This window comes from Nicotiana tomentosiformis, chromosome 5 (assembly GCF_000390325.3).
Source record: "Nicotiana tomentosiformis chromosome 5, ASM39032v3, whole genome shotgun sequence".
In the NCBI taxonomy this organism is placed as follows: domain Eukaryota; kingdom Viridiplantae; phylum Streptophyta; class Magnoliopsida; order Solanales; family Solanaceae; genus Nicotiana; species Nicotiana tomentosiformis.
The window spans coordinates 96,971,373-97,115,551 of NC_090816.1; the positions used below are offsets into that span (position 1 = coordinate 96,971,373).

The 144,179-nt window shown below is 37.3% G+C and overlaps 4 protein-coding genes and 1 long non-coding RNA gene across 9 annotated transcripts; 1 reads left to right on the plus strand and 4 right to left on the minus strand.

Moving 5' to 3' along the window:
• Positions 1–42,674: 42,674 nt before the first annotated feature.
• On the minus strand, positions 42,675–43,268 carry LOC104094363 (serine/threonine-protein phosphatase 7 long form homolog). The gene has a single exon (XM_009600287.1). The coding sequence runs from the start codon at positions 43,266–43,268 to the stop codon at positions 42,675–42,677; it is 594 nt and encodes a 197-aa protein (XP_009598582.1).
• A 1,838-nt stretch (positions 43,269–45,106) lies between these two features.
• LOC104094361 (hypothetical protein At1g04090-like) lies at positions 45,107–48,805 on the plus strand. The gene is made up of 2 exons (XM_009600285.4): positions 45,107–45,660; positions 46,970–48,805. The coding sequence occupies exons 1-2, from the start codon at positions 45,549–45,551 to the stop codon at positions 48,574–48,576; spliced, it is 1,719 nt and encodes a 572-aa protein (XP_009598580.1). The 5' UTR covers positions 45,107–45,548; the 3' UTR covers positions 48,577–48,805.
• A 261-nt stretch (positions 48,806–49,066) lies between these two features.
• Positions 49,067–99,928, minus strand: LOC104094360 (protein CHROMATIN REMODELING 20). 3 transcript variants are annotated; one of them, XM_070175128.1, is made up of 25 exons: positions 99,669–99,928; positions 99,517–99,579; positions 99,327–99,422; positions 99,163–99,255; positions 98,442–98,632; positions 98,101–98,353; positions 87,459–87,572; positions 87,122–87,205; positions 83,541–84,005; positions 82,746–83,044; positions 82,037–82,127; positions 81,749–81,964; positions 80,180–80,299; positions 79,457–79,623; positions 71,595–71,736; positions 64,855–65,004; positions 64,719–64,774; positions 64,338–64,641; positions 56,914–57,049; positions 56,375–56,433; positions 55,939–56,162; positions 52,429–52,632; positions 52,268–52,346; positions 51,919–52,187; positions 49,067–49,787 (listed from the first exon to the last, which is right to left on the minus strand). In XM_070175128.1, the coding sequence occupies exons 1-25, from the start codon at positions 99,810–99,812 to the stop codon at positions 49,622–49,624; spliced, it is 4,185 nt and encodes a 1,394-aa protein (XP_070031229.1). In that variant the 5' UTR covers positions 99,813–99,928; the 3' UTR covers positions 49,067–49,621. The 3 variants fall into 3 exon arrangements, with proteins under 3 accessions (XP_070031229.1, XP_070031228.1, XP_070031230.1); XM_070175127.1 differs by having other exon boundaries at positions 49,067–49,770; positions 99,669–99,927; XM_070175129.1 differs by having other exon boundaries at positions 49,067–49,770; positions 99,522–99,579; positions 99,669–99,739.
• On the minus strand, positions 96,174–98,094 carry LOC138891580 (uncharacterized). The gene is made up of 2 exons (XR_011407954.1): positions 96,334–98,094; positions 96,174–96,204 (listed from the first exon to the last, which is right to left on the minus strand). It is a non-coding gene; the product is annotated as an uncharacterized lncRNA (long non-coding RNA).
• An 8,627-nt stretch (positions 99,929–108,555) lies between the features above and the next one.
• Positions 108,556–115,122, minus strand: LOC104096135 (uncharacterized). Of its 3 annotated transcripts, none has more exons than XM_070175132.1 (6): positions 114,929–115,122; positions 113,429–114,551; positions 113,247–113,335; positions 112,551–112,756; positions 110,200–110,293; positions 108,556–109,096 (listed from the first exon to the last, which is right to left on the minus strand). In XM_070175132.1, exon 2 carries the CDS (start codon positions 114,541–114,543, stop codon positions 113,614–113,616), a length of 930 nt encoding a protein of 309 aa, XP_070031233.1. In that variant the 5' UTR covers positions 114,544–114,551; positions 114,929–115,122; the 3' UTR covers positions 108,556–109,096; positions 110,200–110,293; positions 112,551–112,756; positions 113,247–113,335; positions 113,429–113,613. The 3 variants fall into 3 exon arrangements, with proteins under 3 accessions (XP_070031233.1, XP_070031232.1, XP_070031234.1); XM_070175131.1 differs by having other exon boundaries at positions 112,551–112,792; XM_070175133.1 differs by lacking the exon at positions 110,200–110,293 and having other exon boundaries at positions 112,551–112,792.
• Between the last annotated feature and the right edge of the window lie 29,057 nt (positions 115,123–144,179).

A 144,179-nucleotide genomic window follows, 5' to 3' on the forward strand; every position in this document is an offset into this window, starting at 1 on the left:
TGTGTAGATCCAGGTACTTCTAGGCATGTCGGCTGCTACTTCATCTGCTTGGAGACTTTTGAGGTAGCTGCTTCGACATCTGCATACCTCGAGTCTCCTTCTTTTCCTTTATTTAGCACTGATCTATCTTTCCAGACAATTGTATTTGAAGTCTTGACTGTATTTTCATTTAGATGCTCATGTACTTAGTGACACCCAAATTATAGGGAATTTTGTATTTGAGTCGCAGTATTTCTTATCGACTATTTGTGAGAGTTATTACTGTTAAACCCGTTTAATTTTGTTTTAATTTAAAAATGCATAGTTATTTGTGGTTGTCGGCTTGCCTAGTACTGTGATATGTGCACTCACGACATGTTGAGTTTTGGGTCGTAACAAGTTTGTATCAGAGCCTAGGTTACATGGGTCTCACGAGTCATGAGCAGGTTTAGTAGAGTATCGCGGATTGGTACAAAAACGTATGTACTTATCTTCTAGAGGCTACCGAACCATTAGGAAAACTTCACTTTCTTGTATTCTTGTCGTGCGATTTGTTGATTCCGAAAACTAAACATCTAATATCCTATTCTCTCACAGATGGTGAGGACACGTGCTACCAGACCAGGCGGACGGCCAACAGTACCATCAGCTAGGGTTGCAAGAGGTCGAGGTACAGCTCATACAACAGCAAGAGCAACACTTATAGATCCACCAGCTTAGGAGTAGATCCCAGATATGGTTGAGCCGGTGGGACCAGCTCAGGCACCAGTTGTGCCCATTGTTATTCTAGGCCTTTAGAAGGCTTTGACCATATATTGACTGTATGCACTAGACTTGCTCCGGCAGTTTTAGTTCAGACTGCAACAGCCACTTCTCAGGCCCGTGGAGGTACTTAGACTCCCGCCACCCGTACTCCAGAGTAGGTGGTTCAGGGACTTCAGACACCGGAGGTACTACCAGTCCAGCCGGTTGTAGTTGCTTAGGCCAAGGTGGGTCCACCGATGAGTGATGAGGAGCAAAAGAGGCTAGAGCGATTTGGGAGGCTCCGGTCTCTATCGTTCAGTGAGGCTGAGACTGAGGATGCTCATGATTTCATAGACCGATGCCTGTGGATCCATTGCACGGCAGGTATTATGGAGACTAATGGAGTCTCATTTACTACTTTTCAGTTATCGGGGGCAGCCTTCAGATGGTGGGAGGCTTATGAGTTGAGCAATCCAGTCGGAACTGCACCACTTATGTGGCACGAGTTCTCTGTAATCTTCTTTGAGAAGTTTGTTCCACATACCCGCAGGGAGGAGTTGCGTAGGAAGTTTGAGCAGCTACGTCAGGAGGGTATGTCTGTGACCTAGTATGAGATGAGATTTTCAGAGTTAGCTCGTCACTCGATCTGGTTGGTTCCAACAGAGAGGTAGAGGATTAAGGGGTTCATTGATGGACTCAACAATGGACTGCACTTTGTCATGACTCAGGAGATTGCATCAAGTGCTAGGTTCAATGAGGTGGTTGATATTGATACGCTGCTAGAGCAGGTCCGTAGTCAGGAGCGCAAGGAGAGGGAGGCCAAGAGGCCTCGTGGTGCAGATGGTTTTAGTGATGTTGCTTCTGGAACTAAGTCCCACCACAGCAGGATCGTCCTTATAGGCCCGCTCAGATGGCTTATCCTGTTCATCATGGTGCATCAGCTAGCCATGGTTCATACAATGCTCGTACGGGTCAATCATCTCTCAGTGCCCTCCCATCTCAGAGTTCATCTCATGCTTCATCAGTTCATGGTTCATTTATGTCAGGTTCTTCTAGTAGTTATTCTAGTTCTCAGGGTCTGATTCAGTCTCCACTACCATCGGGGAGTTTCTTCAATTGTGGGGAGTTTGGACATGTGTAGAGGCAGTTCCCCCATTGTTTTGGAGGTCTAGTTTAGCAGAAGGGTCAAGTCATGACTTCTACACCAGTTACTTCACCACCCGCTCAGCCAACACGGGCTGGGGCTCAAGCGGCTAGAGGTGGCCCTAGAGGGGAAGGCCGATCAGGTGGCGGTGAGGCTCGATGTTATGTTTTCCCTGCCAGGCCAGAGGTTGTTACTTCAGACACAATGATCACAGGTATTGACTCAGTATGCCACAGGAATGCTTCTATATTTTTTTACCCTGGTTCCACATATTCGTATGTGTCATCATATTTTTCTCGTTATTTGGATATACACGTGAGTCCTTAATTTTGCATGTACATGTATCTATGCCAGTAAGTGATTCTATTATTGTAGATCGCGTGTATCGATTTTATGTGGTGACTATTGGGGGATTGGAGACTAGAGTTGATATCTTATTGCTTAATATGGTTGATTTTGATGTGATTTTGGGCATGGATTGGTTGTCCCCATGTCATGTTATTCTGGATTGTCACGCTAAGACTGTGACGTTGGTGATGCCGGGGTTACCTAGGATAGAGTGAAGTGGTTCTTTGGACTATGTTCCCAGTAGGGTGGTTTCATATCTAAAGGACCAACGAATGGTTGGGAAGGGTTATTTGTCATACTTGGCTTTCGTGAGGGATATTGGTACTGATACTCCTACTATTGATTCTATTCTGATAGTACAAGACTTTCCGGATATGTTTCTTGCAGACCTGTCGGGCATGCCACTCGACAGAGATATTGATTTTGGTGTTGACTTGGTGTCGGGAACTCAGCCCATTTCTATTCCTTAGTATTCTATAGCAGCAGCAGAGTTGAAAGAATTGAAAGAGCAGCTTCAAGAGCTTCTTGATAAGGGGTTCATTAGGCCTAGTGTGTCACCTTGGGGGCATCGATTCTGTATCTAAAGAAGAAAAATGGTACTAGGCGAATGTGCATTGACTATAGGCAGTTGAATAAAATTACAATTAATAACAAGTATCCTTTGTCGCGCATTGATGACTTATTTGACCAGCTTTAGGGAACTACTGTGTTATCTAAGATTGATTTGAGGTCTGGATATCACCGGTTGAAGATTCGGGACTCGGATATTCTGATGACGGCATTCAGGACCTGCTATGGTCACTATGAGTTCCTTGTGATGTCTTTTGGGCTGACCAATGTCCCAGCAGCATTCATGCATCTGATGAATAATGTATTCCAGCCATATCTTGATTCATTTGTCATAGTATTTATTGATGATATTCTGGTGTACTGACGTAGTCAAGAGGAGCATGCACAGCATCTGAGGATTGTACTACAGAGGTTAAGGATGGAGAAGCTTTATGCCAAGTTCTCCAAGTGTGATTTTTGGCTCAGTTCGGTGGCGTTCTTGAGGCACGTGGTGTCCGGTGAGGGGATCAAGGTGGATCTGAAGAAGATTGAGGTGGTTCAGAGTTATCCCAGACCGTCTTCAGCTACTGAGATTCAGAGTGTTCTCGGCTTGGCAAGATATTATCGTCGCTTCATAGAGGGTTTCTTGTATATTGTAGTGCCTTTGACCAGGTCGACCCAAAAGGGTGCTCCATTCAGGTGGTGCGATGAGTGTGAAGAGAGCTTTCAGAAGCTCAAGACTACCTTGACCACAGCTCCGATTCTAGTTTTGCCTTTAGCATCGGGTTCTTATATAGTGTATTATGATGTTTCTCGAATTGGCATTGGGTGTGTCTTCATCCAGGAGGGTAGTGATTGCTTATGCTTCACTCCAGTTGAAGTCTCATGAGAACAACTACCCCGTTCATGATTTGGAGTTGGCAACCATCGTTCATGAATTAAAAATTTGGAGGCATTATCTCTATGACGTGTCTTGTGAGGTATTTACAGATCATCGGAGTCTTCAACACTTGTTCAAACAAAAGGATCTAAATTTGAGGTAGTGTAGATGGTTGGAGCTGCTAAAGGACTATTTTGTTACCATTTTTTATCATCTCAAGAAGGCCAATTTGGTGGCCGATGCCTTGAGTAGAAAGGCGGTTAGTATAGGTAACCTTGCATTCATTCTTGTTGGTGAGAGACCGCTTGAATCAGATGTTTAGGATTTGGCCAATCAATTTGTTAGGTTATATATTTCGGAGCCTAGTCGGATTCTAGCTTGCGTGGTTTCTCGGTATTCTTTATATGATCACATCAGAGAGCGTCAGTATGAAGACCTTCATTTGCTTGTCCTTAACGGTGATGCCAAGGAAGTTTTTATTGGATATAATGGGGTGTTGCGAATGCAGGGGAATATTTGTGTGTCCAATGTGGATGGGTTACGTGAGTTGATTCTTGAGGAGGCCCATAGTTCGTGGTATTCCATTCACCTCGGCATCGCGAAGATGTACCACGACTTCAAGTAGAACTATTGGTGGAGGAGGGTGAAGAAAGACATAATGGACTTTGTAGCTCGGTGCTTAAATTGTCAGCAGGTGAAGTACGAGCATCAGAGGCTGGACGGTTTGCTTCAAAGGCTTAAGATTCCTGAGTGGAAATGGGAGCGTATCACCATGGACTTATAGTTGGGCTCCCACGGACTTTGAAGATGTTTGATGCTATTTGGGTGATTGTGGATCGGTTGACTAAGTCCGCACATTCATTCTAGTTGGGACTACCTATTCTTCAGAGCGCTTGGCTGAGATCTATATCTGCGAGATTTTTCGCCTTCATTGTGTGCCGGTGTCCATCATTTCAGATCGGGGCACGCAGTTCACATCTTAGTTTTGGAGAGCAGTGCAGCGAGAGTTAGGCACGCAGGTTGAGTTGATTACAACATTCCACCCTCAGATGGACCGACAGTTCGAGCACACTATTCAGGCATTGAAGGATATGCTACGCACTTCCGTCATGGATTTCGGGGGTTCTTGGGATCAGTTACTGTCGATTGCAGAGTTTGCCTACAACAACAGCTACCAATCGAGCATTCAGATGGCTCCGTATGAGGCTTTGTATAGAAGACGATGTCGGTCTTTGGTCAGTTGGTTTCAGCCGAGTAAGGCTAAGATATTGGGTACTGACTTGGTTCAGGATGTTTTGGAAAAGTTTAAGTTGATTCAGGATCAGCTTAGCACGGCTCAGTCTATACAGAAGAGTTACGCTGATCGGAAGGTTCGTGATGTTCCCTACATGTTGGGGGAGAAGTTATTTCTCAGCGTTTCACCCATGAAGGGTGTTATGAGGTTCGGGAATAAGGGCAAGTTGAGCCTCGGTATATGGGCCCTTTTAAGGTGTTTGAGAGGATTAAGGAGGTGGCTGACAAGTTTGCATTGCCACCCAGTCTACCAGGTGTTCATCCAGTGCTTCATGTTTCCATCCTTCATAAGTATTTCGGTGATCTGTATCATGTTTTGGACTTCAGCAGGGTTCAGTTAGATGGAGATTTGATTTATGATGTGGAGTCGGTGGTCATTTTGGATCGGCAGGTTCGAAAGTTGAAGTCAAAGAATATAGCTTTAGTGAAGGTGCAGTGGAGGGGTCAACCAGTCGAGGAAGTTACTTGGGAGACCGAGCGGGATATGCATAGCAGATATCCATGCCAATTTGAGACTCTAGGAATGATTCTAGACCCGTTCGAGGACGAACATTTGTTTAAGAGGGGGAGAATATAACGTCCCAGCCGGTCGTTTTGAGTATTGTAGCCCTATTCCCCCATTTATTGCTTATTCTATGCTCAATTATTGTTATGTGACTTGTCTTGGTGGTTGGTTTTGTTCCAAAAATGTTTCGGAGTGAATTGGGACACTTAGTCCCAATATTGGAAGCATAAGTAGAAAGAGTTTACCGGATATTAACTTGTATGTAAATGACTCTGGAATGGAGTTTTGACGATTCCAATAGCTCTGTATGGTACTTTTGGACTTAGGAGTGGGTCCAGATAGTAATTGTGAGGTCCGAAGGTGATTTTGGCTTGAACTACGAAAGTTGGAAAGTTGAAGCTTGGAGAGTTGAGAAGTTTGACCGAGAGTTAACTTTATGGTTACCGGGCTTGGATTTTATTTTCAGAAGTTAGACTAGGTCTGTTGTTTCATTTATGACTTGTGTGCAAAATTTGAGATCAATCGGACTTGGTTTGACAGATTACGGCATCGATTGTAGAAGTTGAACTTTGATTAGTTTCAATAGACTTGAATTGGGTATGATTCATGTTTTTGATGTTATATGATGTAATTTGAAGCATTGACTAAGTTCTTATGATGTTTTAGGATATGTTGGTATGTTTGGATGGGGTCTTGGGGCCCTCGGATGTGATTCGGATCATGTTCGACTCATTTTTGGACTTGATGGACTGCTGTTATGGTTGTTGTTGGTTTCCTTATTCACGATCGCGTGAGAAGGTTCGCGATCGCGAAGTCTTGTTTTGGTAATTGGTGGTGTTGGTCTATGCGATCGCGAGAAATGGTCTACGATCGCGGTGCTTTTGTTGTTTAGGCATCGCGAACGCGAGTATTGGGTCATGTCCGGGAAGAAGGAAGGGGGAGGCCTGGGAAGCCCACGCGTTTGTTCTTCATGACCGCGAGATGGAGTCCGCAATCGCATAGTTTTAAGATTATGTGCACCGTATTCGCGATGGTTTGTTCGCATTTACGAAGAGTATTCAGATCACGTTGTTATATTGTTAGTGTGGAGGTGACGCACATGCTAAGTGACGGGCATGTGGGCAAGCACCATAGTATTTGTGACTCGGTTGATTCCGTAGAACTGTGTAGTGATCAAATCTTGTTATTATTCATGTATTTTCCATATGTTAGAGAAATTGAGATGTGAATCATGTTTAGGCTATATGCTAGTACTGTTGGGACCCACATAGGTCATTTTGTTGTCGAGTTATTTGCTTAAATTGCAGCTATGTACTCAGACGCATTCATCACTTGCATATCATATCTCCGTCTCTGTTATCATTTATTGTTACATCATGTATCATTGTTTGGGCTGATTGGCATGAATTTTGTGAGCCCGAGAGACTGGAGAGATTTATAACTGAGTGAGGTTGGGGGCGTGATTATGAGTTATATTTATGGGATCGGGTTGCACGTCGCAATATGCTTCATTGATTCATGCCATGATTCGCTTATATTAGCGGTTGGGCAGGATCTGCCCATCCGGAGTCTGACATACCAGAAGTGAGCGTAGGTACTTGTCGAGTGTGAGTGCCGAGTGCTGAGTGATTGAGAGGGCTGAATGATTGAGAGTGTTGAGTGATTAGGAGCACTGAGTGATTAAGTGTGATGAGTGAGGATGAATACTCCGAGAGTATGAGAATATGAATTTATCATTGTGTTGCATGACAGTTGACATGCATATTTGGCATGTAGATATCGAGATGTAACATACCTCATATTAGTCATATTTAACATATTTTGTCTATGTTGAGCTCAAACTACTAACTACTTGAAAGCATGTCCACATTTCTGAACTGTCTACAAAATGATTATGAGGCTTTCTCTTGACTGTCCCTCGTCACTACTCTACCGAGGTTAATCTTGATACTTACTGAGTACTTCTATGGTGTACTCATGCTACGCTTTCTACACATTTTTGTGCATATCCAGGTACTTCAGAGTTTGTTGATCATTAGCTAGTTGCTCGTACATTGCTGTGGAGATTCAAGGTATACCTGTTGTCGCGTTCGCAGACCTCGGAGTCATCTTTTTAGTAAACTCAGTAGAGCTTATGACTTGTACTACCGGTTTTGGGATTGTTGGCTTTGTATAGAAATTTCTGCTTTGTCATTATCATTGTTGGTTAATTTTTTCCATTAATTCTGTAAGTGTTAGGCTTACCTAGTCCTAAATACTATGTGCCATCACGATATCCTACGGAGAGAAATTAGGGTGGTGACAAGTTGGTATCAGAGCTCTATGTTCATAGGTGCTACGAGTCATAAGCCAGTTTAGTAGAGTCTCACGGATCGGTACGGAGACGTCTGTACTTATCTTCGAGAGGCTACGGAATTATTAGGAAAGTTTCACTTCTTTCATTCCTATCATTCGAGTTTATTGATCTCGGAGTTTGAGCCTTTATCATGCTATTCTCTCACAGTTCGAGTTGTAGTTACTGATGATGCTGCCCCCAGAGCCAGTGTTGCTAGGGTTCGGGGCAGAGGTAGAGGTAGAGGCCGAGGAGGAGCACGCGCTACAGCTAGAGCACCCGTCAGAGCAGCAGTTGAGGAGCCGCCAGTAGCTCCTGTTGGGGGACATGTACTGGAGGCACATATTGTTACCCTCGGACTTCAGAAGACTTTAGCATAGTTCATGAGCATGTTTGACACATTAGATCAGGCGAGGTTGATTTTGGTTGCACCAGCTACTTCACAGACCGAGGGAGGAGCTTAGACTCTTGCCGTCCGTACTCCACAGCAGCGAGTCCATATTGGTCAGCTTCCAGGTGTCATACCGACAAAACCTATTGTTCCAGTTTAGCCCGTGGTTAGGGTAGCAGCATCTGAGGAGGGGCATCTTAGACTTGCGAGGTTCAAGAAGTATTACCCTACTACCTTCAGTGGTTTGACTTCAGAGGATGCGCATGGGTTCCTAAAAGAGTGACAGTGTATTCTTCGTACTATGGGTATTATGAAGACGAGTGGGGTTGCTTTTACAACGTTTCAACTTAAGGGAGCGACATACTAGTGGTGGCGAGCGTACGACTTGGGTAGCCCGGCCGATGCAGCTTCACTTTCATGGACTCAGTTTTCAGAGATGTTCTTGAGAGAGTTTGTTCCCCAGACCCTTCGGGAAATATGGCGCGCAAAGTTTGAGTAGCTGTGCCAGGGCACTATGTTAGTGTTAGGGTATGTCGTTAGATTTAGTGATTTGTCAAGACATGCACCTTCTTTGGTTTTTATAGTTAGAGAGCGAGTCCACAGGTTCAATGAGGGGACCAGTCATGATATTCGATTTAGCATGGCTCGGGAGTTGGACACGAATGTTCCATTTTAGCAGGTGGTAGAGATTGCTCACTGATTAGAGGGCATGCGGGACCAGGAGAGAGATGACATGTTGGGTCAGAAGAGTTGACATGTTAGTTCATGAGAGTAAGGACGGGGAGGCTAAGAGGCCTCATAGACCGGGAGGATCTACTGGTCCCTATTAGGGAGGCAGGACACGCCATGGTAGAGGTTTTGTGGGTCAGCCAGTTCAGTTTGCACTTCAGGCTTCACGCGGTGTTTCAGATACCCATGGGTCTCAGAGTACCCGTAACGGATAGCTTTCACAGCCACGCCAGCGGAGGAGTTGCTTTGAGTATAGAGATACCAGCCACATGGTGAGATATTGTCCCAGACTCTAGACAGATATGTCACAGCGGGGTATTCAGGCCATGAGTTCTGCTCCAGTTGCTGCTATCCATTCACCTCCAACTAGGGGTGTAGGTCAGGCTGGTAGAGGGCGCCCAAGAGGGGGAGGCCCGACCCGTTGATATGATTTCCACGGTAAGGCTAAGTCCGCTGCACCAGATGGTGTTGATACAGGTATGGTTTCGATTGTTATAAAGGAGCTTTATTCTTATTTTGATTCGGTTCTGCATTTCGGGGTGGGTCCTCTTATCTTACTTCACACATGGGTGAGTTTTGTGATTTTGTACTCTGCTTATGTGTTACCCCTGTTGGGAGATTCTATAGTGGTAGCTCGTGTCTATAGTTTCATTTTATTCAGTATTGAGAGCTCTAAGACTATAAGTGACTTTCCGTTACCCATTACAGTAGGTTTTGATGTGATTTTTGGATGGTTGGTTACAATTAGTGTTTTAGATTCTCTACCGGTGTGGGAGTTTAGTATGTGTTGTGATTTTGTTAGCGGAGTTGAATTAGTGGAATGTTTCGGGTGGTATGATGTGTATATTACTTGTGATTTAGAGTTGAGGATGGGGTCCTCGTGTTTTCATGTGGTTTGATATATTTGAATTGGGTTGCGTGCCGCGGTGAAGTTATATTAGGATGAGATCCTTGTGATTAGTTCATATGTTTTGATTCTCCCTTGTGGAATTGACCCGTAGTATGGTACTTATAGGGAGTTATGCATGTCGGGCTTGTTTGATAGTTCTCTCATGTGTTTTGTTTTGCATATTCAATCATATTCGCATTGTGCTTATTGGGTTTTAGCCTGCAAGGTGTGTGCCCAGGTGGCGTTAAATGCGACTTTTTGATTTGAGTGAATGGTTATGGGATCTTCATGTTTCTTGCATTGTTGTCAATGTTGTAAAGGTTTGGAACATGGTTCTAGCTTATATGAGGTTAATTGTTGGTGCTGGATTTGATTATAGACAGCTATTATGGCCAGAGTTGTTATTATGGGCATATGTGTGATGTGTTACGTCGTATGGTTGCACCTTGTGAGTGTATGCAGGAGTTGTTATAGCTGGTTGAGGTTGATACCGTGTGCTAGTATGGGTTGGAGGAGATATATTTAGTTGGGATGGTGTTGTCGGGCTTATGTGGATTGGGGTGACGTGGGATCACCCGCGAGTATATGTATGGTGAGTACATTTAGTGATTGAAGACTTCAGAATGATTCTTGGCACGTTCAAGGATAAAAGTTTGTTTAAGATATGGAGAATGTAACGACCCAACTGGTCGTTTTGAGAATTAGCGTCTCATTCGGTGGCTTAAGGTCTCGAGCAGTTTCGTATTATGTATTATGACTTGCGTGTGTGGCCGAAATCGATTTTCGGATGATTCGAGATCAATTTAGAAAAAGGATTCTTGTTTTAGAAGCTTAAGCGGTAAGAGTTGACATGAGTTTGACTTTTTTGTAGACGACTCCGGAATGGTGTTTTGATGATTCCAATAGCTTTGTGTGGTGATTTTGGACTTAGGCATGTGTCTCGATTTGGATTTGGAGGTCTGTAGGTTGATTTGATATATTTTGGCGAAAATTAGAAAGTTCAAGGTTTGGAAGGTTGAGAGGTTTGACCTGGAGTTGACTTTGTTGATATCGGGCTCGGATTATGATTCCGAGAGCTGGATTAGCTTCCTTATGTCATTTGGGACTTGCATGCACAATTTGAGGTTATTCTGGGTTGATTTGATATGTTTTGGCACGAGTTGTTAAAGTTGAAAGTTCATAAGCTAATTAAGTTCGATTTGTGGCGCGATTCGTAATTTTGATATTATTAGGTGTGATTTGAGGCCTCGAGTAGGTCCGTATTATATTATAGGACTTGTTGCTATATACGGAAGGGGTCCCAAAGCGCTCGGGTGAGTTTCAGACGTGGTTGGGATCATTTTTGGTCATGTGGCAGTTCTGGTGCTAGTTCTTCGCACATGCGCAAATTTGGCCACAGGTGCGGATGTGCTTATGCGATAGGAATTTTGCTTCTGCGAACCAGGGGTGTGTTGGTGAGTTCCGCTTCTGCGGAGGATATGGCGCTTCTGCGATGGTCGCAGGTGCGTAGATGAAGGCGCAGGTGCAGACGGGAGCTGGGTGGCAAGTATTCGCAGGTGCGCTTCTTGGCTCGCAGAAGCAACACCGCAGGTGCGATTGATTACTTGCAGGTGCGAAATCTAGGCGGCTAAGTGAAGGCCGCAAGTGAGAGTGAATGGATCGCAAAAGCGAGAGCGCAGATGCGCAATTTTGTCCGCAAATGCGGAAATGGCTTGGCAGAATGTTTAAGTGTCGAGGGTTATATATTTTTATCATTTTTGGAGTTGTAGACCTCGGATTTGAGTGATTTTTGAGGAGTTCTTCACGTGTTGGGTTGGGGTAAGTGTTATTCACCCGCAATTGATTATATTTCATGATTCCATGATTGCTTTTATCAGTTAATTAGTGATTTGAATGGGAGAAAATGAGAAATTTTGTGAAAACTTTCAAAAATGTAAAATGATGATTTGAATGACGATTTATTGTCCGAATTTGATAATTTTGGTATGGTTGAACTCGTATCAAAATGGGTGTTTAGAGTTTGTGAAGTTTCATCGGGTTCCGAGGTGCGGGCTCGGGATTGACTTTTTAGTTTTAATTAAAGATCGAAGCTTTATTATCCGGAATTATTTCCTATGAGTTCTATTTATGGTATGAAGTTATTTCCTATGAGGTTGTTTCACACGAGAAGGTCAATTTAGAGTGTCGGTCTAGCTTCTTTGAGGTAAGTATCTTGCCTAACTTTGTTTTGTGTGGGGGGGACTACCCCTTAGGATTTGAGTCATTTGTGCTAATTGTGTCATGTGAAGGCCGTGTACGCGAGGTTACGAGTACATACTCGGGCTTATTTGTGGGAATTTGATCGTTTTAGGCTTTTAGGTTCTTATGTTCATTAAAAATGATGTTGTCTTATCATGTTAAATCCTCCATTTACTTAATTCACCCTTATATGTTTTATTTGGAGTTGATTGATTCATGTTCTACCCTTGTTGCCAATAAACTCTTACGTGCCGTAATTGAAGTCGGAGCCTCTTTCATTGCCATATTGTTTTTTTCCGTAATTGCTAAACCTTAATTGAAGTTATCATTATCTTTTCCGTAATTGCTAAACCTTAATTGAAGTTATCATTATCTTTTTCGTAATTGCTAAACCTTAATTGAAGTTATTAATATCTCTCCCGTAATCGCTTAACTTTAATTGAAGTTTTGTTATCCCTTTCATTATTGACTTGTCCTTATTTGGAATCATCGACTTAAGCTATCTCTTTTATCGTCGAGTTGTACTTATGTGGGATAGTTGTGATACATTATCTCTCCCCTTGTTGAGTTATTCTTGTTGAAACCATTATTCCATGGTGTGTCATTCATTGTGAGCTCGTTCTTCCGTTTTCTTGTGTTCTATAGTTCTTATGTTGATTTACTTGTCGTACTCTCGTACTATTATTGTTGTTGTTTTGCTCAGTGTTATTGAGCCGAGAGATATGCGTGGTTGTGGTATTGAAATTGTTTTGAGTAAAAGTTGTGGCATATCGGCACATGCGGTGAAAGACCTTATATTGAGTTGTTATGTTTTGGTACACGAGGTATTTGTTGATAGGATTGTCGGGGTATTCGCACGTGAGTTGTCCGTGTTTTTGCTACTATTGATATTTGCACATGCGGCATGACAAGGCGGGCTATATATATGTGGGTTTGCGCATGTGGAGAGACAAGGTGGGAATATTATTATGCACGTGCAATGAGACAAGGCGGGCATTTACTTTATTGTTGTGCACATGGCGAGACAGGGTGGGCTATGTTGGGGATGATTTGTGATGACTTGTGATGGCCTGGGGGCATTGTTATTGATAATATTTGTGTAGTGGTGTGCCTACCTTGTGTGAGTTATGCATTTTATGTTTTGTTGTGTTGTTTCTTATGTGTCATTCGTTGTCTCTACTCTTACATGTTGACTCGAGTTATGATAGAACACTAGCACAAGCATACACGTAATTAATCATCCATACCGGTTTAAGAAGATAGACCATAATGTCTATTGATCATTTACATATATTCTCGTATATTTGCCTTCTGTGTGAGAGTTGTACTATTGGCACGTGAGTTGTCCGTGCGGTTATGAGTTATTGTTATTGCTAGCAGGTGAGTTGTCCGTGCGAATATGAGAGATTATCACTCCCTTAGCACGGCGAATTGTCCGTGCAAATATGAGGTATTAATGGCATTGGCACGTGAGTTGTCCGTGTGATTGAAATTTGTCATGTGGGCACAAGATTCCAAGTGATTTTGGTTCTTGATTTCGGACCCGTGATTTGTGATTATGAGGTTTGGTACCTCGGAAAAATTCTTGAATACATATTGTGTGAAAGCGGTTGTTCTTATTGAGTTGTTACTTATTTTCCTCAATTTGGTTCCACCTGACTTAAACTGTGTTCAGCTTACTCCACGGCGTATTACCTATTTGTTCCCTGTTGCTAATTGTTGTCTCTAGTTTCCTATTGTGAGTATTGTTTTGTTATTTCTACCATGCTTAGCTTTATAATGATATTGTTCCATGTTAGTTTCACATTCATACTTGTACATGTTATTTAGTCCAGTAGGTGCCTTGACTGTCCCTCATCACTACTCCACCGAGGTTAGTCTTGATACTTACTGGGTACCGCCGTGGTGCACTCATGCTATGCTTTCTGCACATTTTTGTGTATATCCAGATACTTCGAAGTTTGTAGATTATTAGTTAGTTGATCGGGCATTGTTGTGGAGACTCAAGGTATACATGTTACCGCGTTCGCAGGCCTCGGAGTCACCTTCTGAAATTTTACTTTATACTATTTTTTTTATTTTGGAACATTCGTACTTAGAGATGTTTTAGTAAACTTAGTAGAGCTTATGACTTGTACTACCGGTTTTGGGATTGTTGGCTTTGTATAGAAATTTCTGCTTTGTCATTATCGTTGTTGGTTAAATTTTGCCATTAATTCTATAAGTGTTAGGCTTACCTAGTCCTAAAGACTAAGTGCCATCACGACATCCTACGGAGGGAAATCAGGGTCGTGACAAGTTGGTATCAGAGTTCTAGGTTCATAGGTGCTACGAGTCATAAGCGAGTTTAGTAGAGTCTCACGGATCGGTACGGAGACGTCTGTACTTATCTTCGAGAGGCTACGAAACTATTAGGATAGTTTCACTTCTTTCATTCCTATCGTTCGAGTTTATTGATCTTGGAGTTTGAGCCTTTGTCATGCTATTCTCTCACAGTTCGAGTTATAGTTACTGATGATGATGCTGCCAGAGCTAGTGTTGCTAGGGTCCGGGGCAGAGGTAGAGGTAGAGGCTGAGGAGGAGCACGCGCTACAGCTATAGCACCCGTCAGAGCAACAGTTGAGGAGCCGCCAGTAGCTCTTGTTGGGGGACAGGTACTGGAGGCGCTTGTTGTTACCTCCGGACTTCAGAAGACTTTAGCACAGTTCCTGAGCATGTTTGATACATTGGCTCAGGCGAGGTTGATTTCGGTTGCACCAGCTACTTCACAGACTGGGGGAAGAGCTCAGACTCCTGTCGTCCATACTCCAGAGCAGCGAGTCCATGTTGGTTAGCTTCCATGTGTCATGCCGACACAACCTATTGTTCCACTGAACTTATCTGGTTTCCATAGTATTCGCCGTTCCTTTTAGGAGTCGTCCATTCAATTTTCTTTCAGTCGATTCCCAATTAAATATTTATTTTTATTTAATAAATTTTTTAATACAAATACAGAATTTAATCAAAAGTTATTGTGTTCATCTGAAATTGTACGTAATATTATACCTCCGCCTCTGAGTGTAATATATCTTTTAGATATACTAGTAAAGTTATTAATCTGGCCAGGTAACAACAGAAATTTGATTTCTTTCAAGTAATTAAGGATTAATAGTATTTTCGTTTTGGACAATTTTTCGATTAGGTAATCTTCAGCAGATTTTGCAAGTAAGACAAGTCATTTTTGCCAGTAATGAATGAAGTGAAATTTTGTTTAAAACCACGACATAGAGATAACAAGGAGTACAGAATCGTTTAAGAGAAGTTCTTTTACGTCAAGCAAAATTATGGTCTAACTTCAAAATAATTTGTGTTGACCGGTGTGTTACTTTTCTGATTCATTCGGGACGTGTTCAATTTCCTAATAACAGATATATTGAAAATAGGATTTTAAGTTTAGGTTGCCATCTGGAAGTTGGAGATGCAATTTTATATTGAGTATTTAGATCCACATGCCATTGCCATGCGTTGTTTATTCTCGTTCTAATTAAGATTGCTTATTCGTATTTTATGTTTATTTTTATTTGAATTTGAATTATAATAATTAAATGATTAAATAAGGTGAGAATAATATAAAATAGTGCAATTGTATGATACATACAAACTCATATTTATAAAAACTTAACATCTTTAATGGCTTCCCAAGTATTACTTATTACAACATGGTTTGAATCAGTACAATGCTTGTTAACACCTTCAGTTGTAACTATTTTATATTTAAAGCAATATTTTAAGAATTTATATATGTACAATTTCACAGAGTAACAACTTTGGCTGGCATGAATCTTAGGCTAAGATTATACGTCCTACACTTATCCATAAATTCATTAAGTATAGAGTGCCTATTATTTTCTTGAATAATACCAAACTGCTCTTCTAACTAGAGCAATCTTAGTTATAAATAAATTAACGGTACTTTTAATAATTAAATTATAAACATGACATGCACATCTAACGTAAAAAATATCCTCAAGTGGTGGGCTCAAATGCAGTTTTAATAGTGAGATAGCAGCAATATTAATAGAAGCATTATCAAAGGACATACACAATATTTTTTGAGTAAGATTGTAAAATGCCACAACTTTATAAACATTAGCACTTATAAAAATAACAATATGATTCTAATCTTTATTATATTTAAAAATAATTATATATTTTTGTATTATTAAATTATTATCTATGCAATAATTATGTAATTGTCACATTTTTATTTTCCTTAATAGTATGATCAATATATAAAATAAATAAATAAAAACTCTACAAGAAAGGTGGTAAAAAATGTATGTATGTCAGATATTGTCCATGAAACCTAAAGATTTTAGATCTGCAAGCACTTTTAGGAATAACTTTAAAAAAGATTATAAATTCTTTGAATATACATAATAAGATATGATGATAAAAAGGTAGATAACTCAAAGCAATCATTTTTACTAATTCCTTATGATCCTTCATTTTATTATACTTCATAAGTCCTCGAGTAATTGGGCTTAGGGTTGCTTGATTTTTATCTAAATCAATACTCCAATCTATAGGGTGTCTCTCCTTTATGTATCGATTAAATGCACTTGTCTCCCCACTGCTCCCTCCAGTCTTATGTTCAAAATCATCTCCATAAATGCTATATTTAACCCTATCGGTATTCTCTATTTACACAAAAAAAAAAAAAAAAATCAAAACCTACTTCTCCTTCTTCGATTCCTAGTAACTAGGGCCACAAGTGGCCTAGTAGTACCACGACCACTGCTCCTACTAGACCAACTCCAACACTACTAAGTGTAAGTGGTATCGCATTATTATCAAAATTATCATCTTCTATACCACGATCTTCTTTTAATTGTTCATAATCCATATTATTATTAGGTGACGTTTCAGAAACATATGTAAAGGCATTTACATTACTACTAGAAGCAAAACCTCTTATATTCCTATTTTTCCTATTACCACGATTAGCAACCCTACTACAAATTCGTTTTGCAGTATTAAACATAGCTATTGTACAAATTCAAATAATAATATTTAAAAATAGTAAAAATTCAAACGACATCAGCATCCAACATTTGCATGCAAGGTGTAGAAGTGTAGTATGAGTACAACTGACCATATGTACTCAATAAGTAACAGACCTAACCTTAGGTTGAAATTAGTGACGAGCTGAAATACAGGTCGGGGTCCAACACCAATAGCCAACAGCAGTTCATAACAACAAAATAGAAATAATAAAAGAAGTAGTTCAGATATAAAATACTCAACTCATTCACATTTTCAGAAAAATAGGCTTGCTTTTCAAATATATCAGTGAAAACCTAAATCCTTTACTGAAATCACCAAATTTATGAGTAAGTTTGAAAACTATAATTTTTTCCAAAACTCTTCAACAACATATAAGATGTCTCATTATCAAATGGCATGAGAAAAATACATCTATATACCTACATGTCAATATGCAAGTGAAATCATGAATGGCACCAAAAATCAGAGTGGCAGAAAGAAATGCATCTCTATGCATGTATCTCAAGTATGCATGTCAAGTGCAATGTATCTCAGTGATGATCTCATGTACTCACACTCTTAGAGTACTCGATTTCATTGTTTTACATTTTCCACTCATCATGCTCAATTACTCGACATGCTCAGTCACTCAGTACTGTATATGGCCAATTCAGCCCAGGGAAGATCCATATATATATCACCTAACAGTTAGTCACTCAGTATTGTATAAGTCCAATCCCGTCCGAGGAAGATCCATCCCCAAATATATATGCTTCGGGCAAGATCCATGCCCAGGGAAGATCCATCCTTCAATATAATCAAATGCGCTCACTAAAGGTGTGTACAGACTCCGGAGAGGCTCCTTCAGCCCAAGCGCCATAATAAGCCAGATCCAAGCATAAATCAATATAACATGATGCGGCGTGCAGCCCGATCCCATAATATCACTCACATTCAGGCCTTCGGCCTCCCTCGGTCATCAATCTCTCCAGTCTCTCAGGCTCACAATGCCATGAAACTAGCCCAAAAATAATGATATGATGTGTCAATATATAGCAACAGAGACTGAGATATGATATGAAATGAATGAACATAACTGAGTATGGAATTACAATGTAAGCAAATAACTCAACAACAAAATTGACCTCAATGGGTCCCAACAGAATAAGCATGTAGCCTAGACATGGTTTCTAACATGAATCACAGCTCAATAGCTCGAGTACGTAGAGGTTTTATGGTTACAGATAAGATCAGGTAACTACACAGTACCACAGAAATAACGGAGTCATAATTCACACGGCGCACGCCCACACGCCCGTCACCTAGCATGTGCGTCATCTCAACACCAAACACATAACACGTAATTCGAGATTTCATACCCTCAGCACCAAGTTTAGAAGTGTTACTTACCTTGAACAAGCCAAATCCAATACCGAGCAAGTCAAACGATGTTCCCAAAAATTCCATCTCACGCATACCAACCTCTGAATAGCTCGAAATTACCAAAAGTAACTCAAATACATCAAATAATTCCAAGGGAAACAAACTCAATCAATAAAGGTCGAATCTTTAAACAAAGGCCCAAAATCAACCCAAAAGTCCAACTCGGGCCCTCACCTCGGAATCTAAAAAAAACTCACAAAATCTGACAACCCGTTCAATTACGAGCCCAACCATACTAGTTTCACTCAAATCTGAATCTGAATCGACATTCAAAACTCAAAAACTCACTATATGAACCTTTAGGCTAAAATCCCCAATTTTCTCTTTAAAACTCATAATCCAATTACCAAAAATGAAGATTAAATCACAGAATATAATCAAAACCGAGTGTATAACACTTACCCCTATCCTTATGATCAAATTTGCTTCAAACATCGTCTCAATCCGAGTCCCACGTCTCAAAATATGATAAAAGACCCCAAAACCTCAATATATAGTTCTACCCATGCGTTTTGACTTCTGTGAACAATTCAACCGCTTCTGTGACCTGAATCCCACTTTTGCAGAATCAACTGGAGAAATGGATCTTCGCACCGACGGAAACTCATCCGCTCATGCGACATCGCAGGTGCGATAACAAACGTGCATCTCCGCAGACGTCCGCTTCTGCGCCCTATCCATCGCTTCTGCAATAACGCAGATGCAGCCCAAAACTTTGCATATGCGATGCTTCCAAACGCAGCCATTTTCGCTTCTGCAGAGTCGTTTCTGCGACCAAGCTTCCGCAGAAGCGATTGCACCAACAACCCAAAGTTTCCAGTAGCTTCAACAAGGCTTCAATCAATTCAAACCCCGTCTGAAACTCACCCGAGCCATTCAGGACCTCGTCCGAATATACCAATAAATCACATAACATAACATGGACCTACTCGAATCCTTAAATCACACCTAGCAACATCGAAATAGCGAATCGCACCTTAAAACTCTAAATTTTGGATAACTTTTGAAGTCCCTTTTTGGTTTACATTCCCAATAATTCTTGTAGTAGGAGTGATTATAAAATGCGATACACAAGTAGTGACAGTAATCAGGTAAGGATAACTGCAACTTCATCTCAAAAGAAAGGTTGCTGGAAAGTTACTGTCTTGGAATTTTAAATTGCAAAAGCTAAACTATTGGACAGTATATTGAGGTCTCACTTGTAAAAATTGAAATTCCTAAGTAACATCTTGAGGTTTGAAATTTTATAAGTGAAACAATGGTCCCAAAGGTCAAAAAATTTAAAAGATTAAGAACCCATTCTTTGCCTTTTTTTAAATTGGAGATATTTTTATATGTACAAACTTTATTTTCACATGAGAAAGTGGCTAAATTTTAATATATAAGATTCAAAACTGTAGCATGTATTCAAATTGTAATCATAAAACTGGCTATTTCTAAATTGCAGCATAGGGTTGACATTCCCTATAATTCTTATAGTAGGAGCGATTATAAAATGCGAGACACATGTAGTGATAGTAATCAGGTAAGGATAACTACAACTTCATCTTAAAAGAAGGGATGTTAGAAAGTTACTGTCCATAAATTTTAAGTGGCAAAAACTAAACTATTGGACAGTATATTAAGGTCTCACTTATAGAAGTTGAAATTCCTAAGCAACATCTTGAGGTTTGAACTTTTATAAGTGAAACAATGGTCCTAGAAGTCCAAAAAATTTAAAAGATTAAGAACCGATTTTGTGCCTTTTTTAAAATTGGAGATATTTTTATATGTACAAATTTTATTTTCATATGAGAAACTGGTTAAATTTCAATATATAAGTTTCAGAATTGTAGCATATATTCAAATTGCAATCATAAAACTAGCTATTCTAAATTGCAATTATAGGGTTAACATTTCTTATAATTCTTGTAGTATGAGTGATTATAAAATGCAAGACACAAGTAGTGACAGTAATCAGGTAAGGATAACTACAACTTCATCTCAAAAGAAAGGTTGCTAGAAAGTTACTCTCTTGGAATTTTAAATTGCAAAAGCTAAACTATTGGACAGTATATTGAGGTCTCACTTGTAGAAGTTAAAATTCCTAAGTAACATCTTGAGGTTTGAACTTTTATAAGTGAAACAATGGTTCCAGAGGTAAAAAAATTTAAAAGATTAAGAACCCATTCTTTGCCTTTTTTTAAATTGGAGATATTTTTATATGTACAAACTTAATTTATTTTCATATGAGAAAGTTGAAAAATTTCAATATATAAGATTCAAAACTATAGCATGTACTCAAATTGTAATCATAAAACTGGCTATTTCTAAATTGCAATCATAGGGTTGACATTCCCTATAATTCTTATAGTAGGAGCGATTATAAAATGCGAGACACATATAGTGATAGTAATCAGGTAAGGATAACTACAACTTCATCTTAAAAGAAGGGATGTTAGAAAGTTACTGTTCATAAATTTTAAGTGGCAAAAACTAAACTATTGGACAGTATATTAAGGTCTCACTTATAGAAGTTGAAATTCCTAAGCAACATCTTGAGGTTTGAACTTTTATAAGTGAAACAATGGTCCTAGAAGTCCAAAAAATTTAAAAGATTAAGAATCGATTCTCTGTCTTTTTTAAAATTGGAGATATTTTTATATGTACAAATTTTATTTTCATATGAGAAACTGGTTAAATTTCAATATATAAGATTCAGAATTGTAGCATATATTCAAATTACAATCATAAAACTAGCTATTTCTAAATTGCAATCATAGGGTTGACATTCCTTATAATTCTTGTAGTATGAGTGATTATAAAATGTGAGACACTGGTAGTGACAGTAATCAGGTAAGGATAACTACAACTTCATCTCAAAAGAAAGGTTGCTAGAAAGTTACTGTCTTGGAATTTTAAATTGCAAAAGCTAAACTATTGGACAGTATATTGAGGTCTCACTTGTAGAAGTTAAAATTCCTAAGTAACATTTTGAGGTTTGAACTTTTATAAGTGAAACAATGGTTCCAGAGGTCCAAAATTTTAAAAAATTAAGAACCCATTCTTTGCCTTTTTTTAAAGTGGAGATATTTTTATATGTACAAACTTAATTTATTTTCATATGAGAAAGTTGCAAAATTTCAATATATAAGATTCAAAATTATACCATGTATTCAAATTGTAATCATAAAACTGGCTATTTCTAAATTGCAATCATAGGGTTGACATTCCCTATAATTCTTATAGTAGGAGCGATTATAAAATGTGAGACACTGGTAGTGATAGTAATCAGGTAAGGATAACTACAACTTCATCTTAAAAAAAAGGTTGTTAGAAAGTTACTCTCCATAAATTTTAAGTTGCAAAAGCTAAACTATTGGACAGTATATTAAGGTCTCACTTATAGTAGTTGAAATTCCTAAGCAACATCTTAAAGTTTGAACTTTTATAAGTGAAATAATGGTCCTAGAGGTCCAAAAAATTTAAAAGATTAAGAATCGATTTTCTGCCTTTTTTTAAATTGGAGATATTTTTATATGTATAAATTTTATTTTCATATGAGAAACTGGTTAAATTTCAATATATAAGATTCAAAACTGTAGCATATATTCAAATTGCAATCATAAAACTAGCTATTTCTAAATTGCAATCATAGGGTTGGCATTCCTTATAATTCTTGTAATAGGAGTGATTATAAAATGCGAGACACATGTAGTGATAGTAATCAGATAAGGATAACTACAACTTCATCTCAAAAGAAAGGTTGCTAGAAAGTAACTATCCTGAAATTTTAAGTTGCAAAAGCTAAACTATTGGACAGTATATTGAGGTTTCACTGGTAGAAGTTGAAGTTCCTAAGCAACATTTTGAGGTTTGAACTTTTATAAGCGAAACAATGGTCCTAGAGGTCAAACAAATTTAAAAGATTAAGAACTCATTCTCTGCCTTTTTTTAATTAGAGATATTTTTATATGTACAAATTTTATTTTCGTATGAGAAAGTGGTTAAATTTCAATATATAAGATTCAGAATTGTAGCATGTATTCAAATTGCAATTATAAAACAGGCTATTTCTAAATTTTTCCTTGTTATCATGCATGTATATCTACTTAGGTGTTTGGTTATGCATTTGTACATTTATTTTGGGTGTAATTAACAAACGAAATACAAAAGAGATGGCATAACAATTAACAAAGAAAATACAAAAGAGATGGGCCTTCAAACTGAGGCAAAGTAATACGTGACTTTGAAAGAATGGACATTGTAATTGGATCAGGTAACCAAAAGTAGGGTACCCTAATGGGACTTTTTCGTATATATATACGGGATTTTAGACTTATTTATCCGGTTTGAGGTTTCATATTTACAAAAATAACTAAAGTTTATATATATATATATATATATATATATATTCGATCAAAATCTACAATTTAAGTACAATTCTTTTGTCTAGAACCCGGGCAAAAACTATAATTGACATACAATTTATATATAACTTGTATATAATTATGTAAGTTGTAGATATTTTGTATACCGTTTCTACACTCGATATACAAAATATATATAATTTATTTATATCTTCTTTTTCAAGTTTCAATATGAAATTCGAACCAAAACTACTTTGAATCTTCACCAAATTCTCTCAAAATTGAGATATAAACTGCAAAGGATATTCCCAATCATTTGTAACAACACTCAATCCCAACAAAAAATAATTTGGCAAATTTCGATTTTCGAATTCAGAGCTTCTAATCTGATGGCAATCAATGGAGTTTAAGCTCATGTATACACGACCAATTTCAGTTTAGTTTCAATTATACCATCAATTAGTTTCAATTTAGTTCCAACGCACTCATGTTGATAATTTATTGTTTATTCATCTAAAAATATTCTGGTAGCACGTGAGTTGTCCGTGTTTTTGCTACTATTGATATTTGCACATGCGGCATGACAAGGCGGGCTATATATATGTGGGTTTGCGCATGTGGAGAGACAAGGTGGGAATATTATTATGCACGTGCAATGAGACAAGGCGGGCATTTACTTTATTGTTGTGCACATGGCGAGACAGGGTGGGCTATGTTGGGGATGATTTGTGATGACTTGTGATGGCCTGGGGGCATTGTTATTGATAATATTTGTGTAGTGGTGTGCCTACCTTGTGTGAGTTATGCATTTTATGTTTTGTTGTGTTGTTTCTTATGTGTCATTCGTTGTCTCTACTCTTACATGTTGACTCGAGTTATGATAGAACACTAGCACAAGCATACACGTAATTAATCATCCATACCGGTTTAAGAAGATAGACCATAATGTCTATTGATCATTTACATATATTCTCGTATATTTGCCTTCTGTGTGAGAGTTGTACTATTGGCACGTGAGTTGTCCGTGCGGTTATGAGTTATTGTTATTGCTAGCAGGTGAGTTGTCCGTGCGAATATGAGAGATTATCACTCCCTTAGCACGGCGAATTGTCCGTGCAAATATGAGGTATTAATGGCATTGGCACGTGAGTTGTCCGTGTGATTGAAATTTGTCATGTGGGCACAAGATTCCAAGTGATTTTGGTTCTTGATTTTGGACCCGTGATTTGTGATTATGAGGTTTGGTACCTCGGAAAAATTCTTGAATACATATTGTGTGAAAGCGGTTGTTCTTATTGAGTTGTTACTTATTTTCCTCAATTTGGTTCCACCTGACTTAAACTGTGTTCAGCTTACTCCACGGCGTATTACCTATTTGTTCCCTGTTGCTAATTGTTGTCTCTAGTTTCCTATTGTGAGTATTGTTTTGTTATTTCTACCATGCTTAGCTTTATAATGATATTGTTCCATGTTAGTTTCACATTCATACTTGTACATGTTATTTAGTCCAGTAGGTGCCTTGACTGTCCCTCATCACTACTCCACCGAGGTTAGTCTTGATACTTACTGGGTACCGCCGTGGTGCACTCATGCTATGCTTTCTGCACATTTTTGTGTATATCCAGATACTTCGAAGTTTGTAGATTATTAGTTAGTTGATCGGGCATTGTTGTGGAGACTCAAGGTATACATGTTACCGCGTTCGCAGGCCTCGGAGTCACCTTCTGAAATTTTACTTTATACTATTTTTTTTATTTTGGAACATTCGTACTTAGAGATGTTTTAGTAAACTTAGTAGAGCTTATGACTTGTACTACCGATTTTGGGATTGTTGGCTTTGTATAGAAATTTCTGCTTTGTCATTATCGTTGTTGGTTAAATTTTGCCATTAATTCTATAAGTGTTAGGCTTACCTAGTCCTAAAGACTAAGTGCCATCACGACATCCTACGGAGGGAAATCAGGGTCGTGACAAGTTGGTATCAGAGTTCTAGGTTTATAGGTGCTACAAGTCATAAGCGAGTTTAGTAGAGTCTCACAGATCGGTACGGAGACATCTGTACTTAGCTTCGAGAGGCTACGAAACTATTAGGAATGTTTCACTTCTTTCATTCCTATCGTTCGAGTTTATTGATCTTGGAGTTTGAGCCTTTGTCATGCTATTCTCTCACAGTTCGAGTTATAGTTACTGATGATGATGCCGCCAGAGCTAGTGTTGCTAGGGTCCGGGGCAGAGGTAGAGGTAGAGGCCGAGGAGGAGCACGCGCTACAGCTATAGCACCCGTCAGAGCAACAGTTGAGGAGCCGCCAGTAGCTCCTGTTGGGGGACAGGTACTAGAGGCGCCTGTTGTTACCTCCGGACTTCAGAAGACTTTAGCACAGTTCCTGAGCATGTTTGATACATTGGCTCAGGCGAGGTTGATTTCGGTTTCACCAGCTACTTCACAGACTAGGGGAAGAGCTTAGACTCCTGTCGTCCGTACTCCAGAGCAGCGAGTCCATGTTGGTCAGCTTCCATGTGTCATGCCGACACAACCTATTGTTCCACTGAACTTATCTGGTTTTCCATAGTATTCGTCGTTCCTTTTAGGAGTCGTCCATTCAATTTTCTTTCAGTCGATTCGCAATTAAATATTTATTTTTATTTAATAATTTTTTTAATACAAATACAGAATTTAATCAAAAGTTATTGTGTTCATCTGAAATTATACGTAATATTATACCTCCGCCTCTGAGTGTAATATATCTTTTAGATATACTAGTAAAGTTATTAATCTGGCCAGGTAACAACAGAAATTTGATTTCTTTCAAGTAATTAAGGATTAATAGTATTTTCGTTTTGGACAATTTTTCGATTAGGTAATCTTCAGCAGATTTTGCAAGTAAGACAAGTCATTTTTGCCAGTAATGAATGAAGTGAAATTTTGTTTAAAACCACGACACAGAGATAAAAATGTGTACAGAATCGTTCAAGAGAAGTTCTTTTACGTCAAGCAAAATTATTGTCTAACTTCAAAATAATTTGTGTTGACCGGTGTGTTACTTTTCTGATTCATTCGGGACGTGTTCAATTTCCTAATAACAGATATATTGAAAGTAGGATTTTAAGTTTAGGTTGCCATCTGGAAGTTGGAGATGCAATTTTGTATTGAGTATTTAGATCCACATGCCATTGCCCATTGCCATGCGTTGTTTATTCTCGTTCTAATTAAGATTGCTTATTCGTATTTTATGTTTATTTTTATTTGAATTTGAATTATAATAATTAAATGATTAAATAAAGTGAGAATAATATAAAATAGTGCAATTTTATGATACATACAAACTCATATTTATAAAGACTTAACATCTTTAATGGCATCCCAAGTATTATTTATTACAACATGGTTTGAATCAGTACAATACTTATTAACACCTTCAGTTGTAAGTATTTTATATTTAAAGCAATATTTTAAGAATTTATATATGTACAATTTCACCAAGTAACAACTTTGGCTGGCATGAATCTTAGGCTAAGATTATACGTCCTACACTTATCCATAAATTCATTAAGCATAGAGTGCCTATTATTTTCTTGAATAATACCAAACTGTTCTTCTAACTGTTATTCCTGTTAATATTGTTGTATTTATAAATAATAATTCTGCAAAATAAAAGTTATCGTAATGAAACAATAATAAATTCGAGCCCACTGAATTCACAGTATTTCCTTAAAGAATTTAATCCCCTCCTAGTACCCAAGGTAATGGATTATTTCCTCCCAGGATAGAACGAATAACACACTGGTATAGCGGTACTTCAAACCCCAGTGTTTCAGCGAACACAAAGTTCGGTAGCAAATCACACTTACAGTTGCTTTGTTTGAAGTTCAAAACAATGCAGAACGAAGGAGTATAAACTCAGAAAATCGTATGGAAATGCTGAGAGGAAGAAGTGCAATGTATAGCCAATTTATTGAGCGAATTGTGTGTTGTGTGTTGAGTGTCTTTCTTCAACATCTGTTGCACATATATATAGCAGCCAGTGTTGAAGAAGACCAAACGTCTACCCTCCATGGTGGAGCAAGCATTAGCTTGTTTGTGGAGCAAGCACTTCATGTTTGTGGAGCAAGTACATTCATGGTGGGAAGAGCATTAGGCGGCTGCCAAATGGTCAATACACGGATTGAAAAATATCCGTTACAAATGCGGATAATCTTACGTTAATATTTACTATTAACAAATAAATTTGGTCCAAATAATTAATCGATCATTTGACCAAATCCAAATCCAAATCCAAATCCGAAGCCGAAGCCGAAGCCGAAGCCGTAGCCGTAGCCGTAGCCGTAGCCGAGCCGAGCGAGCGACGACGACGACGGCGCGAGGCTTGCTTTCTTCTTAACTCTTTAAGAGCTACAAGAAGAGCAATTATATATATATACCCACCAAAATTGTCTTCCTCTTCCAATATGGGACAATGTCTCATTGTCAAGAGGGGAAAACTTAAAATTTTACTCAAAATTTTATTTTCCCTCCATTTTCCATTCACCCTCATTTTAAGAATATTACATCTTAAAAAACAAAACTTCAACAATCCCCCATATGAATGGGGAATGGCTATATCACGGAAGTATGCATGGAAAAACTGTGTGATTTACAAGCAAGGATTAATCGCATCTCGATAAGTAGGTTTCCCTTTGAACTTTCCGTAGTAAACTTATGTCGGATATACTCGGTCAATCGGTAGATTTGATATCTTTGAACCGTCGATCTTTGGTGTATACCTAGACAACCATAAGTCACACAATCAACCCTTAACCGTCTTTGGTTCTCATTGTTGTGTTCGTTTCAGCCATGAACACCGCCTGGTTTCATAAGTGCGTAGAGAACTGGCCTTACAAAGTTCTCCTTGAAGCGGCTAACACTTCACACTTACATAGGTGATTCCTAAACGTGTCATCCTGTAGATACACTATTTGATATACCCCGTATCAAATTTAGAAATCATTAAAAAGCCTTAATGCTTTATCCTTGATACTGAACATTGTCTCATCTCGAGAATTGCCGCTTGACTATCACAATGTATGCATATTGGTGCCAACGGTTTGGGCCAAAATGGAATGTCTTCCAAGAAATTCCGGAGCCATTCAGCTTCTTCACCGGCTTTATCTAAGGCTATGAATTCAGCCTCCATTGTAGAGCGGGCAATACATGTTTGTTTGGACGACTTCCAAGATACCGCTCCTCCACCAATAGTGAATACATATCCACTCGTGGACTTAGAATCAGTTGAACCGGTGATCCAATTTGCATCACAGTATCCCTCAATCACCGCAGGGAAATTACTGTAGTGCAATTCAAAGTTCTGGGTATGTTCTAAATATCCCAAAACTCGTTTCATTGCCATCCAATGAGATTGGCCTGGATTGCTCGTATATCGACTCAGTTTACTTATAGCACAAGCTATATCTGGTCGTGTACAATTCATGATATACATTAAGCATCCCAACACACGAGCATAATCCAATTGTGATATGCTTTGGCCTTTGTTCTTTGCTAATGCAAGATTCACGTCAATTGGAGTCTTTGCAACTTTAAAGCCCAAGTGCTTGAATTTTTCAAGTACTGTCTTAATATAATGAGATTGTGACAATGCCAGACCTTGAGGAGTCTTATGGATCTTAATTCCCAGAATTAAATCAGCAACTCCCAAGTCTTTCATATCAAACTTGCTATTGAGCATACGCTTAGTAGCATTTATGTTGGCAATGTCATTACTCATTATCAGCATATCATCCACATATAGGCAAACAATGACTATGTGATTTGGAACATTTTTAATGTACACACATTTATCACATTCATTTATCTTAAAACCATTTGACAACATTGTTTGGTCAAATTTCGCATGCCATTGTTTGGGTGCTTGTTTTAGTCCGTAAAGAGACTTAACAAGTCTACATACCTTCTTTTCTTTACCTGGAACCACAAACCCTTCAGGTTGTTCCATGTAAATTTCTTCCTCCAACTCTCCATTTAAGAAGGCCGTCTTAACATCCATTTGATGAATTTCAAGACCATACACTGCAGCTAATGCTACTAACATCCGTATGGACGTAATTCTTGTAACTGGAGAGTATGTATCAAAGTAGTCTAGACCTTCTCGTTGTCTATACCCTTTGACTACGAGCCTTGCCTTGAATTTATCAATAGTGCCATCATCTTTGATTTTTCTCTTAAAAATCCATTTAGAACCCAAAGGTTTATTTCCAGGAGGAAGATCAACCAATTCCCATGTATGGTTGTTCAATATGGATTCTATTTCACTATTGACTGCCTCTTTCCAAAACAATGATTCCGAAGAAGTCATAGCTTCTTTAAATGTTTGAGGCTCATTCTCCAATAAGAAAGTCACAAAATCTGGTCCAAATGAAGTAGACGTTCTTTGACGTTTACTACGTCTTGGATCCTCCTGATTATATGTACTTTCTTTTGTTTCTTCCCGAGGTCATTTAGATCCTTCACCAAACGACTCACATTCCTTTTTATACGGATATATATTTTCAAAGAACTCAGCATTATCTGATTCTATAACCGTATTATTATGAATGTCGGGATTTTCTGATTTATGAACCAGAAATCGATATGCTTTACTATTTGTCGCATATCCTATGAAAACACAATCAACGGTTTTCGGTCCTATCTTTACCCTTTTGGGTTTAGGAACTTGCACTTTTGCCAAACACCCCCACACTTTAAAATAATTCAAGTTGGGCTTCCTTCCTTTCCATTTTTCATATGGAATGGATTGTGTTTTGCTATGGGGCACTCGATTTAATATTCGATTAGCCGTAAGAATGGCTTCCCCCCACAAGTTCTGTGGCAAACCAGAACTTATCAACAACGCATTCATCATCTCCTTTAATGTGCGATTCTTTCTTTCCGCAATCCCATTAGATTGGGGCGTGTAAGGGGCTGTTGTTTGATGAATAATTCTATATTCTAAACATATTTCTTCAAAAGGAGATTCATATTCACCACCCCTATCACTTCTTATCATTTTTACTTTCTTGTTAAGTTGCGTTTCAACTTCATTTTTGTATTGCCTGAATGCGTCTATTGCTTCATCTTTACTATTCAGTAAGTAAACATAGCAATATCGAGTACCATCGTCAATAAAAGTTATGAAATACTTCTTTCCACCGCGAGATGGTATTGACTTCATGTCACAAATATCTGTGTGAATTAAGTCTAAAGGATTTGAATTCCTTTCAACTGACTTATAAGGATGTTTAACATACTTAGATTCCACACATGTTTGACATTTTGATTTTTCGCATTCAAACTTGGGCAGTACTTCCAAGTTAATCATTTTCCGCAAGGTTTTATAATTGACATGACCCAAACGTACATGCCATAAATCATTTGACTCAAGTAAGTAAGAAGAAGCTGAAATATTATTATTATTTTCCACAACCATTACATTTAGATTGAAAAGGCCCTCGGTGAGGTAACCTTTTCTCACAAATATTTCATTCTTACTAATTACAACCTTGTTGGACACAAAAATGCACTTAAAACTGTGCTTAACAAGAAGTTCAGTAGAGACTAAATTCTTTCTCATTTCGGGAACATGAAGGACATTGTTCAAAGTCATGACCTTGCCAGAAGTCATTTTCAGAAATATCTTCCCGTATCCTTCAACTTTTTCTGTTGAAGCATTTCCTATATAAACTGTCTCTCCGGGTTCAGCAAGAGCATAAGTAGCAAAAGCCTCTCTAACTGCACAAACATGGCGAGTGGCTCCTGAATCAAACCACCACAGTTTAGGATTTCCCACCAAGTTACATTCAGAGAGCATGGCACACAAGTTATCAACATCATCATGGTTTACTACCATGTTTGCTTGACCCCTTTTCTTGTCTTTCTTCGGAGCACGACACTCCGTAGATTTGTGTCCGGTTTTCCCACAGTTGTAGCAGTTTCCACTGAACCGCTTCTTGCTTGGGTTGTATTTCGGACCAGAAGCCTTCTTCCTCTTTTTGTTAGCTTCAACAATATTTGCTCCCATTATTGTTGAATTTCCACGGCCTCTCCTTTCAGCAGCTTTATTGTCCTCTTCAATTCTCAACCGAACAATGAGATCTTCAAGGAACATTTCCTTTCGTTTATGTTTCAAATAATTTTTGAAGTCCTTCCACAACGGAGGCAACTTCTCAATCATTGCTGCTACTTGGAATGCTTCGTTGATGACAAGACCTTCAGCAAGTAGATCATGAATAATCACTTGCAATTCCTGGACTTGGGTAATAACAGACTTGCTATCTACCATTTTGTAGTCCAAAAATTTTGCGGCAACGAATTTCTTCATCCTGGCATCTTCAGTTTGTATTTCTTTTCAAGCGCATTCCACAATTCTTTTGACGTCTCCATGCTACTGTATACATTATACAGATTATCATCCAGTCCGCTAAGAAAATAATTCTTGCATAAAAAATCAGAATGCTTCCATGCTTCAATCACGAGAAAGCGTTCATTCTCTGGAGTTTTATCTGGCAGATCAGGAACATCTTCCTTGATGAACTTCTGTAGACATAACGTAGTTAGATAGAAGAACATCTTCTACTGCCAGCGCTTGAAATCAATCCCGGAAAATTTTCCGGGTTTTTCTGCCGGTGCCAATGCCGGTGTTCGGCTTGTCGATACATTGGCAGTCACCATCGGAACAGCTTGGTTTTCGCTTTCAGTCATCATTTTTCTGTAAAAGAATGACACAAACAAACATTTAATACACATTTTCAAACTGGAGTAAAAATCACGTAGATTTTAATATCCAACAAAACGGTACAAAGGCTTAACTCTCCAAAACGGGATTACACAAACCACAAAGGTTTTAGTTTGCAGAATAATAAGAATAGCACAAATACAAAAATAAATATTATTGTGGGGGTTAAGATTTTTATTCCCGCCAATATTGCTGTATTTGTAAATAATAATTCTGCAAAATAAAAGGTATCGTAATGAAACAATAATAAATTCGAGCCCACTGAATTCATAGTGTTTCCTTAAGGAATTTAATCCCCTCCTAGTACCCAAGGTAATGGATTATTTTCTCCCAGGATAGAACGAATAACACACTGGTGTAGCGGTACTTCAAACCCCAGTGTTTCAGCGAACACAAAGTTCGGTAGCAAATCACACTTACAGTTGCTTTGTTTGAAGTTAAAAACAATGCAGAACGAAAGAGTATAAACTCAGAAAATCGTATGGAAATGCTGAGAGGAAGAAGTGCAATGTATAGCCAATTTGTTGAGCAAATTGTGTGTTGTGTGTTGAGTGTCTTTCTTCAACATCTGCTGCACATATATATAGCAGCCAGTGTTGAAGAAGACCAAACGTCCACCCTCCATGGTGGAGCAAGCATTAGCTTGTTTGTGGAGCAAGCACTTCATGTTTGTGGAGCAAGCACATTCATGGTGGGAAGAGCATTAGGCGGCTGCCAAATGGTCAATACACAGATTGGAAATTATCTGTTACAAATGCGGATAATCTTACCGAATCCGAATCCGAAGCTGAAGCCGAAGCCGTAGCCGTAGCCGAAGCCGAGCCGAGCGAGCGACGACAACGAAGGCGCGAGGCTTGCTTTCTTCTTAACTCTTTAAGAGTTACAAGAAGAGCAATTATATATATACCCACCAAAATTGTCTTCCTCTTCCAATATAGGACAATGTCTCATTGTCAAGAGGGGGAAACTTAAAATTTTACTCAAAATTTCATTTTCCCTCCATTTCCCATTCACCCTCATTTTAAGAATATTACATCTTAAAAAACAAAACTTCAACACTAACTAGAGCAATCTTAGTTATAAATAAATTAACGGTACTTTTAATAATTAAATTATAAACATGACATGCACATCTAACGTAAAAAATGTCCTCAAATGGTGGACTCAAATGCAGTTTTAATAATGAGATAGCAGCAATATTGATAGAAGCATTATCAAAGGACATACACAATACTTTTTGAGTAAGATTGTAAAATGCCACAACTTTATAAACATTAGCACTTATAAAAATAACAATATGATTCTAATCTTTATTATATTTAAAAACAATGGCAATCAATGGAGTTTAACCTCATGTATACACGACCAGTTTCAGTTTAGTTTCAATTATACCATCAATTAGTTTCAGTTTAGTTCCAACGCACTCATGTTGACAATTTCTTGTTTATTCATCTAAAAAGGTTCAGGTAACCCATTTGTATTGGTGCTTCATGTATGTATTCGATGGCTTTTAACTAGTTGAATCATTTTTCTTCATCATTCTTCAAAGTTTCGAGCATGTTAATCTGCAAAAGCCGTATCGAAGAGGAATGGAGAGAAAAATATCTATATGGAGAAGAAAAATAGAGAAGAATGAAGTCTAAAATGAATAAAATCAGAGTCTAATATATTGTTTTGTATATAAATGATAAATTATATAAAATAATGTAATTAAGTAATAACCTTTCTATGAGGGATAAATAAGTTTATAATGTAGCACAGATAGGTAAATATCTCTATCTTAATCATAAAAACAGACGCTTGATGTGTGGTTTACTTATATTAGTATTATTTTTGAAATTGTATCAAATAAAGTAGAATGTTATGAAAAGGCAAAAATGTTATATAAAAAATAGAATGAATGAAATAGTTGTTTCCCTACTACGATATTGTAATTGCATGAACGAATTCTATGACTATGAAGCTGCAGATTCTTTCTCTCGGATTTTCCTTTTTAAAAAATAATAATAATTGTGAATGCAAATGTCCACTAGTGGATTGTACATTTTGCACTCTCTAATCATTGGTCAGCTTTTAAAGCCTATTAGTTGGTGTAGTACGTTTCCACATTTCACTAATGTCACACAATCCAATAGAACTATAAGTGCGACTTCAATAGTAGATATTTGCATAAAGATGGAAAGACGGTCATTTTCATATGTACACTAAGCATTCTTGACCAAATAATTAGACACCAAGATGGAAAAGTTCAATATAGAATGTGTGGTCCTTCTTCTACTACAGTTATTATAATGATTTGAATACTATTTAAATTTATGTTTTTGTTTGTATCTTTTCATGTTTTATTTTTGGGTTTATCTATCTTATATCTTATTTAAGATAATGATTTGACCAATTAAAATTTTAAAAGAAAGTTAACTAATAAAATTGATATTTTGTGGGCTTATACTAGCACTTGATACTGTAGGATGGTAATATATACGTGTATATAACATACATATATACAGACTTCTACATATTTTCCCTCACTTTCAACTTCAATTACCTTATTTTTCAATTTTAACCAAATATTGTTTTAAAATGCTTGTCACATACATGAATATGACTAATAACAGGACTTTTTAAATAAAAGATTAAGATACACGCGATGCCAAAAGGCTCATAATTGTAATTAAATAAGAATTATGATAATATTTACATAAAATTTCAAATACAAAGTCATTTTCACATGTACCAAATTAGTCACCAAGATTGAAAAGTTCACCAAAAATGTGTGGACTGTGGTTGATTAATCCTCTTATTACAAGTTATCACAAAGGTCTTCTCAAGTACTCTATGAACTTTACAAAGTTGTGTCCTTTTTATTTCTTTATATTTTGTTGATTTTATCATGTCTACGAGGAAAAAAAAACAGAAAAATCGAAATTAAAGGAAATCAACTTCTAATATTATATTTTGACCTTATATATATTACTTGTGATTTTATGCTTTACCATCTTAACGAATCTAATGATTGCACAAAATAAATTAAATTTCACCTTAAGTTTTAAAAATTCGGTACTAAGTTTAAGGTGTAAATAGCACGAGCTAGCCAGTTTTCGAACTAGTAATTGAAAAATAACCAACGTTTGCAAAGTCATTAAAAATAGTCACTATTTTGCTGCAACATAGAAAGTTTCAGCATAATATACTGGAGATTTGAGCACCTGTGTATGAACTTTCAGGATATTATGCTGGACCAATATATTCTACTGCAAGTTCACATGTAAAAAAAATTGAACTCTAGTATATTATGCTGGAATATTTTCCTGATTTTGAACATTGTTTTCGTTCAAATTTATCTTTATATGAAAAGTGGCTAAATTTCGATTACTTTTGAAACTGTGACTATTTTCAATTACCACTTATAAATTTGACTATTTTTAAATTTAGCCTAAATTTAAGTATATCAATTTGAAGTAATAAAATATACAACAAGTCAAATATTTGATACATCGCTTAAAGCAAACACTTGGCACAACACGGTAAGTTCAAAAAAATAAAATCGATCTATCCATCTAAATAATCATTTGTTTGGTAAATCATTTCTATACAATCTCTATTTAGAAACATGCAATTTCCATGTCAAATTATTAAACTATAGAGTAGGTTATCACATGAGTATGATTTGTAAAAGCCTAAGTATGAAATTTTCTACTATGGATTCAATTCTCCAACAATCGAAAGAGACAAAATTTATAAATAATGATCACTAATTTATAAACCCGTCCAACAATATTAATAATCAAATTCGTCCAACAATATTAATAATCAAATTCGTCCAAAATTCATATACATATCATGTATAGTCCATAATATATTGAAAAGTTACATAATTACATTGCATTATCCATCCAATTTTGTCAATCACAAGACCAATTTGGAATTAACTATTATAATAACTCATTATAAATTCTAGCTTACACCACAAGTCTTAAGCTTAAAAGTTACATTTTCAAGTCACAAATTCGAGATTTCTAAGTGTTCAAGCCGTGGTCTTTACTCAACAATAATAAAAGGCAGAAAGAGGAGGGGGTGAGTAACTGGTTGTCAAATTTTCATAATTGATCATTATGAAAAGATCTTAGTTTACATTATTAATGTAATGATCCAATCGGTCATTTTGATTTTTAGAACCATATTCCTTAAAATAAAATTTTTCGTATGTGCTTTTAATGATTTATGACTTGCGGGGATGGTTGGTTCGGGATTTGGAAGTGTTTGGGTTGAAATCGGAACACTTGGTTCCTTATGTTGGCTTTAAAAGGCCAAGTTTGACGTCGGTTAATATTTTTAAGAAAACGACCCCGGAATAGAATTTTGACGATTCCAACAGTTCTGTATGGTGATTTTGGACTTAGGAGCATGTTCGGAATTTTATTTGAAAGTCCGTAGTTAAATTAGGCTTGAAATAGCTAAAATAGAAATTTAAGTTTGGAAGTTTGACCGGGGAGTTGACTTTTTGATATCGGGGTTAGAATCCGGTTTCGAAAATTTATATAGCTATGTTATGTCATTTATGACTTGTGTGCAAAATTTGAGGTCAATCGGACTTGATTTGATAGGTTTCGGTACCGAATAAAGAAGCTGGAAATTTTAAGTTTCATTAAGCTTGATTGGAGGATGATTCGTGGTTTTAACATTATTTGATGTGATTTGAGGTTTCGACTAAGTTCGTATGATATTTTAGGACTTGTTGCTATAATTGGTTGAGATCCCGAGGGGCTCGGGTGAGTTTTGGATGGCTAACAGATTATTTTTGGCTTTTGGAACATTGCCGGTAGCTGTTGAAATTTTTCTTCTGATTTTCTTATACGCGATCGCGTGGATTGGGTTGTAATCGCGTAGGCTTAATTTGGTAGCTGAGAATTTGTTCTATGCGATCGCGTGGGCAAGTCCGCGATCGCGTAGATTGGATTCAGTTATGCTATGCGAACGCGTGGCTAAGGCCGCGTTCGCGAAGAGGAAACGAAGCAGAAGTTGACCACGCCCTTAATGTTTCGCGATCGCGTGAGGAGGCTCGCGATTGCGTGGGATTTTACGCGATCGCCTAGGCTTGCAGAGACTATGCTTCGCGATTGTGTGGGATTTTTCGCGATCGCGTAGAGTTAATTTCTGGGCAGAAAAATTTGTGCTACGCGATCACGTGAGGAAGTTCGCGATCGCATATAAGAAATCATTGGGCAGAGAGTTTAAGTTATGAAAATGAAAAACGATTTGGAGCTCGGATTTAGGCGATTTTTGGGAGATTTTCAGAGAAAGCAACGGGGTAAGTGTTCTTAACTCAATATTGGTTAAATTACTCGAATCCATCAGTGTTTTTATCATACAATTGGTGAATTAAGTTGGAAAAGTTTGAAAACTCTCTTGGATAGATTTGAGGATTTGAGGGCCGAATTACTATCGGAATTTAGAAATTTTGGTACGGGTACACTCGTGGTTGAATTGGCGTTCATATTTCGTAACTTTCGCCGGATTCCGAGATGTGGGTTCCACAGACGAATTTTTAATTAATTTCAAATTTTTTATTGAAAATGTAGTATTTTCTTATAGAATTGATTCCTATAATTCTTAGTGATTATATCGAATTATTTTGGCTAGATTCGAGCCAGACATAGTTGGATAATAATAGAAAATGCCTTCTAGTAGATTAAATTGGAGCAAATTGAGGTAAGTCTCTTGTCTAATCTTGTGAGGGAGAAATTACCTCATAGGTGATTAAATTAAATAATTGTTGCTAATTGTGGGGGCTACGTACGCACGAGGTGACGAGAGTCCGTGCGTAGCTACTATTAATGCTAAGTCCGGGTTGTTTAGGACTCAAAGCATGAATTATTTTTATAAATTATACTATTATTTTTAATTAATATTAATTGATATATATGAATACATTGTGAATTATTTTTGATAAAAATATTAAAGGATGGAAATCGCATATGCTTGATTTTCTATTTAAATTAATTAATTGTTAAGAGAAATTGTTCTTCCTCCAGAATTTATCTTATAATAAATATACTCTCCTTCCGGAGGTACGTAAGAAAATATCCTCCTTTATTGTGGAGTGGACCGAACGCCTCGGCAGGATAGATGCATCTATGGATCGTGTCGCACGTCTCTCGGCAGTGTATACGAAACTCTGGACCGGGTCGTACGACCTCGACAGAAATCGTGCTTAATAATAATAATTACACAATACTTTGATTAGCTAATTGATAAATTGGAGAATCTTTGGAATTTAAAGAATTATTATTTATGTTTGCTAAGAAATTATTGGTTATTCCTGTAAATGAGATTAATTGATAAATTAGAAATTATTTGAATTGAAGAAATTTAATTAATATATTGAGAATTGTTGCATTTGAAGGAATTAGATTATTTTTGCTGGTTAAATAAATTGTTGTAAATTATGTGAATCATGTTGATTTAGATATTCTAGTTTTATTTTAATTACTAAGTTTGACCCATAGCGAGTGTCAAAGTCGATCATTTCGTCTCTATCACTTCGAGATTAGGCTTGATACTTATTGGGTACACGTTGTTTACGTACTCATAGTACACTTGCTGCACGTTTTGTGCAGGACCTAAGGCAAGTACTAGTGGCGGACTTATCGTCTTACACCCACATTATCCAGGGGCATAGTAGTGAGCTACCTTTCTGAGCCATTCTACAGCTACCAGTGTCTCTCCTTGTATTTTTCATTTTGTTTATTTTTATTTCAGACGGTAGTAGGGATTTTGTATAATCTACTAGATGCTCATACACTTGTAACACCAGGTCTTGACACACACATTGATAGAATTTGGTATCTTATATTTTTTCTTGGATTCAAATTTTAACGATATATGTCTAATTTGTTAGTTGGCTTGCCTAGTTATGGTGTTGGACGCCATCACGACCTATAAGTGAAATTGGATCGTGACACTTAATTAATTCATAGTATTCTTACTTTATTGCAAGCAATAGTTATCATCTCACAAATGACCACCTTAATTAATAATTTTTTAATACAAGAATCTCTAACAAAGCTTTTGTATACTGTCGAAATAGATTTCGGCCTTCGTACGATTGATCGAGGTCGAAACATAATAGATCGAAGAAAGACTTCATAATATCGAGATGAGTTTCGAATATGGTACGAACGAGCTTCAGATTTCAGATATAGGTCAAACATCGAGTTCGAAGTCATTATCGAGCTTGGATCTGAATCGAACTATGAGGAGATGATTTCGAGCTTAAGGGGCAGAGGCCAACCGATAGCGAGCCTGAATCATCACCTGATCCCGAGTCCACATCGAGCTCTAGAAGCAATACCGACCAACGTCGAGGTCGATCGTGCTCGAGCTCACAGACAAGAGCCGTTACAAACACACTAAGGGAGAGAATCTCGACAGAAATTAGGAAAAAACTGATTCATCATGGGTTCTCCACTATGTATTTTTAATTATATCTAAAGTAGGATCCTCCAATATAAAGAGGATGGCTACATTTCTGTAGACAATAGTTTTTCTTTGCTTACATTGTAACTAAAAGCATCATACACTCATAGCTTGAAAAGTTATTCATTCAAGCTTTCTACATTGATTCATCTTGATTAGTCCTAAAAATCATCTTCTTTCCAACATTGTTTATTTGGTACCCGTATTTAAGATTTCTATTTATCCTTACGATTTGTATTAAGTTATACCACATATCTTTAGAATTACGTACAAATTCAACTCTATCCGTTTTTCGGGTAAATAACTTCAAGCAATTGTTACACACAAATTCCATGAGGAACAAAATGGAACAAATAAATATCATGTAGGCCCTTTCTGTGTGCGTAAGAAAAAGTATTAACTACTATAATCTTAAGTAATTAAACTTTAGTTAATTTGGACTCACTAATAAGTTTGCCTGTGGCTTCAACTACAGCAAATGTATTCGGGATTTGTATTGAATTGATCATTTTGGCGTTTGATTTTTGAAACTGTCCAACCTCCATTAAATAATCAGATAATATTATCTAACTTTGTTTTAACATGCTGGACATATTGTCTTAACTCATCCAAGAAAAATTATGTCGAAATATTATTTTACAACTGTTATCAAGGAGGAAATAGAGGAGAAAAGCAAATAAATATTGGAAAAAGTCTCATTCAATCTAGTAGCATACATATTCAAAGAAGAGAGAACAATATTAGTATTTTATGATTAAGGGTGTGTTTGGTAGGAAGGAAAATATTTTTCAAAAAATGTTTTCTAATTTTTTCATGTTTGGTTGGCTTAAATGTTATGAAAAATATTTTTTTCAAGAACTTATTTTCCTCCAATTGGTAAAAATATTTTTCCTATCAAGAGAAGAAAAAATATTTTCCAAAACTTTTTTTCAAGATTCCCCACCCTACCACCCCCGCTCCAAAATGAGTACTTTCTTTTCATGTTGTAGAAAGAGTACTTTCTTTTTTAACCCAAAAAAAAGAGTATTTTTTTTAGTGATGGAGCATAAATTTCAACATTATTTTTGCATGAAAAAGTAAAGCAGCATATTAGTTCTTTTGGCTTTGTGCGAATTTATAAAAGAATAATGGTTTAAAAGCAGCATGTCTGGAAGGAGCAGACTACACAAATATGAAAAATATTTGCAATTAAGGAAATGATTTTTCTTATAACAGATTTAAGCCAGGTAACTTATATTAAAGGATTTTAAAAAATCATTTAATTTTTTTAATCTACCAAGCAAAATAAGCCGAAGAGAAGAGCAGTGTTTTAAAAAGTGGGGCATAAGGAGGGGCGTTTTACCTATTACGAGGTGAAGCGTAAGCCCCATAGATCATTAAATTTTTTAATTTATAAATTAATTAAATAATATAATAACAAAAAAAAGTATAGACAACACATTAAAAGTTTAAGAAAATTACAAATGATTAAAAAACTCATAAAAACAAAATATCTAACATGTTTGTATCTAGCATAAACAATCGATAACGTTAATATTACTACTAAATACAAATCAACTATAATGTCTTTACTTTTATATAATAAGAAAATTATAATTTCTCCATAAATATTATTAAACTATATGTTTTACCTTCCTAAAAGTTAATAATAAATAAACTTCACTAGTTCTGTAATCTAAAATATTACTACTTCATAAATAAATACAAATTTACTTTCTGATAATAAAATAATAAAAGTTTAATAATAATTTTGAGAGACATAGAACTAAGATATGAAGGCCAATAGCAAGTGAAGACATAAAGTTTGGCTATCTATTTTAGAAGACTATTCAAAATATATTTACCCCTCACGATATTCTCAGTAAGTAAATATGCAATATTATAACTTGTTATTTGAGTTACTCCCAATCTTATAGATGAACTTTAATTTTTTATTTGTTAAAAAATTGTGAGGGTCTACTGTGCTAATTAGTAAATTTAAAACATGATTTATGTAAGATTTGTTGGATGAGCCCGAGCATTGGGCTTTAGACGTGTTTAAAGCGTACAGCCAATACAACCGAACGCTTGAAAATTCCATGTGAGAGTCTCATGTCATTTTAATAGGAGTCCGAAATAAAAGTGTGGTTCTTTTGGACTCAAACGACACAAATAGGTAAAAAATAACGTGTGTGTCATTTTATATATAGCGCGGTTATTCACTGCGCTATACCTTAACGACAAATTTGTCTTTTAAGGTATAGCGCAGTGAATAACCGCGCTATATATAAAATGTCCCACCCCACCAATAATTGTTCTGCACTTAACTCACCACCAATAATTCATATGGGTATAGCGCCTATTATGTATGTGCTAAATATATAGTGCATATCATGCATGAGCTATACTTCAATTATTGTACCCCCCGGACTAATTTTTTTCTTATTTAAGGAGTTCCAGAATTAGGTAAAAATTCATTCTGGATCCTTAGGTCTTCCAAAATATTTTTTCGTTTAGTTATTTTACATTTTGTCATAATATCCGAAGAGCGAAAAATTAAGGTTTCATTATATTAGGGGGTGAGGTTGTGGTGGAGAATAACTCAGTACGCTATAGTTTTTCTCCATAGTATCATGTTAAGTTGCAACTTACAATGGAGTACGATAGATTGGTATTGTTGTTATGTAAAAAAATGAGTGTGAGCAAATGTTCGGTGAATATTAAAGTAACCGAAAAATATCTGTATTCTATTACTCCACAAGAGGTTGGTTGTTATGCTGAGTTTAACATCGAAGACGATGAAACTCTGATAGATTTTTTGAGGACTCTGGATGAACACCGGAAACTTCTTGTGATAAAAATATTGGAAATGTACGTCAAGGCTGAAGATGTTCACAATAATGAGGTTACGCAAAATAGGGATATCCCTCAATCATCGGGTGATTTTTTTAGAGTTGTTTTATCCGAACAGGTTCTGGATAAAAGATTTTGGTCAGATCTAAACTTATCTCCACAGGTAAATACGGAGCGAGGACATAATTTCTCCCTAAATTTACATAATTCACGAGCCGAGTGGTAAACTTTAATTTTTCTTTGTGTTACGGTGTTTATTTTTATGTATTAAATGTGTATCAACACTCATATATTCTACAGGGGGTACCGACCAGATATAAATTTTACAAGTTATGAACCAACGGACACATACGAACTATTTATTAAACACAAGAATCGTGAGTAAACGCAACACATATAAAGTCAGGCCAAGTAAACCTAAGTATATATGTACCTGCACGCCTTCAAGCAAATCCAAACAAATCCCTGTAATAGTGGAGATGATGTCGAGCCTCGACCTCGTGTCCGTAGCCTCGCCTATCAATCCACCTCTAAGCTAAAGGGAGAAACGGTGGAGGTGGTGCATCTGAAGCAATCGGTGGTAGAGGTGGCTGGAACTGCAGGAACCGTTCCCGGGCCCAAACCTAATATAGATTGTGGACGTAAAATTAAGGTATTTTTTTACTATGTATGTTATAATCATGAAAAGAATTGACTATGTTTTCACCTGCAACAGCTGTAAAAATTCGGGAACGTCTCTCTAGGAGCCCATGCACGCCCGGCATATCTACCTATACATGTAACCTAAAACAGCTGCACCCCAGTTGTAACCAGGTAAATCATCTAGCCGCTCCAGATGATGTAGAAATCTCAAGCTCACTAGGTTTTTCGAAGTGTTCGGGAACTGTACACCACCAAACATAAGCAACAACAACAATCTCGTGTGCCGATCCATATCCTCCGGCGGTGAATCATCTGTAATCTCCGCATCAATCGCCACCATATGCTGTCGAACGGGCGTCAACTGCAAATGACTGGCCTTACTCAATACAGTCGGCTCCGTTGGCTGGAAACTAGTGAGTCGCTGCAACATATGCAGGTAATGCACTCCCCTATAGTCTCTAAGAGCAAGCGGGTAAGTCACAGGTAATCCATCGACAGACAGCCCGAAAAGAACCTCCACGTCCTCAAGCATGATGGTATCCTCCCCGATGGGTAAGTGAAACGTGTGTGTCTCTGATCGCCACCGCTCTATCATAGACGTGATCAATGCCCAGTCGAACTGCAATCGGCCGATCTCTATGATCATGTAGAAACCCGTATCCTGAAGGCGTCTAACTATACAAGGATGAAGTGGGTAGTCCCTAATGAACTCCCACATCCCAGATGTATGAAGACCTATGGTTGCCTTGTAGCAACAGTACCTCTCGAGATGAAGGTCCGGGATGCACAGGGGAACCTCGATGTCTGTAAATTGAACAATATTAATTAAAGTATTTTTCTTTTTGATTGCTTAACATCTTTAAACATATTGCAATATCTTTTATATTAATATTTAATCGATATTTTTAATATATTATTACTCAGGTTGATACATTTTCTATATTATTATTTTATATCTTAGTTTATTAGTTTATTATTTTGTATGTTAGTTTAGTACATTATTTTATATATTAGTTTATTATTTTATATGTTACTTTATTACATTATATGTTTGTTTCTTATTTTATATGTTAGTTTATTATTTTATATGTTTGTTTCTTACTCGGCTATTTTTGGGTATAATAGAATTAGATAATTAATTTTTATAACTATACATGATATAATTAATAAGTATTCATATAAAAATACTTAGTTTGACAAATATTGTTATTTTTATGTTATTTTCTTACATTTGCTGACTAAAATTCGAGGGAGTTTGTGTTTGAACTATCATCTTTATTTCAGATATTTTTGGGGTTAACATATAATTAAATGATTAATTTTAATAGCTACAAATATACTTAGGTTGATAAATTTTCTATATTAATATTTCATATGTTAGTTTCCCACATTTTCCACTAAAGTACTACTCAAAAAGACCATGAACAAAGTCAACTATCATTAGCTAAAATTTATTATCAGTTTACTACGCTAAAGGACACTACATTACAATTACGGGCACAACATAATACAAAAGGACACTAAACAACAATAAAGTCACATATTAATATACGTACAACAATAAAATCCAAATAACATTATTTTTTCATAAAATAATAATTTATCTATTTTACTAATTTTTAAGCACATAAATAATCTAATCCGCATAAAAATAATAAATTAATTAAATCACAAAATAATCACGAAAAAACGTAGACCACAGTAAAAAATAACTAATAAATATTTTTTATAACAACTAATAACATTAATTATTCATAAAATAATAATTTATCTATTTTACTAAATTTTTAGCACATAAATAATCTATTCCGGATAAAAAATAATAAATTAATTAAATCACAAAACAATCACGAAAAAATACAGACCACGGTAAAAAAAATAACTAATATTTATTTTTTATACATGAGTTTTACCAAAAAATAAGGCGGAATATCTCCATTTAAATTTTTTTGAAAAGTGAAGATTTGATGATTTGGGGGTCGAAACGAGTAATCTACTATGCGATAATCACTTAGATCCATTGTTAGCTTGCTACAATACGGAGAAGATATATTTTTCGTGGGACGAATGGGCTCCAATATTTTTATTTTTTTTTTTTTTTGCTTAAAATGGGGGTGGGGGCTGGAATGTAGGGTTTGGATGGTTGCTGCTGTTTTCTGGCGGGGAAGGAAATGGGTCGGTTTTTTAACTAGGTATAGCGCATGTGTTGGATACGCTATAATATAGCGCCCTGTATACATGTGTTATACCTCCCGCTCTTTTTGAGTTCAAATATAACGCGATAAATAACCCCGCTATATATATAATGATATATAAATTTTTATTTATTTATTTATGTCTTTTGAGTTAAAAAAAACACACTTTGATTCCGGAGTACCCTGCCCAAGGACAAGCAAGTCCCGAAAAAAACTTTTAAAACACTTGAGAGGAGTAGATATTTCTTGATAGCTACAAATAAAGTGAACTGAGACCTCTGACAAAAGTAAATAAATAGAGTTATACTAACACCCACCCCCACATATTGGAACACCTTTCAGTTACAAAGCAACGTCAAACAAAGGCAAGTAGAACTTCTTTTTCTCTTCTCTTTATTATACTAAAAGCAGCAGCCCCTAAGTCCTAACCTCTATATTTCTTCTCCACTTGCTCTCTTCTTACTCCAACACCCCCGCCCCCTCTCTTTTCCCTTTTTTTTTTAAAGCTTACTCAACCCCTTCACCAAAAAAAAAAAACCATCTTCTTGTTTTGTTGCCAAACATACAAAGATGAGAATTTGATCTTCCATAAAACAGGCTTTGGAAAGAGTGAGAGAAAGACTGGTCTATTGATCAACCCCACCTCCCATATTTTTCTACCACCCCAAACCAAGCTGAATTTTCTCTTATTTATGTCTTCTTGATTAGCTGAGAGCAAATTCTTGAGAAAATATTTAACTGGGGTTTTGGAGTTCTTTTTTTGGAGCAAATTCTTAAGAAGAGGGAGGAAAAAGCTAAGAAGTATGTTTGGGAGGGAGTGTTGGTGTTGGGACAATTACAATGACACTGATGATTATTATCCAGTTGAACCTCACAAATTTTCTTTGCCTTCACCCCTTCCTAAATGGCCTCAAGGTATATCTGCTTCAAATGATTTTTGTATTTTTCTCAATTTTGTCATCTTATTTTTCTCTTTCATGAGAAGCTGTGTTTGTCAGTAGTCTCTCCGTTGACCTTTCTCTCTCTCCTCTCTCTTTCACACACAGAAATAGTAGTAACTCGTTGCATTGTATCTTAAAAAATTTCAAGAAATGGTGGATATGATGATTGATCATTTATTTGAAAAAGAAAAAGGATGGTTCCTTTAACTTTAATTTAACTCAATTCTTGTAGAGTTCTTTATGTTCTTTCATTATTTTAGTTGAAGCAGAAGATCATGTGACTAATAGGATGTGTTTATTCTCATTTATGATCAAATGGTTCAAGAAAATGAATTTATCACTTTTAACCAACAAAATTTCTGCTCCATGGAGCTCTAATCTTCTATTTCTTTCTCTTATTTCTGAGTTTGACTAATTGGGAAGAAGGTTCACTTTGAACAAAGAAAGTCTTTGTTCATCTCTGTTTAAGACTTGGTCAAACTATGGGAAAACCGGGGTAGAGTAAGGAAGTTAGACCGAAATGAATGACTCAATTCCTCTAGAAGAAAGGAGAGAGAAAGAAGAATCAGTTCTATGAAAGAATATCTTATTTACTAGAATCGGTTGCTACTAGTCCGGATTACCTCAGAGTGTACTAACTCAAACCTTGTTCTTGGACGAAATGTCCTGCTAACATAGGGGCACTCCTACTAAGAAATGGTAGAACATATGGTGTTTTATTCATGAACTTGGTCAAAGGTTTGGCTGGAATGGGAATAGTGACTACTTGGAAATTCAAATCTGCACGCTGAAGAATTAGTTTTATGTTTTATTTTTCCTCCAAATTTTGGATTAAATTCTTGGTTCTGCTCCATTTTTTATTTTAGGACCTTGTTTTAGGAAACATTAATTATGTTTTCCTATGTTGTTTTCTAACAATTTGGTCCTTTTGAATGATGTTAAACAAAAAACTAGAGCTATTGCAGATAAGAAATCCAAGTAGTAATGGACTTATATAGGTGTGAATGAGCATTATTTGATTCAAGATTCTTATTTGATCTTTGGTTCCTCTTTGCTTCAGCCGGCTCAGGGGATGGGTGTCGATTTCTTGTTCTTATTGCTTTTAATGGCAGCTGGTTCTTCATTTGTTTTGAAGAAAATCCTCTCTAATATGCATATTATAAATATTATTAAAAAAAAAGACTCTTAGAAAGATAAAGAGAAGGGGATTCAATGAAGAAGCTTTATGCGGAAGTGCTGCAACAAATGCTCAGTTTGCTAATGTACAGGTGCTGTTTTTGTAGGCAAAGGTTTTGCTACAGGAAGAATATGCTTAGGTGAAATTGAAGTTGTTCAAATCACCAAATTCAAGAAAATTTGGGGTTGCAGCCCATCATTTGGGAAATCAAATTGCTTCTCCTTTTATAAGCCGGATGAAATTCCACAAGGATTTTCAAGCCTCGGTCACTACTGTCAGCCAGATGGTGAGCACTTAACTGGCTATGTTCTTGCTGCCAAAGACTTATCTGTGAATCATAACCCAAAAGACAATGTCCAAGATTCATCTTCAAAGCTTCCTGCTCTTCAAAAACCTCTGAGCTACACCTTGATTTGGAGTTCAGACTCCCAATACAATGGAAGCAGTTATATTTGGTTGCCAAATGCACCAGTTGGTTATAAATCTATGGGATTCGTGGCATCTGTTGAGCCTAATGAACCTGATCCTGATGAAGTTAAATGTGTCCGTGCTGACCTGACGGCAAAATGTGAGGCGTGTGAGATGATGTTTAGTTCAGATTCCATTTTCACGAGGGACCAATTTCAAGTTTGGAAAACAAGACCTTGCAAGAGGGGCATGCTGTGTAAAGGGGTTTCTGTTGGTACATTCTTCTGCAGTACAACCTTCAGTTCTGGAGATGAACTCGATAATATTGCGTGCTTGAAAAATCTCGACTCTTCCCTACATGCAATGCCCAATCTCGAGCAGATCCATGCGCTCATCAAGCACTATGGACCGACAGTTTATCTTCATCCAGATGAGATTTATTTGCCCTCCTCAGTCCCGTGGTTCTTCATTAATGGAGCTCTCCTCTACAAAGATGGGAGGAATAGCGGTATAGCCATCAACTCTAAAGGCTCAAACTTGCCTGCTGGTGGAGAAAACGATGGTGAATATTGGCTTGATTTGCCAAATAAGAATGATGCAAACCGAACCAATGTCAAATGTGGGAACATTGAGAGTGCAGAGCTCTATGTTCATGTTAAACCAGCTTTAGGAGGAACCTTCACGGATATTGCAATGTGGATATTCTGCCCTTTCAATGGACCGGCTACCCTTAAGATTGGGTTGTTGAGTTTTGCTTTGAATAAAGTAGGAGAGCATGTTGGTGATTGGGAGCATTATACACTCCGTATCAGCAACTTTTCTGGTGAGCTCTCGAGTGTGTATTTCTCGGAGCATAGTGGTGGTGAATGGCTAGACGCCTGCAACTTGGAGTTCATCGAGGGAAACAAGTCAGTTGTATATGCATCAAGAAATGGCCACGCAAGTTTCCCACATCCCGGCTGCTATCTTCAGGGCTCTACTAAACTCGGTGTTGGAGTGAGGAACGATTGTGCCCGTAGCAAATACCATGTAGACTCTAGTAGCCAATATCAAATTATTGCTGCTGAGTACCTTGGAGAGGGAGTTGTTTCAGAACCACCATGGTTGCAATATATGAGGGAATGGGGTCCAACCATCATATACGATGGGCGATCAGAAGTGGAAAAAATAATCAAGCATCTTCCCTTTTTTATGAGATTTTCAGTGGAGAGTCTCATTGAGTTATTTCCAACTGAACTATATGGTGAAGCAGGGCCAACAGGACCAAAGGAAAAGGACAATTGGTTGGGGGATGAAAGATGGTAGTGGGTAGGCAATGTATTTTGTGCTCCTATTACTGAATTGGTCCAATACCCCACCATTTCTTGCATACATTGGATTGCGAGAAAGCTGCTAGTAGTAGCTATACTGGGGGTTAATGAAAATCCCAGATTAGGGATGGATTATCCAATTCTATGTAAATTGTAACAGCAATCATACATTTGCATGGTTAATGTGATTTTCACAGTAATCAAATCCAAGATCTACAAACTAATTAAGATCCATCTTCAAGTTGTTGCGCAAGATTTATTCAGCATAAATCAGCAGCACACTCAAGGCTGAAATTAGAATAAGAAGTTTCCCTTTCTATAGAATAGAAAACATGCACAACTAAACAGACATGCTCTGTTCTGGATATACTTAAAAGAACATAAAGGCAACAAGAATCCAGCAGTAACTTTGAACAAAATGACATTAATAGGCATCACATTATCACATCCTGTAATTGCATTCAACTGTTTAAAGCTGCAAGTGGTAGCAGAAAAAGAGGGTTTTTCTTCTTTGCAAAACAAGAAGCTCTACAACCAGTTTGGACAAAAGAGACATTTCTCCTCTCTGTAATCAAAATACAATTGATGACAACATTTTAACTTTACAAAAGGCAAATCTTCTCCTACCCTATCCAAAAGGAGTATTGTTTATCCAACTATGGCTGAAACATGAAACAGAATGCTATTCACCCCTAAAACTTGTATTGAATTGCAACAAAAGTTGGAAACAAAAAGAAGATAATTAGTATAAATACATAGACAGCATCACTTTGCTGATCTGCCATCCCTGTTGTTAAGGCCCTCCCAACTTATCTCCTGAGCACATTCCCCACAAACAGTGCTACAACCCCATTTGGTTCCTTGACTTCTAAGTGTAAGCAAATGTGACAAGTTTGTGCACTTCCTTGGTACCAAACGGCATCTTGAACTCCCCATTGAAAATACAAGATTACTGTCCTCTGGCGGCAAAAGGGTGGCGGTGGAAACCACTGGCTTTTGCTTTGGCAATGATTCAGAAGTAGAGACATGCTGACGCTCAGCTACGGGTTCATCAGGAGAAATTCGCCTCTCTTCCCATTCAATAGATCTCCGGTACACTTCCCACGCCATTTCCTGCTCTTCTTTTGATAGCTTTTCGTCCTCGTTCTCTTGCAAGAGACTCTCGTGCAAATGATAATTTGCAATCCAACTGAAGAAACGAGTAACCTATTAAACATTCTTCTTTTATTAATGAAGTAAGTGATGACTTATCGACTAAAATGGGTTGCCCCAGTAAAATAAGTACACCTAGAAAGAAAATCAAAAGCTTGAATGCTTCGCTGCAAAAGACCATCCCAACAAATATACAAGTACGGACAGCTGTCTTGATGTCCTTTAACCCATTAGACATTGTAGGTTATGGTTTTAGCTGACAACCACTGCATTAATAAAAAAGAGAACACCTAAAGAAAGTAAAAACAGAAAAGAGGAGAAGCAGCAGCTCATCATATAACCCTAAGTCAAAAATATGGGTCATTCTAGAGAGAGCTAACACTTGTATTAAAGGTGGGGTATACTTGGTTCTGGAGGAAACATATGCAGTCAACATGTCAGCTCAGTAGTGAAAGAAGTGCAAAATTATTGGCGAAAATTAGAACAGTAAAATATGGATTTTCTCCGAGAACAAAAAGCATTTGCTCAAAAACTCTAGTGCATTATGAGCTCGACATATGAGAGAACCAAAGGTGCTCGGTAAAATTCATCGTTTCTTTTTTCATAGGTTAAGCAGGGGCATTAGTGCCTGGATTTAGTTACATATAATTTTTAGCCAGACCGCTGTACTAATATTAAGGTCCAATGGGGCCTATCAAGTACTAAAATAGGAACAAAGTGACCCCAGTCGGCCAAGAAATCAGCTGACCTATGTTTTTTCCACTTTTGAAAGATGGATATCATGACAAGGTAGGTCAAGTCAGATCAAGAGGACCTGGAAATTTAAGCTAGATTACCACACATTCAGTTGCATCACAAAAATGGGTACTTCAAAATAAATTAATAGAGAAGTTAGACCTACAGACCATTTATTCCCTTTGCCTCAAGCTCCAGGTGCAAATAAGTAATCCAATAGAGGAATAAAGTTGCAGTTGAAGTTTTGTCAACCCTAAATGAGATATCTTCTATACCCTCAATTCTCTTTCTAAAATATTCTCGGTTTCATCTTAGCCAAAAAGTCGAGAAAAGTTTACCCTCTTTCCAAAAGATCCGTACATGGTTCTTTCCAAATAAAAAGAATCCAGATGAGTCTTGGATGAAAGGCCATCTGATAGAGTTGAATAAACAGTTTAGCAATTAATTTATGTCAGTTGCATTATGTAGCTTTTAGGGAATCTCAACTCATATTGGATCCAAAAAGAGGAAGACAGTCAATCATTTTTATGGTTTGCCTGTCCGTCCAACAAGCACAATTTCTAAGATGATTAACAGTCAGTTTACCTAAAAATCCAATATATCAATTCCAGCTATCGGATGTCATAAAAATGAGCCAGTAAAACTTGTATTTCTATTTTTTGCATAAAATCAATCTAACAAGGAAAAAATTTTGTTTTGGAAACCAGAATTCACAATAAAGATAGTTAACTTAAAATACTTACAAAGCTCATTAAATACAATAACATTTCAACAAAATGAGCATGAAGATGCACATCTAAATTTATGTAATTCTATCCAGTACTTAAAAATCTAAAACTAAACAAGAGTAGAAAAGGGAAATATTATTTATTGGATGACAAATAAAGTCAGTTTTAACAAGTTCAAGGTACTTGCACATTTAAAAGTGATGAACGGTCCTATTCTCTCACTCCAGCTGATGAATTGTCATGTGCTTTTATTCCTGTTTCAGCTGGTGCAAGGCTGAAATCAGACAACACCCGAATTGATTCCAGAAACTACCGGTCTCTTTCAACGTTGATATATCAACAAGTTGATTTTATGAACAATGCGATAAAGGAGAACTATGAAGAACTTCCAGACACCCAGTTTCTCTAAGCAATAAGTTTGTTGATATGGATAGGATTATGCATAAAAAGGAAAAAAGAAAATAGGAAAGGGGTACTTACTTAAACTGAACTAGACAAATAAAAACAAATTGGGCCTTTCTAATTAAAGTTAATCAGTCGCCCTCAGAGGTTTTGGATATTTTCTCCTAAGTCTAAAGAAAACAGACTATTATACTATTAATCAGACAGGTAAAAAAATAAAAGTGAAATTTATTAGAAGGAAAAAAACAGACACAGAAAACGACAAAATATATGTTCCGAAGAAATTGTTAATATGACGAAGCAAGAAAAGAACGTCATACCGTGGATGATGGCTGTCAATCAAACTTTGCATTAGCTTGTCAGAAGTAGAGCTTCCATTTGGAAAGGTTAACTTTTGTTTCGAAACACTTCCAACATCTACAGTTGTGTTTGCTTCACCAGCATGTTCTCTTGCTTGCTTCAACTCCAGAGGTATATCAGAGCTTTCATCATCTCCGAATTCAAAAAGATGCAACATTTCCTCTTTGGATATAGTTCTATGTACTTGTTGTCTGTCGACCACCCGTGCTGCAAGACCTTCCTTTGTTACCTGCTTAAATTATCCACTTAAATAATTCATGACATAAAAGCTATTCTGACATGAGCTCTTCTTGGATCCTTATTTTTTACCTGACGCTTGTATATCTTCTCCTCCATCGTTCCATGTGCCAGTAAACGATAAGCAAAAACAGGTTTTGTTTGACCATACCTAAAATGTACAAGCATTCTGGCTAAATATATATTCCAATGAAACCTGGGTGTTTTATTACACACAAATTTGAAAGACATACCTCCAAGCTCGATATATAGCTTGAAGATCATGAGTTGGATTCCAAGAGCCATCAACTATAATTACACGGTTAGCAGCATAAAGGTTGATACCCAGAGATCCAGCTCTAGTAGATATTAAAACGCATTTAACCCTTCTATTTAATGGGTCGTTAAAACTATCAACAAGTCTCTGCCTTTCAGATGATTCTGTTCTTCCATCAATCCTGTTGTCCAAAAGGAGGTGAAAATTTTTGTTCAGTGACACGTAAAAGCAAGAAATAGAAGACAAACCACATCCTCAAAAAAAAGTTAAGCAAAATAACATTCACCACTAGCATCCCATTATCATAACCTTCTCCATCTATCCCAAAAAGATAGTAATATCTGGCTTCCTGGTTGTCAAACCAGACGAACTTTGACTAGTAGTTGACAAAAATATTGCATAATAAAAAAATTTATGTTTTAAAACTACCAGATTTCTAAATCAATGGGTTACTTTTGTTCCAAAGAAGACATCTGTGAAGAAAGAGGAAACGCTGGAAATTCTAGTTCAGATGGAATTCGAGGATAAATTAAATAAGGCAAAACTTCCTTTGAAATAAACCTACTTATTATTTAATTGATGTCCAGTTTACCAAATTAACTTTGATATTCTGTTTTTCATAATCAAAAGGAAGAGACCCCCCCCCCCCCCCCCACAAAAAAAAAGAGCTCCAGTGCAAAAGCTCTTTCTCTATTCTAACAATGAGATATAAATGAATAAGAAAAGCCAAACTAATTAGTAAGACTAAAAAGAAGACTGTCTGCTTCTATGAGCCTTCGCTTGGATAGCTAGTAGTTATGAGTTGCAGTCCCCAGACTATAGATAAAAGATGTAAAGGTATACGAGCCACACGATAGGTGAATCAATGGGCTTGTTTACTTTCTTTCTCATGTCAACTGAGGAAAGGTTCCTCTTTGCTTTGATTAGATGGTCAGTAATCTTATCACTCTAAAGAATAAGCCAATTTTCCTTGAAGACAAACTCGGACAATCAAGTTCTCAAGGATTGTATTTCTCAAATGATATTGTAACGAATTCGCAAGAAATGCAACAATAAAAAGATGGGTTCCACATCAACGCTATTAGACGATATTATTAAGCAAATAAAATTATGCTCTCTTTACTAGGTTAAGCTTTTAAATGAGATGGTTACACTTTAGCATGGTATTAGAGTAAGCAGAAGCTATGTTACTCGGACTCTTCAAAAATGTTGTTGGGTGCGTGTCGGATCCTCCAAATTTAGTGCATTTTTGCAGGATCCGATACGGGTGCGGCAACACTTTTGGAGAGTCCGAGCAACATAGAGCAGAAGTCCTTTTCTTGATCTTGAACAATCCTCACCTCATCAACTAACTTTCGAGGTTGAGCTAGGACAAAGGTCCATTTTCTTTACATGATATCAATGGGTAACCATCCCTGTTATTGTATTTTCCCATGTTCGGCCCCATGTTATATTATCCATGCTCTAGTTGACATGCTTGAGCATACAGTATGGTGTTAGAATTTCTGAGATTAGTTGAGGGAGTGGATTGTTTTCTCCTTATATGGTCTTGGGTAATCCGCACCTTATAAGATGGCTTTTGAAGTTGAGTCACGCTCAAGAACCATTTTCTTAACATGGTATCAAAATAGGAAAAGGTCAGTGTTCGAGTTATACCCCACCCATTTTCACAGAGAATTTTCACATGCTAGGCCCATGAAAGAAAAAAATCAAGCCCGTACATGAAGGGGCGTGTTGAGAACATAATTAAGTAAATAAAAGTATGCTCTCTTTAATAGCTTAAACTTTTAGATGAGATGATCACATACTCCAACATGGTACTAGAGCAAGCAGAGGTCCAGGATCCAAATCTCACCGCTACCCTTCACCAAAAATCAATTCACTTGCTTGGCCCATCAAAAAGATCAGGCCCGCACATGAGATGGCGTGTTAAATATATAATTAAGTAAATAAAAGTATGTTATATTTAAAAACTTAAACTTTTTGATAAGATGGTCACACAGTTCAACAAATGGCAAAGAGAATCAGTAAAATCAAGTACTGAAGAGGAAATGCAATTTATGTCCAAATGCTGTATGATTGCTGCACAAGTTTCTCAAGAGTTTCAGGTTTGACAGCAAATGTAAACAAGAGCTCTATCTACTTTAGTGGAGTGAGTCACGGGGTACAACAGGAGATTCTGAATTTCTTGGGCTTTTCTAGAGGTCAACTCCCTTTCAAGTACCCGGGAGTGCCACTGAGTTCCGAGAGGATTTCTATTACGCAGTGCCAACCACAATTGGAGAAGATGTTGGGTAGAATCAATTCTTGGACTTCAAGATATATTTCATATAAAGGCAGATTGCAATTGATCAAAACTGTGCTGTTTGATATCCAGATATATTGGTCTCAGATATTTGTATTGCCTAAGAAGATAATAAAAAGGATAGAGACTATATGCAGAACTTATCTATGGACAGGAGGGATTGATAGTCCAAAGAAGGCTTTGTTGGCATGGGAGAAAGTCTGCTATCAAAGGACATATGGTGGTTTTAATGTGCTAGACTTGTATACATGGAATAGGGCAGCTATTTGCAAGCTATTGTGGAACCTCTGCAGAAAGACAGTGGGTCCAGTGGTTACATGAGTATTATGGGAGAAAGCAGCCAGTGTGGGAAACTAATCCAAAACAAGCATACTGTGTAATCCAGAAAATTACAAGGCAAGAAGCTACATTGAGGGAGCAGGTATATCAATGGCTACTCTACAAAGCTGGGAGTCCTTTTCCATTAAGAAGTTATATCAGATAATGAGAGGTTACTTTCAGAAAGTAACTTGGAAGAAGCTCACTTGCAACAACCTTGGCCTACCAAAGTGGAGATTTGTACTGACCCTAGCAATCCAAAACAGATTACTTACTAAGGACAGATTGGCTACCTGGGGGGTCACATATGAAAGAACATGCCCTATGTGTAATGTTGAAGAATCTATGAATCACCTGTTCATTAGTTGTGAAGTTTTTCTGCTCGAGCATGGTGTAAAATATTGGAATGGCAAAGCATAGTCAGACAGGCCATGAACTGGCAGAACGAGATTCAGTGGGCACAAGTGAATGTGAAAGGAAATGCTGCAAGTACTGAGATATATAGAATGGCTCTAACGGGTTGCACATATCACTTGTGGCAAGAGAGGAACATGAGACATTCCAAGGGAAGAATAGGTTAACTGAGGTACTTACAAGGCAGATCATTCAGGAAGTAGTGTGTAGGGGATCCATGAAAAGTAAGTTAGCTAGGAAGATTGAGGCTCTTAACTTCTATCCTTAGTCAATGCTAGTAAGATGAGGTTGAGTAGATAGGGAAGTGGAGATTGGGGCTATGTCCAGTCTCAGTTTGTTTCCTTTTTCTGTGAGCTTGTACATATTGCTATTTGGTAGATAAAATATTTACTTACCAAAAAAATAATAATGAGGTAATTTCCATCAAGAGGGAAAACAAGGTATACACACCTGTACCAGTCTTTCCGTCGCTTCCAGTACTTCCCCTTTTTCCCTGGGCGCGATAGTTTTGAAAGATATAGTTCAATGAGATCCAAAGTTAACAAGCTCTGACTAAACACAAGTGCTTTGTCACCAACATTGGAGCTCATTGTCAGGATGTCGAGTAGCAGAACCATTTTGCCGCTATAATCAACTTCTTTGCAATTATTTTCTAGAAGATCGCTCCACCAATCCTGTAAAATGAAAGAGTGAACTAAGATATTAATGATGACATTTAGAAAAACTAATAGAACTGTAGAAACAAATGGAACCACACATATACCTTGAATTGTAAGATACAAAACAAAACGTATATTACAGACAGATGGCAAGAGTTTCCTGCACATCCATCAATTAACCATACTACAGAATTACAGAAATTAGCAAATAGGAAGCAGGAAATTACCCCATGAAGGAAGCCATTATGATTTTTCCTGAGAGCTTCACTGTTGCTCTTCGGCTTCTCTGCAAGAATTGGCAGACAGATATTCATATGTGATGAAAGAGAGGCTAATTTTCATTTTAATAAAATATTAATGAAGTGCTTAATACGACCGGATGTCATCTATTATCCTGAACTCATTGAAAGCAGGCCACAGAAGCCAGATATTCCTCCCAGTATCAGAACAGGAGCAGGTGAAATATTTCCGTAACTTTTAGTCAATTGCAGACACTGTATGCAAATTCAACATATAATGCAGAACGGCCAATTGATCTACTGAATCAACACTATCACAGTATACATTAATATGCAATTTACTTTTATCAGAAACACATCCAACTGCACGATAGCTCAATTCAAAGATTCCTCTGGATGCCTAGATAGCTGCATATCAAAATACTATTGGCTCCACATAAAAGAGATCCTTTTATTTTGTAACTACCGAAAGATAAAACATCAATAGTTGGTACATTCTATCCAGAGTGAGGGAAAACAAAAGGTACCTCCAGGAACAGTATTATAATCTGTGTTCTCATCACTTGAGCAATCATCAGCAAGAAAATTCTCAACAGCATCCTCAGGCTTACTATAAGCTCTGTTTTCTCGCATCAGTTGCAAAATCCCAGGATGGTTCCATATCTATATTCAGTAACTTCTTATTAGTCGACAGAATCAAAGAGAGGAGTTACGCATTAGATACATATCCAGGGTCCTAGCCCACACATCCCACCAACAAACACACACATACATCTATCTATTTATCTGTGTCTGTGCGCGCACATATAACTAAACCTATCAATGTATATACATATATAGAAGAGCCACTGCCGCTAAGTAACCAAAAACACCAAAAAGTTCAATTTTCCAACAAACTCTGTATTGTTTATTTTACAAAATGATGGATGTTCATCATCAAGGCTTCCAATATGATGGATGTTTATCATCGAGGCTTCCCATTAACAGAAACAGAGTAGAAAAAGAAATTTCTATTTATTTCCTTTTCTTTTTTGATAAAGAACTTAACAAAGAAAACGAACAAGAAAACATGATGACCGCCGCTAAAAACCAACAACAACAACAAACCCAGAGCAATCCCACACGTGGGGTCTGGGGAGGGTAGTGTGTACGCAGACCTTACCCTTACCTTATGAAGGAAAGAGGTTGTTTCCGATAGACCCTCGGCTCAAGAACAGGGAAAAGGACACAATAAACAAACATTAACAATGGTAAGGAAATAAGATAAAAGAAACAAATAGCACAGCATGTAATAGCAGAGAAACTAGGAATACGAAGCTATAAGAGAGGTGCGAAAACTACCGGCAGTAATGCCACATCGTCTAATCAACAAGGAACTCGGAATAGGAGAATACAAGACTAGTACTAATACGACTAGCGACTCTCGACTACCTATCAACCCATAACCCTAATTCTCAACCTCCACACCTCCCTATCGAGGGTCATGTCCTCGGTAAGCTGAAGTAGAGTCATGTCCTGCCTAATCACCTCTCCCCAGTACTTTCTAGGCCTCCCTCTACCTCTCATATGACCCACTATGGTCAACCTCTCGCATCTCCTCACCGAGGCATCGGTTTCTCTCCTCTTCACATGCCTGAACCATCTCAGCCTCGATTCCCACAACTTGTCTTCCACATGAGCCACACCCACCTTGTCCCTAATAACTTCATTCCTAATCCGATCCTTCCTGGTATGCCATACATCCATCTCAACATCCTAATCTCTGCTACTTTCATCTTCTAGACATGAGATTTCTTGACTGGCAACACTCAGCTCCATACAACATAGTCGGCCTAACTACCACTTTGTAGAACTTGCCCTTAAGTCTTGGTGGCACATTCCTATCACACAAAACACCACACGCAAGCCTCCATTTCATCCACCCCGCTCCAACACGATGCGTAACATCCTCGTCAATCTCCTCGTTCCCCTGAATAACAGACACAAGATATTTGAAACTCTCTCTCTTGGGGATGACTTGTGTATCAAGCGCCACTTCCATTTCTGTTTCCTGCGTACTGAACTTGCACTCCAAGTATTCAGTTTTTGTCCTACTCAACTAGAAACATTAAGACTCCAGGGTTTGCCTCCGCCGCTCCAGCCGATCGTTAACCCCGCAGCACGTCTCATCGATTAGCACTATGTCATCTGCAAATAACATACACCATGGTTGCATGGCACCTCCCCCTGAATGTGGCGCGTCAGCACATCCATCGCCCGGGCAAATAAAAATGAGCTAAGAGCTGAACCCTGATGTAACCTCATCATCACAGGAAAATAGTCCGAGTCTCCTCCCACAGTCCTCACCCGAGTCTTCGCTCCATCGTACATATCCTTAATCATCCTAATGTTCGCTAACAGAACACCACTAACCTCCAGACATCTACATAAAACCTCCCTTGGGACTTTATCGTAAACTTTTTTTAAATCGATGAACACCATATGTAGGTCCCTCTTCCTCTCCCGATACTGCTCCACTTACCTCCTCACAAGATGAATGGCTTCTATGGTCGAACGCCCCGGTATGAAACCGAACTGATTCTTCGAAATAGACACACTACTACTCACCCTCCTCTCCACCACCCCCTCCCACACTTTCATAGTGTGACTCAGTAGCTTGATACCCCTGTAGTTGTTACAATTTTGGATATCACCTTTGTTTTTGTACAGCTGGACCATCAAACTCCACCTACATTCCTCGGGCATCTTCTTAGTCCTTAAAGTCCAATAAGCAACTCCAAGCCTACCTGTTCCACAACCTTCCAAAATTCTACCGAAATCTCGCCTGGCCTAGTCGCCCCGCCTCTACTCATCTTCCGCATTACCTCATCAACCTCCTCAACCATAATACGCCTACAAAACCTAAAATCACGTTGGTTCTCTGGTCCAACTACATGCTCAGGTTTCAGAGAATTCACCACGGTTAACCTACTTTCATGTTGGTTGTATATTTATTACAAGAAACAAAGAGAAGAAAAAGAAACTTCTATTATTTCTTTTTTGATAAATAAGAAATTCTATTTACAAAGAGTGTTGAAAACATAATAGAGTAAATAAAAGTGTGCTCTCTCTGACAGCTTAAGCTTTTAGATGGGATGGTCACAAACTTCAACAAGATTCAGAGAAAACCCATCCATGTTATTTCGTCACATGTTGGGCCTCCATGTTATGTTGTCTATGCTCCAATTGGAAGGCCTAACCATGCCGCAGTGTTAAATGTCCCATATTGGTTGGAGATAGGTTGTTTGCCTCCTAATATGGTCTTTGGGCAATCCTCACCTAAGTTGCTCGAACTCGGGTGCGGGTGTTCGATACGGGGGTGCGTGATCTAAATTTAAAGATTCGGGGGTACGAATACGGGTGCGGGGATTCGGCTAAAAATAATTCAATTATTTAAAAATAGTGTTATAAAAATATGTCTAAATTATGAGACATTATGTGGAAAACTTACAAGGTATTTCGAGAAGGGAAAAATATTAAACAAGAGTAGAATTTTAGAAGAAGATAAAAGGAAAAGGACTGACATAGAAATTTATATATACAAGGTATTCCATTTTCTTCCATATCACCCTATCTTTTGATTTGTTTTCAAAAATATTACATCTGTCCCAAATTTCTCCGTTGATTTTGGTTAAAGTATCCAAAATAGGTTGACCAGATCCGACACGGATCCCATACCCACACCCACGTCGTGTCGACACGGGTGCGGCACTGAAAGTGAAGAGTCCGAGCAACTTAGAGCCTCACCTCATAAGTTAACTTTTGGGGTTGAGTTAGGCTCAAATTCCATTTCGTAACATGGTATCAGAGTAAGAAGAGGTTCTAGTTTCGAGTCTTACTACCACCCATTATCAAAAAGAATTTTCATTCGCTTGACTCATCAAAAAGAATCAAGCCGGCAATGAAGGGGCATATTAAAGATACAATTAAGTAAATAAAAGTATACTTGATGCAAAAGCTACAACAAAAAGAAATGAAGCTAAAAAGCAACAATCAATCAACTACTCCTCAATCCCCAAATAGTTGCGATTGGCCACATAAATCCTAGGAAATCCTCTGCTATATCCAGGTCCAACCGCTTACTCAAGTTTTAGAGAATTCATCAAGATTAAATAGGTTTCACGCTAACCTTCAACTTACCACAACTATCCAGTTATCCTAGCTGCGAGCAGCTATACTTTTGGAAGCTTGCATAGAGACAATTGTTAACAAAACAAAAAAAAATTAGGAAAACAAATAAGACAAATAAAGCCCTTCAGCTAATAGCAGGTCATGTAAAACACACTTGGCTCCTTGGCAGCCAAGAATGTCATTCAGTTCCCAACACAATCAGTATATAGCTAATTTCCATCTTTATATACTACAGATAAAAGTGCATTTTGTTTTTTTTGTTTTTAATTTTTGCACATATGGTGGTATAATTTCTTTCTTCGCAGTACAGATCTCTTTAAGTGAGTATAAAAAGATAGCAAACAAAACAGACAAAACAACAATAAAATAGCTCAACAAAACACTGGAAGCATGATGCTCAACTTCAAAAATACAGCAAAGCTAAAAGGAACTCCAGAAGAACAAGGTACTCTGAACTTTTGCAAGTTTTACTCTTAAAAATTCCATTACTTAGTGACTGAAAAGTTAAGTAGGACTCTTTAAAAGTAAGGGTGTGTAATTATGTGATAAGAAAATGGACTTTAGGCCTAACTCAACCGCAAAAGCTAGCTCATGAAGTAAGGAAACCCAAGGCTGTTAACTGGAGCATGGACAATATAATATGAGGGCATAACATCGAGTAAACCAAGAATTGGGATGGGTAGGCTTGCCCAAAAATTAGAGCATTCCCGGCGCATAGGGCGTGTGGAAGCTCAGATGAGGTTGGGCTTTCTGGGGTCTCATCGCCGGGAAATTCCCATCTCCTCAGTGGTGTTGGTTGATGCACAACTATAATCGAAAGTGATGCAATGACAATAGCCGGAGAATATGGCACTATATGATGTTTTTCTTCAATCCTGATGTCACTGGTAGACGCACTGTGGCTAATATCTCATAAGGGCTCTGATACCATAATAAGAAAATGGACCTTGGACCTAACTCAACCCCAAAGGCTAGCTTACGAGGTGAGAATTGCCTAAGACCACTAAAGACGACCATGTCCCCCATCCAATAGAGATATGGATATTTAACATTAATACTATAGAAAGGAATCAACACTTTAAAAAAAAAAGGGCAGGGAAATTCAAGAAACAAAAATAATGATAGTGAAATTATATATTGGAAAGTGAGTGGGTGAATTTGATGAAGAACGAATTTAAATACAATTTAAGGAAGAATAAACCAACTGAAATTGAACAAGAGCCTTGCGAGAGATGATAAACACAATCTACGAAGTTCCAAATGGTTAAAAGTAAAATTGAAATAGTAAATCAATATAACAAAGAAATCTAGCATAACACTCAAAGAAAATAACCTCAGAACCCAAATGGCATAGAACATAAGGAAGCTACAAGTATACACACATTAGTTATAAACACCCAAACATCACAAGCATACACCGCGCTTGCATGGAGAATTACTAGATTTTATAAGAAATCTACACCGCTGAGTTATCTATTGGTATGTCTTTACCAGGTTAGTGCGGGGTAGTTAACTTTAAAATCTAAGCATCTTTAACAAGGCCTTCTTAGGGAAGTAGCTTTGGAGATTTGACCAGAGGAGCATGTAACGGAGAAATATGGCACCATAGAAGGGGAAGGAGAACCAAGAAAATCATTGCTCCTATTGGATGCAGCAACCAAAGAATATTACGAAGTGACGAGAAGAGTTTAGTAGAAGTATCTCATTTACGGTGGGGCACGGGGGAAAGGTTAGTTTCATGGGAGGAGAGATCGTGTGGCGACAAAGTGTTGAAGGTCACTTTCCCGAACACCTATAAAGGATATTATTGTCCAATAAGTTCAGAGATTACTAGTAGAGAGTCGAGATTCCTGGAGATGGGAGTTACAGCAAAGAGTTACATATGAAAGTTGCTAGCTAGAGAGAAGTTGATTTTTCCTTGTTTGTCGGTAGGTATTGATACCTAGAGCGGCAACGAAGGTGTGCCTTTTTTCTGGGTTGGAGGCTGTTGCAACTCTAAAAGCAGAGAACTTGAGAAAGAGGAGAATCATATATGTTAGTTGGTGCTTCATGGGAGTACGAGGATCATCTCTTACTGCATTTCCAGGTAACATCGCCCCTATCATAGGAGCTTTTATGATGGTTTGAATACAATGAACCATGACAAGTTAGAGGATGAGGTGAACACGTCGATTGTGGGTATGTTACTCCAGTAACACTTATGTTGGTAGCATGGCAAGAGAGGATTTGGAGAGTTTCTGAAGGGAATGAGCTTAATTTGCACATCTAAGGAATAGCCTCTTGTTTTCATTGTATTTTTGGTGCATCCATAAGGTTCCCATTTGTATAGAAGATTGGATGTCTTTTGCAGAGAATCTTACCTTGCTATAGATTCTCTACTTTTGGTAAACCTCTTGTATACAGGAGCATTCTCACAATGAATATAATTCACTTCATTAAAAAAGGTACTCCCTCCGTTTCAATTTAGATAAGGTAGTTTGACTCGGCACGGAGTTTGGTAGTTTGACTCGGCACGGAGTTTAAGAAAAAGAAGACTTCGGGGTAAGAGCTTTGTGGGACCATGATATTTGTGCGGTTATAAAAGCTTCTCATTAAGGGTAAAATAGGTAAAATGAAGAGTTTAAAGTTAAATTATTTCAAATTTAGAAATGTGTCATTTATTTTGGAACAGACTAAAAAGGAAAGCACCTCATCTAATTTGAAATGGAGGGAGTAGTAGTTATCTTTATTCAGTTATTTTATATTCTGATTGTGCCAAATTCATAAACACAATAAGTTGAACAAGAAATACTTTTATGAAATCAAGTGATCCTACTTTGTCTAGACGAGATTCCTGATTAAGAAAATTGGCTGGCTTATCCATCTTACATAACGAGCCTCTGAGATGAATAGTGATCAAGTTTCTTAAGAACTTTTGACTTATCCAATAAAGATTTGTCACGTATGATAAATATCCAGAGAAGTTATCATTTAGCCTGGCAGCCAGGGTTCACAGCAAATGGAATGACAATCCTCCATCTTTCAAGTGACAAGGTAACATTTCCAGTATATTAAAAGAATCTTCAGCACAAAGATTATGCAGGAAGCTAAAAGGGTGCTTACAACTAAAGGCTAATTATTACAATCCTTGCTCTTCTTATAAGGAATCTAAAACTTGTAAAATTGATTCCTCCATCTTTGTTGTTGTGAAAGGCGATCCAACCAGTTTACCTTTAGATAGAAAAATTATCTGACTTGACCTCAGAATTTCGCTTTAAGGTATTCAGTAAAAATTAAGAATCTGCAAATATAGTAAATAGAACAACACTAACATGAGCAATAGGCATATATTAATATTGCTAGAAGAGATGTTGACTTTTTTTGATACGGTAAAACCGTCCCCCCTCCCCCACCCAACTCCCAAAATCCCACCTCAACCAGGCGCCCAGTAGTGACCCTTTCCACCACTTTGTTCCCACGGTGACTCGAAACTCCAACCATATGGTTGAAGGTGGAGGGTCCTCAAAATTAGACTACCCTACCTTAACAATAAATGCATTAAACAACGCCAACTTAACACATCTCCCAGGGATCTTCCTGCTTTAACTTTCTTTTTTCCTCCATTGTGGCACAATGGTGGATAAGTATGTGATAGTGGCTCTGTGTCCAGCTCTCCAAATGGAAAAAAGTTGGTACTATCAATTGCAGCTTTTTACCAGTAGGTTGAACTTTTGGACTTTTAATATACATTATTTCATCCAAAAAAACCAGTAAATTAAGAAACATACAAATAAGAAAGTACCTGAGCCAAGGCTTGATACCCGGCAAAAAAGGATCTTTTCATTATCTTCTCACCAGAGACCTTGTCTTTTGTGAAGCCATGAACATCTAGAAATCTTTTGTACAATTTTCGCTGTAGAGGAGAAAGCTTTACAGACATCACAAACACAGTTTTTGGCGGCAAATCCATCTTTACGACATTCATGTCCATTCTTTGAACAAATCCTTTTAATTGCTCATAGAGAATATGAGATCGCTGATTCATAATTTTAACATCATCAGCTGTAGAATTGGTGTGTTGACCATTTTCTATCGGATTCTGAAAGCTGCATCAGGGGGTAATATCATCAAAACACATAAAGAGGAAAGTGAAAAAGTGCAGTGAAAAGAAAAGATGCCTTGCCGGTTTCTAAATTCATGACTGCTGCCAAGAAATCCTTCTCTTACAAAATCAACCATCTGTCATGACATCAAAATAATGAGACTACATTTCCATATAAACGTATGTACTAAATATAACAGCTTCATTATTGCCTTACACAGTAGTACTCCATCAAATTGTTTTGAAGAGGAGATCCAGTTAATGCAATCCTTCTCTGGCACTTGACTTGTTTCAAGGCTTGAGTTACATCAGCTCTGGTATTCTTGATAATATGAGCCTCATCACAAACAAGTATATCAGGCCCATCCTGACAAATGGCAGATATTTGAACAATGAATTCAGAAAATAGGTCATGAGATGAGAAGAAAATTAGCATCAACTAGAAGTTCAACCAAAAAAGGAAAAGAAAGTTCCACCAAAGGAAGAAAAAAACAAAAAAGAATGGAATGGAGAGGACTATAAAACTGTAACACTAAGAGCAGGGAGGAGCATTCACAAATCCAAGTCAATAAACCTTAAGAATCAGCTACATTCATTTCAAGCAGCAAAAGAAGAGTCCAGTGCTCTGCTTTGAGTGCTTTCTACTTCCAGAGTACCGGTAGGAGTTTATTGTGCATTACTAACATTTCAAATTCAAGTGGGTTAATTGAGAATGAAATATCTTATGCTCGACTTCAACTAGAAGCATCCCTGCTCTAGTTTTACAGTTTTACCTTTCAAAAAAAAAATGTTGATGCAGGGGAGTGAAGATGTAAAAATTCCTATCAAGGTGGAGATGCCGATGGTCATGGTGAATATTAACGAGCACTATAACGGCCACAGTAATAATGAATGACAGACAATTGAGACGGAAATCTATCGAGAGGGCTGAGGTATTGACTATCTTGCCCAAGGGGTGGAATGGAGATGGTGCCATGTCCTCAGGTCAGGTTGACATCCCGAAGCCTGCCTTAAATCCAACTCAAATGATTTGAACTTAAGATCAGATTTGCACGAGGGTAAAGAGGAAGAAAAGATCTCAACTAAAGAAGTTAAGCCAGGCCACTGGCAGAATAATAACATGGATACAGAATATTAAAACAGAGGTCCACAGAAAAAATTAGAAGAAATCATCAAGGTAAAGAGGACAGCCCACTAACAGTCCCGAGCAAAATTACCTACCAGTTTTTAGAGATCTATGCACATAATATATGCAGCTAGATTTCGGAAGAGGGAGGGGCATTTGGTTACTTTTTAAAATGCGGTGGCGAAGACCCAGATTGACTATCTCCTCCTCAGGAGGTGTGACAGAGGGTTGTGCAAGGATTGCAAGGTGATTCCGGGTGAGATACTCGCGACGCAGCATAGGCTCTTGGTGATGGACGTTGGTATTATGTTAAAGAGGAGGAAAAGGTCTACTCGAGAAAGACCAAGAATCAGGTGGGGAGCCTTAACTAAGGATAAAGCCCAAGCGTTGGAGGGGCGATTGTCGGCTATGGGAGCTTGGAGGAGCAGTGGTGACGCGAGCACTATGTGGTCAGCGACAGCAGACTATATTAGGGAGGCTGCGAGAGAGGTGTTAGGGGTCTCGACGGGCGTATCTGGTGGGCACAAAGGAGATTGGTGGTGGAATGAAGTGATCCAAGGTAAAGTGGAAGCAAAGAAGGCGGCGTACCTGAAGTTAGTGGGGAGCATAGGTGAGGAGGAGAGGCGAGTGTGCATGGAGAGGTATAAGGCAGCTAGGAAGGAGGCTAAGTTGGCGGTCACAGAGGCTAAGACTGCGGCTTATGGTCGTATGTACGAGGAATTGGGGAAAAAAGGTGGGGAGAAGAAGTTATTCCTGCTGGCCAAGTTGAGAGAGAGGAAGGCTCGGGAGTTGGACCAAGTGAGATGCATCAAGGACGAAGATGGTAGAGTATTGATGGAAGATGCCCAGATTAAGAGGAGATGGCAGACTTACTTTCATAAACTTCTGAATGAAGAAGGGGATCGGGATATTGTGCTAGGTGAATTGGAGCATCCCGAGAGTCACCGTGACTTTGGGTACTGCAGGCGTATCGAGGTTGAGGAGGTCGTGGGAGCTATGTGTAAGATGAGTAGGGACAGAGCGACCGGGCCAGACGAAATTCCGGTGGAATTTTGGAAGTGTGTGGGGAGAGCAGGTTTGGAGTGGCTGACTAGGTTGTTTAATATTATTTTTAAGGGGAAGAGGATGCCGGATGAGTGGAGGTGGAGTACGGTGGTTCCATTGTATAAGAACAAAGGTGATATCCAGAGTTGTAACAATTATAGGGGTATCAAATTACTGAGTCATACCATGAAAGTGTGGGAGAGGGTGGTTGAAGCGAGGGTGAGGATGACAGTGTCTGTATCCGACAACCAGTTCGGGTTCATGCCGGGTCGTTTAACTACAGAAGCTATACACCTTGTTAGAAGGTTGGTGGAACTATACAGAGAGAGGAAGAAGGATATGCACATGGTGTTTATTGACCTAGAGAAAGCGTATGACAAGGTTCCTAGAGAAATTCTCTGGAGATGCCCGGAGGAAAAAGGTGCGTCGGTTCCATACATTATGGCGATTAAGGACATGTATGATGGGGCTAAGACTCGGGTTAGGACAGTAGGAAGCGACTCTGAGCATTTTTCGATTGTAATGGGGTTACAACAAGGTTCTGCGCTCAGTCCGTTCTTATTCGCACTGGCGATGGACGCGTTAACACACCATATTCAAGGGGATGTGCCATGGCGCATGCTATTCGCCGATGACATAGTTCTGATTGATGAGTCGCGAGCCGGTGTTAACGAGAGGCCGGAGGTTTAGAGACAAGCTCTCGAGTCTAAGGGTTTCAAGCTGAGCAGGACGAAGACGGAATACCTGGAGTGTAAGTTCAGCGCTGAGCCAAGGAAAGAGGGCGTGGATGTGAGGCTTGATTCGCAGGTCATCCCGAGTAGAGGCAGCTTCAAGTACCTTGGTTCGGTTATCCAGGGGGGAGGGAAGATCGACGAGAATGTCACACACCGTATTGGGGTTAGGATGGATGAAGTGGAGGTTAGCATCTGGAGTCATGTGTGACAAGAGAGTGCCACCGATACTCAAAGGTAAGTTTTATAAAGCGGTGGTTAGACCGGCCATGATGTATGGGGCTGAGTGTTGGCCCGTTAAGAACTCGCATATCCAGAAGATGAAAGTAGCAGAAATGAGGATGTTGCGGTGGATGTGCGGGCACACTAGGATAGATAAGATTAGGAATGATGATATCCGGAGAAGGTGCATGTGACTCCCATTGATGACAAGATGCGGGAAGCGAGGCTTAGATGGTTCGGACATGTTCAGAAGAGAAGCCCAGATGCTCCGGTACGGAGGTGTGAGCAGCTGGTTGTAGAAGGCACGAGAAGAGGTAGAGGGCGACCTAAGAAGTATTGGGGAGAGGTGATCAGGCAGGATATGGCGAGGCTCCAGATTTTCGAGGACATGTCACTTGATACGAAGATGTGGAAGTCTAGCATTAGGGTTGTAGGTTAGGAGGTAGTTGAGTTGCCTTACTTCGTACCATTGTGGGACTAGCCATGTAGGGTTTTTGTCTACGATAGCTAGTGGCAATGTTGTGGCTTACTATTTCGCTTTTCAGTGCATGTCCTATTTATTAGCCATCGCTTTTGCTTTGCATCTTTCTTCTAGATTTCATGGTGTTCCTATTTTTCTTATGATTGTTGTGGTGATACTAATATTTACTAATATTGTCTCCCTTTGCTTTACATGTTTCTTCTGGATTTCATGGTGTTCCTATTTATCCTATGATTGTTGTTGTGATACTAATATTGTCTCATTTTTGTCTTTTTGTCATTTTGTCTTTTTATTTTTTGAGCCGAGGGTCTTTCGGAAACAGCCTCTCTACTCCTTCGGGGTAGGGGTAAGGTCTGCGTACACACTACCCTCCCCAGACCCCATTAGTGGAATTTTACTGGGTCGTTGTTGTTGTAGCAGATAATTTGAATAGACTGAACACTGACCCGTCAGCATCTCAATCTCACCACTCCAGAAAGCACAAATGCTTAGTTGTTTTATACCAGATTAGAGTGCTACAGAAGCCATCGGGATTTCAACCAAGCTAGAACATACAACTTGTGGCATGCACCCCAAAGGGAGTGGGAGTTAGAAGTACCTTTGGAATTTGTGTAAAAGGAATGGTGTTCGTCATATACACCGCTGGAACCTTATATTTACCATGTAATAGAGCTGGCTTAAAAATGCAAGACGAGAATAAAGATCGGAATCCCTAGATGGATGAAGAGAAATATGATGCAGCTAAGAGCATCGACTTTCAAGGTTCTGAAGGAGAAGACTTCTAAATATTCATGAGAATCCACTACAGGAGGGCACAACGGAACCAACAATTGGGAGCAAGGTAACCAAATAGCAGAAGCAAAAAGACAAATGAATTGAAGAAATTGGAATTCAAATACAATGAAAGTTCAGAGAAAGGGTACGGGTAACAAGAAATCAACAACCCCAGATGAAAGTCAAATTACTTGTGGGATGTGATGGCTCAATAATCCATATACGCGTAAAAACACAGAAACTCCTGGTCAACAAGTGGCAGCCAAATCTTTTGTGGAATCAACAGATAAAACTGGAGAATTGGACACCATGGATGGTTCGACAAGCCTGGGGTCAAAGAACAGTGTCAAAAAGCAGCAGGAAGGAGAGGGGATTATAGTCTTATGGGATAGAAGACTATGACGTGCATAGAACAAAAATGCAGCAGCTTCTCCGTCTCATTCATATTTGAAAGTGTGATAGAAGAATTCAGATAGGCATTCTCTGGATTATGTGGCCACAGGACAGATGTAAAAGAGAAGATATGTGGCTAGAGCCAGCAGCAATCGAGGCCAACAGATCCCCTGGGTCATTATGGGTGATTTCAACACTGCAAGATACAGGGATGAAGAGACAAAGCACAATAGGAGAATTAGGGCAATGAGGCAGTTTTCGAGATTTATACAGGACTTTGACTCTAATTGACCTCCACTACATGGTGGAAGACATACCTGGTCAAGGGATGGTGGCAGAATTGGTTCGAGAGTTGATAGATTCCAACTATTGAACTTGTAAATAGGGCCATGTTGGGCTGGACTGGACCCAGCCAGTCTGTAATTGCCCAACCCATCCCCCCCTCTCCCTCCCTGCTGCTTCCACAAGCAAAACAGACGAAAGCCCCTAAAGCTTCCGATACTTTCAATGGCCTCAAAAAACCAGCAGCGGCAACATCAAATAGCCAAAAAAATCAATTCCAGCACCCACATCTCCGGTGGACTCCACCTCGCCGCAGACTCCGACATGCCACACCTCCACAAACTCATGTATCAAATGGATAATAAGGACTTAAATGCTGCTGAGACTTCCATCTCTACCAATCTTTTCAAATTTAAACCTTGCCCTCCTTTCTGCTCAGTGACATACTCACTCTTGAAGTCTCACCCAACATTTCTCCAACAACCAGTAACTAAGAATACTATTTTCGACCCAATTATTAAAATCAATAATCTTGACTCATCTATGGTAGACTTAGAATTAAGACTGTTCAGATCTACCACTGAAAATAATGTCCTTACAGCTGGCTAAGCCATTTTTCCCCTAGCTATTCAGGTTACTCTGAGAAACCATGTTTCTTTCCTAAAACATATAACATTGGAGTCACGAGGTGGAGTCACACTAACAAACGGGGATGGTGCTAACTACACTACTGTAGTAGATTAGCAACCCTATACATACACACATGTATATTGGAGTATTTGATATGAAAATTAAATAAGATGAAAGATTGAGTACTGAAAGTGCATGCTGATCTAGAAAACTGAAACTTCTGAACTTAATATCATAAGACATACAAAATAAATTAAACTTTTCAAAAACTCCTCACTGCCTACTACACAAAGGTTGAGAAAATCCCTTTATTGACCTACCTACAATAGACAGATGTAAAAGAAGACAAAGATGCCTCGGTGAAAAGAAACTACAAGAAAGAATAGACTAGAATGAACACTCTTGTTTCTAGACTTTTGGGACCATTTCCAGGAAGCTACCATTTGGAGAAATATATTACAGCATTACCTGTTCCTAATTATGTCTAATACAAAATAAATTACAACATTTTAATTTTCAAAATAATCAATACATGTTGAAGTGTGTGACCATCTCACCTAAAAGCATAAGGTGTTAGAGAGAGCACACTTTATTCATTTAATTGTCTCTTCAACACATCCCCTCACGTGCAGGCTTCATTCATCTTTTTATTGGTCAAGCACGTGGAAATTCATTTTTTATAATGGTAGCGATGAGACTCGAACCCAGGGCCTTTGCCAGCTCTAATATCACGTTGAAGTGTGTGACCATCTCACCTAAAAGCTTAAGCTATTAGGAAACACTATATCCTCAATTATTACAATAAAATTATAAAACTTACGTCATTAATAATTTTTCAATACTAGATATGTAAAATCAGAAGGTTCCTATATTCATTATAGAGCAATGATAACACAACTTCCGCACATGCATACAAGTTTGCTCTACCTGTAGAGCTTCTTGGTAGAAGCGAACGCACCCCCAGGAAAATCCACACAGCATTTCCTATGGCCTAACAGTTGGGATTCAGAACAAAGCTTGGCATTAAAAGAGAGGCCAAGTTAGGCTAACAACCCCGCTTAAGTCACACACAGGCCTTGGCCGTTGTAGGAACAGCGAGATAAATTACAATAATATCCACACACAAATAAGACCCCCAAACATGATCCCTACATACTAGCTGAACAGAGCACCATGAAGATTAACCAAAAAGACATGAAAATGAAGTAACTTAAGAAGAACTTTTCCCTCTCGTCTCCATCACAATTATCACTTCTAAAGGTGACAACCACTACCTGAAGGACTTGACAAATTTCTCTGGCCACGTGACGATCCTTTATATGCTTCCCAAATGACAAATTTCTGAAAGCAGTATAGCCAATTAAGAATACACCACCTTTTAATGTCCATTTTTTTAGTAACTCGGCCCTTCTCTCCCTGAAAAAAGAGGTAAAGTAAAGTTGACTAAGATGCCACATACGAAATGACTGACAGAGGTTTGATAAAAGAATGTTTACAGTACTCCAATAAAAATAATCCTAACAATTTACGGATTGAAAAACAAGGCATGCAAAGAAATCACATAAAAGAATAATTGGGGCCTCTTTGGAAGAAACATGCTTACATATATCCCTAAAAAACCCTAAGAAGACATGATAAAAACAACAGCCTTACATTATAAAAAGAATTCGGTACCCAGAACTCCAGTACTATATATAACACTAGATGGCAATGGCATCACTGCCACGAAAACAAGACAAGGATCTTCAACTCAATCTGATGACTAATGGAAACAAGAAAAGCTAATGGCTCTCTGACCACATTTCTGTGTCCTAAAATATTGAAATGACAGAACATCATTTAGTAGACCAGATTGTAAAAACAGAGCTCTAGTTCGGATTCATGTCGGGTCGTTCGACTACGGAAGCCATTCACCTCGCTAGGAGATTGGTGGAGCAGTACAAGGAGAGGGTGTTCACTGACATGGAGAAAGCATACGACAAAGTCCCGAGAGAGGTTCTATGGAGATGTTTGGAGGCTAGCAGTGTGCATCTAGCCTACGTTAGGGTGATTAAGGACATGTATGATGGAACTAAGACTTGGGTAAGAGCAGTGGGAGGAGACTCGGAATACTTCCTGATGGTGATGAAGTTGCACCAGGGATCAGCTCTTAGCCCGTTTTTATTTTCCTTGGCGATGGACGCTAACCCGCCAAATTCAAGGGAAGGTGTCGTGGTGTATGTTATTTGCAGATGACATAGTTCTGATTGACAAGGCGAGAGATGATGTTAACGATAGGCTGGAAGTTTGGAGACAGACCCTAGAATCTAAAAGGTTTCAAGTTGAGCAGTACATGACGAAATACTTGGAGGAAGCAGATATGGATGTGAGACTTGACACATAAGTCATCCCCAGAGAAAGTTTCAAATACCTTGGGTCAGTAGTCCAAGGAAATGGGGGAGATTGACGAAGATGTCACACATCGTATCGGAGCGCGATGGATGAAATGGAGGCTCGCATCTAGTGTCTTGTGTGATAAGAATGTGCTACTAAAACTTAAAGGTAAGTTTTACAAGGTGGTGGTTAGACCGACTATGTTGTACGGGGCAGAATGTTGACCAATCAAGAACTCTCATGTCCATAAGATGAACGTAGCTGAAATGAGGATGTTCAGATGGATGTGCCGGGAATACCAGGTTAGATAAGATTAAAAATGAAGATATTTTGGAAAGGTTGGAGTGGCCCTCGTGGAAAACAAGATGCGAGAAGCGAGGCTATGATGGCTCGGACGTGTGAAGAGGAGAAACATAGATACTCCAGTTATAAGGTGAGAGAAGTTGGCTTTGGTGGGTATGCGGAAAGGTAGAGGTAGGCCAAAGAAGTATTGGGGTGAGGTAATTAGGCAGGACATGGCGCAGCTTCAGCGTACCGAGGACATGACCCTTGATATGAGAGTGTGGAGGTCGAGAATTAGGTTAGAAGGTTAGTAGGTAGTCGAGCGTTTTTCCTTTTCCTTCCCATTACCGGTAGTATTAGTGTTAGTATGGTATCTTCCTTATTCTAAGATTGCTATAACTAGCATGTTGTTTCATTGTTATATTTCGCTTTGGTTTTCCTAATATTTTGATGTTGTTACTGTTTGCTACCACTGCTTTTTTTTCATCTTTTTCAGAGAGTATCGAAAACAGCATCTTTTCCCTCCCAAACCTAGAGTATGGGTAAGGTCTACGTATACATTACCTTCCCCATACCCCACTTGTGGGAACTCACTATGTTTGTTGTTATTGTATAGTAAAAATTTACCCCTAAAAAAGCACTATTTTTGGAGTATGTTAATGGAATCCACTAAATCATTCGAGTCAATATGATGATCCATGGAACAAGAAAAGCCGATGGCTCTCTGCATCACATTTTAGTGGCAAAATTTGAAGAAGTGTGATAGAGAATCACTATGATAACCAGATTGCAGAGAAGGGACTCCACTAAATAGCATATTGTTGGCTTGCATTACTGAAAGTCTGAAACCCACTTGACTGTTATATTTCTAGTTTCACATATTCCAGAGAGGTATCATCCAAATGGGATGCATCACTTCCCCATTCCCACTGTCGTGGGCCCGACAGTACAAAGGTTAATGATTGTCTCAATTTTTGCAAAAGACAAAACATGAAAGATAGGAAGTTGTAACGAGAAGAAAACTTAGATTGTAATAAAAAAATAGAAGAAAACAGCTTAAGCTTTTTTCAACTTAAGCTTTTAAATGAGATGGTCACACACTTCAACGAGTGTATTAAAAAGGTTCCCTAATATATAGAGCCACACTGTTTTGGAATAAACCGAAAGATAAGCAGGTCACATAAAAATGGGATAACGAGGACAACAACAATATTAGCAACGCTTCAGTTACAAACAAGTTAGGGTCGCCTATATCAATCCCCATGACCATGTTTCTCCTTTTAAATCATCGCAGGCAAATATTATAAGATATAAAAATTAAAATGAAGAATACTAGAAGTTCGCCAAATTCTCTACTGGCTTAAGAATCTTTAATAGGGTCAAAAGACTCATAGAAAGCATAGTACCTAAAATACACATAACATAACGAAAACATATTCCCAATATATATATATATATATATATATATATATATATATATATATATATATATTTATTTATTTTCTTTATTATTGTGCCCTATCTCTCCCTAAGTCTACATTGATTCCAAGAGAATGCAAGTCTCTCGAGATGTTACACCCCATGTTTTCGTATGTAAAAGTACGTCGTAAGTCAGTTGATGTATGCTCGGATACTAGATCATCTTTGAAAGTACATAAAGTAAGTTAATCATGTTACCTTGGAGGTTACAAATATTTAAGATCATGAACTGCAAGTACCAGGAGGGTTGGAAGGTTTAGAAGCTAAACAAATCGAAGAAAATAAGTTTCGTCGAAACGGCAAGTTGGTAATGTTATAACTCGTACTTTTGGGGTGACACTAGGGTGATTAACATGCTATGGAGGTGATATTATGAGGTTGATATATAAAGTTGTAGCCTTCGTCTTTAAGGTTCATACTCAAATCAGACCTAAAAAGTCTCTCTAGACATCCCAAATACATCCTTAGGGTTTAGAAGCAATTCCATCATCCGCAACTCAAAATCAAGACGCGAACACTTCAACGTGATCCTTACGACATAGGTAAGACATTATCGTCCTCTTTTCTCCTTATAACTCATGTTTTGGAAAGAGCTTTGTGGCTAAGGAAGTTTGGCACCTTTGTATTATAGTTATACAAGCATAAGTAAGGGTGTGGATCAAAGGGAACGAGGTTTGGAAGCAAGAACACAAGAGGTATGTAGGATTTTCATTTCGTTTTCGGCATGATTTGGTTTAGCTATGTTTTAGCCTTTCTTCTTGATTGTTCAAGGGAAATATCAGCATGTATTGTATCCTTGTATATTATTCAATTCCATATGTGAATAATGGAAGAAAATAGTTTAGGTTGGAATTTCAAAACACAACAAAAACAAAAAGGAAAATCGCCAATTTGGCTTATGCCATTCGGACTTCCGTTTGTTCCGTTCCTTTGATGTTTCTATGTATACCTAACCCCCATAACACCAGACAGGTACCAGTTCCGTTCAGATAGTTGTTCAGTTTCAGCACAGTTTTAACTTAAACTTCGGTTCAGTTCCATATCAGCTGCTAGTTCATACTCTTGTTTAGCTTTCAGCTTATATTCAGATATCCATCTTACAGTCATACCTTAGTATGCTTTACATATGCTTTCCAGCCTATATACTTTGTACACATCGTACTCACAACTCTTTCGGGGCGCTGCATTTCATGTCGCGCAGGTACAGATAGATCAGCGCTTGAGCCACATCACTAGGTCATCCACCAGCTGTTAGAGTCACTCAACTTACTCCCGAAGTTACTTATTTTTTGGTATGTGTACAGTCAGCTAGTTTGGGTATGACAGGACCCTGTTCCGTCCAGTACTTTTTCAGTTCAGCAATCCTAGAGGCCTGTAGATATGCACATGTGCAGTTAGTATGTTTTTATATGACAACTTGTGTTAGCCTTGTCAGCTTTCCAGAGTGTACATTTCTTATCAGCTATACTTATGTTTGTTCAGTTTATCCGATGATTGTAGATTATCAGCAAGTTTAGTGATGATCAGCACTTAGTGTCGGTTATCCGTCGCGGCCCTAGGCTGGGTCGTGACAAACATAGTCAGCTAGTTTGGTAATGACGGGGCCATGTTCCGTCCAGTACTTTTTCAGTTCAGCACTCCTAGAAGTCTGCAGATATGCACCTGTGCAGTTAGTATGATTTTATATGTCAGCTTGTGTTAGCTTTGTCAGCTTTCCAAATTGTACAATTCTTATCAGGTATGCTTATGTTTGTTCAGTTTATCCGTTTATATTCATGATTAGTAGATGATCAGCAAGTTTAGTGATGATCGGCACTTAGTGTCGGTTATACGTCACGGCCCTAGGCTGGGTCGTGACACGAGAACACTTCCTTCCATGCGATTTTAGATCTACCTTGTCTCTTTAAAATATATTCACTAACCAGCATTCCGCACCTACGGACCGGTGCACCTATAGGTCAATTCCGGGCATGACCAAACCATCTTAAGCAACTTTCTATGATGTTATCCTCAATGTGTACCACTTGCACCTCCTAGGACAACGGAAACAAAAAACTGTTTAGTCTTACTTATAACCTTTTGTTTTCCTTTTTTATAAAGTAATAATTGTAGTAATGATGATGAAATCTCTTGTATACAAGTAGTATACTAAAAAGCAAAGAATCTTAAAAACAAGATATGATTCAATACAAACAACACCCAATCTGCAATACAAAATTGAACCTCATGGTTACATCAAAAAGAAACAAAGAATGAGAGGCTACTCTATATATATAGTCGTACTGTATTTCCTCAACAGCTCTCATATTTTTCTCCTCTAACTGGATGCACATGAAATGCTAGTGGAGCAACATTCCACGCCCATCATCTTCTCTTTCTTCTTCTAAAGGCCCAACTTAATAGTACCTCATTCACCCTACCTCTCGCCTTTTATAATGCGAACCAAGTCAAAATCTCTTACCACCAAACTAGCTGCCACCTGACAATATAGGAGGAGGTCGTGCACATCCTCACCCAAATATTTGCAGTACCACTTAACATACATAATCCTCATCTTCATCAAACTCTCAGCTGCCAAGATCGATTTCATCACTGCTAGCCAAGTAAAAAATATGTTTTTCGGTAACCTGATCTGAACCAATTAGAGCAGAAAACCCGACTTCTCTGTAACCAAGATCTTATGATAATATGTCTTACTAAGAACGCTTCACTTCTCTCCACTCTCCACATTCATGAGTCTTAACTAGCAGGGGATGTACTTTGCTTGTTAGGCATTTCAACTCGACCTTAGAATTCAGCTACTTTTCCATCTACTTTTTTGTTGTGCAGATTACTCCAGGTTGTGCTTGAGAGGCTATGACTCGATAGGACCTGCCAATCGAATGAATCGTAACACTCGTAATGATCGACTTTACGAAGATTCCATTGGATTCCGGAAGCTCATAGCATTGGTCCGGCACAATTCCCAAACTTAAGAAGCTGGGGGTGTGCCCGCCGGCCCCTGACATGCCTCCGATTACTGACAGTGAATTCGTTTTCAATTATCCTAAGCAGATCATTGAGTCCCAATGAACTCTTACTCGTTCTCTATGTAATGTCACCACCTCCTAGCTCAAACACTATAATATATGGAATGTGAGTCTTACCTTATCAAAAAAAAAAATGGAATGTGAGTCTGTCTCTTCCACACACCAATTGTGATTCCAAAACTTGACCTAGTGTCCATCCCTTACCATGATGTTCTACATAAGTCTTTCCATCTTTTCATAATATTCCTCCAAAGACCCTATCCAAATAGAAGGGTGATATGTTTAATCCTCCGTCCTCCTTCAACAATTCCATTTTTTTTGCTTTCATGTTACTAGATTGAGCATCCTCAACCTCCAATCTCCATAACAATTTCCTACTAGGTCTTGCTGAAAACTCGAAAATATTTATCCGTAGACCACTCCATTTCTTTGGAGACACAACATTCTCCAACTGACCACATGGAACTTCCTAAACCCTATCTGCTGAGTGCAGAAGTTCCTTTGGAGCCTCTCCGATTTACGTGAGGTAATGGTGAGATAGTGAAGCAATGACATGACTACATTGGAACGCTTTATAGAGTACTCTTAAGTAATACATTTTTCCAACCTTTAGGCAGGTACCTCCTCGACCACTCTATTAGCCTCCTCTTAAACTCTTTTAATCATCGAGTTCCATGTTTGGTCTTTGTTGGAACTCTGGAACCATATAAGAAACGGTCTTACATAATCCAATTGATTAATATTTGCATCACAAAAACAAAACTAATGTGTTGTTGGCAGATAAGAGGTGTGAAAGCTCTCAATGTACTTTGTCCCCAAATCACTCCAAAGAATCCCGTAGTTGAAGCCTCCCTACCATATGAACCCTCTTTTACCCTCTGATTCACTCTACGTCAACCAATTGAAGGTTCGCCTCCAAATCAAAAGTGTTAGCACAACTACGAGCTATTAAAGGTGATTGAGCAGTCATGTCCCCTTTCTCATTACAATCGCATGTCTCTTGTTACCTTGCTAGTCCCTTCCCAATTGGCAACTGCAAAAAAAATGATTGGTTCCCTAGCCTCCAACTTAAACCAAAAGGAACTCAAGTGTTTATAGCCCAACCATAAGGCACGTGATTCCTCTTCCCTTTGCTCAACCTATTCCTCCGTATCAGATTCCTTATCCAAAGGCACTTTTAGCCTATTTGTGACTTTTTCTCTCCTAATAAAAGATGCCGCCAACTTCATCCCAGTCAAAATCGTTATAGGTCATTCATATTAACGATTCTCAAAAAAGTAACTGTTACTAGCAAATTCACCATAATTTCCGACGATAAGAAATCCCCCCCTCTTCTCTCACGCACTGCCTCCCTCCCTCATAACCCCTTCTCCTGCTCCCTCTTTCTCCATCAGCTTCTCTCCTCCCACATGAAGGGCTTGAACGTAGAGCTCCGGGAACATCCAAACTATGTACCTGATTTCCCCATCATCAACTACCATTGACACCAGAATCCTACCACCTTTGCTCACCAAGATCTTGACATTCAACATTTTATATATGCTACATATAACATCTCCAGAAAACCCGCATATATCTCCCGAAAACGCCACATGTGCTGATAATCCAACCAAGTGTACTGGAACTACGTCGCAAACAAACCTGGGGTAGATGCAGCCTAGCAGCTCACTCCATCTTCCAAACATCAAAAAATAGCCTATATACTACTTGACTACCTCTAGATAGCTCCACGAAGAAGTGGTCAAACAAGAGAGCATCAAACAGAACCTAATGAGACAAATTGACTTCGTCAATACATACAGCATCCATAAGCTCCTTGACAGAAACCTAAAAGAACATACAGTAATCTGCTGCTAAGTTTAATTCAAAGATATTATTTCTGAGGTTTTAACATGCTTGAACAATCATATAACTTGAATTATGGACGAAAAAACACCAGTACAAGCCTCATGATGATTTAAAAGAAGAGGAACCTTGGAACATCTTCAAGCATAAAGACACGGAGAGGCTTCAATTCTGATGGTCTCCATTTTATAAATTCCTGCCGCCAGTTATGCAGAACACTTACAGGCGTGACTATGAGAGCAGTTCTCAATCCTAAATCCACACTTCTCATAGCGGCATACAAGAAAGAAATCACCTGTAGAAACAATATACAAGAAAGATTAACCACCAAAGGCTAACAGAATAATGAACTCTTCCAGTTTCTTAAACATCAGTTGAACGTAAAAAATCTGATGAGAATACTCCCCCTCATTTCCATATTTCAGGTGAAAGTTAATCTGATACATTTAAGTTCTAGATGGCTAGATAATGTTTAACTGACTCTGTCAGATTAAAACTTGCCAGCAAAAAACAAGTAAAATGAATGCAACACAAGTAAAATTCTAGATGGCTAGATAATGTTTAACTGACTCTGTTAGTTTAGAACTTGCCAGCAAAAAACAAGTAAAATGAATGCAACACAAGTTGATTGAAGCAATAAACAACGTTTTCTAATGTCCCAATTTTTTCCAAGTGAGACTATGTGGCACCAGGCAGTGTTAAGAAACATATGATCATACAGTACTTTGAAGATGAGAAACTTCTAAAAGTTCTGTACCCTTAGGACACAAAAATGAGGTGTTAGTCAGAATCAGCACAAGAAATGGAGCTAGGTCACAGAAATGTAATAATGTGATTCAGCCATGTAATACCTGAAATGTTTTGCCTAGACCCATAGTATGAGCTAGGATGCAACCAAGGCCTTTATCTCCAGACTTGACTTTCCTGATAGATTGAATAATATTTTCCCACATAAAACGAATCCCAGCAACCTACAATGATAAAAGTTAGGTGCCAATACTAAATAAGAGATTTTCTATGGTACAAATAACAATACATACACAATCAAGAGCCATATAATGAGTTCGGATGATACCAGGTATAATACGTTTTCACCATCTACACTATCTTAGTTTTCTTCAACTTCTTTGCCCGTGGCAAACTTCAAAGGATCAAACTCGCATAGACCTAGACTGAATCAAACACAAAATCCATACTAGTACTAGGATCTGACAAAGAACCCATACTAGCATTAAAACGTGTTATCTACGCTCGTCATCAAAGTGAAGGATCTGGTTAATGTAGCTTTTCTTTTTATAGTCTGAGAAATCTCCACGGACTGGTGGCGCGAGGTTCTAACTCGGTAGGTAATGGGCCCGTCCCTCTACCCTTCTTCCCTTAAACACAAGGATTATGTCTGCAATAAGGTTCGAATCCGTGACGTCCTAACCCACACATCACAAGCTACGCTCTTAGCGCTAGACCAAAGCCCTAGAACTTGGTTAATGTAGCTTTTAGCTGGTAAACAACACAAGACCGAAAAGGAGTTTCAACTTTGTTTCCTCTAAAGTATATCTTGGGGGGGGTTTAATTTTATATGAACTTTGGCACAGGTCTACATGCAAGTACCCAGTACGGTTAAAAGAAAAGAAAAAAGGGCACACAGTACGTATTGTGAATTTTAAACATGTTTGTTAGTATATTTTGAAAAGATCTGCACCGTATGCATTTCAGGCTTGCTCAGCACGAGTACTTTAAGACAAATGAAGAGTTCATACAACATAGGGGTGGCCAGGGATTTGGCACTAGCAGGGAGGGGGATTTTGTATGAATTTGTCGACAAGTAAAACTAAAGAATGTATAAATTACAGCTTCAAAGTGATTGTTGTGGGTTTGTCAGTGAAGACAAAGGAACTAGAGGTTGACAGTGCAGGTCAGAAATTATAAACTGAAGGTTATGCAAAACAGAAGTTTGTTCAATAAAATAACAAAGCAATCCAGTTAACTCAGTTTAAGAAAACAAAACAAACACCACTTGTTCCTTGAGTGCATGACTTAAAAAGCATATTCTTTTCAGGACCTAGAGTCAGAAAAGAGGAAGACGACCTTAAGAAATGCCGGAATACCTAAGAGTCCTTAGGGTGACATGTTGGCAGGCCACATGATCTATAGATGTATAAGCGAGGTACGATGCCAAAAGTGAGAAGCTATCTTCTATATGTAAGGATATGAGAAAAAGTAGATATGAGAGAGCAGATCTTATTGATGAAGGAGAAAGGGAAAAAGAGAGTCAACTTTCTCATTCGTGCAACACATCAAAGTACTACTCACAGGATTCAGAAGAATTCAGATATCATATTTGTCACAATGCGAAATGTGTACACTACTTCAGAGAGCAAGAATTTAACACACACAAGACGAACAACTGCATAGAAGGTGACCTGGTGGGCTTTCAGTTTTGCTGAGATGCTGGGTGGAATCCTCACCGCCTCTTCCCCGTCCTCCCTCACCACATTAACTATGTAACCAGTTTCAACATCACCGAGCATTTCTAAGCTACCACTTTCATACGAGGTTTTGCAACAAGCCCCAGAATTCATGAACATAGTCTCGCTCGAATATTTTGCCCCCAGAGATTTGAGGCGTTCTTGGCGTTCCTGAAAATATGTGTGTTTTAATAGATGCCTTGAGAAGGAAGCAGTGACAGAACACATCGCTTGGACTTTTACCTTTTCTATTGCAATTTTCCTTTTTGTCTCCTCCCCTAACTCAGTATCATCAAGGATTCTTCTAATTTTCTTTTTTGGTCTTCTCTTCGTGCTGGTGCAAGAAAACATAGTCTTTCCATTATTCTCGGTATATATTGTAATACAGAGGTGAAAACGGTAAAGTGCTAGAAAATAAGGAGGCTAATCAAACATTACAGAGCATAGACACAAATATAAAACTTTGAAGTCCATTTGGATGCAATGTATTTAGACCTCCATACATGAGGCAGAAAATCCCATTCTTTAACAATACAAACTAACACTGCTACAAAATGCTTCAGAAACAACTTTCTCATTGGCATCATCACCTGCCCAGGGAAAAAAATAGAGAAGGAGAAGAGGAAAGATCAAGCATTATTACTCCCCATGTCGCAGTTCCCATGTCACTTTTCGCTTAGCAAGAGACGGGGCATTTTCCAAGACTGCTGTGGAACTGCTCAAAAGAATCTATGATCTAGAGAGTAGAGAACTTCTTTTGTAATATCAATATGCTACATGTTAGAGTTGATGAAACTAAAGAGTAGCACGCCCATGCACAAATCTTGCACGAGTTTAATTGAGTCATTGCCATGATCATGCCATATGGATAAATTGGGATCGAGTCCTAAAGATATGCAACTTAATGGATGTAGGATACACAGTTTACATGATTGTCATGTATATGGTGTACCTTCGATGCCCATTGACATCAGCATCTGAAGCATCTGAATTATCTGAATCTGTGTCTGTGCTAGAATCTACTAATCCCTGAGATTCCATGATCTTCTCCAACTCTGAAATCAATGGATGCAGGATACTTGGGGAGCAACAGCAGCATTGCCAACCAGATGTTTTTATTCCCAATAAAGTTTCTTCACCAAGGTTCCTCCTTATACACACACTACAAAATAACCGTTTGCACGATTTACAACTTAAGAGATCACTGCAACGCCCACACCATCTGCAGTAGCATTCTGAGCAATCAACATCCTGTAAACAAGACATAGAGAGAGAGAGAGAGAGAGAGAGAGAGAGAGAACCGTGAATCAATACTGTAAAATAACAAGACTGATAAAGAGAATTTAACCATTAACTGATATCTTCTCATTGATGTACAGGTGAAGTATAAATAGGATACAAAGTGAATAAAATAACTACAGCTATAAGGAAAAAGGATAACTACAGATAAGAGAGATAACTACAAATACAAGAAATATAAGTAGTAAAATAATTAATTACACGTAGAAGAAGGTATATACTCTACCAATTACATCTTGTTATTTGTCTGAATTTGAAGTCATAGACCATTAGTTAAAATTAACAGGTAAAGGCGTGCCTAGCCATGATTACAAATAGCCAGCACCACAGCAATCTCATAACACATGTATATAGAAATGCACCTAATTGTTTCAAGATGCTATTAACACATAAATTGGATAAATTTGAAACTACCATTAATAATTTAGCAGGGATGGTTGTATTTTACCTGCATCTTTGCTTTCATTGAGTTTTTGCAGTCCAGGCAAACTATAACTTTCAAAAGAGGATGTGCACGTAGTTCAACAGCCACTTTATCACAAGCCGTGCAGCGAAAATTTTGCTTCTCATTAAATGCCGGAAGAGAACTAACGGGAAGTACATCATCTACATTCCTTTGTGGATTGGACTGATCTCCCGTCTCACTCAAACTGCATGTAGGAGATAACTTTTCCCCAGGAAGATCCTCCTCATCACTATCTAACGTAATGATCCGAGGCTTTTTACTTTGAGCCTCCATTTCCTCAGAGTTATGTAAACGTTTCAACCCTTTGGCCTCAGAATCAATTTCAGGTAGGCATTTTGATGATGGCGCATCCCCATCATCAATAGTGGAATACCTATTCGTGTGAAAGTCAACATCTTGAGACAAGGAACCGCTCATGTCATCTGTTGTATCTTCCTGTATCTCCTCCTGGTTGGACATAAGAAGTGTACAACATGAAGTAGAATTTAAAAGAGGAAAAGCACAAAACTATGAAGGGATCAAAGTATTAAATAGCTAATCTTATGTAATCAACTATTGTTACAATTTGAAAGAAGATTTTGCATAGTAGTTCGGTACCTTCACCAACATCACTGCCTCAAGGAAGAGCGAAGGAGAGGACCTCACAAGTTTTTTTCCCTTTAACAGGAAGAGGACCTCAATAGTTTTTTTTTTATTTGCACAGGGTGTCCAAGTCTCTTTGAGCCCCGACTAATCCCGGGGGTGCACAGGCCCTCGGCAAGGAGTTTCCCGCAAGTGCACCACGGTTAATTCAGGTTTTACCCAGTCCGATGGCCCTCAGAAATTGTTTGCACCCAGTGGGTTTCGAACTTGAGACCTTGAAAGGGAGCAAACCCCAAGGCTCAAGTCAATTGCCACCAGGCCAACCCCTGAGGGTTACCTCAATAGTTTTATAGTACCATAGTCAAATATATTTGGATAGCACACCCACTTAGGTACACATTTCATATACAAACTCAAATGAGTAACACAAAGTTCAGGTTAACTTTCAATCTTTTTCCTTTGTCCAATTACGAAGGTCGCATAATGCTAGCTACTCTAGAACTCTTATTTTCTCATTCCTCAATCTTAATTTTAGAAGATAAGAAGAGAGAAAACACTAGCCGCAAAGCATTCGTCTAGGGTAAGAGCGCAACTCGTGATGAGTGGGTTACGCCACGTCACGGGTTTGAATCTTGTCACAAACAAAACCTTGGTATGTAAGTGGAGAAGGGTAGAACGACTGACCCACCATCCACCGAATTCCAACAGTGAACCAGTGGATCTCGTAAATTTCTCGATAATCAAAAAAGGAGAGAAATGCTAAGAGTTAGTCCAATGCATGCCTTTCAGAATTCCAAATTTCCAACCATCACATTGACAAAAAGAAACTTTAGGATTTGGAAAGGGGATTCCACTATCAGAAATCCTACCTTCTTAAAGTTTCAACCTTCAGGAAGAAGACAAATTCTCAATAACAAGGTTCTTCGGGTTCTTGGCATCAAGAGGTAAATTATAATACTAAAGCTGGAGGTTTCATTATTTAATTAATATGTGTAAAAGTAGATTATGGATATTTTTTTTGATTTTGCACCGGGTGTCCGAGTCTCTTTGAGCCCCGACTAATCCCGGGGGTGCACAGGCCCTCGGCAAGGAGTTTCCCGCAAGTGCACCACGGTTAATTCAGGTTTTACCCAGTCTGATGGCCTTCAGAAATTGTTTGCACCCAGTGGGTTTCGAACTTGAGACCTTGAAAGGGAGCAAACCCCAAGGCTCAAGTCAATTGAATATTTCACAATTTCAGATAGATGAAATCGGGAGAATTCAAGGAAATATTTCACATTTGAATGAGGTAAGGATACGCAAGAATAGAAAACTGTGGATTAATGTCGAAATTGGAATAACCATGGGTAGAGTTCGCCCTAATGGAATATACTGTGAAACAATTGGGAATTTGACTAGCTTGTCCAAAGTAGATAGTTGTGATATTTTTCAAATAAATAACACTTACGTTCATATTAAATGATTATTAATTGATGAACAAGCAAACGGTTAGCCTACTAGCACCACGTTCACGACAAAGGAAGCTAGTAATGTGAGAGGTGGCTCTTTCTTAGCTTGTGTTTTTCAACTATAATATGCTTCGAAAATTGTTTTCCCCTTTAAAGTGATTAATTGAATTGGGATAAGCAGTAATATTAATGATATGCTGAGAAAGAAAATATTTTGATAGTATGAGTTCCATTATGATGTATAAAGTGTCAAATATTCACATGAGATATGATCTTTGGCTATTCTATGTTATTATGCTATGGCCAAGTGATCTTTAAAGAATGCACGTATACATGTTTATGTTTGTATCATGTATGTATATTGAGATACTTATGATGGGTAGCAACATTGTCAGAATATCGTTAGCTAACGACAGTGTGCTTCTTTGTGTGGTTGGAAGCAAGAGAAGCAATACTGACAGCCGAGAATTTGAGGAAGAGGATCATAAATGTAAGTTCGTGCTACATATGTATAGATGAGTCGGGGAAGATGCGGATGCAGCGCGCTTGTAGCAACGAGATTCGTTAGCCTGGTGCACCTTGTACAGTAATGATATAATGTTGCACCATCGCTATTAGGAAGAAAAGAACTAGCAACAAGTGTGATAGGCTTCGCTCGACAGCTATGCTGACAACCATAATGACGGTTTGATATCTATTCTAGCTTTAGAAACTCCTCTGTAGCTTGAGATGTAAAACTATTTAAATTAAACTGCAAAGTATTACTTTTGTTGCTCAATTATTATGTGATGCTGACTTGTACCCCCATGTTACTTTGATACGAATTGAACAATGTTTTCATATCATATATGTATGTATAAACTTATCCATGATAAAACGGTTATAGTTGAGTTATCCACTCACTTGTCAGTGTGACTAACCCCCTCTTCTCATCAAACCCCCTCTTCTCATCATCTTTATTCACTAGTTGACATGGTTAATACTACTCCAACCGCGTGACAGCTAGTAGATAGTTGATCAAAGTAAGCCTAACTTGTTACGTGTGGGCAGTATCTTCTATTATTTTGTTAGACTCTAGAGTTATGCTCCACTAATCAGTCTTGGAGATTATAGAATTGATTTTGTGAGTCTTGTGTCAGTTGATTATTGAAAATTAGTTGTTAGTACCTTTGTGGTTTGTAGCTAGTGATATTGGTGCATATTATTTGTGTTGTTGTGATTGGCTGATAACATAATTATCGGAATGCTCTAAGCACAGAGGAGACTTTCAGAGTTTTGTCCCGAAAATGGGCAGGTGGCTAGGTGAGCCATGCTTGACTTAGCGCCGGTTGGGGTCATGACATAAAGTCTATCTGATATCCTCCGTGGCAGTAGTGAATTTTCAGAGGGTCATATTGTTAGCTCATAACAGTTCACCCTGAAGTGAAATGGCTCAAGTCCTTCGCGGATGATACACTTTCAGAAATCTTTTCCTAATAACACTTTAAGAAACTTATTAGATACTAAAAAGAGAGCTCAAAGCATGCTAATTACCAATTTCTGCATGTTCCTGTGTCTTCTTTGTTTTAAACGTCTCCGAAGCTTCAGATCAATTTTTAGATCATCTTCCTCTTTAACCTGGAAGAGAGAGAAGTAAAAAAATTGTCATAAGTTGAATCGACAACCCAGTGATAACACCAGAAGTTACCTCTCATCAGCAGAGAATTCGAAGAAACAAATGGTCATTTAAAGGGTGCTTAAAAGAAAAAGAAATAGTGTGGTGAAAAGGAAGGGGGAAAAAAGGTGCAATGAACACTTCATCCCGCTCCATGTCTTCAAGAAATGAAGTATTAATGTCAAAGAAAAGAACTAGAATATACCATTCACAGACCTTCTTATACTTCCTCTTTTGCTCTTCAGAAAGATTTAGCTCTCTTTCATATGCAATGGCATCTGCAACAAATGGATCAACAGAACTGTCTTCAATATCATCAATCTCCTCAACCTGAGATTGAATCACATGTAAGACCAAAGCACATTTTAATTAGTGGGCCAGGTGAATTAAACAAAGACCCTCTGAAGTAAACAAAATGATATAAAACTCAAAACTGTGATTATGCGGCAAAAGTTTTCTGGCATTTCGAATACCATGTAAGTTTACAGATATACTTGCCGTGAAGCTGGTATAAATCAGGAACTAATTTCATAAACTTCCCACTTGACAATTATGAAAAGCAAAAGCAAAGTAGCATCAACGCTATCCCAAAATAAATAGATCAAAGAAAAAATAATATAACATACCCAGTGTGGTCTCACAAGTGGGGTCTAGGAGGGAGGCGTGTAAGCAAAACTTACCCCTACCTTGTGTGAGGTAGAGAGCTGTTTCCGATAGACATCAAATAAATAATACAAATTTTATAAAATTGCAAGATTAAATTGACATCATTTGCTTCGTTATCAATGATCTTTCATTATTCTTTTATACTCTTATTTTAATCGTTTTTACAATCTATTACTCTTTTTTGCACAATAATATCTTTCTAGGACTCCCCAATTCAGTAAAAATATATTAAAAGAAAACAACAATATATTTCTAGGGGAAGTGTATGCTTTTGAGAACATGTGGCTAGAGCATGAAATTCTTGGAAATCAGTGGAGTTGGTGGAAGTCTTATGATATTCAATGCACGCAAGATCTGATTTTAGCAAGAAAATAGAAAATGTTGCAGATTTGAGGAATGGAATCTAGAAGTCTACGGGAGATTGGATGTAGTGTTTTAAAAGGCATTATATGTGCGAGTCCTGAGGCGAGGCGCACTAAAAATGCAATGCGGCATACACATGGGGCGCAAGTCCCAACCTTCTGGGCATTTTCTTAGGCATAAGTCCTAACTTTCTGAGCATTCATTGGGGTTACGCCCCAGAGAATTTATTCAGTATAGAGCCACAATTGCTTAATAATTCCTTTTATTAATACTTAAACTCAAAGCTAACTCAATAGGCAAAGGCTTTTTCTAATTCCCATCTCAGAAAAAGGCTTTTTCTAATTGCTTACCCTAATTTCAAAATCATTTCTCTTTGTCGTTTACTGAGTAACAAATACTCTTCGGTCCTTTGTCTTCAAAGCACAAACTAAAAAGCAAGAGATTTATCCTCACACGCTTGATCTGCTTCCATGCTTGCAGCATCCTTATTTATACCTCATTTTCCTCAAGTTTCTTTTTATTTTTTTTGGCTCTCTTTAGTTTATTCTTTTCAAAGTTAGTTTTTGATTTTAGAATTACTTTTTTTTTTTTGATGAAGTAAGTTGTTTCATTAACAAAAGGCATCTAGGAGATGCAACGTTACAAGGAAATTGGAATGCATAAATACTACTACATGTTAGTCCTTCTACATCTTGTCAAAGACAAAGGAGCTAACAAAATCCAATTGGTCAGTACTGATTACAGTAGCTAACTTAGTCCAGCAAAAAAGATTGACTAAGCATTTAGCTTTGAGAACGTGATTTGGAGTTGAGATTCCATCAAAACATCTGCAATTCCTCTCATTCCATAAACACCAAAAAATAGCAGCAGGGATCATCAACCAAATCTTTTTGATGGTCTTATCAAATCTCCATAAACTCCAGCTCATGTGTGCATCTCTCAAATTCTGTTGCATGACCCACTGCAAACCAGAAAGACAGTAGAACATGTTCCAGAGGTCGGTGGCCACTGGGCAGTGCAAAAATAGGTGGTTGACAGTTTCCTCGTTCTCCATACAAAGGTAGCATCTGTTGACTAACTGAAAACCTCTTCTGTTTAGGTTGTTTTGTGTTAAACATGCCTCATTGAGCGCAATCCAGTTATGACAAATGACTTTAATAGGTAGCTTAGTCTTCCATATTAACTTTCAGGACCATGCATCTAACACTTGATTCTGAGTACCAAACTGTCTGTAACATTCTTTCACTGTGAAGGTGCCCATTCTCCCCCAACATATGGTGTCGTGTTGGTTCATATCCATATTGAACCCTTCCACTTTAGCCCGCATATCCATCAGGCTATCCACATGACTGGCCTTCTAAGATGAACATCCCAAATTCCCAATTAATGCCATTTTTGTTATGTGCTATGGAGGAATTTCTGTCTAGAGCAATCTGGTATAAGCTAGGATACTCATCCATGAGTGCTGTATAGTTTAGCCATTTGTCTTTCCAGAATCTGATGTGAGCCCCATTACCTGGTTTGAAAGAGATATTTTGAAAGAATTCATCCCCCAGTTTACTAATATACTTCCAAGGACCCACTCCATATGGTGCATTAGAACTATTAGAACTCCAGTTGTCTCTTTTCCCATGCTTGGCATTGATCACCTGCTTCCAAAGGCTTGACTCTCCTGTTCCATACCTCCAAAGCCATTTCATTAGCAGACATTTGTTGTGGACAGCTAGATCTCTGACTCCCAGACCTCCATTTAGTTTTGGCTGTGTGACTTTGCCCCACTTTATTAAGTGGTACTTGTGAGTGTTGCTATTGCCCTCCCAGAGAAAGTCTCTCCTGATTTTATCTAATTGCTTTAGCACCTTCTTGGGAATAGGAAACAGTGACATGTAGTATGTTGGAATGCTATCTAGTACACTATTGATGAGAGTTAATCTGCCCCCCCCCTCCCCATAGAGAGATATTGAAGTTGCCAAGAAGTTAATTTCCTCTCGAATTTTTCAATAACACCATTCCATACCTCACAATTTTTGAATTTGGCTCCCAAAGGAAGACCCAAGTATGTGGTAGGTAGTGACCCAATACTGCAGCCCATGATACCTGAGAGCTCATCTATGTTGGGCACATGATTGACAAGATAAACTGTACTCTTCAATACATTGACATGTAATCCTGATAGAGCTTCGAAGAGGAGAAGTGTTAGATTCAGGTACATAACTTGAGATTTCTCGGCCTCACAGAAAATCAAAGTGTCATCAGCATACAACATGTGAAAGATAGTGATTGAGCTCCCAATATCTGAGCCTATTCTGAATCCCTGAATCCACTGTAATTCTCTTGCCTTCTCCAACATCTTGCTTAGCCCCTCTATGGCTAGAATGAACAAGAATGGGGAGAGTGGATCTCCTTGCCTAATACCTTTCTGGGGTGAGAAGAAGCCTGTTGGTTCTCTGTTGACAAGCACCGAGTACTTGATCGTTGAAATACTGAATTTGATCCACCTTAACCATTTATCTCCAGATCCGATCTTCCTCAGTATAGAGATTAGATAAGCCCAGTTCAACTGGTCAAAAGCCTTCTCTATATCAAGCTTGCACATAATGCCCGGGTGTCCAATTTTAATCCTCCAATCTAGAGCCTCGTTGGCTACGAGAGATGCATCCGTTATTTGTCTGTGTTTTATAAAGGCATTCTGGTGACTAGCGACTAGCTTGCCAATGACCTTCTTCAACCTTTCTGCTAACAATTTGGCCACAATCTTATAAATACTACCGATAAGACTTATTGGCATGTAATCTTTAAGCTCTATTGCCCCTTTCTTTTTAGGGATCAAGGCAATAAAAGAAGCATTTCATGATCTCACCATGTAGCATTGCTGATGGAAGTGATTGAGTGCCCCCATTAGCTCTGACTTGATGAACTCCCAAGTGTTTTGAAAAAAAGCCATAGTGAAGCCATCTGGGCCTGGAGCTTTGTCTGATGCACAAGATAAAATGATAGTATGTACTTCCTCTTCCTCAAAGGCTTTCTCCAACATTTCCCTATCTTCCCCTGAGAGCCTCGGCACTTTAACTTGGTATCACTCTAGTTTAGATATTGTTTTGGAAAATCTATTCCTGAAAATGTTTTGTTTGTATTATAATGAGTATTCATTATTTGTTTCTAGATTTAGGTTTTCCAACAATAACTTTATATTATTTTTATTTTAAATTTTCTGACCTATTAGGAATTAGAGTACCATTTTTACAACTCTAAGTACGTTCAGATCATAGTCACGTTATAGGTGTGAAACATCTTTACCCCTTTCACTTTTCCAAGTAGAAAAAAAATTATAATGTTTATCCACATGTTAGCATGTTTATACAAATATATATATTATTAGTACTTTTACAATTTTCTACAATTTTAATGCAAATAACCTCGGGGTTTTTGCCTCGCTCTGCGAAAGATAAAATGCATCGGCTTTTGAAACATTGATCAGAAGTTAGAAAGAATCAGATTTTGAAGGATTTAGAAGAAATGGAACAGATGAAGGAACCAGAAGATGGTGTTGTTGCTGGTATTCTGGGAGAACATTATTAACTAAGGAGTTGGAAGAGATTGCTAGAGCTGAGGAGATATCAAAGAAGCAAAAATTAACATTTTTGTGGATTAAAGAAGGGATAAAATGCAGACTTTTCCATAGATTACCAAATGCGCAAAAGGTATAATTGCATTGACAGTCTTGAAGTGCAAGGCAGTGTCTCTGAAGAAAAAAAGGTGATTAAAGAACACATCCTAGATTTATACCAAGGTTTGTTTTCTTAAAAGGTAAATGGAGGCTATCCTAGTATGATCCCAAGCTGCATGTTGTATCTTATGAAGAAAAAATGTGACTCCAGAGGCCTTTCCGGAAGAAGTGGTAGATGTGCTGAAAATGGTGGATTGCGAAAACGCACCAGGCCCGGATGGATTCAGTATGACTTTTTCCAAAAGATGTTGGCACATAGTAAAGGAAAATATAATAAAGATTTTTGACGTGTTCTACCGAAAAGGTAACTTCAAAAGAAGCTTAAATGCCACTTTTATAGCTCTTATTCCTAAAAAGATAGATGCTATAAACATTAAGGGGTCGTTTGGTTGCCGGTTAGAGTTATGCAGGTATTAGTTATACATGTATTCATTATGCAGGGATTAGTTATGCATGTATTAGTTATGCAGGGATAAGTTATGCAAGGTTGAGTTATGTTGGGATTAGTTATGCATGGATTAGTTATGCGGTAGTTATACAAGGATTAGTAAAATAAATGTAATGTGAGTGTTATTTATTATTAGCTTACTTTATTTTATTAAAATTGTTAGTATAGTTTAAATATATATTTTTAAGCAAAAAAAATACAAGTTTGAATAAAGGGTATTCTTGTCATTTTGTGTTTGAATACAAGTATTACTAATACATGTAAAAGTTATTCCACCTTCTACCCTGCATAAATAATACATAGATTCTCTCATAACTTATACATGTATTAGTTATGCGAAAAAGAAAAACATGAACCAAACATTGTATTAGCAATGCTACATTTTATGTGGAAAAGAGAAAATAACAACCAAACATTGTATAATTTATGCTAGCTTCTATGTGGAGATTATTTTTTCTCCTTCTTTTAACCAAACAATGTATAAAGTTATCCTAGTTTTAATACATGGAAAACTCCTCTCTAACCGGCTACCAAACGACCCCTAAAGATTTCAGGCCTATAAACTTGCTTAGAAGTGTATATATGATCATTGCAAAGGGTCTCACCGAGAGGCTGAAGAAGGTAATGAATAAGCTCGTGTCCGGAAGCCAAAACGCTTCCCGGAAAGGAAGACAAAAAGTGGATGCCTATTGGCCAATGAATGCGTTGATCAAAGCTTATGATCACTTGAGTAGGTCTTGTCTCTTGAAGATTCTAAAGTGGATTAATTTGGTGGGAAGTGGACTCAATGGATTAAAATGCGCATCTCTAGAATAAGATTTTCAATCTTGGTTAATGGAAGTCCAGAATGATATTTCAAGTCACAAAGGGGATCAAGGCAAGGTGATACTCTTTCTCTTTATTGTGATGGAAATTTTGGACATTGTTGAAGAATGCTACTGAAAAGGGATGGATTAAAGGTTTTACTATTGAAGGTTCAGATGGAAGATAGGTGGAAATATCTCAATTATTGCATGTCGATGACACCATGTTGTTATGTGAAGCACACACGGAGCAAATACTACATTTGAGAGTTGGTACTGGCCTGAAAGTAAATCTGTCCAAAAGTTTCATCTTCTCTATTAATGCTGAAATTCACATTGGAGTTTTGGCAGAGGTAACAATTGAGAAGTTCCCTACCACCTATCTAGGGCTACCATTGCGTGCAAGACAATCAGAGAAGTGTATGGCAAGGAGTTATTGAGAAGTGTGTGACGAAGCTAGCCCCCTTGGAAGCAACAATACGTGTCTCTTGGTAGGAGGTGACTTTGAACAATAGTGTGATAGATGGTATCTCCGCTTATCTGCTGTCTTTATTGCCCATTCCAGCAGAAGTGGTGAAGCAAATTGACAAAATCAGAAGGGAATTTTTATGGGACGGCTATTCAGCAAAAAAGAGTCATTTTAGTGAAGTGAAGTACAGCGTGCAGTAGTAAAGAGATAGGTGGGTTAAGGGTGAAGAACCTTAAAGGCTTAAACTACACAATAAAAGTTTTCTTTGTAAATGGTTGTGGAGGTTCAGTACGGAAATGAAGCATATGGCAGAACATTGATATTAAGTATGGAAGATATCAATCAAAAACGTTTTTTTCCACACCCGTGCTTCTTTTTTTAATTGTTTTCTTGCTTTTGCCTTCCTTTGTTGTTCTTTCTTTTACATATCATGTTATTAATCACTTCCATATTAACAAACTATCCACCAGCCCTTGAAGGAAATTGTTCTTAAGGGTGTGAATTGCCAAGTCAGATTGAATGATTGCCAAGCTTGCATTGAACCATTTCAAGCTCGAGCTGCTAGAGCATGGATACAACCGATCTCGAACCTCAAAATACGCAGCTTGAAGTTGAAAGGCTATAGGCCTATTTGAGCTTCAATATTTGTTCAATTACAATCTTTCTTCTATAACACAATCAACCACTCTCCAATCACTATCTCAATACATAAAAATAAAAGAATTTCCATAAATAGAAAACCAAAAAAGTACTTGATTAGATATAGTACACCCAACATGATGTTAACTGTAGGCATCATCTCTTTCATCTTAAAAATCTTGCACCTCTTACAATAATAGCGACCTTGTTTCTACTCAACTTCTCGACTCCTAGTCTCATTCACTGCTTCACTTCACCTCTTTTTAAATAAGGGTGGACTCCTAGGATTAGGCAGAAAGAAAGAAATCACCTAACATGTTTTTATTAGTACACCATCATTTGCTCCTCTCTTTACACGACACGACGACACCATGAGCTACCTTCTCATGCCTCTCCCCACTAAATGCCCCCTTTGATGATGCAAAGACCCTCCCAGCATCTCGCTTTCCTCTCCACCTATATTCAAAACCTCTAAGAAGGTAGCTCCTTTGAATTAAAGAAGTGTAGCCATACATTCTAAGATTTTTATTCTTATTAAGAGTAGCTGACAAGAGGATAATTAGTTTTGGTCTTTGTTCTACTATGGTTGATTAAAAAAATTATTGGACCTTGGTTGGTTTTTTTTATGAAGTAAGGTGTTATATTGATGGCATCAAGAAGATGCAGAAATTACAAAAAAGTTTTGACTAGCTCATGAGAACAAAAACAACAATTGAAGCAGGGAGCTAAAATCCAAAGATCAAACAACTTGATTTTTAAACTAAAGTAAGAGAACTAATGAAATCTATAACGGAAATTGCATCATTTACAGGGGCTAATTACTCCAACTGAAAAGATTCATCAAACACTTGGATAGTGAACAGCTAGGAGTTGAAATTCCATCAAAACATCTGCGGTTCCTTTCTGTCCAAATACACCAGAAAATGCATGCTAGAATCATCTGCCAGATCTTCTTGATGGTACTATCAACTTTCCGGAGGCTCCAATTTTCCACTGCTTCCTTTATAGTCTGAGGAGTTACCCAACTAATGCCCAAAACTGATAAGAACATGCGCCACAGATCAGCAAGCACTGAACAATGGAAAAACAAGTGGTTGGCTGATTCTGATCGTTGTTGACACATATAGCATCTGTTTACTAGGTGAAATTTCCTTCTGCACAAGTTGTCTTGTGTCAAAATTGCTTCTCTGCGGGCTGTCCAGGAGAAGCACATGACTTTTGTGGGGATCTTAGTCTTCCAAATCAGCTTCCATGGCCAATGCTCAATCATTCCATGTTGCGCACACAAATTGATGTACCCCTCCTTGACTGAGTATGACCCTTTACTAGAGCTGCCACATCTTAGTTTGTCAGTGACTTGTGGGTTCATTGTGGTGCTTTCCAGAATTCTGTAAAGATCAAAGAGTTCTCCTAGTTCGCAGTCTTGCAAGTTTCTCCTTAAGTGAATATCCCATGTGTTCCCTGTCCTATTTCGTGCTATTGTGGAGTTAGGATCAACTACTATCTGATAGATGCTGGGATGAGTGTCTTTCAGGATATGATTGTTAAGTCATTTGTCCTTCCAAAAACTAACAAAGTTCCCATTCCCAACTTTGAAGGAGACATCATGAAAGAAGTCATCCTTCAGTTTGTTTATGTGCTTCCAAGGACCAACTCCATGTGCAGCTCTGTTTTGCTTGGTTCTCTAGAGGTCTTGCTTCCCATACTTGGCATTCACTACCTCCTTCCATAAGCTTGTAGTTTCTTGTCCATATCTCCACCACCACTTCATTAATAATTTGTTGTTGTGCTTGGTCAAATCTCTGATTCCCAGACCCCCTTGCTTCTTTGGTTGTATTACCTTAGACCTATGTTACTCGGACTCTTCAAAAATGTTGTTGGGTGCGTATCGGATCCTCCAAATCTAGTGCATTTTTGGAGTATCCGACACGGGTGCGGCAGCACTTTTGGAGAGTCCGAGCAACATAGCCTTAGACCACTTCACTAGATGAAATTTGTGAGCATCACTGTTGCCTTCCCAAAGGAAAGATCTTCTTACTTTGTCCCGATGCTTCTGAACCTTACTAGGCATAGGGAAGAGGGACATAATGTAAGTTGGACTGCTGTCTAAGACACTATTGATTAGAGTTAGCCTTCCACCCATGGAGAGGTATTGCATTTTCCATGTAGCCAGTCTTTTTTCCACTTTCTCAATTACTCCATTCCACTGTTAATTTGTATTTGGCACCCAAAGGAAGGACTAGATAAGTTGTTGGAAAGGAGCTTATGCCACAACCCATTATGACAGCCAGTTTATCCAAGTTGGGCACAACACACCGGAAAGAACACACTTTTCAACATGTTAATGTGTAACCCTGAGATGGCTTCAAATAATAGCAATTTAAGGTTAAGATACTGCAGCTGCAATTTCTCAGCCCCACAGAAGATTAAGATATCGTCCCCTTAGAATAATACGAACGGTCTAATTTAAGGCCCAAATTATTAGCAGCCTCTTTGCCTTGTCTTCTGGTATGGTTAGGGTTAGGCTTCTGATGATGTGGCAGAACCACTTTTTTAGGGGCTACTTTAATCAAATTTGAATTAAAGTTATTACGACCCATGGGTTCTTTGACTTGGACCGCTGGATAATACATAGACTCCTTCGCTTGACTCGAGGAAGCCATGCCTGCAACTTTCTCCTTTCTTCCCTTGACAATAGCGACGTCGCCGACAAAGGTGATTAGCTTGGCTACCTAATCCTCCAAGATTGAGATTTTATATCTCAAATCGCCAAGTACCGGGTCTGCTTCTCTTGGGGGGTCCAAAGCTCCACTTTTTACACAAATTTATGCCAACAAACCCACCACATAGATCTTCGATGTATTGAAAGGAGCTCATTGTCCGGCCATGCAATGGAATTCCAAAAACTTTCACCCATCTTTGGTTGACCTCTTTACTCACCGGAGAGGTTCCAGTTATTGGCGACCACCAATCGAGGGAAAGATCATTGTCCAGCCATGTTGGACCTTGGTTGGTTACACTGATAGTGTTATATTTTTGAATCCTAAACATGAGATGTTCAAATATAGCACATGTCAAGCTCAAGCCTTAAATACTTGGCTCACTCAAGCTCGGGCCAGCTAAATTTTCTTGGCATTTCTTTTTCTCTGACTCGGTTCAGCTTGTTTACAACTCCAGATGGGAAATCCTGGTCAAATTTCCTGAACCAATGATTTTGTAGCATTTTGCATTTCACAAACTAACTGCCCACAACTATTCAGCAATACACATTTATTTTCCTTCCATTGTCGCTTCTTTTGGCTGCACACCATCAATGATTCCGATCTATTTATAGATCCTCACTCAAAGACCTCTATGCTCAGTAGACCAACATTTTCTTACATTGCTCATTGGCACTGGGAATTGTGGTCAAAATTCCTTCGGCCATGTGGTGTTAAGTGGAAAGGCCACCGTCTGTAATAGTTTGTAAGCTATTGGGTAGAAGAGGGTAAGGAAGAACGAAAGTCGTGTTTCAGAGGCAACTCCAGTGAGCTAGAGCAGTATTAAAATAAAGAATGACCAGGAGAGGGTAAGGAAGATTAAAGGTCAAGTTTCAAACGCAACTTCAGTAAGATATAAAGCTTGCAATTGAACCATGCAAGGAAAATTAAATAAAAGAATGTTATTCATGTATTAAAATGCGAAAACGTGCAAGAAGAACGTGCCTCAACAAATCATAACAAAATCAAATCAAATTGATTCACCTCGTCCGCTCCAAGAAATTTTAGTCCCAGTTCAGCAGCTTGTTGTGGGGTACTAGCGAGGTAAACAGAGGCCCAATCTTTGCTGCCAAATGAAATGGTACCCATGGATGATGACGAGTTATCAGAACATAATTTGCTGAAAGAGCCCCAATCTACATCATTGCTCCCTCCCTGAGCCTCACTGCCATCATTTCCAGCAAGTTTTTTTGCCAAGAAACCACTGGCACCCTCCTCCAAAACTTTTCCATGTCGCCTGCCCAAAAAAGACTGGCCAAAGTCAGAACACACAACTTGTTTACCATTGAGTTAGTAACTATACTAAGATAGGTGGAGCCACTTGCCTTCTTACAGGCCTGTGGATCTGAAGATACTTATCAGCATCAGCAATTGCTCCAGTGATGTCATTTGTCAATTCAGAACCAACCCACTGAGTCCTGTTTTTCCATGCTTCAGTGCAGCAACCATTAGGAGCCTGACTCTCTATCCACTTATAGAGACTAGGGAGTTCAATACCAGCACCATCCAGTTGCTCCTAATAATATCAGCATGTGAACAAAACTAAGCAAAAACCTGAATGAATAGCTACAAACATCATGAATACTAAGAAGTAGGACACTTAGAACCAAGATTTGGATTCAGCAGAAGCGACACTAGGTGAACTCTTCCTATATGCCTAAGCATTGTAGACAATGTTACACGATAGCTATGTTGGTGGGAGGTATAGGTACCCAGTGTATTAGTAAATGTTAGGCACTTTGGTCCAAATACTGGCGCTATAACAATAATAACAACAACAAAAGCAAACGCTATCCTTTTATGCTCTTGTTTCCGTGTTCTATACCCATTGCCCAATATGTAACTGCTGTAAACTAAATGTCTTCAAGCATGCTATTATCAGAACTAGCAGGAAAAGATATCCGTTTGTGTTCATTCAGATATTCCAGTTTGAAAACAAAGCGGGTAAAGCTCCTTTTATGCTTGCAGTCATCCTTTAGAGTTGATTTAATTCATAACGAGAAAATCAACAAACCCATTTAACAGAAAAAGCAGTAAAGCAATTACCAACAAATGAGCACTCTCAGTCTCCAGTTCATCAAGAACATTTTCCCAGTCTTCTTTAAAGATTGCCATTTCATCAGCTACAGCTTTTTCCAACTGCAATGACCAAATTTAAAGGGGTTTATAGTTTTATATACATGGGGAAAAAAGGGAGACTGAAAATGTACCTCATCTCCTGAAAGAGATTGTGCCAACTCAGCCCTAACATCAGCCTCCACTTTAGCTATTGACTCTTCTTCTAAAGCCTCTTGAGCCTCTGCAGCCTATAAAATTCATAACCCAAAAAGTTAAAAGACAAGTGCAGCCCACAAAATTCAATCTTTAAGGGGAAAAAAAGAAAGCAGTAAAATGCCAAACCTTACTCTCAGTTTCTAAAAGCTCAGCAATGAGCTCCTCAATCTCCTTATCAGTTAATGGTTCCTACAATCCAAATCAAGGCAAACAAGATATCAGTCGTCCAAACCCAAAAAATAAAAAAGAAATATGGAAAGGGGTGGGTAATGCTAAACCTCATGAGGAGATTGTTGATTGCCATCATCAGAATCATCATCATCGTTAATAAAAGAATCATCGGAAGAAGAAGGAGAAGCCTTTTCTACTGCATTTTCTTGTTGTTCTTCCATTTCAATGAGTTTTTCCACTTCATCTTCCATTTTCTCTCTCTTTGTTCGGAGTATAACTTTTTTTTATTTTCAAAATCGAGGGAAGGAGGACAGTTCTTGGTTAATGGGATTGTAGGCGGAGGAGCCTTGAAAGCAGGGTAAGAAGAGAAAAAACGGGGTTTTTGCATTTTGGTAAAAGATGATTTGACGCAAACGACGTCGTTGCACTCGATATTTAGCGGAATCTTGGGGTTCGTTCTACTGTTCTACTTAATCTATACTCTACACGCGATCTCAGAAGTTTTAAAATATTTAATTAACAATATTATTTATCAAACTAGTGTATTTAATAAATTAAAAATATGAGTAAAAATCAGTCTCATAAGTTTTAAAAGGAAATAAAAGAAGTCCAAATATTCTTTTGTACTTTGTGAAAAAATCACTTTATACTTTTCTGGACTCTGGATATTTTAATTTAAATATAAAACAATCCATTGCGCATTTTAACTTGAATAGGCAAAATCAAAAAATTAAAAATTATACAAAAAGAGAAAAGACAGTGTCACTTGCCAGAATAATATTTGATGGTTTTAAACTGACATATTGCCCACTTTTTTTCTTCTTCCTCTAAGCTCTTTTCCGTAGAATATCGGGTTTCTTAATAGAAAATATTAAAACTTTTGTTTTCATATAGTTGATATTATTTTTTTATCTAAGTGAAATTTGAAAGGAAACCAACCTGGAAAAAAGATGAAAAGGAAATGAAAAAGATAAAACTATGCCATTCTCACGGTCTAAGTCTGAACTTAGCTATTTCAAAGCCATTCTTCTTACTATTAAGAAGAAAAAAAGAAATTCATGAAAAATAACGCATGAATATATAATGCGTAAACAAATAGATATTAAAATCAATATTTCTCATACCTTTGTATGCACGCATAAGACACATTTATATCCCAAAATTCAAATGCTAATATTATGCAGATAACTGAATTAATGATTCGAAGAAATGACTACTTAGAGTTTTCACTTCATCCTATATGTCCTTGGATACATTCCAAGAATTGAACTTGCTGGAACTTTATGGATGATTTCCAAATTTAACTTTATCCCTTTTATTCACTTCTTAGAAACTAAAAAATTATCACATTAACCGTCATCCAGAATAGAATTATGCTCTTGGATATAAGATATTACTTACAGTGTTAAAGTGAAGAAACTTTTTCAATTCGAACAGTCAGCTTCAAAGTTATCAACAATTCGAAAATTATATCCACTCTTCTCGACAAATTTCTTCGCCAAACAAATGAACAATGTAACATGTCATTTCTTTTTTTAAAATCATAGTAATCTTATATTACAAAGGATAACTGCATTTTGTTTCAAGTTTCTTCGACAATTTTTTCAACAACCAAATAAGAAAAATGAGAAGAAAGAAGTGATATTTTCTCAAACTCCGCAAATACCTATTTGTGGAACGACCATAGCTTGTGTATTTCTTGATTTGCATTCCTCTGGCGCTTCTTCTGAACCATAATATTCCATTCTCCTTAATATATATCGCCAGGGCCTTCTTCATTTTACCAACCTTGGAACATTATTTCCTTTCTTCGATTTTTAATTGCCTTTGGAACTTTATAACGTTTTCCCACAAGCATTTAAACTATATATATATAGATCAAGCTTATGTCCAGCCGTTATTTTAATAACTCTTTCATTACAACTAAAACAATACATAAGTTTACCATCTTAGATTTGTATTTGATCAAACCCTACGCGAAATATAGAGTTGGACATGAGAAGGGGTGGACTTTCACTTAAGCAACGTATAGTGATGATGTTTAGTGTGATCTTGTGTTTGACCAAGCTTTTATGGAAAAAATAAGTATTTTTAAGTAATATTAAAAGTTCTTTTTTTCTTAATTTCATGTCGAGTTAAATACCATCACATAAATTGGGACGATAAAGTATTTGTTAAATATAAACTTGAATCAAAGTATACTACTACTTGTTAAATATAAACATAAATTATAAATATACTACTATATTAAATAGTATACTTTTGTAAAATATATACTTAATCAAGGATATACCGGTAAACTAATAGTATACTATTTATTAATATGTTTCAATACTGTTATAAAATAAAAACTGTAAAGTAAATAAACCGAAGACAAGTATAGAGAGAGATTGATATATTATTCAACTTTCAAATTTATGTACATAATGAACTGAAAACTCCTCTATTTATAGAAGAAAGGAAGCTGCTGCGAGGCTTTTCAGGAAGCAGCTGCAAGGCTTTTCTTTAGATGCTTGTAAGTTGTCTGCATGAGCTGCTTGCAACCTGCCTGTTTAATAAGAAGCTGCTGCAAATCATTTCATTGAGTTGCTTGCAACCTGCCTGCATCAGCTGCTTGTAGATAAATTTCATCAAAGTACTAAATGGATAATCTTCTTAAGGAAGATTATCTATAGCGGAGTAATAATTGGACATGCATAATATAATTATTTTCATAACACTCCCCCTTGGATGTTCATTAAAAGGTATTGTGCCTCGTTAAAACCTTACTAGGAAAAACCCAGTGGAAAAAATCCTAGTGAAGGAAAAAGAGTACACATATTTAGTAACACGCATTTCTAGCTGACTCATTAAAAACCTTATAAGGAAAACCCTGTGGGAAAAAATCTTAGTAAGAAAAAAAAAAATACATAGCGTATTTTACTCTCCCTGATGAAAACCTTATTTCAAATATTTGAGTATCCACATTCCAATCTTGTATACCATCTTCTCAAAAGTTGAAATTGGTAAAGATTTAGTGAATAAATTAGTCGGATTGTCACTTGAACGGATTTGTTACACATCAATGTCACCATTTTTCTGAATATCGTATGTGTAGAATAATTTTGGTGAGATGTGCTTCGTTCTATCTCCTTTTATAAATCCTCCCTTCAATTGGGCTATGCATGCAGCATTGTCTTCGTATAAAATTGTTGGTCTTTTCTCACATTCCAAACCATATTTTTCTCTAATAAAATAAATTATTGATCTCAACCATACGCATTCCCTACTTGCTTCATGAATAGCTATTATTTCAGCATGATTTGAAGAAGTAGCAACAATAGATTGCTTTGTGGAGCGCCATGATATGATAGTACCTCCACATGTAAACACGTACCCGATTTAAGATCGAGCTTTTATGGGGATCAGATAAATAACTTGCATCTGCATAACCAACAAGATATGCACTATCTTTGTTAGCATAAAACAAACTCATATCAAGAGTTCCCTTTAAATATCGCAATATATGTTTAATCCCGTTCTAATGTCTCCGTGTAGGAGAAGAACTATATCTTGCTAGTAAATTAACAGAAAATGCTATGTCAGGCCTTGTAGCATTAGCAAGATACATAAGTGCACCAATTGTACTGAGATAGGGTGTTTCAGGACCAAGGAGTTCCTCATCCTCTTCTGGAGGTCGAAACGGGTCCTTATTCACTTCAAGTGATTGAACAATTATTGGAGTACTCAATGGGTGCGCTTTGTCCATGTAAAGGCTTTTTAAGACCCTTTCTGTATAGGCAGATTGATGCATAAAGATCCCGTCTGCTAAATGTTCAATTTTTAGTCCAAGACAAAGCTTTGTCTTTCCAAGATCTTTCATCTCAAATTCTTTCTTAAGATATTCAATTGCCTTTTGGAGCTCTTCCGGATTTTCAGCAAGATTTATGTCATCAACATAAACAGCAAGTATAACAAATTATGATGTCATTTTCTTTATAAAAATACATGGACAAACAACATCATTTATGTAACCCTCTTTCAACAAATATTCACTAAGGCGGTTATACCACATGCGCCCAGATTGCTTTAAACCGTACAAAGATCTTTGTAATCTGATTGAGTACATTTTTCGAGATTTTGAATTTGCTTCAGGCATTTTAAATCCTTCAGGGATTTTCATGTAAATCTCATTATCAAGTGGCTCGTACAGATAAGCTGTAACCACATCCATCATATGTTCATAATCGACTCCAGGTCATTGTAAGAATCCTTGTGCGACAAGGCGAGCCTTTTATCTTTCAACTTCATTTTTATCATTCATTTTTCGCACAAAAATCCATTTATGACCAACTGGCTTTATATCACCAGGTGTTTGGACTACTGATCCAAAGACCTCTCTTTTAGCAAATGACTTCAATTCCGATTGAATTGTCTCTTGTCATTTTGGCCAATCAAATCTTTATCGACATTCTTCGACGGACTGGGGTTCAAGATTCTCACTATCTTGTATAATGTTAAGTGCAATATTATATGCAAAAATATTATCCACCGCTATTTCATATCGATTTAAATTAATTCCATCGGTAGTAAAACTTATTAAAAGTTTCCCACTCACTTGAGTCTCGGGTTCATTGATTTTTTCAGGAATCTCGGAACTAATCAGATCCTGGGTCTCTCCAGGAGGTCCCTTCATAATATCATTTTGATCATTTATCGATTTTCTTTTTCTAGGATTTTGATCCTTAAAACCCAAAGGCCTACCACACTTCAGGCGTGCTTTAGGTTCACTAGCTCTCATGCTAGTAGATGGTCCTGCTGGGACATCAATACAGATAGGCACATTCTCTGCAGATATATGTGACTTAGTTATCCTTTTCAAATCAATAAATGCGTATGGAATTTGATTTGCTATATTCTGTAAATGGATGATCTTATGGACCTCCTGATTACATATAGGGGTACGTGGATCAAAGTGAGATAATGATGAAACTTTCCACACAGTTTCTCTTTTGATTTCCTTTTTCTCTCCCCCTAATTATGGGAAATTTGTTTCATTAAATCGATAATCTGCAAATCGAGCAGAAAAAAAATCTTCCGTCAATGGTTCAAGATAGCGAATAATAGAGGGTGATTCAAATCCAACATATATTCCTAACCTTCTCTGCGGGCCCATCTTACTGCGCTGTGGTGGTGCTACTGACACATATACAACACATCCAAAAATTCGTAGATGGGCAATATCTGGTTCATGACCAAAAACTAATTGTGATGGAGAATATTTATTATAATGTGTCGGTCTGAGACGGATAAGTGATGCTACGTGCAAGATAGCATGGCCCCAACCAGTAGTGGACAAATTTATTTTCATAAGTAGTGGTCTTGCTATCAACTGCAGGTGTTTAATAAATGACTCTCCAAGACCATTTTGAGTTTGAACATAAGCTACAGGATGTTCAACTTTTATCCCAACTGATAGACAGTAATCATCAAAAACTTGAGATGAGAATTCTCCAGCATTATCAAGGCGAATAACCTTTATAGGATAATTTGGGAATTGTACCCTTAATCGAATTATTTGGGCTAATAACTTTACAAACGCCAGGTTGCAAGATGATAGTAGACACACATGAGACCATCTTGAAGATGCATCTATTAGGACCATAAAATATCTAAACAACCCACTTGGTGGGTAAATAGGTCCACATATATTCCCATGTATACGCTCTAAAAGGTAGGGACTCAATGCTAACCTTCATTGGTGATGGTCTAGTGATCATTTTTGCCTTGATAACACGCATCACAAGAAAATTCATCATTTGTAAAAAATTTCAGGTTCTTTAATGGATACCCACTCGAATTTTCAGTGATTCGTCTCATCATTATTGATCCAGAATGACCCAAACTGCCATGCCAAAGCACAAAAGTATTTGAATCGGTAAATTTCATGTTTACGATAGAGTGTGCTTCAACTGTACTAATCTTTAAATAGTATAAGCCAGAAGATAAAGTTGGTAACTTTTCTACAATGCACTTCTGGTCAGAAACATTCTTTGTAATACAAAGATATTCCATATTCATTTCATCTATTGTCTCAACATGATACTCATTTCGGCGGATATCCATAAAACTCAACAAGTTTTTTCGGGACTTGGAGGAGAATAATGCATTATCTATAATAAGTTTTATTACCTTAGACAGAAATACAATAGCTTTTCTGGAGCCTTCAATCAAACTTATATTACCAGAAATTGTAGAAACATTTGCTTTTTCCTTATGCAAATAAGAAAAGTATTTTTGATCTTTGAATATGGCACGAGTTGTTCCACTATCAATTACATAAATATCTTCATGATTGGTCTTTGATCCAAACATAGTTTGAGGATTATCCATATTCTTCAAAATGACATAAACAAAATAAACATGATAGTAAACATTATTATCAAAGCATAACTTTTATTTATGTACAACTATTACATAACCATACTATCTACTACAAACAAAAAAAATTAAACTACTTACATCTCTACAGATTCATCACCGATCACATGACTTGTTTCTCCTTCTGGGAGTGCAAAGTAATCAACTACATTCAAATGCATGAAGTCTAAATTATCTTCAGAAATCAAATTTGCTTCAACATTTTTCTCTGCCTTCTTCAGGAAGGCTTGATAAAGCTCAACCAGGTATTTTGGCGTACGACAGGTACGTGACCAGTGCCCTTTTCCTCCACATCTATAGCATGCATTTTCTGTGTTTGCTGTTTGCACCGCTTCATGCTTTTGTTCCTTCCTTTTCCGCTGATGGTGGTGATGATGGTTCTTTGGTGCATTATTATTACCATGATTAGTGTTTCTTCCCCGACCACGACCATGACCACGACTGGGGCTACGCCCCCCTCCACGCTTAGCTTGGTGGAAGTTTGTCTCATTCACTTAAGGGAATGGACAAGAACCAGTAGGTCGGCTTTCATGATTTTTCATTAATAGCCCATTATGTTGCTTGACTACAAGAAGATGTGAGATGAGTTTAGAATACTCTTTGAATCCCATCTCTCGATATTGATGCTGCAGGAGCATGTTCGAGGCATGAAAAATGGTGAAAGTTTTCTCCAACGTATCATGATCAGTAATATTATCACAACATAATTTTAATTGGGAAATAATTCTGAACATAGAAGAATTATACTCACTGATAGATTTAAAATCTTGTAGCCTTAAATGAGTCCAGTCATATCGTGCCTGTGGAAGAACGACCATCTCCAGGTGGTCATATCTATCTTTCAAATTATCCCACAGTATGACTGGATCTTTAACAGTAAGATATTCTATTTTCAGGCCCTCATCAAGGTGATGGCGTAGGAATATCATTGCTTTATCATGGTCTTGGTTTGATGCCTGATTTTTGTCCTTGATGGTGTCTGCCAGACCCATCGCATCAAGATGAATTTCGGCATCAAGCACCCAAGACATGTAGCTTTTGCCCGATATATCCAGGGCTACAAATTCAAGTTTAGAAAGATTTGATATTATTTAGAAAAAGAAAGTTCGTACCTATGATACTTTCAAAGTATTTGCTCGAGATGGCAGAGTCTCGTGCTGATAACGTGTTATAAAATAAAAACTGTAAAGTAAATAAATCGAAGACAAGTATAGAGAGAGATTGATATATTATTCAACTTTTAAGCTTATGTACATAATGAACTGAAAACTCCTCTATTTATAGAAGAAAGGAAGCAACTGCGAGGCTTTTCAGGAAGAATCTGCAATGCTTTGCTTTAGCTCCTTGTAAGATGTTTGCATGAGTTGCTTGCAACCTGCCTGTTTAATAAGAAGCTGCTGCAAATCATTTCATTGAGCTGCTTGCAACCTGCCTGCATCAGCTGCTTGTAGATAAACTTCAATAGAATACTAAATGGATAATCTTCTTCAGGAAGATTATCTATAGCGGAGTAATAAATGGACATCCGCAATATAATTATTTTCATAACAAATACGACTTATTAAATATGTCCAATATTATACCAAATGGTACACCTTTTAGCATATTTATAAAATAACTTTTTTAGTAAATGATAAGTATAAAATAAAGGAATTAAAATGGAGTGGAAGAGAGTAAACATGTAAAACAAAAAGTCAAACATAATGTAGACACGTACTATAAAAAAGGGGATTTCAAGAAGTTTGATGTTTGTTGATAACTCCAAATATTTTCTTTTGCATAAATCCCAATATATTTTTCTTAATTAAGATACATATTCTAAATGCTAATACTAAATACCATCCATATAAATTTACCGTCGTTCCCGGTTAATGTCGTTCAATGACGTCAGGATTTTGCTTGATTCTATCAATACCTTCATAGTTTTGGTGCAGCAACAGTAATTATGTGTTCCGTAAGTACATTTCTGTCCTTTCCCCTAATATAAGATCTACCCTAACTTTTCTACGAAGCTTTCAAATTACTTAAGAGGTTATTTGATTTAGAAGCAAGTTATGTAGAAATTAGTAATTTATGAAATACAATATAAAAATTGGTAATGTAAGGATTGTAATATAAAAATTAGTAAAGGATGAATTGAATGCACAGTTTAGTAATTGTAGGAATCATAATGCATGAATTATTTGTTATGAAATATTTAATTTGTTGTAGTAAAGAAATTAGTTTGAAGGTCATAAGGGTATTTTTTGTCATTTTAGTTGATTTAATACATACATTGCTAATACCCGTATTCTTATTTCACATTTTAATCCACATCAAATAATACATAGATTCCCACCTAACTTATATGCAGGTATCGGGAAAATAAAAATAGCAACCAAACAATGAATGAAAACATGGTGAACTTATACAACGAGTAATTCCCTCTACCAGTCAGGGAAAATGCTGAATTTTATACCATGACTAATTCTTTCCACAGCCCCAACCAAACGGGTCCCAAGTGTAGGACGTACTCCTATTTCCATGTGTGTTACAACAAAACAAAAGTGAGAGTTTTCCTTCACAAACTGAATCTCTGTATATACTTCATTCATTTAGGATTGGCACCTTCTTGTATTATTTCTTAACTCGAAAAGAAGGTACTTGTTGCTAGTGTAGTTTTTCCTTCCAAAAAAAACATAGGAGAATTTTTTTTTCCCTTCCAAAAAAATAAATAAATTATTTCACCATGGTTTTTGTCATGTTGATAAAAAACTGTCAGCAATTAGGTTCCCCTCTCAAACAGTGGCACATCCACCTTATAGGAAGGGGACACCCATTCGCTGGAAAAATACACTGTGTAGCTAGGTAAAAAAATAAATTATATGTAAATATACTATGTATTGACTCCCCTTAATTTCCTGGTATGTTTACTTTTATATATTTTGACACCTATCAACAAAAAATTCCACTGCTCTCAAAAAGTATGATGTAAGTGTGCATTAATCAGCTCCATCATCTCTTGAATGGCTTGCACATTATGCTTTCATCTCCATGAAACCTGGCTCTTTCCATGTTGCCATATTTATCACCAAAAGTGAATCTGATTCCATCAGTATATCAGCGATCCCATTATCTAGACATACATTGGAGGCCAAATATTAATGCATGTAAGTTGTAACTGAGCATCATTAACACAACTAGATACAATGGAAATACTATATGCAAAAATAATTTCTCCGCGATGATTTTAAGTAAAGCCACAAGAGTAAAAGTGACTATAAACACATAATGCCACATAAATTGTGTTGGATCTTTTGACGCTTCACATACAGGAGTTGAGTAAACAGAAGTCACAACTCACACAATCCTTAAATATTGGCATTGAGGCTGGTATATGAGCCCAATAGATCAGATTCATCCTAGCTAGGGAATCAAGGGAGCTAGGGTGATGAGCGAGGATCAGATATCAAGAGTTACATGGTCGAGTAACACACCTAAGATTGAGCATTCATCCCACGACGAGCCATCTAGGACACGGTATCAGTGTTTAAACATACCAGTGAGGCTTGGTATTGACACCGTTTATTCATCTGGGAAGAAGACTCCCTCCTCGCTTGTCCAAGAGGTACCAACTGGAGCAACTTATGTAAGCCTCTACATTGCATTTTCCTTTTCCTTTTTTTTTTTAATGTGTGTGTAGATTATATCTACCACAGGATATATCAGCACATCATTTCTAGGCTATATGAGCTTACTCGTGTACACTTTTAATACTATGTTACACTTTTCCTGTAGCTTCAGCTGTCTACGAGCATTACTAGTTTGGATATCGAAGCGGGCTCTAGGTCATTGGAACCTGATGCTAACACTGTGTTTTGCCTTGGTAGGAACACATAAAGGAACACAAAAGAGATTTTGGTAAGCTACAACGATTATTATTCAGCATTTGCAAGCCTCATTAGGGTTTTGCAATAGGGTAACAAGGATGTTGCAATGCACCGCACCCTCGACCGGGACAGTCTCACGTACTCTTCCACGCGTTCCGAACTATCGATATTTTGCCACACATCAAGCTGGTGAATTGACTAAAATGAATTGCACTAACTGAAAAAAGTGACTCTAAATGATTTGATTACCCAAAAATAATTGACAAAAAATTGTGATTAACTCCTAAAAATATGCAACCAAATGACTGTAAGATTTAGTGTTAAGGTGGTGATTGAGTAAATAGCAAACCTCATATGGTCATCTACATCAACATCTGAATTATCTGAATCCGTGTCGGTGCTAGAATCTGCAAAATCTTCGGCTTCCATGACTTTCTCCAGCACTGCAGTCCATTTTTTTTTTATAAGGAATGAGGTCGCCCACAACATTAATAAAATCAAGTGACATATAAAAAATGTCTTTAAGCATGCTTCGTAGTATCTTATGGCGATCTATTGATTCCAAATTGATGTATTTGTTTCGTCCATTCCAGGCATGTCATTTAGTATGGGAAAAGGCTCGTACTTTATACACTAATGACATATCTCGTTTCTACGATGTGAAATCGCGGATGACGAATTTGAAAAAACAGGAATTGGATATGTCGACTTACTTTGGGACAAGTACATGCAGTTATGGAGGAATTTGAGAAGTTGATGCCAGTTTATGTTAGTGTTGAAAAGCAACAAGAGCAACGACAAAAGATGTTTCTAGTTCTAACACTCGCTGGACTTCCTAATGACCTTGATTCAGTGCGTGACTAGATTTTAGCTAGTCCGACTGTCCCTACAGTCGATGAATTGTTCTCTAGATTACTTCGCCTTGCTACAGCACCAAGTCACCCAATGATCTCATCACAGACACTTGACTCATCTGTTCTCGCATCCCAAACAGTTGAAAATCGACTCCAGGAAAAGGGTTATCGTTTAAGGATCGAGGCCAAGAGTAGATCGTTGGATACTCAGATGTTGATTGGGCAGGATCACCCTCAGATAGACGTTCTACGTCTAGATATTGTGTTTTAGTAGGCGATTTGGTATCTTGCAAGAGCAAGAAACAGAATGAAGTTGCTCGGTCTAGTGCAGAAGCAGAGTATCGAGCAATGGCTATGGTAACATGTGAGCTAGTTTGGATCAAATAATTGCTCAAGGAGTTGAAATTTAGTGAAATCAGCCAGATGTAACTTGTGTGCGATAATCAAGTTGTCCTTCATATTGCATCAAATCTGGTGTTCCATGAGAGAACTAAACACATTAAGATTAATTGTCACTTCGTTAGAGAAAAGATACTCTCAAGAGATATTGCTACAAAGTTTGTGAAATCGAATGATCAGCTTGCATATATTTTCACCAAGTCCCTCACTGGTCCTCATATTAGTTATATACGTAACAAGCTCGGTACATATGATTTGTATGCACCGGCTTGAGGGGGAGTGTTAGTTAGTTAGGTGTTATGTAAATAAGCATAGTCCTACATGGAATAGGAGTATCGTAGGTATTGTATATTGTTATAAATAGAGGTACTTGTATTATAGTTAGGGCACATCAATAACATAATATTTTTCCCGTGTATTATTTCTCACATTATTTTTCAACTCTTATTCACACTTCGTTTTCACTTTTACATTCAAATCAACTCCATTCAACTACCACAATACATTTTTCCCATCTCCTCCCCAAAGCTTAGACTAAAAGCCTAAACTGTAGCTTCAAGAAGGTCGGGGCATCAAAAGAGGTTAACACAAAAGGGGAAAGGCTTGTAATGTGGTTGCCATGACAAGGCTAAAGGCTCAAGGGGGGTGACTAAGGTAATCACGCAAAGAGTAGACAATTTAAGGCACAAACGGTCCAAAGAAAGCCAAAAAATATTTTCTAAACCAAGCGCAACCTAGGATTTCGCCTCGAAACACACTTGGGACAAGTTCTAGACCATAATTGATGCAAAAGAACTCAACAAAACCTCACCTCACATGCCACATGCAAAACTCAAGGAAGATATATGTATCTAGAGCCCAATTGAAGCACATGAACTCAAAATTTGCCATAGCCTAAAGACTATATAGTGAAATCTACAGCTAACAGTGGAACCTAAAGATCATGGCAAGATTAATCAACTCGACTACTCTTCAAAATTTTCAAAAGCGTGCATTTCATGGAAAATTGTTTCTATGCCATAGAGGTTAGAAAACTCATACATGCTTGGAGGAACTAAAGTAGCAGAAATGTCATGTAGAGGAGTTCAAACCTTAGTACATTTTTTAAACCTCAAAAAAGCAAAGATTTTTGTTACTTATTTTATCTATACTGCTCAAGGCTGTTTTTGTTACAATGTATTCTTTCAGAATGTTGTCCAAGTTCTATTCATCCATCTTACTATTCCACACATTTCGAACTACTTGGAGCATGGCTCCACATAAATATTTTGCCTCACAACAAGTCTGGTGAATTGCCTAAAAAGAACTTCAAGAACTGAAATATGGAGTTTAAATGATTAATTACTTGATCCTGCCACATGATTGAGAAAATTTCGGGATTATAAATATATGCAACCTAATGGCTGCAGGATTTAATGTTTAGGTGGCTATCTAGTAAATAGCATACCTCATATAGTCATCAACATCAGCATCTGAATACTTTGAATCAATGTCTGCGCCAAATCTTGAGCTTCAATGACTTTCTCCAGCACTGCAGCCAGATACTGGGGGAGTAAGAGAAGCATTGCATACCAGACATTTCAACTCCCAACATAGTTTTCTTCACCAAGCTTCCTTACTTATACATAAGTGCAGCATAATATTTTGCATGCTCTGCAATATAACATATGACTGCATAGAACCCATCATCTGCAGTAGCATGGAGAGCAATGGACATCATGTACAAAGTAACGCAAACAAGAGGGTGAGACACCACAACGCATGAATCAAATTAATTGGTAAGGGCATGCAAAGCCAAGAATTTAAATAACTAAAGGAATTCATCATTTCTGCTACGGTGCTTACAAAGAATGACACCCACCACGACCACTCTCTAAAAGGGGGGGACAAAGAAAAAGAAAAAGCATAGAATTTTTGTCGCAAGCATATAATTGCTCCATCAAGCAGGAATGTATATTCCTCTTTTATCCTTCTGATACTTTAGATAGAAAATAAACCAGATAAAACTCAACTCTTTTTTGGGAATCGGGTATCAGATTTTGATTTACAGATCAAAAGAGGGTGTTTAGAATGATAATAAAACAACTAAGATGGATAATAAAATTCAACAAAACAATTTGACACATAAAAGAACAACTTATACCAACACATGGGACTCTCATTCTGCAATCACCGCTTCCCACTCCTATTTGAAGGTTGTCATTGGGTCGACAACAGCAATTTCCAACTTAACTGACCAATTTATATGCAAAGAGAAACCAGGTTACTGTTGTCAGTGCAGATTAAGATTTAGAAAAATTAAAGAGAACAAAACCCAAAATGTACCTTATCTCCATAAGAGTTTGTGCCAACTTTGTCCTAACATCTGCCTCCATTTTGGCTATTGAAGAAGTTCATTTGCTCAACTGGCCCATGTCGATGCATGTGATCTTCCAACCCGTCTCTTGATTAATTTTGGAGTTCAAGTATGCTAATAAAAGAAGTAACACCGCAATCTTTCTAAAGGAATCTCAGTTTTGTAATTTTCCATCAACTTCACGCATAAGCAACACGGAATTGTCAAGCACACGCCTGCTTTCATAGATGATAGACCGGAACAATTCATGCTGAGGTTCTGGCTTATAGGAGCCTAGTTCAACAAGGGGATTTTTGATCTGTGATCTCTTGTACAACTCCTTTGCTGGCTGGACGTGCTTCCACCAGAAGTCAGAAAGTGCAATCTTCAAGAGCTTCCAATATTCTTCGTCACGATGCAACCTAAACAAACTGCTTCCTTTGGTAGTCCAAACATAAAAGTCCATCCAATCTCGATCCAATATTTCCATTAAACCCTGTGCTTGTGGAACATAAAAGATTGGAATTCTTTTCCAAGGAGTTGCAGCACTCATATCGCCATTGAAGAAAGGGCATTTAATCTCCAAAACCCCTCTCGATGGCAAATGATAAACAAACTTGTCAACCACGCCATCAGGGGAAGCTGCAAGCCAGTCATCCTCCCTCTTCATTTCCTGATATACCTGAAAATCAGTAAAAGAGACAGGATTTCCAGTTATCAGCTTATACCTCTCAAGAGCCTCCTCTTCTTTGATGTTACTCCAACACGTAGCTAAATTACCCGAGAAGGGTTCAATTGCCCCAATTTTCTCCAACCAGAGTTGGGGTCTGCGCTTAGGAAAAAAACCAACAGCTTGACCAAAAGTGCTAGCTGTAAGTTTATTCTTTCTCAATTCTTGCCAATTCTTGAACCAATGCTGAAGGCCACAAGATCGAAGAATTGGATGAGAGTTGTGTGAGGAAAATCTCGACGAAAGTCCAGCACTACTGCTGCTGTACCATCTTCTATACCTAGGAATTTGAGAAAGAAAAACTGCTATCTTCTTAATTTTGCTACAGCACTTCTCATTTGATGAACATCCAAAACTGAAAGTAGCATAACGCATGACCTTCACTGCAGAATAAGAAAATGCTCAACTTTTCAGTTATTCAGCATATCACCATACCTAAATGCGGGAAAGAGAAACTTATGAATTATTTCCACTGATTCTCTAATCAAAGGGTAATTTTTTTTTAAAAAAAGTTTCTTTATTCGAAGGATTTAATAGGGGCAGGCAGGTTTTTTCGGGTTCTATGCAGAAAATGAGCATCAACAACTATAGGTAATTTTCATATTTTCCATTTCAGACAAAACCCACAAGGAAAATTTACAGACACTGTCCAAGAAACACCCTCTATATCAAGAAATAAATAAACAAGTATAGGAAATGAATAAAACTCCAGGAAAAAAAATTGGAAAGATATAATAAACAGTCGAGCTCATGGACTCACCTTTGCCAGCACCAACACAGCAGAAAGCTGCTAACAATATTAAGCACAGCGGAAGTAGCTGAGAGTTGTATCAAGAAAGTGGGAAGAGAACTAAGAAGAGTTTAAAGACCAAACAAAAATATTTAGAAGAGTTTTAAGAAGAGTAAGGAGTTTGGTCTGGAGGAAAGGAAGAGAGCTAGGGAAGGGTTTAAGAGATTTCGTTGTTCTTTTGTTTATTAATATGTGGACAATACTTTGAGAAAATGCCAAAAAATGGTCCCTCTTGTTTGAAGTAGGTCAAAATTTGTTCCTTAAATATGCTCACGAGCAGTTTTAATCTTTTAATCGTAATTAAAGAATAATTTTTTTTATCTCCATTAAATAAGTATGGTTGCTAGATTTATTGGAACTTTATTTCAATTATTTTAGTTCAGATAAAAATTAATAAATACAAAAAAAAAGAAATAATAAGGAAGAATAGGATTTCTTCAGGGAATAATTGGCTTGCATATTAAGTATTCCAAACATTCATGATCTAATTGAATGACTTATCCCTGGATTTAGGGGTTCAAACCGAAACGGAAAGTCGCACCAAATCGAATAAAAAATCTGATTAGATTTTATTTGATTTAGTTTGGTCTTGAGTATAAAAAACCCCGAACCAAACTAACAATAAATATATAACTTTTATATTTATTTTAAGGCTTTATATAGATTTTTTTTTTAAAATAATCTATATATATATATTTGAGGGCCCTAAAACCGGTGATGTGGCACTCCCAAATAGCAGTAATTGCATTTTCTACGCTTTAGGTTTTTTGGCAATTTAAACCTGAAATTACAGAACCACAACGCTTCACACACCGAACTGCTCCTTCCCACGCCGCTTCTTCGCATCAACTATACCTTTTCTAAACTTTCAATTCCTTTTACCATATACAATTGCCCTCCCGCACCGCTTCTTTTCTCAAATAAACCTATTGTAAACTTTCAACTCCGTCTTCCCTATTCAATTTCCCCAAACCTCTATATCTGTTAATTAATTTCTATAAACTCAGCTACATCTATCTTCTTATTTTATTCCTTATTTGGTGGAAACAAATACATTAAAACGTTCTCTCTATGATTACACAAGGCATCCGAAGAACATTATCCCCGCCCACTATTTCAGGAAAAATGGGCATTCGCTCCATAATTTGTAATCCTTCGAAAGTTTGCTATTTATCATTTATGCTTTATTATTACATATTTGACTCTTACTAACATCTATGAACCCTAATCTAATTGTGTAGGTGTGGAGAAACAAGGATGCCAAAACACAGTCAAAAGATTGAGGTACAGCTTAAACCTTCTTCAATATTATGTTTTCTCTCCAAATCAGAACTTATAATGTCTATATTCTTGGATAGTATAATTTTTTTACCCTAATCAATAACTAAGGATGTAAAGATTCTAAAGCACTTTAAAAAATTCAAAGATTCTTCCCTACTATAAATTTATCACAATTGATACTAACTGTGTCGTTGATATGGAGAAAAAAACTGTTTTATTACTGGTAATTATTTTTTTCGAGAAAAATTCCAGAACAATGTCTTTAAATATCTAGAATACTATAATTGTTTCCCAACCAATAAGTAAGGAACTAAAGATTCTAATTAACTTACCAAAATACAAAAATTCAATGCTACTACGCTTTTATCGTAATCCATAATTAAATCTGTAAATATTTTTTTCCAAAAATCATAATTGAATTTTTTAATAGTCTGAAATATAATTATTCACCGATTAAATAATTATTTACTTCTACAAAGTGTCTTCATTGTATGGACTATAACAGTGATGTAGTGATAAAAGAATTATTAGAAGATTAGTATTATTATATTTGTTCTGCTTACCTCTTTTGTGTTTCGGTAGATTAGCATTATTAAATATAGATTGTTGCTATATTACCACTCTAATCAAATAACTAAGGATGTACAGATTCTAAAGCACTTTCAAAAATCCAAAGATTATTCTTCACTACTATCATTTTTCCACAATTGATACTAATTGTGTCGTTGTTATGGAGAAAAAACTATTTTATTACTAATAGTTTCTTTTCGAGCAAAGCTCAAGAAAAAAGTATTTAAATATTCTAGAATACTATAATTGTTTCTCTAACTAATAAGTAAGGAACTAAAGATTCTAATTGACTTGCAAAATACAAAAATTCAATGCTACTATGCTTTTATCGTAATCCATAATTAAATCTGTAAATATTTTTTTCAAAAATCATAATTAAATCTTATAATATTTTGAAATACTATAATTATTCACCTATTAAATAATTATTTACTTCTATTAGGTGTCTCCCTTGTATGGACTACAACAATGATGTAGTGATATATAGATTATTGGAAGGTTAGTTTAGGTAGATTAGCATTATTAAATATAAATTATGCCTATATTACCGCTATTACACTTTCCCTTCTCTACTTTTTAGTGTTATGCTTGAAGATCGATGTATGCATTTAACACACGAGTTGTAGAAAAAGAAATGGATGATGGAAATGTAAAAAAGTAAAACCATTATTTGGGTAACTAGATCCCTATGAGACTATTTTAAGGAGGTTGCTCTTTCCCTGCTCTACTTTTTTATGTTACGTTAAAGTATCTTGAAACTGGTTTGCAGTGAACTGTATGTATATGGCTTCTTCAAATCATTGCAGTGGCTGATTCAGTCTGTGTTCGAGCTGCCTTATGGCTTTTTCAAAAAATCTCATATCTTGCTTTTTTGCTATATGCAAGTGTCCTTTCTTTTCCTTCAAAAGATACCCTCTTTTTTACTCCTTTAAAAGTCATGCAGCTCTTTATCTTAATTATAAAAATTCGTTTTCTACTCTTCTTCCTATTTCATTCACACCACATCAAATCCCATCTTTTAATTACTTCTAAGCATTGTGATGTATTTCTACCTTTATTTTTAGATTCAAGCAATAACGAAAACCCAAGAGTTAAGACATCTTTGGCTATCTTAGTGGTTACTGTGAGGTTCTTTATTCAATTTGCTCACCATACCATTTAACTAACAACCTTTATGTCATGTCCAGTGTGCTCTCTATGTGAAATATGGTGGTTCTTTTTACATACCTTTTGTTCGCGCTATGATACTTCCGAATTTCGTATTGAGATCCTTTTCATCATTGGGAATTGGAAGAAAAATTATAGATTATTTTTGTACTTGCTACTAAATCTCATGACATGATTCAGAGGCATATGATACTGTTATTTTTTCACTCCTTTAAAAGTCATGTCGCTTATTCTTCATCTTAGTTATAACCAATTGTTGTTTACTCTTACTCATGTTTCATTCACGCCACATAAAATCCCATCTTTTACTACTATATATATATGATGTGATATATTTCTACCTTTCTTTGGCTATCTTAGTGGTTGTTGCGAGGTTTTTTATTCAATTTGCTCACTATATTATTTAACCAACAACCTTTATGTGATGTTCAGTCAGCTTTTTATCCTTTTGTTTGCCGGTATGATACCACTTAAGTCATATTTGAGATCTTTCTCATCATTATGAACTTGACGAAAAATGATAGATTATAATGTACTTACAACTAAATCTCATGACATGATTTAGAGGCATATGATAATGTTGTTTTTCACTTGGTAATATAGGTCAGTTTTATCGGAAATGTATTGACTAAACAGTCCAGGTTCGTCATTTTCAAAATCCCTAACTTTATTTTTATGCATTCTTATGTCTTCTGGTCACATATATTTTAGGGTCGGTTAAAATTCATACATAAAATAGTATGGAACCTGCAGTTATTTTCGGCTCATCAACCGGAAGAATCCTGATATGTATAGACAAAATTTATATCTATAAATGTTGGTTTATATATAATTTAGTGTTATGGAGCCTAGGCTATATTAGATTCTTATTATAGCTTGGAGTTTAGTATTACATAGTAGTTCAACTTCCTATTACTTTTCCTCCTGCCAAAACTCACGCATTCGACAACAATATCTATAAAAGTTGTTTATAAAAAGTTTAGTTTTATGATGTTTAGACTATATTAGATTTCAACGTCACCATATAAATTACTATTAGATAATCGTTCAACTTCCTCCTATGTTAGTACTTTCTTCTGTACACTTTTATGTTCTACTTGAAATGACATATGCATTAAATATAGCTGCGACATTGAAATGATCAGGAAATATATACTTTTCCTTGGCAAAATTTTAAAGAATTTTTATTTTCATTTGATTAAATATTGAATATTGCTATATTATATTTTATATGCTCTACTCTTTTGTCTTCTACTTAGAAGATCGACATATGCATTTAACACAACAGCTGAAGTCTAATGATAAGAAAAATACTTTTAGTTCCAGCAATATTATAACTATCAAGAAATCTATTTTATACATTTTCTTATCACAATTAACATTATGTTTATGATTGTTACAGGTTCTGCTAAAGAATATGGAGTTTCCATATATTTAAGTTATAGGAAAATATCATAAATGCGGATTAAATATTTTACAAATAAACAAGTACAACTGAGAGTTGACATATATAAAGGAGTTTTACCTAGATCATTCATGCAAAGAATGAGTTTGAATATATTTGTGTAGGTAAAATTTTTATAAATTTTATTGCATTTATGACTTTTGAATCTAAGAATGACTCTGTATATATTTGTGTATATAAAGATATTACATACGTTATTACATTTATGACTTTTGAATTAGATTGTTGCAGATAATTATATTGTAATTACTACATTTTGGTGAGATTGTATGATAATATAGTGAAAGGAATGAGATTGAATGACGTCATTCATGAACGCGCGAAGCGCGAGCAAATTACCTAGTCTAGAAATATTTGAGATCCTCTCATGGGATGTAATATTTAATAGAATTATGAAATTCATTTATTTTTGTTTACCTTAAATAATGAGTTGTATCATTTTCTTATCAAGTGTTATTGAAATAATAATAATGCGTCAATCTTTGTTCTTCCATATTCATATGTCAACATTTCTTATATCTTTTTCGAATTTGAAATAGTATTTCAATAATTTAAAATTAAATATAATATATTATTATTTAGTTATCATATTAATTTTTATATTTAATTATTAAATTCAGTTAACCTTGAAAGCGTACATCAATGAAAAATTATTGTTAGACGACTAAGAAAATAACTACCATAATTTACTAAAAGGTTTCTCACATAAGAATTTTTTAATAGATCATATGTTTGTCATTTTTCAATTTCTACCAAACATATATTCACTTATATATAACTTTAATAAAGTAAGATTGAAATAATATTCAATTAACAAAAAAAAACCGAAAAACTCGACAAATCGAACCAATCAAAATCGATATAGTTGGTTTGGTTTTGTTTTGATAAAAAATGCACTAACGCGGTCTATGTACACCCCTACCCCGATCTATCAGCAAACCATCTCTCTTGCGATTGTGAAAGATTTTATTGAGTCGTTGCAATTAGGGGTTGGATGTTTTTATAGAGTACGAGATTAAAAATCTGTAAGAAATTCTTTTCTATTTTTAGAAAATTAAAAGACAAGACAAAAGAATGAAGAAAAATAATAGTAAAGTTTATTATCATACATGTCTTTCTCACGTAGGAGATGAATCATTTCTTTATTATTATTTCTTGCTTGTAACTAAGTAAAATTTAATTATTCTTGTAAGCTTACTCACGGCAATCGTGCAACCAGATGCTTTAAGACACACATTAAGTAGGCGTTTGGACATAAGAATTGTAAAATTCGAAAAAGTGGTAAAAAAAATTTTCAAGTGAAAATGGTATTTGAAATTTAGAGTTGTGTTTGGACATAAATTTCAATTTGGGTTGTTTTTGAAGTTTTGTGAGTGAAAATTTTGAAAAATAACTTTTTGCAGTTTTTTAAATTTTCGAAAATTTTCAAAATGCATCTTCAAGTGAAAATTGAAAATTTTATGAACAAACGCCGATTTCGAAAAAAGTGAATTTTTTTTGGAAAAATCTTCCATCAAATTTTATGTCCAAACGGGCCCTAAATGTTGGACTACGCGTTGAAGATAAAAGTACATCGAACCCATGTGAAATTTTACCGTGAGCGAATTTGTCACGGACCAATTTTTTCTCTGTTGGGTATCGTGATGGCACCTAATCTTAGGGACTAAGTAAGCCTAACATTTATTAAATAACAACAGTAATTAAATAACATCTAACAATCTTTGAAATAGAAACTTCCAAATTTTTTTTTTTCAATTCTCAAAACCGGTAGTACAAGTCATAAGCTCTACAGAGTGTTTGCTAGAAAACTTCTAAATACAAATGTCCAGAATTAAGAATAAACAATGCCAAACGAAAACTTGAAGGTGACTCTGAAGCCTGCGAATGCAATAACAGGTTTACCATGAGTCTCCACAGCAACGGCCCACACAACGGCTAACGAACAAATACCTGGATCAACACAAAAATGTGCAGAAGTGTAGAGTGAGCATATCATAGCGGTGCCCAGTAAGTATCAAGACTAACCTCAGTGGAGTAGTGACGAGGAACAGTCAAGACACCCACTGGTCTAATAAACTGAACAAGTATAAGTATATGAAAAACAGAAATATGATATCTACATAAAGACTATGTAATATGGCTCACAATACAGTAATGGCAATAAGAAAGGAAACATCACGTATAAGCGGGATACCATAAAAATGACACAGAAAAGTGAATGGGACACAACCTAAATCTGGAATCACAATACAACAAGGACAAGTAATAACTCAGTAACTGCAATCGCTTTTACATCAGGTTTTAGTCAACAAACTCCACAAGGTATCGAACCTCGGACAAATCACAACTCACGGGTCTCAATACCTGAACCCTAATACTTCGCATCCTGTGCCCTCATAATACCTCATAATCGCACTGACGACTCACGTGCCAATAGAGCCATTCTCACATAGAAGGCAAGTAAACAAGGATGAGCATCTATGCTCAACAATATCAAGAAAACCCTCTTATCCGGTAAGAGTGCTTAACTACGTGTATGCTTGTGCAAATATCCTAACATAGTCCATGCCAGTAAATAAGCTTAAGGAAAAAAAAGAACGGATATCACGTAGGATATTTTCTCAAAACTTTCACAAGATAAAGCTCACACAGATAAGTGTACCACTACACAAATATCAACAACAAGAATGCCCCCAGGCCATCATAAATCATCAAAAATCAATCCCTGACACAGCCCACCTTGTCTTACCACGTGTGCAATAATAAAGTAAGTGCCCGCCTTGTCTCGCCACACGTGCATAACAATGTTCCCACTTTGTCTCGCCACATGCGCAACCCACATATACATATATATCCTGCCTTATCATGCCACATATGCAAATATCAATTGTAACAATAACACGGCAAAAACTTCGTGCAATCCCATAACAATAACCGCACGACAGAAATCTCGTGCATCACAATAACCACAACCGCACGGCAGAAAACTCGTGCATCACCACAATAAGTACAACATCAACAATGATAATAATACAAGGGTACGACAAATACGTCAACTCAGAAATTCCAGAACTCAAGGAAAAAGAGGAAACTAATTCACAAGGAGTAGCCACAATAGAGAATGCTAGTCATAATAAGAACAACTCAACAAGAAAGGAAATATTATGTAACAACGATCCACAATGTACAGTTCGACAACGAGGGAGCTAACACAAGACGGATAATTCCAAATAAGGACAAGTCAACTAAAATATAGGATTTCTAACTCCTTTTAAGGTTGGGCAATTAAGAGAGAAATACGACAAATCCAATTAAGGATAAGCAGTATAAGGACAATCATTTGCCTCAATTAAGGATGAACAATTACAGAAAAGATAATTATAATTTCAGATAAAGATAAGCAGTTAGGGAAAAGCCAACACGACAATAGAATAGATACAATTTTAGTTAAGGCACATATAAATCAAATGAACAACAAAAGTGGATCATGAAGCAATTAATTCCAATTAAAGCAGGTAGAAGTGAAACTGGAAATTAAGAAACGTAATCGTAACAAGAACAACTGCATATTCAATGAATACAAGAACCTAAGAATCCCTAGAAGGCCAATTTTCATAAATAAGTCTGGGCACGTACTCGTTAGCTCGCGTACACGAACTACAATTAGCATAGAAGACTCAAATCCTAAGAGGTAATTCCCCCACACGAAGTTAGGCAAGATACTTACCTCGAACCAAGCTCAATCTATTGGTCACAATGCCTTTCCCACGAATATCCGACTCCGAATGGCCCAAATCTAGCCAAAATAATTACATACCATAAATACAACTATAATAGGCTAATCTAATCAATGAAATCAAGATTTTAATAAAAAAATCAAAATTCGTCCTAAAAAGTCGACCCGAGCCCACGTCTCGAAATCGGGTAAAAGTCACAAAATACGAATACACATTCACTCACGAGTTCACTCGTACCAAAATTATCCAAATCTGATGTCTAAATCCCAATCAAAACTCAGAAATCTTAGTTGAAGAACTTCTTCCCATTTTCCCTAAATTTTCAATCCAAACCCGAAATTTAATGAAGAAAACAACTATAGATTAATGAAATACAACAAAAAACGAGTTAGAAATCGTTACCCCAAAGCTCTCACTGAAAATCCCTCAAACAATCGCCAATTCCCGAGCTCCTAAGTCCAAAAATGAAGAAATGAATCAAACCCTTGATTTGGCCCTTTTTCTGCCAATTAAACCGCATCTGCGGACCTGCCTTCGCACATGCGTCACCGCACCTGCGAAATTCCCATCGTAGGTGTGAATTCCACTCAAAACTCAGCGTTTGCTTCTGCAATCCAAGGGTTGCACCTGCGTGTGCGCACCTGCGGACCCATGCCCGCTTCTGCGGTCGTTCATCGCTCCTGTGATTGCTCCATCGCATCTGCGGGCATCGCAGATGTGGAAGTTACATCGCACATGCGACCCCTGGCAGTCCTCCACTTTTCCACTTCTGCGCTTGCCTCTCCGCACGTGCGATCCCGCACCTGCGGTCTCTCCACCGCATGTGCAAAAATACCATATGCCTGAAGACTTCAGCAGCAACACAAATCCAACTTTTGATCCGTTAAGCACCCGAAACTCACCCGAGGCCCCCAGGACCTCAACCAAATATACCAACTAATCCTAAAACACCATACGAACTTAGTCGATCCCTCAAATCACATCATCTAATGCTAAAATCACGAATCACCCTTTAATTCAAACTTAAAGAACTTGAAACTTCAAATTCCAACAACTGATGCTGAAACCTATCAAACCACGTGCGAATGACCTCAAATTCTGCACACAACTCATATTCAATATTTTGGACCTACTCCAACTTCCGAAATCAGATTCCGACACCGATATCAAAAAGTCCACTACTGGTTAAAATCTCCAAAAATTTGACTTTCGCCATTTCAAGCCTAAATGAGCTACAGACCTCCAAAACACAATCCGGACATGCCCCTAAGTCCAAAATCACCCAACGGAGCTAACAGAACTGACGAAACTCCATTTCGGAGTCGTCTTCATATAGTTCCAACTACGATCAAAATCCTAAGACTTAAACTTTCGTTTTAAGGACAAAGTGTCCCAAGTCACTCCGAATCATCCGGTAACTGAATTCAACTACGCACACAGTCAATACACATAATACAAAGCTGCTCAGGTCCTTATGCCGCTGAACGAGATTTAAATTCTCAAAACGACCGGTCGGATCATTACAGAATTGTATCACAATGGAAACTCACGTTTAAAGGTACAATTTTATAGTTTCTGCTATTATCACTTCTAGTGTTTGGTGTAGCTTTTTAGGTGCAATTTTGATCTATTTGTAGTGTTTGGGGCAAATTTTAGGTTGAAAACTTTTATATGTATTTTTAGTTTCAGTTGCAATATATATGGTACGGTAAGTTGCTAAGTACGATTTGTGTTGGGTTTTTTAGAGGTGTGAATAGGAAATGGAAGTGTCACCTTTATTATTTCACCTCTCCATCTAACACTTTTATTATCTATAAATTTAGAGTCTTGTGCATGGGTCAAAATCTAAGCCAAAATAGTATTGGTGGAACATTCCCAACTGTGGCTTGCCGAAGTAATCTCCCACGTCACAATTGCTGGGTATACAAGATAATCAAGATCTCTATGCAATTTTTTATTCTCTAATAAATCCCAATGATGGTCCTCCATTCCTTGGAGGTAATTAAGATCATTAAGTGCAGGATGAACGGCTAGTGCTTTTTCCATCTCTAAATTCTCCTTCATCAAATGTCAAATAACTTCTGGTTCATCTTTGTGTGTGTTAGTTTGGAATATTGCACATAATGCTTTTGGTACAACTGGTCCATGTCAATAACATAATACTTCATAATCACACCCTTTTGAGTATAAGGGAACCTATTGTAGGTTTTTACCCCAAATTCACATACCTTCAGGCTTTGTAGAATACACTTCCCCTCAATAATGTGTCCAGCAATTTTGAGATCTATATGTATATTGATGGGCTTATTTTACAAGGGACATAAAGAACCATACCACATGTCATACACCAAATCAGTATAGCAACCTAGAATATTTTTTAAAATAAGGGATCGATTGTATTCTGATGTGTTCCATGTGGATCTTTTAAACTACCTTCACCCTTTTGACTCTTCTTAAATCACTTATCAAATATAAGTGGCATTTTTAAAACGGTTGTTTAGATGAATAACTGAAAAATAAAATTTGGTTCAACTTAAGATGAACCAAATAGAAGGTAGTTCAACATGATGCATGTGCAATATGCGTTATCTTGTCAACCTGAAAAAGCCTGCATGCACTTGTTCCATAAAGATTTCACTGTAAGTGAAAGCACATGAACAATATGTGTTATGCAATATCTTAGTAAACAATACAAATATAATATGTGCTTTTTCTTGTTGACCTGAAAAAAGCATGCACACATTTGTACCATAAAGAATCCATTATAAGTGAAACATAGTGTATGAACAATATGCATGATGTAGTAGCTTAGTAAACAATACAAATATAATGTGCGTCTTGTTTTGTCGAACTGAAAAAGTCTGCACACACTTATACCATAAAGAATCCATTGTAAGTAAAATATAGCGCATAAATAATTTATGTTATACACCAGCTCAGAAAATAGTATAAATTTAATGCGCGTCTTGTCTTGTTGAACTGAAAATACATGTATGCACTTGTGCCATAATGATTCCATTCTTAGTGAAATGTGGCTCATGGACAATATGCGTTATGCAACCTAAAATCACACATTCTAACCTTTAAAAACCTCGCACATTTTATAGTATTCTTTGAAGGAGTGTTGATATCATTAGATGGAACCAATGAAGAAGACCTTGTTCCAGACCAAGGAAGAAGAAGAGTATCACAGGAGGAGAACTCAACATCAGAGCTACTTACTATTTCGAAGTCTTTAATTCGGGGTGGTCTTGGAATGATCATGGCCATCGACTCTGCTTCATCATCTGCTTCTGATGAAATATCACACGCAATTCCCGTAGACTGTTGCTCTGTTCTAAAGCCTTATGTATTTGCAATCTCAACATAAAGAGGATCGAAGTAATTTTCAAGTCTAATAGGGATACTTTTACATGTGAATGGGTTCATAATTAGCCCAATGGCCAACCATTCTTGTCTTGTGGCTTTCCCCCTTTTCTGTAGCTTGGGCTTGGGACCCTTAGAATAATACGAACGGTCTAATTTAAGGCCCAAATTATTAGCAGCCTCTTTGCCTTGTCTTTTGGTATGGTTAGGGTTAGGCTTCTGATGATGTGGCAGAACCAATTTTTTAGGGTATACTTTAATCAAATTTGAATTAAAGTTATTACGACCCTTGGGTTCTTTGACTTGGACCGCTGGATAATACATAGGCTCCTTCGCTTGACTTGAGGAAGCCATGTTTGCAACTTTCTCCTTTCTTCCCTTGACAGTAGCAACGTCGCCGACAAAGGTGATTAGCTTGGCTACCTGATCCTCCAAGATTGAGATTTTATATCTCAAATCGCCAAGTACCGCGTCTGCTTCTCTTGGGGGGTCCAAAGCTCCACTTTTTACAAAGATTCTAGCCCCAAAAAGGTGAGATGAGTGCCTTTTCCATAACTAAAATCTCCTTCATCAAATATCAATAACTTCTCGTTCATCTGTGTGTGTGTGTGTTAGTTTGGAATATTGCACACAATGTTTTTGGTACAACTAGACCATGCCAATGACATAATACTTCATAATCACACCTTTTTGAGTATAAGGGAACCTATTGTAGATTTACACCCCAAATTCGCATACCTTCAGGCTTTATAGAATACGTTTCCCCTCAATAAAGTGTCCTGCAATTTTGATATCTATATGTATATTGATGGGCTTATTTTCCAAGGGACGTAAAGCAACATACCACCTATCATCCACTAAATCATTATAGCAAACTAGCATATTTTTTCAAGGAAAAGATCGATTGTATTCTGACGTTTTCCATGTGGATCTTTTTAACTACCGTCACCCTTTTGCCTATTCTTAAATCACTTATCAAATATAAGTGGCATTTTTAAAACTGTTGTTTAGATGAATAACTAAAAAATAAAATCTGGTTCAAGTTAAGATGAACCAAATAGAAGGTAGTTCAACATGATGTATGTGCAATATGCGCTATCTTGTCTTGTCAACATGAAAAATCCTACATGCACTTGTACCGTAAATATTTAACTGTAAGTAAAACATAGCGCATGAACAATATGTGTTAAGCAATAGCTTAGTAAACAATACAAATATAATGTGTGTTTTTTCTTGTCGACTTGAAAAAAACATGCACGCACTTGTACCGTAAAGAATCCATTATAAGTGAAACATAGTGCATGAACAATATGCATGATGTAGTAGCTTAGTAAACAATACAAATATAATGTGCGCCTTGTCTTGTCGAACTGAAAAAGTCCGCACACACTTATACCATAAAGAATCCATTGTAAGTGAAATATAGAGCATGAATAATTGCGTTATACACCAGCCTAGAAAACAGTATAAATTTAATGCGCGTCTTGTCTTGTTGAACTGAAAAAGCATGTATGCACTTGTGCCATAATGATTCTATTCTTAGTGACATATGGCTCATGAACAATATGCGTTATGCAACCTAAAATCACACATTCTAGCCTTTAAAAACCTCACGCATTTTACAGTATTCTTTGCAGGAGTGTTGATATCATTAGATTTAACCAATGAAGAAGACCATGTTCTAGACCAAGGAAGAAGAAGAGTATCAAGGAGGAGAACTCAACATCAGAGTTATTTACTGATTCAAAGTCTTTAATTCGGTGCGGTCGTGGAATGATCATGGCCATCGGCTCTACTTCATCATCTGCTGCTGATGAAATATCACACGCAATTCCCATAGACTGTTGCTCTGTTCTAAAGCCTTATGTATTTGAAATCTCAACATAAAGAGGATCGAAGTAATTTTCAAGTCTAATAGGGCTAGTTTTACATGTGCATGGGTCCAGAATTAGCCCAATGGCCAACCATTCATGTCTTGTGGCTTTCCCCATTTTATTCAGTTTGGGCCCCTTAGAATAATACGAACGATCTAATTTAAGGCTCAAATTATTAGCAACCTCTTTGCCTTGTCTTCTGGTATGGTTAGGGTTAGGCTTTTGATGATGTGGCAGAACCACTTTTTTAGGGGCTACTTTAATCAAATTTGAATTAAAGTTATAACGACCCCTGGGTTCTTTGACTTGGACCACTGGATAATACATAGGCTCCTTCGCTTGACTCGAGGAAGCCATGTCTGCAACTTTCTCCTTTCTTCCCTTGACAGTAGCGACGTCGCCGACAAAGGTGATTAGCTTGGCTACCTGATCCTCCAAGATTGAGATTTTATATCTCAAATCGCCAAGTACCGGGTCTGCTTCTCTTGGGGGGTCCAAAGCTCCACTTTTTACACAGATTCTAGCCCAAAAAAGGTGAGATCAGTGCCTTTTCCATCTCTAAAATCTCCTTCATCAAATGTCAAATAACTTCTCATTCATCTATATGTGTGTGTTAGTTTGGAATATTCCACACAATGCTTTTGGCACAACTAGACCATGCCAATGACATAATACTTTATAATCACACCTTTTTGAGTATAATGGAACCTATTGTAGGTTTTCACCCCAAATTTGCATACCTTCAGGCTTTGTAGAATACACTTCCCCTCAATAATGTGTCTTGCAATTTTGAGATCTATATGTATATTGATGGGTTTATTTTCCAAGGGACGTAAAACACCATACCATCTGTCATCCACCAAATCAGTATAGCAAACTAGCATGTTTTTTCAAGGAAAAGATCGATTGTATTCTGACGTGTTCCATGTGGATCTTTTAAACTACTTTCACCTTTTTGCCTCTTCTTAAATCACTTATCAAATATAAGTGGCATTTTTGAAACGGTTGTTTAGATGAATAACTGAAAAATAAAATTTGGTTCAAGTTAAGATGAACCAAATAGAAGGTAGTTCAACGTGATGTATGTGCAATATGCGCTATCTTGTCTTGTCAACCTGAAAAAGCCTGCATGTACTTGTACCATAAATATTTAATTGTAAGTGAAACATAGCGCATGAACAATATGTGTTATGCAATAGCTTAGTAAACAATACAAATATAATGTGTGTGTTTTCTTGTTGACCTGAAAAAAGCATGCACACACTTGTACCGTAAAGAATCCATTATACGTTAGAAATCGTTACCCCAAAGCTCTATCTGAAAATCCCTCAAAAAATCGTCAATTCCCGAGCTCCTAAGTCCAAAAATGAAGAAATGAATCAAACCCTCAATTACGCCCCTTTTCTGTCAGTTAAACCGCATCCGCGGACCTGCCTTCTGACGTGCGTAATCGCACCGTCGGAATTCCCATTGCAGGTGCGAATTCCACTCAAAACTCTGCGTCTGCTTCTGCAATACAAGGGTTTCCCTTGCGTGTGCGCACCTGCGGACCCATGTCCGCTTCTGCGGTCATTCACCGCTCATGCGATTGCTCCATCGCATTTGCGGGCATCGCAAATGTGGAAGTTACATCGCACCTGCGACCCCTGACACTCCTCCACTTTTCCGCTTATGCGCTTGCCTCTCCGCACATGCGATCCCGCACCTGCGGTCTCTCCACCGCAGGTGCGAAAATACCAGATGCCTGAAGACTTCAACAACAACACAAATTCAACTTTTGATCCGTTAAGCACCCAAAACTCACTCGAGGCCCCCGGGACCTCAACCAAACATACCAACCAATCCTAAAATACTATACGAACTTAGTCGATCCCTCAAATCACATCAACTAATGCTAAAATCACGAATCACCCTTTAATTCAAACTTAAAGAACTTAAAACTTCAAATTCCTACAATTGATGCCGAAACCTATCAAACCACGTCCAAATGACCTCAAATTCTGCACACAAGTCATATTCAATATTTTGGACCTACTCCAATATCCGAAATCAGATTTCGACCCCGATATCAAAAAGTCCACTACTGGTCAAAATCTCCAAAAATTCGACTTTCGCCATTTCAAGCCTAAATGAGCTACAGACCTCCAAAATACAATCCGGACATGCCCCTAAGTCAAAAATCACCCAACGGAGCTAACGAAACTGACAAAACTCCATTCCAGAGTTGTCTTCATACAATTCCAACTACGATCAAAATCCTAAGACTTAAACTTTCGTTTTAGGGACTAAGTGTCCCAAATCACTCCGAATCATCCGGTAACTGAATTCAACTACGCACACAGTCAATATACATAATACAAAACTGCTCAGGTCCTTATGCCGCCGAACGAGACTTAAATTCTCAAAACGACCGGTCGGGTCATTACAGAATTGTATCCCAATGGAAACTCACGTTTAAAGGTACAATTTTATAGTTTCTGCTATTATCCCTTCTAGTGTTTGGTGTAGCTTTTAGGTGCAATTTTGGTCTATTTGTAGTGTTTAGGGGCAACTTTTAGGTTGAAAACTTTTATATGTATTTTTAGTTTCAGTTTCAATATATATTGTACGGTAAGTCACTAAGTACGATTTGTGTTGGGTTTTTAAGAGGTGTGAATAGGAAATGGAAGTGGCACCTTTATTATTGCACCTCTCCATCTAACACTTTTATTCTCTATAAATTTAGAGGCTTCTGTATGGGTCAAAATCTAAGCCAAAATAGTATTGGTGGAACATTCCCAACTGTGGCTTGCCGAAGTAATCTCCCACGTCACAATTGCTGGGTATACAAGATAATCAAGATCTCTATGCAATTTTTTATTCTCTAATAAATCCCAATGATGGTCCTACATTCCTTGGAGGTAGTTAAGATCATTCAGTGCAGGATGAACGGCTAGTGCCTTTTCCATCTCTAAATTCTCCTTCATCAAATGTCAAATAACTTCTGGTTCATCTTTGTGTGTGTTAGTTTGGAATATTGCACATAATGCTTTTGGTACAACTGGGCCATATCAATGACATAATACTTCATAATCACACCCTTTTGAGTATAAGGGAACTTATTGTAGGTTTTTACCCCAAATTCGCATACCTTCAGGCTTTGTAGAATACACTTCCCCTCAATAATGTGTCCTGCAATTTTGAGATCTATATGTATATTGATGGGCTTATTTTCCAAGGGACGTAAAGCAACATACCATCTATCATCCACCAAATCAGTATAGCAAACTAGCATATTTTTTCAAGGAAAAGATCGATTGTATTCTGTCGTTTTCCATGTGGATCTTTTTAACTACCGTCACCCTTTTGCCTATTCTTAAATCACTTATCAAATATAAGTGGCATTTTTAAAACTGTTGTTTAGATGAATAACTGAAAAATAAAATATGGTTCAAGTTAAGATGAACCAAATAGAAGGTAGTTCAACATGATGTATGTGCAATATGCGCTATCTTGTCTTGTCAACATGAAAAATCCTACATGCACTTGTACCGTAAATATTTAACTGTAAGTGAAACATAGCGCATGAACAATATGTGTTATGCAATAGCTTAGTAAACAATACAAATATAATGTGTGTTTTTTCTTGTCGACTTGAAAAAAACATGCACGCACTTGTACCGTAAAGAATCCATTATAAGTGAAACATAGTGCATGAACAATATGCATGATGTAGTAGCTTAGTAAACAATACAAATATAATGTGCGCCTTGTCTTGTCGAACTGAAAAAGTCCGCACACACTTATACCATAAAGAATCCATTGTAAGTGAAATATAGAGCATGAATAATTGCGTTATACACCAGCCTAGAAAACAGTATAAATTTAATGCGCGTCTTGTCTTGTTGAACTGAAAAAGCATGTATGCACTTGTGCCATAATGATTCTATTCTTAGTGAAATATGGCTCATGAACAATATGCGTTATACAACCTAAAATCACACATTCTAGCCTTTAAAAACCTCGCGCATTTTACAGTATTCTTTGAAGGAGTGTTGATATCATTAGATGGAACCAATGAAGAAGACCGTGTTCCAGACCAAGGAAGAATAAGAGTATCACAAGATGAGAACTCAACATCAGAGCTACTTACTATTTCAAAGTCTTTAATTCGGGGTGGTCTTGGAATGATCATGGCCAATGACTCTGCTTCATCTTCTTCTTCTGATGAAATATCACACGCAATTCCTGTAGACTGTTGCTCTGTTCTAAAGCCTTATGTATTTGCAATCTCAACATAAAGAGGATCGAAGTAATTTTCAAGTCTAATAGGGCTACTTTTACATGTGAATGGGTTCATAATTAGCCCAATGGCCAACCATTCTTGTCTTGTGGCTTTCCCCTTTTCTGTAGCTTGGGCTTGGGACCCTTAGAATAATACGAACGGTCTAATTTAAGGCCCAAATTATTAGCAGCCTCTTTGCCTTTGTCTTTTGGTATGGTTAGGGTTAGGCTTCTGATGACTTGGACCACTGGATAATACATATGCTCCTTCGCTTGACTCGAGGAAGCCATGTCTGCAACTTTCTCCTTTCTTCCCTTGACAGTAGCGACGTCGCCGACAAAGGTGATTATCTTGGCTACCTGATCCTCCAAGATTGAGATTTTATATCTCAAATCACCAAGTACCGGGTCTGCTTCTCTTGGGGGGTCCAAAGCTCCACTTTTTACATAGATTCTAGCCCCAAAAAGGTGAGATCAGTGCCTTTTCCATCTCTAAAATCTCCTTCATCAAATATCAATAACTTCTCGTTCATGTGTGTGTATGTGTTAGTTTGGAATATTGCACACAATGCTTTTGGTACAACTACACCATGCAAATGACATAATACTTCATAATCACAACTTTTTGAGTAGAAGGGAACCTATTGTAGATTTTTACCCCAAATTCGCATACCTTCAGGCTTTGTAGAATACTCTCCCTCTCAATAATGTGTCCTGCAATTTTGATATCTATATGTATATTGATGGGCTTATTTTCCAAGGGATGTAAAGCACCATACCACCTGTCATCCACCAAATCAGTATAGCAAACTAGCATGTTTTTTCAAGGAAAAGATCGACTGTATTCTGACGTGTTCCATGTGGATATTTTAAACTACCTTCACCCTTTTGCCTCTTCTTAAATCACTTATCAAATATAAGTGATATTTTTGAAATGGTTGTTTAGATGAATAACTGAAAAATAAAATTTGGTTCAAGTTAAGATGAACCAAATAGAAGGTAGTTCAACATGATGTATGTGCAATACGCGCTATCTTGTCTTGTCAACATGAAAAAGCATGCATGCACTTGTACCGTAAATATTTAACTGTAAGTCAAACATAGCGCATGAACAGTATGTGTTATGCAATAGCTTAGTAAACAATACAAATATAATGTGTATTTTTTTTTGTCGACCTGAAAAAAATATGCACGCACTTGTACCGTAAAGAATCCATTATAAGTGAAACATAGTGCATGAACAATATGCATGATGTAGTAGCTTAGTAAATAATACAAATATAATGTGCGCCTTGTCTTGTCGAACTGAAAAAGTCCGCACACACTTATACCATAAAGAATCCATTGTAAGTGAAATATAGAGCATGAATAATTGCGTTATACACCAGCCTAGAAAACAGTATAAATTTAATGCGCGTCTTGTCTTGTTGAACTGAAAAAGCATGTATGCACTTATGCCATAATGATTCTATTCTTAGTGAAATATGGCTCATGAACAATATGCGTTATGCAACCTAAAATCACACATTCTAGCCTTTAAAAACCTCACGCATTTTACTGTTTCAAAGTCTTTAATTCGGTGCGGTCGTGGAATGATGATGGCCATCGGCTCTGCTTCATCATCTGCTTCTGATGAAATATCACACGCAATTCCCGTAGACTGTTGCTCTGTTCTAAAGCCTTATGTATTTTCAATCTCAACATAAAGCGGATCGAAGTAATTTTCAAGTCTAATAGGGCTACTTTTATATGTGCATGGGTTCAGAATTAGCCCAATGGCCAACCATTCTTGTCTTGTGGCTTTCCCCCTTTTATGTAGCTTGGTCTTGGGACCCTTAGAATAATACGAACGGTCTAATTTAAGGCCCAAATTATTAGCAGCCTCTTTGCCTTGTCTTCTGCTATGGTTAGGGTTAGGCTTTTGATGATGTGGCAGAACCACTTTTTTAGGGGCTACTTTAATCAAATTTGAATTAAAGTTATAATGACCCCTGGGTTGTTTGACTTGGACCACTGGATAATACATAGGCTCCTTCGCTTGACTCGAGGAAGCCATGTATGCAACTTTCTCCTTTCTTCCCTTGACAGTAGCGATGTCGCTGACAAATGTGATTAGCTTGGCTACTTGATCCTCCAAGATTGAGATTTTATATCTCAAATTGCCAAGTACCGGGTCTGCTTCTCTTGGGCGGTCCAAAGCTCCACTTTTTACACAGATTCTAGCCCAAAAAAGGTTAGATTAGTACCTTTTCCATCTCTATAATCTCCTTCATCAAATGTCAAATAACTTCTCATTCATCTGTGTGTGTGTTAGTTTGGAATATTCCACACAGTCACTTTATACTTAAAACTAGTAAATGTATCCGCACTTCGCGCAGTCATAAAGGAAAATAAAATATGACTACATTATTAATGTCCTATAAAAGAAGCTCAATCTCTACTAATCAAATAAATTCCATGACTTTATCATGAACTATTACATTGATTACAACCCGTGAAATGAAAAGGTTAAAGTATGCATTTGGACGTTATTTGGTTGAAGTGTGAAAAACAAAAGTATTTGATCTCCAAATATTATTTCAAATAGCATTTAATAATAGCTATAGAGACGCCAAAATAATCTTCATGAATGTCAGCTATTCCCGTTTTGAGAATTTTACTGCATTTGATAATGTACCGTTAATCCAAATTTATGAATAACTGAAAAATAAAATTTGGTTCAAGTTAAGATGAACCAAATAGAAGGTAGTTCAACCTGATGTATGTGCAATATGCGCTATCTTGTCTTGTCAACCTGAAAAAGCCTGCATGTACTTGTACCATAAATATTTAATTGTAAGTGAAACATAGCGCATGAACAATATGTGTTATGCAATAGCTTAGAAAACAATACAAATATAATGTGTGTGTTTTCTTGTTGACCTGAAAAAAGCATGCACACACTTGTACCGTAAAGAATCCATTATACGTTAGAAATCGTTACCCCAAAGCTCTATCTGAAAATACCTCAAAAAATCGTCAATTCCCGAGCTCCTAAGTCCAAAAATGAAGAAATGAATCAAACCCTCAATTTCGCCCCTTTTCTACCAGTTAAACCACATCCGCGGACCTGCCTTCGCACGTGCGTAATCGCACCTGCGGAATTCCCATTGCAGGTGCGAATTCCACTCAAAACTCAGCGTCTGCTTCTGCAATACAAGGGTTTCCCTTGCGTGTGCGCACCTGCGGACCCATGTCCGCTTCTGCGGTCGTTCACCGCTCATGCGATTGCTCCATCGCATCTGCGGGCATCGCAAATGTGGAAGTTACATCGCACCTGCGACCCCTGACACTCCTCCACTTTTCCGCTTATGCGCTTGCCTCTCCGCACATGCGATCCCGCACCTGCGGTCTCTCCACCGCAGGTGCGAAAATACCAGATGCCTGAAGACTTCAGCAGCAACACAAATTCAACTTTTGATCCGTTAAGCACCCAAAACTCACTCGAGGCCCCCGGGACCTCAACCAAACATACCAACCAATCCTAAAATACTATACGAACTTAGTCGATCCCTCAAATCACATCAACTAATGCTAAAATCACGAATCACCCTTTAATTCAAACTTAAAGAACTTAAAACTTCAAATTCCTACAATTGATGCCGAAACCTATCAAACCACGTCCAAATGACCTCAAATTCTGCACACAAGTCATATTCAATATTTTGGACCTACTCCAATTTCCGAAATCAGATTTCGACCCCGATATCAAAAAGTCCACTACTGGTCAAAATCTCCAAAAATTTGACTTTCGCCATTTCAAGCCTAAATGAGCTACAGACCTCCAAAATACAATCCGGACATGCCCCTAAGTCAAAAATCACCCAACGGAGCTAACGGAACTGACGAAACTCCATTCCAGAGTTGTCTTCATACAATTCCAACTACGATCAAAATCCTAAGACTTAAACTTTTGTTTTAGGGACTAAGTGTCCCAAATCACTCCGAATCATCCGGTAACTGAATTCAACTACGCACACAGTCAATATACATAATACAAAACTGCTCAGGTCCTTATGCCGCCGAACGAGACTTAAATTCTCAAAACGACCAGTCGGGTCATTACAGAATTGTATCCCAATGGAAACTCACGTTTAAAGGTACAATTTTATAGTTTCTGCTATTATCCCTTCTAGTGTTTGGTGTAGTTTTTTAGGTTCAATTTTGGTCTATTTGTAGTGTTTAGGGGCAACTTTTAGGTTGAAAACTTTTATATGTATTTTTAGTTTCAGTTTCAATATATATTGTACGGTAAGTCACTAAGTACGATTTGTGTTGGGTTTTTAAGAGGTGTGAATAGGAAATGGAAGTGGCACCTTTATTATTGCACCTCTCCATCTAACACTTTTATTCTCTATAAATTTAGAGGCTTCTGTATGGGTCAAAATCTAAGCCAAAATAGTATTGGTGGAACATTCCCAACTGTGGCTTGCCGAAGTAATCTCCCACGTCACAATTGCTGGGTATACAAGATAATCAAGATCTCTATGCAATTTTTTATTCTCTAATAAATCCCAATGATGGTCCTACATTCCTTGGAGGTAGTTAAGATCATTCAGTGCAGGATGAACGGCTAGTGCCTTTTCCATCTCTAAATTCTCCTTCATCAAATGTCAAATAACTTCTGGTTCATCTTTGTGTGTGTTAGTTTGGAATATTGCACATAATGCTTTTGGTACAACTGGGCCATATCAATGACATAATACTTCATAATCACACCCTTTTGAGTATAAGGGAACTTATTGTAGGTTTTTACCCCAAATTCGCATACCTTCAGGCTTTGTAGAATACACTTCCCCTCAATAATGTGTCCTGCAATTTTGAGATCTATATGTATATTGATGGGCTTATTTTCCAAGGGACGTAAAGCAACATACCATCTATCATCCACCAAATCAGTATAGCAAACTAGCATATTTTTTCAAGGAAAAGATCGATTGTATTCTGTCGTTTTCCATGTGGATCTTTTTAACTACCGTCACCCTTTTGCCTATTCTTAAATCACTTATCAAATATAAGTGGCATTTTTAAAACTGTTGTTTAGATGAATAACTGAAAAATAAAATATGGTTCAAGTTAAGATGAACCAAATAGAAGGTAGTTCAACATGATGTATGTGCAATATGCGCTATCTTGTCTTGTCAACATGAAAAATCCTACATGCACTTGTACCGTAAATATTTAACTGTAAGTGAAACATAGCGCATGAACAATATGTGTTATGCAATAGCTTAGTAAACAATACAAATATAATGTGTGTTTTTTCTTGTCGACTTGAAAAAAACATGCACGCACTTGTACCGTAAAGAATCCATTATAAGTGAAACATAGTGCATGAACAATATGCATGATGTAGTAGCTTAGTAAACAATACAAATATAATGTGCGCCTTGTCTTGTCGAACTGAAAAAGTCCGCACACACTTATACCATAAAGAATCCATTGTAAGTGAAATATAGAGCATGAATAATTGCGTTATACACCAGCCTAGAAAACAGTATAAATTTAATGCGCGTCTTGTCTTGTTGAACTGAAAAAGCATGTATGCACTTGTGCCATAATGATTCTATTCTTAGTGACATATGGCTCATGAACAATATGCGTTATGCAACCTAAAATCACACATTCTAGCCTTTAAAAACCTCACGCATTTTACAGTATTCTTTGCAGGAGTGTTGATATCATTAGATTTAACCAATGAAGAAGACCATGTTCCAGACCAAGGAAGAATAAGAGTATCACAAGATGAGAACTCAACATCAGAGCTACTTACTATTTCAAAGTCTTTAATTCGGGGTGGTCTTGGAATGATCATGGCCAATGACTCTGCTTCATCTTCTTCTTCTGATGAAATATCACACGCAATTCCTGTAGACTGTTGCTCTGTTCTAAAGCCTTATGTATTTGCAATCTCAACATAAAGAGGATCGAAGTAATTTTCAAGTCTAATAGGGCTACTTTTACATGTGAATGGGTTCATAATTAGCCCAATGGCCAACCATTCTTGTCTTGTGGCTTTCCCCATTTTCTGTAGCTTGGGCTTGGGACCCTTAGAATAATACGAACGGTCTAATTTAAGGCCCAAATTATTAGCAGCCTCTTTGCCTTTGTCTTTTGGTATGGTTAGGGTTAGGCTTCTGATGACTTGGACCACTGGATAATACATATGCTCATTCGCTTGACTCGAGGAAGCCATGTCTGCAACTTTCTCCTTTCTTCCCTTGACAGTAGCGACGTCGCCGACAAAGGTGATTATCTTGGCTACCTGATCCTCCAAGATTGAGATTTTATATCTCAAATCGCCAAGTACCGGGTCTGCTTCTCTTGGGGGGTCCAAAGCTCCACTTTTTACATAGATTCTAGCCCCAAAAAGGTGAGATCAGTGCCTTTTCCATCTCTAAAATCTCCTTCATCAAATATCAATAACTTCTCGTTCATGTGTGTGTATGTGTTAGTTTGGAATATTGCACACAATGCTTTTGGTACAACTACACCATGCAAATGACATAATACTTCATAATCACAACTTTTTGAGTAGAAGGGAACCTATTGTAGATTTTTACCCCAAATTCGCATACCTTCAGGCTTTGTAGAATACGCTCCCTCTCAATAATGTGTCCTGCAATTTTGATATCTATATGTATATTGATGGGCTTATTTTCCAAGGGATGTAAAGCACCATACCACCTGTCATCCACCAAATCAGTATAGCAAACTAGCATGTTTTTTCAAGGAAAAGATCGACTGTATTCTGACGTGTTTCATGTGGATATTTTAAACTACCTTCACCCTTTTGCCTCTTCTTAAATCACTTATCAAATATAAGTGATATTTTTGAAATGGTTGTTTAGATGAATAACTGAAAAATAAAATTTGGTTCAAGTTAAGATGAACCAAATAGAAGGTAGTTCAACATGATGTATGTGCAATACGCGCTATCTTGTCTTGTCAACATGAAAAAGCATGCATGCACTTGTACCGTAAATATTTAACTGTAAGTCAAACATAGCGCATGAACAGTATGTGTTATGCAATAGCTTAGTAAACAATACAAATATAATGTGTATTTTTTTTTGTCGACCTGAAAAAAACATGCACGCACTTGTACCGTAAAGAATCCATTATAAGTGAAACATAGTGCATGAACAATATGCATGATGTAGTAGCTTAGTAAATAATACAAATATAATGTGCACCTTGTCTTGTCGAACTGAAAAAGTCCGCACACACTTATACCATAAAGAATCCATTGTAAGTGAAATATAGAGCATGAATAATTGCGTTATACACCAGCCTAGAAAACAGTATAAATTTAATGCGCGTCTTGTCTTGTTGAACTGAAAAAGCATGTATGCACTTATGCCATAATGATTCTATTCTTAGTGAAATATGGCTCATGAACAATATGCGTTATGCAACCTAAAATCACACATTCTAGCCTTTAAAAACCTCACGCATTTTACTGTTTCAAAGTCTTTAATTCGGTGCGGTCGTGGAATGATGATGGCCATCGGCTCTGCTTCATCATCTGCTTCTGATGAAATATCACACGCAATTCCCGTAGACTGTTGCTCTGTTCTAAAGCCTTATGTATTTTCAATCTCAACATAAAGAGGATCGAAGTAATTTTCAAGTCTAATAGGGCTACTTTTATATGTGCATGGGTTCAAAATTAGCCCAATGGCCAACCATTCTTGTCTTGTGGCTTTCCCCCTTTTATGTAGCTTGGTCTTGGGACCCTTAGAATAATACGAACGGTCTAATTTAAGGCCCAAATTATTAGCAGCCTCTTTGCCTTGTCTTCTGCTATGGTTAGGGTTAGGCTTTTGATGATGTGGCAGAACCACTTTTTTAGGGGCTACTTTAATCAAATTTGAATTAAAGTTATAATGACCCCTGGGTTCTTTGACTTGGACCACTGGATAATACATAGGCTCCTTCGCTTGACTCGAGGAAGCCATGTATGCAACTTTCTCCTTTCTTCCCTTGACAGTAGCGATGTCGCTGACAAATGTGATTAGCTTGGCTACCTGATCCTCCAAGATTGAGATTTTATATCTCAAATCGCCAAGTACCGGGTCTGCTTCTCTTGGGGGGTCCAAAGCTCCACTTTTTACACAGATTCTAGCCCAAAAAGGTTAGATTAGTGCCTTTTCCATCTCTATAATCTCCTTCATCAAATGTCAAATAACTTCTCATTCATCTGTGTGTGTGTTAGTTTGGAATATTCCACACAATGCTTTTGGCACAACTAGACCATGCCAATGACATAATACTTCATAATCATACCTTTTTGAGTATAAGGGAACCTATTATAGGTTTTCACCCCAAATGCGCATACCTTCAAGCTTTGTAGAATACGCTTCCCCTCAATAATGTGTCCTGCAATTTTGAGATCTATATGTATATTGATGGGCTTATTTTCCAAGGTAAGTAAAGCACCATACCACCTGTCATCCACCAAATCAGTATAGCAAACTAGCATGTTTTTTCAAGGAAAAGATCGATTGTATTCTGACGTGTTCCATGTGGATCTTTTAAACTACCTTCACCCTTTTGCCTCTTCTTAAATCACTTATCAAATATAAGTGGCATTTTTAAAACGGTTGTTTAGATGAATAACTGAAAAATAAAATTTGGTTCAAGTTAAGATGAACCAAATAGAAGGTAGTTCAACATGATGTATGTGCAATATGCGCTATCTTGTCTTGTCAACATGAAAAATCCTACATGCACTTGTACCGTAAATATTTAACTGTAAGTGAAACATATCGCATGAACAATATGTGTTATGCAATAGCTTAGTAAACAATACAAATATAATGTGTGTGTTTTCTTGTCGACTTGAAAAAAATATGCACGCACTTGTACCGTAAAGAATTCATTATAAGTGAAACATAGTGCATGAACAATATGCATGATGTAGTAGCTTAGTAAACAATACAAATATAATGTGCGTCTTGTCTTGTCGAATTGAAAAGGTATGCACACACTTATACCATAAAGAATCCATTGTAACTGAAATATAGCGTATGAATAATTTGCGTTATACACCAGCTCAGAAAACAATATAAATTTATTGCGCGTTTTGTCTTGTTGAACTGAAAATGCATGTATGCACTTGTGCCATAATGATTCCATTCTTAGTGAAATATGGCTCATGAACAATATGCGTTATGCAACCTAAAATCACACATTCTAGCCTTTAAAAACCTCGCGCATTTTATAGTATTCTTTGCAGAAGTGTTGATATTATTAGATGTAACCAATGAAGAAGACCATGTTCTAGACCAAGGAAGAAGAATAGTATCACAGGAGGAGAACTCAACATCAGAGCTACTTACTGTTTCAAAGTTTTTAATTCGGTGCGGTCTTGGAATGATCATGGCCATCGGCTCTGCTTCATCATCTACTTCCGATTAAATATCACACGCAATTCACGTAGATTGTTGCTCTGTTTTAGAGCCTTCTGTATTTGCAATCTTAACATAAAGAGGATTGAAGTAATTTTCAAGTCTAATAGGGCTACTTTTACATGTGCATGGGTCCAGAATTAGCCCAATGGCCTACCATTCCTATCTTGTGGCTTTTCCCCATTTATTCACCTTGGCCCCTTAGAATAATACGAACGGTCTAATTTAAGGCCTAAATTATTAGCAACCTATTTGCCTTGCCTTGTCTTATGGTATTAGCAGAACCACTTTTTTAGGGTCTACTTTAATCAAATTTGAATTAAAGTTATTACGACCCCTGGGTTCTTTGACTTGGACCGCAGGATAATACAAAAGCTCATTCGCTTGACTCGAGGAAGCCATGTCTGTAACTTTCTCCTTTCTTCCCTTGATAGTAGCGACGTCGCCGACAAAGGTGATTAGCTTGGATACCTGATCCTCCAAGATTGAGATTTTATATCTCAAATCGCCAAGTACCTGGTCTGCTTCTCTTGGGGGGTCCAAAGCTCCACTTTTTACACAGATTCTAGCCCAAAAAAGGTTGGATCAATGCCTTTTCCATCTCTAAAATCTTCTTCATCAAATGTCAAATAACTTCTCGTTCATCTTTGTGTGTGTTAGTTTGGAACATTGCACACAATGCTTTTAGTTCAACTGGCCCATGCCAATGTCATAATACTTCATAATTATACCTTTTTTAGTATAAGGGAACCTATTGTAGATTTTCACCCAAATTCGCATATCTTCAGGCTTTGTAGAATACGCTTCCCCTCAATAATGTGTCCTGCAATTTTGAGATATATATATATATATATATATATATATATATATATATATATATATATATATATTGATGGGCTTATTTTTAAAGGGACGTAAAGCACCATACCACCTGTCATCCACCAAATCAGTATAACAACCTAGCATATTTTTTCAAGGAAGGAATCGATTGTATTATGACGTGTTCCATGTGGATCTTTTAAATTACCTTCACCCTTTTGCCTCTTCTTAAATCACGTATCAAATATAAGTGAAAATTTTAAAACGGTTGTTTAGATGAATAACTGAAAAATAACATTTGGTTCAACTTAAGATGAACCAAATAGAAGGTAGTTCAACATGATGCATGTGCAATATGCGCTATCTTGTCTTGTCAACCTGAAAAAGCCTGCATGCACTTGTTCCATAAAGATTTCAGTGTAAGTGAAACATAGCGCATGAACAATATGTGTTATGAATAGCTTAGTAAACAATACAAATATAATGTGTTTTTTTTTGTCGACCTGAAAAAAGCATGCACGCACTTGTACCGTATAGAATCCATTATAAGTGAAACATAGTGCATGAACAATATGCATGATGTAGTAACTTAGTAAACAATACAAATATAATGTGCGTCTTGTCTTGTCGAACTGAAAAAGTCTGCACACACTTATACCATAGAGAATCCATTAAAAGTGAAATATAGCGCATGAATAATTTGCGTTATACACCAGCTCAGAAAATAATATAAATTTAATTCGCGTCTTGTCTTGTTGAACCGAAAAAGCATGTATGCACTTGTGCCATAATGATTCCATTCTTAGTGAAATATGGCTCATGAACAATATGCGTTATGCAACCTAAAATCACACATTCTAGCCTTTAAAAACCTCGCGCATTTTACATTATTCTTTGCGAATCCTCACAACCTAACCAAATAAAGAATACTATTTTTCATAAATTTTCAAGTTCAAGCAATATGATATGTGTGGACGGGATGAGGTGCCTAGGTGTTATTGCGGGAATTGTGCGATTTTGAAGGCATGTTGGGCCACTTGCAATGTAGGGCGCATACGTTGGATGTGTAAATACATTGTGAGTTATTAATATTCAAATTTATGATGGTTAATAGATTATTTATAATATCTTCATTAATAATCGTTTCTTATCATCACCATTTGTAGGACGAAAATCAATGTGGTTTTGAAAAATGGTACGATGAACCCATTAGCTAGTAATACTACA

Excerpts from the sequence above, each read along its gene's own strand:
- LOC104094363 (XM_009600287.1), bottom strand. The coding sequence starts at position 43,268 with ATGTGGGAGTTCATTAGGGACTACCCACTTCATCCTTGTATAGTTAGA.
- LOC104094361 (XM_009600285.4), top strand. The coding sequence starts at position 45,549 with ATGTTTGGGAGGGAGTGTTGGTGTTGGGACAATTACAATGACACTGAT. Across the intron at positions 45,661-46,969 it reads CCTTCCTAAATGGCCTCAAG|GCAAAGGTTTTGCTACAGGA; the intron begins GTATATCTGCTT and ends CTGTTTTTGTAG.
- LOC104094360 (XM_070175127.1), bottom strand. The coding sequence starts at position 99,812 with ATGGAAGATGAAGTGGAAAAACTCATTGAAATGGAAGAACAACAAGAA. Across the intron at positions 65,005-71,594 it reads AAATTTGTCAAGTCCTTCAG|GATGGGCCTGATATACTTGT; the intron begins GTAGTGGTTGTC and ends GCCATTTGTCAG. Across the intron at positions 64,775-64,854 it reads ATTTGATGGAGTACTACTGT|ATGGTTGATTTTGTAAGAGA; the intron begins GTAAGGCAATAA and ends ATGTCATGACAG.
- LOC104096135 (XM_070175132.1), bottom strand. The coding sequence starts at position 114,543 with ATGCGTTATGCTACTTTCAGTTTTGGATGTTCATCAAATGAGAAGTGC.